Consider the following 144179-nt stretch of genomic DNA (forward strand, 5'->3'; position numbering starts at 1 on the left):
CCCTCAGATCAGCTCCCGAACGCAGCCGGCCCCTCTGGGCACGCCGCCGAGCATCCCCGCTCCGCCCGGGCTCTCCCTGCGCCACGGCCAGCGGGGCGGTGGCTGATGCACCGGCGGATGGAGGCGGCGGCGGGACCCTGCCTGGTCCGCGGCACGGATGCTCCAGCCCCCACCTCTGCGGGGCGGGATGAGCGCCCGCCCGGGCGCGGCTCCGCCCTGCCGGGAGCGAGTGCCGCGGGTACCGGAGCGTGTGCCGCTACCGCTCCGCGCGGTCCCGTTCCTTCTCGTGTCGCCGCCCGGGGCTGCCGGTCCTTGGTCCGCCAGCGGCCCCGGGCCGGCCCTGCCCTGCCCTGCCCTGCTCTACCCGCGCCGGGTCCCAACTTTCCTCGGCGTGGCACGAAATGTGCCGGAGCGCCGCAGAGCCGCTTTGACGTCTTGATCCTCTCCGAGAACTTAACAGGATCGCAAAGCCCTTCGAGCGGCTTTTCCCGGTGAGCCGGGCTTAGGCACTCGGGCTCCGGCCGTAATCCGCCCGCGCCGCGCCGAGGGGCGGCCGTGGCGGGCCCTGCCCTGCCCCGCCGCCCCCGCCGGGCCCGCCGGGCTGCGCTGCCTGGGCTGCGGGGACTGCCGGGGCTACTGGAGCTGCCTGGGCTGCGGGGACTGCTGGAGCTACCGGAGCTGCCGGGGCTGCCAGAGCTGCCGGAGCTGCGGGGACTGCCGGGGCTGCGAGGTCTCCGGAGGCTGCCGGAGCTGCAGGGGCTGCTGGGGCTACGGGGGCTACCGGAGCTGCCCGGCACTGCGGCTGGAGCGGGACCGCACTGGGAAGGGCAGCGCTGACCGCCGGCCTCGCTTGAGCATCACGGTCCCGCTGCGCCCGCGTCCAGCAGGCAGGCGGACAGTCGGTCGGACGGAGCTCCAGAGTTCGGATGCTGCGAAGGAAAGCGTGGGCAGGTGAGTCTGAAAAAGGAGGGAGGAAGGCTCCCCTTCTGTAATGCCCGTGAGTGTGGGATCATGTCCTGCATCGGACTGCAATTCCAAACCTTAACTCAGAAGCTTGAGATGGAAGGGTAACTTACAATCTTTATTTATTTATTTACTATTAAAGAAAATTGTTATTTCAGTTAATTGACACAGAGATCTGCATACTCCAAATCAAACTGTATTCAGGACACAAATCCGTACAGAAGTGAGGCCGAGGGGGACTTTCCCCGCTCCTGTTGACTGATGCTTAAATTTGCCAGTCTGATTCATATGTCTCATAACTTCTCTGCTGTCTGATGTCTGTGGTATAAGCATGACCTTGTCAAACCCTATATAAAGTACATGCTAACAAGTACTGCAAGCAGTGAAAGGGAATTATTTTCCAGTGATTCCTGGTACTCCAAATAAATTGACCTTGGTTCTAATAATACTTGGCAAAACTCCTGTAATGTAATCAAGGCCATAGTGTGCCTAAGAAGGTGCAAGATACAATAACAACTATAATCTGTGTCTTTCTCTAATGCAAGGTCCACTCACTTGCTGAGAGGAAAAAGAAGACAAGGAAAAATGACCTGAATGTTACTTTAGATTTCTGAAGACATGATGTTAAATGTAAATGTTGGTACCTGTTGAACTATATTTTGTTTTCCAGATTCATAGTTGTTGCATTCCAAGCAAGTAGTTACAGACATGTTGTATTTAAAATCTGCAATTTTCATTGTTACAACTGAGTAAAGTGTAGTTTTGGATGTTACAAGTTTTGAAATAGCATTAACTTTGCCTTCAGTCAGCACAGGGTTTGTTGGCTTTTTCCCTCTGGTATTTTTCTGGTCGTTTTCTTTGAGTATGCATGCTAAAACCATCTGATCAGGCAAATGCTTGCTGTAGGTGATACTGGGACTGTCAGGATGTGTAATCAGTGAGGGTAAACATGTGGTGAACAACTTCAGGAAAGAGCACATCAGCTTTAAAAAATTATACATCATCCTTCCATATCAGCACCTCTAAGCTTTGCCCTCTGTGTATCCCCAGCCTTTGTCATCCAAGCTCAGTCATTTTGGTTCAACACGTTGTCCTGCAGGCTTCTCCAATGTTGCCATCTCTTTTCATTAGCATCTCTTAAATCCTCTTCTGTCGAACGTCTTCTTACTGCTTGTGAAACGTGACACAATTTACCTCTCATGCTTTCCTTCCCTAGCTGAGTGAGATAACTCAGGTAGTTTACATAACCTGGGCAGGGAGTGAATTTGAATGGGTAACATTCATATGTATGCCCATGTACATGTATGTATTTTACAGACACATTCAGAAGTGTAAACCTACTGTGTTTTAGTTGTATTCATGCACCTGTTACATTCACTTTTAAGAATTATCTTGGTAAATGAATGCACTGACAGAGATGCTGGTTGAACTGGTGAATTTCAGACAGTGGCTGGTTGAACTGGTGAATTTCAGACTGGCTGCAGAAGCCTTGCACAGAGCTTATTTACCGTACAAAGACATGGACACCAAATACCTGCATCATGGTAGCCCATACCAGCAACAGAAACAACACGGTGTAACTTGGTTGTCCCATCAGCTGTGATTTGTAATTTATTGTGTTTCAATGTACAACATTATGTTCAATATTCATGGCTAGTTTTTCCTAAATGGTTTATATTATATTGCAGTATAAAAATAATATATTCATAGAAAATGGTCTGCAAAACAAGTTTGGCAAATCTTAGGAAATTGAACTTTATTATTAATAGTTCATAGATAAAGAAGAGAAACTCAGTCCAAATAATTCCATTTATTTAAAAGGTTATTTTGGTACTACAGAGTGCCAGGAACTGAGTCATCAAGGAATCAAGGGTAATCATGTGCATTTCATTCTAAAACTATAAATTATACATGCAAGCATATGCAGGGTTGCACATGCTAGAGTACCTATGAAAGGTGCTTGATAGATCTTTGGTCCTGAGGCTACTAGGCTATGCATATAAATTGTGTTCATTTTCAGGAGATGTCAGTGCCTCCAGACTGTGGAAAATGCAATATGATGTAGCAGACAGCAATAAAATTTGAAAAGTGTTTTTTTAAAAGAGGTCCTAGAATTTAAGAATTGTTGATTCAAACTGTTGTGCATATGATTCATGAAGATAGGATGGTACAGGTTGCTGGTTATTTTTCTAACCCCTGGGGCTTCATCTAATAGCTCTTTATACAAAGTTGGTTTCCATGAGAATATGCCAGAATCCAGTCTGCAGGTTAATTTGCAAACCTCCAAAACATTGAAGAAAAACACTGGGCTTCAGGATCCAGTGTCCAGTCTTTGGTGTCCATTTGTTTCTTGTATTGGCCAAATCATTGTAGCTGCAGGATGTCACACGTAACACACACAAGGTACACAATGTACTGCTGAGCTACAACTATTACCAAGTGATATAACCAGGATCATGTAGGTGGAGGTCAAATCCCAAAATAAATCTGAGTCTTAGCAGGGTTGAACCTGAGAGGCTGTGTGAGGATTTAGAATGTGTCTTAACTAAAATGATGTAAGTGATCCTATGCAGCTTCCATAGCAAAAAGTGAAATGTTGAAAGCCTCAAGAACAACATTATTTTACCAACTACACAAACACAATCCTTTATAAAATTGTATGTAAAGCCATCTTTTACTTTGTGCTGTTGATATGTATTTCACCTTGAAAAGCTGTTTTTTGAATTCTGCCATATTTTCCCTCTGAAGTCCTTTTACTCTAAGAAGCTTTAAGAATATTAAATGGTGGTAGAAATAGCTTAATCTGCCATTATTGCTTGATAAACAACTATATTTACTTTGCATTGGATGTATTAATTCTTGGTTGGTTAACGATTTTGAATTAAGTCAGGATGTGTTAATATATTCTGCCCCAAAGAGGAAGTGCTAGAATATCCCACAGATAAACTCTGAATGTTCTTGACAAGGAGGGTGTAGTAATTCAAAATTCTTTCACAGATGTTTGACAAGCTGCACAGCTCATTTTGGTAGCTTAGCTGATGGCCATCAACTTCCTAAACTTTATATAATTTATAATATTAAAGTGTGTGCCTGGGTTTTCATCCTACTGAATATGTGCAACATTGGCTGAAACTAACACCAAAACGCTTCTCAGAGGCTTTGACTGTATCCAGATAGCAATGGGTGCTGAAAACAGACATTCCTGCTGCTGCTCCAGTATATATTCTCAGAGCACTGAAAACCCATGAGAAAGTTATGTGTGAGTGTATCACTTAATCTGTTGGTAGAAGGCTCTGGAGAAAGGAGTAAAACTGGTTTTGGCTTGATCAATTTGAAGCAGACTTGAAAAGCTTTTGAGGTGCAGCTGCTCAGCCCTATGCAATTTGATGCCCAAGGATAAATAGAATAGACCTGAGAAAGAGGGGAGTTACTTCTGCCGATGAGGTGCTGCCTCTCTTTGGCCTAGAGGCAGATGCCCAGTTGTTTTCAGTCTCCCATTTTAGCTTCAGTCTTTTCTTATTGACTGGAATATGTAGCTCTCATCGTAGTGCCTTATTGCTGGGTACCTGAATTTCTATATACTTGCTTTAGGAAATCCATTGGATGGCACAGCTCCTAAAATTTAGATAGTGCAGCCTTTGTACTTCTAGTTCTAAATCTTTAAAGACATTGTTCTAAAGAGGTAAGTAAAACCTGATTTTCAAAATTAGTAAATGCATATGTGAATCTGAAGTTTTCATATGTTACTTGAACTCATATTTGTTGTCAAACAGCTCTCTGTCTGATAAAACAAGTCTTTTATACCAGGGCAGTGCATATAAAATAACTCGACACAAAACATCAGTTGCTATTGAATCCGAAATGAAGAGGATAAAAGAGTACATGAACTATTTGCATTTGGAGTAGTCAGTGCTATTATTAATGTATGATTTGTTATATTTTTGATTAGGATAGTACACTTTTATCATTTGGCTGTAGTTTCAGTCCTGGTGATTTATGCACTGAAAAGCAGTGTTCTTGAGTGTGGAATTATGATTTATCTCTTTCAAGTTACTACAATTGGTAGCAAGGAAGGAAAGACTAAGTGAGAAAGCAAGTTAAAATTCTGCTTAAGGATTGGTAAAGATGTCATTCTTTCAAGAGCTCGGAAGGTTTCAGGTAAGTTTTATTTTGCTGGGTGACTAGATTGAGGTTCAGAGAACTATTATACTTGTTTTAAGTGCCCAATGTGAATTTATCAGACTTGTCAGCCTTTAGGTAATCAAGTCTTACTCTCAGTGTAATTGCTACCTTCAAATATTCAGAGTAGAGGGTCTAATTCCCAGAAAACAGAGATTTTATCAAAAGCAGATAGCAATGTGTGGTGGGTGCAGGCCCCAGGGGCTGGCAGGGGGCTGTGGATTCCTTTGAGAGAAGCAGCCATGGCTGCCTGGTGGCACTTTGGGGAAAACACTTAAGAACGAGTATAACGCCACAAAAGCAGTGTGTGGGGAATGAGTTGGGGGAAAAAAAGAGTGAAAACCAGCTCTGCAGACACCAAGGTGAGAGAAGAAGGAGCAGGGGTGTTCTAGGCATGGGAGCAGAGATTACCCTGCAGCCCACGCCGGAGCAGACATCCACTGTGGATAACCCTATGGTAAGGCCAGTAGCTGTTTCCTGAAGGAAACTGCAGCCAGTGAAGAGGAGCCCATGAGCGAACAGGTTCTCCTGCCAGGAACTGTGGCCCATGGAGGACCCACACTGCAGCAGGTTTAACCTGCAGGACTGCAGCTCGTGGAGTAGACCCACACCAGAGCAGTTTGGGAAGGACCCATGCTAGAGCAGGGGTGGTGTGAGGAGGAAGGAGCAGCAGTGAGGAAGCATTATGTACTGACTGCAACCCCCCATTCTCCACCCAGTGTGCTGCTGGGTAGGGTGGAGGAGGTGGAGGAGTTGGGAATGTCAGAGTGAAGTTGAATCTGGGATAAAAATGAGGGCTGGAGATGTTTTTCTTTCTCACTATCCAACTCTATTTTAATTTTCAATGAATTAATTGAATTTCCCCAATTTGAGCCTGTTTTGCCTGTGATGATAACTGATAAGTGATCATCATGTCCTTTTTCTTGATCCATGAGCTTTCTTATCTTTCTCCTACTTCACTGTTGAGGAGGGGGAGTGAGAGAGCAGCTGGGTGGGTGTCTGGCAGCCAGTCCAGCCCAACCCCCACCACGCTACCGTAACAACTCTTTTTAAATACAAAGCTGAACTCTACTCACTTCTTAAAACTGCCTTGTAAGAAGCAGTGTTTAGTGGCAGTTTTGAGATGGCAGACCCCAGACAGCTGGAGCTGTGTCTCTGCAAAAGGTGTTTGCGGAGCCTCAGGCTCTTCAGGACTTTCCCATTGGTTCCTCCTGACAGCTCATGCTAAGCTGCTCCCTACTAAGTTGCTTGCTCGATTTTGGATCCAAGGTTGAAATGCTGGTCTCCTCCCTAGACCATTGAACATATTTATCATTACAAGCCTTGGAGGCCTAGAAGGAATAAATATTTCTCCTTATCAGACAGACAGTAATCTGTCAGCATTTTATGGGCTTTATGCAGTGCCAAACTGTTGCTTCAGGAGGTCTCACCACCTGCACCGTATCCAAATTACTGCCTTATTTATTTCTATCAGTCCTGTGTTCAGTCTGTCTCTACTACAGTTGGGCACACATAACCTTCATCCACTGTCCCTACCTCCTTCCAAAAATGCATTAATCTCTTTTATTGCTGAATGGTGAGGTTGTATTTCTGTGAAATGTTTCCCCCCTCCTTTCCTCCAGTATAGTGGAGAATAAGAGTTCAGACTACAATTTTACAGCTGAAATTATTGTAATGGATCTGAAATGAGCTCCGATTTTACCTACATTTTTTATTTTTTTCTTCATCTTTCTAAGGTGAGCAATACCATTTTTCTTTCTCTCCCTTCTCTATGTCCTTAATCATTCTTGCCATGCTTTTATTCTGCTTTTTCTTTCTGTTTAAGAGAAGGACTAATAGTGTTTCAGATAAGTATGCGCTGTTGTTTTGTGGAACAGTTTTAATGTTCTTTGTGTCATTAGCACTTTTCATGTATATATTGCCAGTTACTGTGTCAGGAAGCCCGCCCTGCAGTGAATAAGGTGTCACTGAGCTTTACTTTTATCTTAAGTTCATGGGCTGTTTTGGGGTGGAAGGCACCTTAAGGACCATGTAGTTCCAGCTCTGCTGCCATGGGCAGGGACACCTTTCACTACACCAGGTTGCTTCAAGGCCCATCCAACCTGGCCTTGAGCACTTCCAGGGATGTGGTCCCCATGGCTGTTCTGGGCAACCTGTCCCAGTGTTTCACCACCATCATAGTGAAAAATTTCTTTGTAATATTTAGTCTAAATCTACTCTCTCAGGTTCCCTTTCTGAGAGCATGTGGCTCATTTGGAAGCATGTAAGGCGATAGTTTACATGCTTTTTGTCTGTATTCATTGTTTTCCATTTGCCTGCGGGGCGTATCACTGGTCATCAATTTGAGAAATGGATGTAGTTGATGTGGGTCACCCTGAAGCTCCTTGCACTCCTTTTGTTTCTCCTGATTATAGTAGTTGTTTTTTGCCATCCCGAGATCTTGTATTACCACTCCTTTTCCTCAGGATCATTAATGACAGGTTTCCCTTGGAGCCCCAAGAAGTACCATTCTTAAACTTCTACAGTAGTGAAGGTGACGGTTTAATCTTGTTATTTCTTTCTGTCTTCTCATTCTTAATTCAGAAAAGTGTTTGGCTTCATAAACTGTGGCTTACTCTGTTTCTTTAGTGGCACAGGTTTTGGAAGTCTAAATGAGGTATGCAGCTGTTTCCTGTATTCAGCGCTCCATTGGCATATTCAAGTCTTTCAATGAGATTTGGAATATCTAATTCCAGTATCTATTACTAGTGTTTAATTCCAGACTAGTAGCATCTAATTTCAGGAGATTAGTAACATCTAGAGAAACCATTTCAGTTTTAAGTTTAAAGAAATATACTTAATGTTTTTTAACCAAACTTTCAGGAGCTGATGCACAAATTCCAGGTTTGGAAATCTATATGTCATACCTCCAGCACCTGACATGTGGAAAGGCATTGTTCACTAATCTCCAGAATCAGAAGCAACATGTCTCCTCAGTGAGAGAATGCATGTTATTAGTAGCAAATTATCTGTATCATCCAAGACTTCAAGTGTTTTATTAGTTTATGCTTTTATTGTTTCAACAGTTTTATTGTTTTCACAGTTATTTATTTTGTTGGATATTATTAACCAGGTGACTCTTGTTTAAGAACTGCTGGAACATTGATCTGATTATGAATCACTAGAACTGATGAGTGTTACTGCTGTGTTAGGTGGAAGAACTAGTCAAGAGCTTAATTCAGTACTAACTTTGTGCTGAAAATACATCTTTATAAAAAAGGTTAATGCTTTGTTACTTGTCTTACAAATCATTCTTCTTTTCCCACTATCAAGCTTTTAAAACCTTGAGTTATGTTTTTAGCATGAATCATCTGCACTTTAGAAATTAATTCTTCTGAGTGAATATTCCAGTCTGAGAGTGGGTTGAAAGAACTCAAATTTTTTATATCAGTGTGTAATAAAAATGCTCATTTTCCCCCAGTAAAACTTCAGTTAACCAGCATGAACAGGGCTCAGTTTAACGTGAACCACAGTTAGACATTAATTGACTTACACTGAGGCAACATTAGTAATGGGAAATTATTAACACCAAAATTTCAGGTGTTAAATGATGCCCAAGGGCTGTTTCTAGACTAGTTTTATTATTTCTGGATGAAAAAACCCCACCTATTTTATATTTTAATTTATATTTATATAAGTTATATTAAATAATATGAATCAAAGTTGTATGCGATTTCCTTTAGTTGTGTAAGAGTTGAGTGGAGTGTAAGTTGGATATCTGGTTTTTAAGAAAGTGGATACATAACATAGTTCTAATCATGGATTGTGAGCTTTGCTTCTTGAATAATTCAGGACAGAAAGTTTCTGAAAGATCTGTGTTTCATTTGTTCTTAAAGGTGAATGTTGTGTAGTCAGTGAGACAGAGGATTACAGGTATAAAAGGGACAATAGGTGGTCTGCGGGAGTTAATTGATCCCCGAGAGGATCTCATTCGAGTCATATCTCAAACAAAAAGAGCTCCTGCAGGGAGTTTCAAAACTTAAATTTTTCTTTTTTTAAAATTCAAGGCTTCACAGAAAGTGCTTTACTCCCTCATTTGTAACACACTTGTCTTGAGTCTTAAAACTTGTTTAGCAAGTGATAGATGTTGCAGCCTGCTCTAGAGAGGACTGCACACACCAATGTGATGTAAAGCAAATCCCAAGTTTATTCAAAAACACAGGTTTATATGACCTCAAGTGACCCCGCCCCAGGTGCGGTGGTCTGACTCCAATTGGTTGAGGCTGGAAACATGTTCTTTTAAGGGGAAAACGAAACTTGTAAGGTGGTCACTCCAGACCCACCTGAATCGGGCTGCAACAGATAGATGTGATATGAATTTGGAAGGGCATTGAAGGTCAAATCTGGAAAGGAATACAGATCAATTTAACACTTGTATGAGATGAGTTGCTAAATATTTTAACAGAGATTGTCTTGAATCAGTATAATAAAAAACATGGATAGGTGTTTAGTGCAGAGTTTTAATAATATAGAATTATTCCATGGCATATATTAAGCTGAGGGATAAATTTCATTAATAATCTGCTTGGTTAATATGTATTTTAATCATAAAATAGATAAAATTAGCACAAGGGAATTAAGGTAAAGTGGAATGGGTTGTCCTAGCACATGTATTACCTAGTGATTTTTGGTTGACTTTCTAACTGTAACTTTTTTTAAATGAGATTTTATATGCAATTTTACTATGGATAATAGGTATGACAGTGCAGGTATCCATAAAACTCAGAGACTAAAAAGAGTGTGGTGTCATATAACTCTTATTTTTGGTCATGATGAATCTTCTTTGTTATACTTTTGCTATCACTTTCTTTTCTGTCTAGTGCAAATAAATCCAGAAACATGTCATGTGTGTGCAAATAGCCCTGGCTATTATTCAAATGGTTGAAATTGCTTTTTGTTGTTCCACTGTTTTAATGAAGCTCTCTTTTTGAGTACTGAGCACATTTCTTTTCCAGTCTTCAGATTTTTTTTCCCGTTTCAGCTGTCATTTAGATGTTGATATGTAAAGCAAAATGGCCAAAATCAACACCCAGCACTCCTACCCTGGCACGCACAGACTGTCTGTCAGAACTACTGATGAAGATATTGAAAGGCTCGAAAATGGCTATGTCAGGTAATGTGTTCCTGTCATCAGAGTCAAGAGAACAGATTGTGGTGTAATATGTAGAACTCCTGCAGCACCAGGAATAGGAGCTGGAGTTACGGGAATGTTGTGTCATGATACTGTTGACCCAGTGCACTTAACTGACTTCACAATGGATATCCAAAGTATGGAAGAGACAGACACAGGGAGGTTGTTGTGGCTTGCAGTATTGGAACCAGAAGCTGTACTACCTCTGGAATAAAGCCCATTTTCACATCAGTGGGAATTGCACTAACTCTTTAAGGAGAAACCTCTTTCTCAAGTCATCACACAGATAGCAGAGTCTGTGCTTCCAACAGATTATGCGACATTTGGTGGGAAAAAAGATACCAGTGAAAAGTCTTGGGAAGTTTTTTTCAGAGGTAGCCTCTGTAAATTACCTAGTTTTAGGGAACACTTGCAGTGTATAAAGAATATCAACATTTTTGTCCTGGATTTTCAGAGTCCCTCACTGTACAGAGGAAATAGAATACTTTCTTTACATTTGCCTTTCTCTCTTTCAATAGTTTTAAAGTGGCGGTTTAAAATGTGCTAGTGAGCTTGCACTTACATTTTGCACAGTACCAGTCATTTCTCTAGACTGGGCAAACCCTGCTGTGCCTGCAGGAAGATGTCTGATGATTCACAGCATCTGTACAGGCTGGAAAGAATGTTCTGCTTTTGGCTTGTTGTCAACCACCTCCTCTGTGTGGACCTTGTCAGACTGTTTTGCTGTTCAAATGTGTACCCAGACTAGAACACTCAGACTCCTGCTAGGCTGATAGGACTGCCTGAATTGCATGCCCCTAGTGTCGACTATGGATGTGATTCCTGCCCTGTTTGAATTGCTCCTTTTTTCCTTTCTGCTTTGCTTACGTGGTATCTTCTGTCACGTAGGTGTACCTACCCTAGTGAAAATGGAGCTGCTTCTATTCTGCACAGTATGGCTTGCTTGACTTAGTTATACTGCCCCATGGTCTCCTTAGGGAGATTTGGAAGAGCCGTGTCCCTTGTCTCCAGTTACAGTGGTATCTCAGAAAGCAGGAAAAACACAGATCGAAATTAGCTTCTTCCTTTCTTTTTTTGAAATATCCTATTTGCTGAAGGTTATCAGTGACTGGCAGTTCACAGAATGGAATTACTGCAGGGGATGTGAGAGTGGGGTTATAAAGGTTTAAGCGTAGAATTAGATCTCTTTTCTCTTTGGTCATCTGCAATTTCAGAGGCAATGTCTTGCTTTTGAAAGATAGAGGGGCTGAAATATGAACCACACTTGTATCATCATGATGGTCTTGAAGAAGCATTTATTTAAATTTGCTGCTATCAGCATTAATTACAGAAGTTCATATATGATCAAAGGTAAAAAGATTTTTAAAAGATAAAAATGATATAAAAAGATAAAAAAAATAAATAAAATACAAGAAGATAAAAAGAAGTGATAAATGGTACAATATTATTCTTTAAAAGAGATCTCATATTTAGGGGGTTTGGATTGTTAAAGTGGTTGCTAGTAAGTATATACCATACCTTTGTAATACCACTCAAAGAATCCTGAGACACAGTTTTTAAGTTCAGTTTTCCTTTAGAATATGTCTGTACCAAAAGATGGGTCCCATCTAGAATTGTAGCCTTTCTCTATTTTGTAACAAAATATACAACTGCTGACATTGGGAAGAAAACAACAGGTTTTGTGGAGTAGCAGCATTTCTTCTTTGCCTTTTCTTCCTCCAGCTCCTGCTGTCTATAGTTCAATAAAGCAATTAAACACATTACTTAGGTCTCATTAAATTCAGTGGGTGTTAAATTTATTCTTAATGCTGAGGACGTGCTTAAGTGTTTTTCTGCTGTGAAATGAGGTATTATCAAGAGAAAGCATTCACTGCAACAGTTAACAGAAAGCTGCTACTGATCTTTAAGCCATTGTTCTTATTTATGCTGAAGTAAGTGATTCATCTGCCTGTATTCCTACTCTGTAGTGTGTTATGAAGTTGGTTCATTTTGTTAGAACAAAAAATAACAAATGAATCTTCCTTTTTAAAAATCCAGCCTCTGTAGAGAAACAGCTCAAATAGGAGAGGCAGCACATTATCTTATAGGCACAGCTGCCTATCCAAAAGTTGGAAGTAGGATCCGGCTACACCCTGTAGACACGTGGATTTCGGTGTCTCTGTGTGAGTAGGTCTCTACATTCCTGCTGTCATGAGTGTAGTCAGTGCTCATAGTCAGCAGCACCTGGGGAACTGCTCAGCTTTCCCTGAAGCTGAATAACTCTTCAGGCTCATTTGGCTCTATTGATTATGAGAGAGGAATTCAGTTACCTAAAATAGGCATCTAATGCTATTTGAGATACCACAGAGTATTTGAAGCATTTAGCTGGTGCTGGTGGATGTACGAAGTGACTTGTGTGCTCTGGAGAGGTCTGATAAGTATTTTGAGGTATTCCAAATAGTACTAGATTCCTATATTGACACAGCTGAATCAAGCCCTTATATGGCCATAGACTGTCATAGGAACTTAGATACATAGTAGGTACTGCCCAGCAGCAATATTAGAATTTATTGCCAAGATCACACAAAATGTATATTCCTGTAAACAGGAATGAAAATGCTTAAAAACAGCCATAGTACTGCAATCTAAAAGACTGACTAGTCCAGTATCCTTTCTCCAGCACATCTGTAGGCAGGTGCTCTAGGAAATAGTAAAAAAGGTGGGTGAACTGCTGCTCTCCCAGCATGCAGCTCAGGAGACTTCTTGAGATGAATGCAGGCTCTGTGTATCTGGTATTTCTGTTCCATGGGTTCATTCACTGTCCCCTAGAAACCATGTTATCTTTGATACCCACAATATTCTCAGCACAGACAACATAAACTAGGTTGTAAAAATTTTTCTGCATTAAGCAGTGTCTACTGGTGCTTTGTAATTAAAAGAGAAGTAGAAAATGGTTAACAAGTTGAGAATCCTGGGACTTTCAGGATCTATTTTAGCATTGTTCTTTGTGTAGAAATAATAAGGTTTTAATTCTGTGTTTGCCAGTTTCCCAGCTGTGAGTGCACCCCACAAAACTGAACTGTGAATCATCCTTTTGGGGCATTGCAAATGCTGTTGCCAGTTCTTACTAAGATACTGCAAGTGTCATTATGGTCAGGGTTTTTCTGGCAATACAGATTAACAGACATATGTGATAGTTCTTGTTTGCATTACAAAGGGGGGAAAAAAGTGGTCCTTAATGGATGTGACAAAGTCTTGTAAAAGTGAATACTAAAGTCTGAAAAACACAGAGAAAACCCTAGGAGTACTATTAAAAAAAATCAGAGTTAACCCTCATAAAGTCCAGGTTCCAGTGAAGTATTTTAAAACTTCATTACTGATAGATGAGGCTTAATATTTATCTATTCTTCTCAAATGCTAATGTTTTAAGTGCTAATAAATAGTCTTTATCTTCTGAGCTTGCTGGGATGTATGGCAGAGCTGACTTTAATTCACATTGGATGGCTCCAGAAAAGTGGGAGCATAGGCTTAGCTCTATGGTTATCAAACATTTGCTACGTTACTAGAAGGAGGACAGTTTGCTTCCGTGTTTCATGATGAAGTGGTGGCAAGAACTAGATAGGGGGAAGTCTGCTGAAGGCTGTATGGAATTCTGAAAAACTAAAATTGCTTTTGCAGAACCCATTCGCTGTGTGAGGATGTGTCTTCAGAACTGCAGGGAGTCATTTCTGTGGAGGGAAGACACGTGCCTGAATTCCAAACAAGCTCATTCACAGGCAGGGGAGCAATGGCAAGGTAACATGCTAATTAATAGAACTTCCAGTATTTCATTTCTTGAAAGAGACTGCTCACAATTTGTAGGCAAAGAAGGAAGAGGCATCACTTTCCAAAGAAACTGGATGGAGTCCAGTGGAAAAAAGTCTGTAAAACATAACAGAGGTTGCATTTGTCCGTGTTTCTGAACTCATCACTTACTTATTGTTAATAAAAATCTCAGAATCTGAGAGATGCTGAATGAGCCCACACAAATTTATTGAATATAAAAAAAATATTTTTACATAATTTGATCTGAAAATATATTGAATATGAGGAAAATGCATGAAGTGAGGCCAAAATGTAAAGGAAATGGGTAAGTGTTTGATTCTGGTTGATAGCTGATGCAATGTTACTTTCCTATCAAAAAAAACATAATTATTGTTCTCCTTTGGTGGATGGCTCTGGCTAGGAAGGTGTTGTGAGTATAAGAGTTTATCTCTGTTTTTTTTAGAATTCAGTTATGTTTATAATGGATTTGTAACCTTAGTCAGCAGAATTAAGTCAACATTGGCTTATGTTGTTTATATTACCAGGACTTAAACATAAGCCTGAAGTGGAGTTTCAAAAACTTACTGTGTCTGCTTTAAATATTTCTATCTGAGACTGCCTTTGGGCACCATGATTACACACAGTACAGACCATACTCGGTTTAAGCATAGCGTATTTCAAAGAGCAAATTAAAAAACTGTTATAAAACTAGGGTCATTTAAAGAGTGTTTTTTACACTAAAGCCTTTGGATTGTGGAAAATAAACAAAAAATTATAAATTATAAAATATTTTATTATAAAATAAAATATGTCCCTGTTCGGCTGTCAGACAGTGACACCACCATATGTAGATTACAAAGTCTGCACAAAGCTGAGTTTAGTGAAAAAATGTTTATAAGATGTGGGTTTTGTGTAAACTTAAAGCACAGAAATATATAAACTCATACTGAGAACTTAACCTTTTAAATCTTTATATTGTTCTTCACACTTTTTCAGAATAGTTTGAATTATATGCATGTCTAGCTGCAGTTGTGTACTCTGAATATACAAAGAAGCTTCTGATGAAAACAGAAGTTCTTAGGAATTTAAATATTATGGTAGCATAACATGATTCCTGAATGCAAATTCTCAGGTACCTAAAACAACTGCAGGTTGTGTAAAGGAGAGTACCCTGGACTCTGAATCCCAAGGTCCTGAGTTCCAGTCTCAGTGGGGACTGTCCCCTGGCAGTTCAATGCCTCCCTGCCATCCCATCCCATCACATCTCGGATGCTCAGCAGGGTCAGCCCCGGTTAGTACCGGGTGCTGTGACAGTCCCGAGGACTTCACTGTCACTGTCCAAGCTCGCTCGGCCGTGGCAGATGGACCTCAGGACTTACACAGTGGGGCCAGTTCTGCGCACACTGTGCCTCACCTAAAAAATCCACTGTGCAGACTGGAAGGGCACACCCACATGGGGAGAGCCCTTCCCAAATCTTCGTTCGTGAAGTCTGGCCATACAAAATGACTGCATCTGACAGTCTTCTCTGAGTATCTCGCTTTAAGATGCAAAGGCCTCCACTTGACAAAGATATTCTGTTGCTCCTGCAGTGCTGTTGTAGTGGACTAGGAACTAATGTGTGAGATATTTTCCTGATCCACTGCGAAAGGTGATCTGCCAGTGTGTGTGGAGTGACTGGGTTCACACAGTTAGTCCATCAAGTTCAATTTTGTGGTAGGTGGAGAAGTGGAGAAAAATCCTCCTCGGCTGCTGTTTGTGAGGGTGTTTTAAGGTGTGTCATGTTCTTGTCTGGTTCAGTCAATTTTGTGTGTCTGTTTCATGCAGGCTGTCACAATTTGTCTTATCTGTAAGGTCATGGGCCACAAGACATGTACACCATGAGGACCGAAGTCCTGACTCTTTCCTGGAGCGCATCAGGGGGCCGGAGCTCGTAGAGGTGTCCAGTAGGCAAAGCAACATCCGCTCCTTCCTGAGCATCCGTGAGCGGCCCGGGGCAGTGCACAGGTAAGAAGATGTGTTTATACTTTAAATGAAGATGACTGAGGTTATGGTATTTTCTTGGTAATTAGGATCTAAGTTTTATTTTAAGAAGAGGGTAAGGAGCTTAGCATGTGAAATGATTAGAGTATCTAATGCTGCCCAGGAATCGTCACATACCTGAAGTGTTCTAGCTTTCAGCAGACTTTCTCCCTCAAGTGCATTGTGGCCAGGATCTCGAAGTAAAGAATTTTGATCATATTGCTTCAGGCAGAATGATTTCTTAGAACTGGAATTCTATCATATGCAAGTTGTGCAACTTGATGTTGCTAAACTCCTCTCTACTGAAGATGAATGTAATTTCTGTTTCAAGAATCTAGAATTTTGCTAGCTGTGGCTTTTCAGGGCATTAATGTTGATGCACGTTATCTGCAAGTATCAGGAAACTTCAAAGAAGCAGTTGTGCAAATGTGCCCTTGCTTTGTTATCCCATTCAGGAGTTCATCTGCTAACAGTACAGAAAGCTTCTGATGCAGAAATGACAAAATCTTTTGACTGTTGACTTCACTTATTACTACATACTCAGTCTTTGGTATGGAAGGCAGGTTCAGTCTTACCTTATCTTTTTTCCTATAAAACAACAGAGGCTAGAAAGAGAAACCTTTATGTGTTTACATTTTTTTGACTTGATGAATTATTATTGCTTTATGGACATATGATACAGTGTTTTAAATTTAACTCCAGCTAAAAAAGGCAAAAATGAAGTCCCAAGACAAAAGCTGACTTCTGTTTGGCATTATGCTTTGAAGCAGAGAGTCCTTTTTTTTCTTTCAATAGTTCAAGATTGGTATATAAGCAAGTAATAAATTGATTTGTTTCAAAATCTCAGTTGATAATTCAAATTAAAGCACAAACCTTTGAAGGGCTGTGCATGATACAGTTTGTCTTGATTTATTGTGGTCCAGCACTGCTTTATTATTTTCACTTGATCTATTCCTTGGAAATTCAGCTCCAAAGCACATGTTTTTGATCCAGATTGTTGTCTGATTTCTCAGTTGTCTGGATCAGTAGCAACTGCAGATTTGAAGTAATTAGAGAGGACAACATTAATCCTGGGCCAACAAGCCTGTATATAAGGCTATTCAAAGTGAGTTTGAGCATGTCCATCCTTGCCTTCTCAGTTTTACACTGTTGCTGCTTGACAGTAACTCTCAGTTGTTATATCCTGAAGGCTTAATTCTGCAGAATGGTAGTTATGCTTATTACTTATCCCCAAGCTTTGACACTGCATGTGTGAAGAAGACTTGAAAGGATTGAAGAAAGCTTAAAATAGTGGCCCTATGAGTACAGGGCTAAAAATAGTGAGGTGCATATAGCCATGCACTAATAGGCCTAAGAAGAAGCTTCAGGCATCAGATGTGGTCACAAATGTGTATTCGAAGCACATGGTAAAAAGAAACTGGTGCCTTGAAGCAGTTATGCAAAGAGGCTTATCACAGCAGTCAAAGTTGACCTTCCTAATCTTATCAGTGCATATGTGAGAAGTGAGTAAGTCAGTCTGTCATCTGTAAACACGGGCATGAAATACCAACACTCTTTACACTCTTTAATGTGTTTTATTTAACTTGCTTGCAGTCACTGGCCCTTGGCCAGGTTTAATGTCAACTTTAGCAACAACACCAATGAAGAGTAAGTACTGGTAACTTTCAACATCTTCCTATACTCCTAGTGCCTTCTCTTTTTCCCATTCCAGCCTAGTAACATTTGTAGTATAAACTCCTTATCTCTTCCTAAGCCTTTCCTAAGAACATAGTTTTATTATACAGAAAGGTCTAGTTCTCTTAGTAGGAAATGCATCCTTTGTGCTCCTTGTGAACTTCTTTTTGTCTAAAGTTACCCTTTCCCCTCCAGGAGTGAATTTGATCAAGCATTTAGTCCCTACTCCTGTAGTCCAGCTGGCTGATTTTACTGCATCACCAATTGATTTATTAATTCTTAAGTTTTTTAATTAGATACATGTATTAATTTTCTAACAATGATTTTCTTCTTTTAACATACTGGTCTCTTTTTGCAAATGGAGTGCCCCAAAAATTTCAGGTTGTCAAATGAGAAGTGGATTCTGGTCAGGGTACCAAGAAAACACTTCTGTGTGCATCCTTTTAGCATGTGTGTTTCAGTTCAGCAGATACTGTTGTTTTAGAGAGAGTGATAGGTACCATATTAAGGTTGTATTGCAACAGAAGCTCTGACAGAACCTGTCTTTTTGAGTCTATTTTATATAATTGATAAGCTATTCCATAGTTACACCAAAGAGAAATGTATTGAACAATGTGAGGAGCTCCTGTAAATAAAAATCACCCAACACCAATGTTTGGTGCTTGTCCTAGACCACAGGTATCTGAGGACATACCTGCTCTTTAGTATCCAGCAACAGATCTGTTCTCATGCAAGATATTAGTAAGTTTTTTTCATTATAAAGTAATCAAGACAGGTTCTGATTGTGTCAGAAATACTTTTAGAAAACTCTAGGGTTTTTTTTCTGTAAATAATTCTGTCATGGGCAAATTCAAGCTGTACATTTTAAATGATGCTGAAACCCCTTTGTGCACATACCTGAATAAGAGATCTTCCTGTTCCTAAAGCAACTTTTTGGTTTGGTTTGCATAACTTTTATTGAAAAGGAAAAATCTGTGTGCAGTGTACAGTGGCAGAAATGCATGGATTTTTATTTAGACTGGTATGAAATATGTGCTATAAGACTGAAGCCTTGCCTGATAGCTGGGGCCCAAAGGACTGATTAGAATGGAAATTCTTCTGTCTTACTCTGTTTCTGACAATGACTCATGTACCTTGGGCAAAACTTTCATCCTTCCAGTGTTTCATATTTTTTAAACGAAGACTCCTGTCTGTCTACGTGCCCAGGAGTCTGAAACACACTTGATTTGCAAAGTACTTGACAGATGAGAAATGCAAATATTTGACTCATTGAAAGACCATGACAGTGTTTTTGTAGGGGTTGATGAAGACGTTTTCTAAGTCTGAAGCTGCAACCTCCTTTTAATGCGCTGGAAACACAGAATGGCTGTGCTGTTCTGGAGTCAAAAGGGGCAGACACACACAACTGGTTTATTAGTTACTGCATTCCAGTTTACTCAGTGGCACCGATAAAGAAAGAGAAATTAGTATCTTTTTTAACCTTTGGAGTTTTTATTTTGTTAAAGCACCTGGTCTTGAGGAACTCTTGGTGATGCTTTCGAGCCTTTGATTATGGCCAACCTTTTCCTCTGAGTGACTTCCATGGCCAGACTGCAAATAGGTGGGAGTGTGGTAAGGTAGAAGTTACCACAACAGAAAGATTCACAGAGCCCACATAAATTGAAGGAAGTCTCTTATGAAAGATGCCTGTAGTTGACAGTTGAGTTTGTAGGAGATCTCATGCCAGAGAAAAAGAATTATTGGCATTAGATGCTATGTAAAATAATGGGCTTTTTCATTTTTAAAATGAAACATAAACGTAGGAGGGAGTTGGAATGGTCAAAATATCCCCTCCAAAGTTCACCACCACGAAGACTTTTTGATAGATTCTCTGTCTCAACATACTTTTTCCTGCATAACAAGATCCATAAAGGTATAACCCTACCCTCTGAAAATTCTGTTTACTCATAAATTTCTCTCTCTAGTAAGAAAGACATTTGAAGTGTTGAGGAGCTACCTTAATGCTGACAACAGCAACTGTGAATTGGCTTTTAGATCAGACACCATACATAGTGATCTGCAGTGAAATCCTGACAGGGTTTTTAAACAGGAAGGAGTTTAGGGACCAGGTTTGAAAATGAAGCCATGAAGTCCAAGATGGTCAGTAGCAGAGAAATAGATACTTGACCAGCAGTTCCCACTGCTGTGCAGGAATCAGCCTTGGTAAAAGGAAAGCTGGTTCTTTGGTTTGAGATGCATGTACAAGATCACCCAAGCCAAAGGTTCTTCTGTCCTCCAGTCATACTCCCTTGCAGTGTATAATTTTGAAATTTTTAGGGGTATTGGTCAGCTTGGTAGGTATTTTCCTGGATTTGCTGTGGGATGTCATTGAACTGATTTGTCCTTTCTTGACACCAATACAAAGGGAGACTCAGACCCTGTGTTGGCAGTTCAGAGGAGGGCATGAAGCTCCCATGGGAGCAAAAATCCATGGCTTTCATCCAAACCAGACATTATGTGTGGGAAGTTATGTTTATATATGCATTATTCACATGCACTGTAGTGTCAGGAACAGTTTTAGGCTCTTCTGTCTAATGGGGACACTTTCTGCTTCAAGGACTAGACAAATTTCAAATGAAAAGAAGGAGATCTTGGGCAACAGATTTCTTGCTTGTGCAAATGAGTGCTGTTTTTCAGCTTACATGATTCTTGACCAAGGCATATAAAAAATTTAACTTTAAGATTATGTGTTGACAGAATCTTAAGAAAGATTTTAACTTTCTGCAGTTTTAAAAAGGATTTGTGGGTCTATCTGTGTAAGTGCACATAATTCAAGACTCCTTGACTCTTCTGTTCGGGCAAAAATGGGGCAAGCCAGATCCATCTTTATATCTGGCTTATCAAATTCTAATGAGCTAAAGGCTGTACATTCTTGAACAGTTTGAAAATCCATGTTTGGCATCAAATCTTGAAGCTTGAGTCAGCACTTGATACTATGGAATGTTAGAATATATCATATTAAGTGGTCTCTATTTTACTTTATTGAATGGAAAGCAATTAATTAACATGGGGACTGCCATGATTCTATCAAATCTAGGTAAAATTCTCACTGATTTGAGAAAATGTTGGAACTTCATGCTTAATGCCCAGCCTTTGAATACTGTGGCAACCCAGGCAACCCACCCTTCCATTACAGCTGATGAAAAGCAAAAAAGCCCTTTTAGGGCACAAGTCATCTTGTAGACATGGACTATGAGACATGGGGTCTCTTGTAGATACAGTAGAACTCTATCTCTTGTGTACAGCTAAAATACGTTGGCTTAGTTGTGTTGACTTTAAAACATTTATAAAATGACTTCTATGTAGTTAAATGAGACACACTTCTCTACATTTGCTGATTTTATTCAGATATTGTCTCAAATTCTTCTTCAAGCCAATTGCTCAAGCCAGAGGTAATTAATTAATTACAGCTTTGCTGGTTTTAAAGAGGAAATTCAGTACCATTTAGTTTAATTACCATTGAAGCTTCAGTCACAGTGAGGTTTTGGCTATTCAAAGAATGTTGAGAGTTTGTTAAGCCCTTTTAAGTTCTGTTGTAATTTGATAGATTTCTTTTTAAATACTTGGGTTCTAAAGAACGAAACAAATTGAATAATTTACTTAAAGTCATCCTGGTGCACCGATGCTGGAAAAGGTCAAGGAAGTGTGGGAGACTAATGCGGAGAATCAGCCAGCTGCTTACCTGGTGTGATAGTGTGGTGCTGTCAGGGTGAGAGGTCCCAGCCTGCAAACCTCTTTTTAGCAGTTGGATCCCTGTCCTACTCTGTCTGGAGCCTAGTCTAGTTTCCTATACCTCACCATCCACCCTCTTCCTTAACTGCTTCAATATTGGTAATATTGCTAAGCCTTGCATTGTGTTGTACAGCAAAAAGGAAGAAAAGAAAGAGGTTAAAGAGGAGAAAAAAGAGGAGAAAAAAGAGGAGAAAAAAGAGGAAAAGAAAGATGAAAAGAAAGATGACAAAAAAGATGGCAAAAAAGATGATAAAAAAAAGGAAGAGTAAGTATAAAGAATGAATATGTGCTTGTAACACACCTCTTGCACTACAAAACATGGTATGGCATTTCATCCTAACACTTCCAGTTATTGTTCTGTGGACTGCAGAATCTTGGCCTGTCAAGTGTTTAATACATTTTCCACTTTGGACAGGTTTCAACTGCTTGGAAAAGTTATTGCATCTTGAAGACCTGTGTTTAGACCTGTGTCACAAACAGCTTCCTGTGTCAGTCAAAGGGAACTGAGCTGCCTCTGGCCACTTTGATTTGAAGATCATTTTTTTACTAGGAGGACATTTTAGGACAGCAGCCTGCTTTGCAGAGCTGCACAAGCTTTTCAGTGTTCCAGAATGTCCATGACCACTCAGAGTAGATGAACCAAAGCTCTGGTTCATCCCACCAAAAATCTTACATGTAGAAAATTAAAGATTTGTCAGTAAGTTTAGTTATTTCACTGACTATTATATTTAATTACTTAATATGGTGCAGTTCATTGCTAGTGATCACTAAAGTTTGCTTCTGTTGGTTGGAGAATGCTGTATTTCTGCAACAAAATGAGATCATTTGAATGCTTTTGACAGAAATAGATCCTGCTCTTACTTTGTCACCCTAAAGCTGACCCAAATGTAGTACAATTTAGTATTACTGGTTATGAAAATTAACAATGACAGCACATAAAAGTTATTGCATTTGAGCGGACTTCACAGTTAAGGAGTATGTTACAGTAATATACTGCAAATTTATATGTTATGTGTATGGTGGCATGTGCTATATAGGCATCAGGATACGGAGTTAGGAATCTCTTCCAAAAGGAATCTACTGGATCTCAGGTTCTTGACATTCTTAATAAATGCTCTGTTTGATTAGAAAGCCTTAGTTCTAAGGATTGTCTTTTGGCTTCAGTTGCTATTTGGTTAAAGCATGAGCCTTGAAGTAGCCAAAAAACATTCAGAGAAAATTAATGTTTTAATGTAGAAGATACTGTACTCCATCATATAAACACCATATTTCATTAGTTTTGAGGTGGTAATAAGTTTTTTAGAAGAGATGCTTTAAAATTCCGTAGTGAGGATGGTAAATACTTTTTAGATTAAAGCTGTTTCCTTTACTGTCATCATCTGGACATTTACTATCATTGTCTGGATATTCAGCTGACAGCAAGGATAATGTCAGAAATACACTCAAATAAGAAAGAAATTATCATTGCTTTTTAATAGATTTACATTCTTGGAGATGAGGGGCAGTCACACAAATACATTTTAGTGCATTGCCCACTCACATATTCACCATATATTGTACGTTCACAGATCACACTTGTTACTGTTGGAATAACTCACAGCTGTGGATCTCACAATCTACTAATAAGTATTTCCTCTGATTATGTGTCTAACTGCTGTCTATGCCATATCAACCTTTCTTGTGCTGGGGAAGGGCACTCCTGAGCACACTCTACATGTGGCATTAGCCATGCTGTTCTTTAAATCTTTAAACTCCAGATTTTTATGCTTCCTTTGGCATCACTCCCTTGTTGTGAGGCCTCAGGAGCCAAGACTGTGAATGTGTGAGATGTTTCCGCACTAGTCACGCACACTGTATGTGCATATGCACACAGAGATTCTTACTCATATAAACATGTATTTGAATACATATGTATTTTTCTTTTCTAAATGTGTGCTCGTAGGGTTATTTCCATAATAGAATTTGCCAAAAATAAAGGAATTGATTGCAGAGGAAGGCTCTTTCTCTAGCAATGGAACATAACCTTCTAACTGGAGGTATACTAAAAAACATTTAACAATTTACTTTTTTCTGTGGGGGGCTTATAGAGAAATGTTGAAAGGGTTTCAGTCTGGGTGATGTGAATGTTTTTTTCTTCCTACTCTTTCTTACTTTATCCAAAGTTGGGTCAAACAAAGAAATAGATCTTGTCATGTGGGATTAAGCTTATAGTTGATATCTGCTCTGGGCTGCCTGCAGGGATACTTTCTCTTCTCAGGCAGCTGTGAGTTCATCATGAGATAAGCAGCCTCCAGAAGAGGGAGATACAGCAGGTTGCTTGCTTACATTTCCCGTGTAAACCTGCATGTTTTCCTTTCCAGGCCAAAAAAAGAGGTGTTTGTGGTAGATCCTTCAAGTAATCTGTACTACAACTGGCTGACCATAATTGCTGCCCCCGTGTTCTATAACTGGTGTATGCTGGTGTGCAGGTATGCATTTCAGTTAGTTGTAATTGTACATGTCAATAATTATGAGTTCTATGTAAATCACCCACTTATCTCCCTGTGGTATCTTTTGCGTGGCCCAGAAGATTTACAATTCATATACCCGTAGGGATATATGATATGCGTGTCACTGGAAATTGATGGCCAAGGGTTTTTTTTTTATCTTTTTGTCTAAGAATGGGTGGTTTTAACTTGCAGTGAGCGCTGTGTGTGGCCTTTGTGTGCCACCTGCTGGCGGGTGGCTGAGGTGTGTCCTGGCACTGCCAGGGACAAGGGCTGCTCATCCATCCCACGGGAGAGGACAGAAGGGAGTGGTGGGGGCAGTGCTGGGGCTTCTCAGATTAACAAAATGCATCTCTATAGACACTCAAAGGGCAGAAAGATTTAGGTCGAGTGTTTATTTTCCCTTGTAGAATGTGGAAGTCAATTTGAGTCGAGGGGATGGAGGGGCTGTGAAAGTGGTTCCCTTAGGCTGTATCAGGTGGTAGGGAGAGATGAGGACGACTCGTCACTCTGAAACAAATCTTGTATTTGTGAGTTATCTTAATGGACATGCATAGCCCATGAAATCTCATGAATTTTTAATTGTAGGGATATGTTTAATCCTCCGTAAGTGCCCTTGAGTGGCATTTTTGTGTTTCAGTTTTATTCCTGGCCTGAACATGAAGTCTGAAGGATCCTAGTGCCTGTTCAGGCTTAGCTGTAGGCAAGGAGATATGCTGCCTGTAATTTTTCAGTTCCAACAGTGTGCACTAACATGCTGCTGGGACACATACTGCAAATACTCTGCTTATGCAGTTGGTGTAATTTTTGTGCTTTTAAAAATCTTTGTTTCTTTAGAGCCTGCTTTGATGAGCTACAAATGGACCATGTTAAATTATGGCTGTTCTTGGATTATTGCTCTGATGTCGTCTATGTTTTTGACATGTTTGTCAGATTCAGAACAGGTGAGTTGTTCTGGGATTTTACAACGTTTTCAAATACTGCAGTATATAAAGGCTGGAAACAGAAGTTTCCCTGTGAGGTCTGAGCAGTGTAATATCCTGTCTCTGGAAGAGCCCAGCAGTGGAGGCTTTGGAAAGATGAAGTGTCTGATCAGTTTGAATGTTTTTTAAGGATGGGCATTCCAACACTTGCTCTTCGCTTGTCTCTAAATTCAGTTCTATCAGTGCTGAATAGGCATGCCAGATGCTGACTGAATAGCCAGAGGAAGGGCACTTTGAGTAAGAAAGGAACTGCACCCTACATGTGCTATTTTCTTAACCAAGTTGTGCAGTGTCCTGGTCAGAAGTGTCAGTTGAGTTGCTCTAGTGCAAGACCTGGCAGCAATCTCAGCCTTCAGTCTGTGGTCTTCTGCCTGGAACCAGCAGTCCAGCCCCTTTGCCACCCGCTGTGTTTCCTGCAGCCTCTGTGGGGTCCTGGCTGGGTCTCCCACTGCCTGGTGCTGGGATAGGGTTAACCCAAGCCCCTTTGCTTAGGTCCTGCCTTCCTCAAGGAAGTGATAACCTAAAGGATCCGTGAGGACTGTGTCATGTCATGTGTGAAGTGGTTCTATTCAGCTTCCCTTCCCTGTTTCTGTAATCCTGGCAGGTTGAGAAGAGTTAGTACTTGAGCCTGCCCGTCTGATACAGATTCTAACCTTACAGGGATATCTGTTTTAAGCTAAATGTGGTCATAATAAAGGCCTAAGCAATGACATACAGTGACCTATATGATTAAATTGCTGGAGTTGTTGATGCACTTTGGTGCTTGCACTTCAGTCCATGCCAGCTAGCACTCAGGCAGTGCCTGGGCATAGCTAGGAGGACAACAGGGGATGGGTGCTGGTTTTGGAGGGTCCTGGAAGAACTTACATGCGAGTACAAGCTCTTACGGTAGCTGGTCTTAGGGCCAGAAAATATTTCCTGTCTTTTTCTATTAATTGGTACAGACACAGCCTCAAAATGTCCCTTGAAAGGGTCCAAACCCACACTGATCATTAAAATGAAAGTCCTTTGAAATCTATTTTTATCTATCTATCTATCTATCTATCTATCTATCTATCTATCTATCTGAAACTGTGCTGACAGCCTGACATGAGTTATAGCTTGTGACAAGTTATAAACCTAATTACAAGACAGGGGCTAATAAAAATGCTGCCATGTGGGAAGCACACAAGTCATGGCAAGCTAGATTCTTAAACTTAGCAAGTACCTTGTTCAAAAGGACAGTCAGTTTCAGATACCAGCCCAAGTCCCACACTGCTGTTCTGAGAGCGGGGGAGAGGGACTTAATCTTCTTTGTGTAGTTAAAATGCCAACTGTGCCAACGAAATTTACTTTCTGCAGTTGTATCTGTTACTGTAATGGGAAAAAATTGAGCAGAAATTGGGCATGCCTTGGCAATACAAGTTACACATTTCCACATGCTGTCCTAATAATTATTACATGACTGTTAAGGCATGGTTAGAAGGTTGAATTTGCAGGCCTGGATTGGAACCACAGAATTGCTGCAACAGTCCCCTCAATGCTTCAGTGAAGGTGTCTGCTGCATTTTCAGGCACTCCAATAAAGAATTCACTTCTTTTAGGTGCTGAAATCTTCATCAACTCTCATAACAACCTCTGCTGGCTCTGCCTTTGGCTGCTGCCTTTTTCTGTTAAGTCTGCAAGGTCCATCTGCCTTGGGGACAGAGGTCCTGGAAGCCTTTGGGAAAGAGTGTGACTTCTGCTGTCTGAGGGTAGGGCCTGGCTTTGAATTGGGATCTAGATATCCCCATGACTACTCTGATCCACATCAGCTCCTCCGTGGGGCATTTCTGTCTGGCTGCAGAGCCAGTTCACTGTACTTCCTCTGTGTGGTGACTGTGGGCTGTGAAACACAAAAGATTCACACCTCAGCAGCTGGTGTGTTTTGATGCTTTCAAAAGGTTTTACTGTAAGACATCAGTTCTGTGAGAGGACATAAAAAGCTGAGGGATTTTATCTCCCTCCTGGAGTAAGGTGCTTTCCAAGTTATTTCTCATAATTGTGAGTCAGGAATTCATCTGCCCAGTCAACTTTTCTATTTATAACTGCTAATAAGGGCATATTTGACCCGCTTTTCCAGCAGTTTTTTTGGGAGGTAACACATTCGTGGCACAGGAACTGCTTCCATTTGTAGAGTTGGCAGATATCCAAAGCACATGAGGCATTGCTACAGATACACGGCACATTCCAGAAATACAGCCGTGCTGTGTAGGGCACAAAGAAAAGCAGCTTGGTCTTCCTCAGCAGATACTTCCCTGAAGAAGCTGTAGATTGCTTGTAGATTGGTAAGTGATTAGTAAAATGTGATAATCCCTCATGTACAGGGAATGTTTTTGTTTTTTTCTCACTGGACTTTCCCTCCTGAGTGGCTGAGTGGGCAGACAATTGAGTATCTCCACTTGAAATTGCTGGAAGCTTTGCCCTGCATAGGCCATTCCTTGTGGAAGATTTTCGATGCCTTGAGCTTTCAGAGGTACTAAAGAGCACTGTGGCTGTACTGACTGCAGTAATGGTCTCTTACTGCAGTTTATATATTGTAATTTTTTAAAATGTAATATTTTCCAAGTCTTTTGAATGAATATCAATGTGCAAAATCCTGCTTAGCAGTTCTCTCACCAGAAACACCAAAAAGTGCAAATAAAGGAAAACCTTGTCAGCTTTAACATTGGACACAAGAGGAAAAGCATGGCTCAGGGAGGGGGAAACTGGATTTCTTTATCTCAAGGCTATTTATATTGTTTGGGAAAAGTTTCCAACAATCCATTATACTTACTTATTCTTGGTATTCATTTAAAAATATTCCTCTCTGGTTTTATACATGATTGCTTTGACACTTGCTTAACTTTACTTATGACTAATGCCAGTGATTCATAAAAAAATAGACATTTGAATTTCCCCTCTCCTTTTGCAAAGATACTTAAAGGAAAAAGATACAGCTGTCCTAGAATAGAGTGGAAAACTTCATGCAGCACTGTGGTAATAACAGAGTCATTGTTCTTAATCACTACTTATCAGCTTTGAAACTTCATTGTAGTATTTAAGTTTGCAATTAAATTACCTCATAATTTGTCAATGTCTGTACACATTACAGTACAATTTTTAATGTTCTCAGCTGAAATGTAAGTCACTCAGTACTGTTGATGGTGTGTTTATTCTAACAAGTAAAATCTGTATTTCTGTTCTCTGAAGGTTTCCTCGAACAAGGCTTGCTAGTTAAGGACGAAAAGAAATTACGAGAACATTACACCAAAACGTTGCAGTTCAAACTGGACGTGCTGTCTCTTCTGCCAACAGATCTGGCTTATTTTAAGTTTGGTTTGAACTACCCTGAGCTGCGATTTAATCGCTTGCTGAGGATTGCTCGGCTGTTTGAGTTTTTTGACCGTACTGAGACCAGGACAAATTATCCAAACATGTTCCGTATTGGAAATCTTGTGTTATACATCCTTATCATCATCCACTGGAACGCGTGTATATACTTTGCAATTTCAAAGGTCATCGGATTTGGAACTGACTCCTGGGTCTATCCCAACGTGTCCGTTCCGGAGTACGCGCGCTTGTCTAGGAAGTACATTTACAGCCTGTACTGGTCGACGCTCACACTGACAACCATTGGAGAAACACCTCCCCCGGTGAAAGATGAAGAGTATCTCTTTGTGGTCATCGACTTCCTGGTGGGTGTGCTGATCTTTGCTACCATTGTCGGTAACGTCGGCTCCATGATTTCCAACATGAATGCTTCCAGGGCAGAGTTCCAGGCCAAAGTGGATTCCATTAAACAGTACATGCAATTCCGAAAAGTGACTAAGGATTTGGAAGCCAGGGTTATTAAGTGGTTTGATTACCTCTGGACCAACAAGAAAACAGTGGATGAGAAGGAAGTTCTCAAAAATCTACCTGACAAGTTGAAGGCTGAAATTGCCATCAATGTCCATTTGGACACGCTGAAGAAAGTGCGTATATTCCAAGATTGTGAAGCTGGACTTCTCATTGAGCTGGTGCTGAAACTGAAACCCACAGTCTTCAGTCCTGGGGACTACATTTGCAAGAAAGGAGATATTGGAAGAGAAATGTACATTATTAAAGAGGGAAAATTGGCAGTGGTGGCAGATGATGGCATAACCCAGTTCGTAGTCCTAAGTGATGGCAGCTACTTTGGTGAAATCAGCATCCTAAACATCAAAGGTAGCAAATCTGGCAACAGGAGGACAGCCAACATTAGGAGTATTGGTTATTCTGATTTGTTCTGCTTGTCTAAAGATGATTTAATGGAAGCCCTCACAGAGTATCCAGAAGCCAAAAAGGCTCTGGAAGAGAAAGGGCGTCAAATTCTGATGAAAGACAATTTAATAGATGAAGAGGCAGCAAAAGCAGGAGCTGACCCAAAAGACTTGGAAGAAAAAATAGGAAGACTTGAAACAGCTCTGGATACACTGCAGACTAGGTTTGCAAGGCTCATGGCAGAGTATACCTCATCTCAACAAAAGGTGAAGCAGAGACTTGCCAGAGTAGAAACTCGAGTGAAAAAATATGGTAGTGGCAGCTTATCAATTGCAGAAGGAGAGGCTGAAAAACCTGAGGAGGAGAAAAAGCAATAATGGACTATTTATATTTCCTCATTTATTGGAGAAAGTTGAAGCAGTGAAAGCCATAAATGTATATAAATATGTGTGTGCATACATAGACATGATTATTTTTATATGAACTCAAGAGAGTGGTTTTTAGCACTTTTAACTGAAGCAGTATTTCCTTGTAAATAGAACATTGTCACCTTCTTCTTAGGGGGAGATTTGGTCTGGCACTTGGGTACTTTTTTGTACTGGGAGTGGGTTTCCTGCAAGTCATGCTCAGAATGTCTATTTTGTCTGCTACCTGTAGATCTTGACACATTGTCTCTTCCCATGCATCATTCATTAAGAAGGCATTGTACTTCAAGTAGAAGGGCTTGGGTTTCTTCTTTTTTAAGGGCTTAAAAATATTTGTGGGTACCTGCTGCACTTTGCTACCTTAATAGCTGCATGGACAGAATCCAGGTTTCTCAGAATCTTTGTTCTTTCATGGTGTACTCTGTGCGAACAGCTGGATGACAACTAGGAAGCATCATGCACCTGGCCATTGTAGTGTGTGTATGAAATAGCCATGCATCTGGATGCTTTAGTCTGATTCTTGCTACTGAGCTGGGCTCTGTGCAAAGGACCATGCTGACAGATTAGCAATGCTCATTCATGTCCTTTCTGGTATGGTCTCTGACGGCCTTTGCTGTTCTGCAACTGCTTCACTAGGGGGACAGAGTGTGAGATTCCCTCCTCTTGTTTTTCCTAGCCCAGTTCCATCCCCACTGGTAAAACCCTCACTTGGAAGGGAGTCCCCAGAAGGTCACTGTGGAAGGCAGCTGGGGCAGTATGGCTTCACCAAACCTGGGAAAAGAGGGTCCTGGTGCATGCAGTTCCTGTGTGTAGCATGTTGAGTGAATTCCCTGTCAGCAAGTGGGCAGTCCTGAAGGGAGACTACTGAGAAACCCTTTGGGCTGGCAGGGCAGGGTTTCCCTGCCTGCCAGCCAGTTTTCTCCAACACCAGGGTTTCTGCAAGGCAGGGGAAGAAGTCCCATGTTGTGAAGTCATTCCAGTCACTAGGCCTATGCTTCCTTCCTTTTTCTTTAAGAACAGGTGCCTACTCTACCTCCCTTTCCAATTTACTGCCATCCTTTCTCCCAAGTATTGTCACGCTACTATGTTTCCATAAGTTGGGGAGAATGCAGGCCACAGTTGCTCAGGTCCTGCCAGGAGCCTGCCTGTGCTTGTTGATTTTCTGCTCACTGCAGAGGAGTTGTCTGGCTCTGAGCTGAATATACACATCTGGTCCACTCAGGCTGTTTGACATTCCGGGTGGGATGGCACTGAGGTTTCTAGCTCTGTCACACTGTAACCTCAGGATTTGCATCTTGCACACTGGTCTTAGCTTTCTTTACCCCACTGCTTCCAGTTTCTTTCCAGGCTTCTCTCCCTCCCACTGAAATGATTTTTTTTAGTACTCTTCCACTGGGAAGATACTACCTTTCTTTTTTTGAAGTATTTTTCTGTTATGTAGCTTTCCTTGTGTTACTTTTCTCCTCCCTTATCTCACTGGCTTTTCAGAAGTATGGAGTAGCAGAAGCTGTTCAGCATCTATGGCATGGGAGCTGGATTGTCCAGTGGCATTAGGTGTTACCATGGGCACTGCTCTGACTTTTTAGTTGTCCTCAGCCCTGACTGAGGAGCCCTAACAGCACGTGGGATTGATGGCCAGTGGGGAAATTGGTGAGAAACCCAGGGAGAAGAGGGTGGTTTGACTGGATGGTAGAAGAATAAAAAGTGGTTTTGCTAAACTGAGTATAACTGCTCAGAGTAAGCACTTGTGTCTGGGCAAACAGCTGTCCCCCTTCTATTCACACTTTTAAGCCTGGGGAGGGTGATAAATCTGTCAGTGACTAAGGAATGGAGCTTTGCCAGCAACACTGGCAAAGCGACCGCTGGGTAGTAGATGTCCACACAGGGCCCATATCTAAATTCCTGTTATCATTGGCCTAGAGGGCAACTACACAGATAATACCTCTATTATCAAAACTTCCATTGACTCTAACAAGAGGTTTGGAAAGTACCTGAGACCTGTATGTGATCAGTGGCACTGGGGAGTGTTGGTCCATCAGCTGCATCTTGTCCTTATTTTCTTTAAGGGCTTGAGACCAATGGGGGAGGGCAGAGAGGCTGCTTTTGGCAGGGGTCTGGTACCCTCACTCCCCCTGAGGAAGGCAGGGCTGAGGTAAGCTGGGTGTGGGCTCGTGGCAGTGCACCACTGCAAGCATAGACAGGGCAGTCACAGGCTGCTGCACTTAAACCTTTCACCTTGTAACAAAGGCAGGTACTGCACTTGCCTGTGGCTGATGTTCACTGCTGTGTTACTCTAACACCACATCTGGTAGGGGTTTTGTACTTACCAACATGTTCTACATTAGTCATCATTCTCTGTAAACATCTTAACTATTTACACAACGTAGTACAGCTGTTCCAGCCCAATAGGTATATACAAGTAAAACTGTTTAAAGTACTATTTATACCAAATTTACACCTGTTTAAAAACCCTACAAAACTGCTCCTTTACCGATGGATCAGAACAGCCTAATCTACCAGTTAAATACATGTTCGCTATTCCCTTTCTGTGCCTCTTGGTCTGGTTTTCATATGCCAGAAAAAGAGCATTTTGATGCTACTGGCTTCAGTCTCTGACATGATGACATCACATCTTTTCACATCTTTCATCTCTGTAAGATGTTTTTTCCCCTTTAATGTGGCTACGGCATGTACATTAAAATATTTTGAGTAATGTCCAAGTAACTCTGTGTTTTCTGTTACCCGTATCACTCCAGATTTTAGTATTTCATGACAGACTTTGATCACTTCAACATTACATGGCCCAGAAAATTATTAGCTGGAAGAGATCTGAAGTGACAGAAAACCAAGTGGGAATGGTGGTCTGCCCTCACTGCAGGGCAGCTGGCACAGAGCTTTGGCCCCATGCCCAGTTTTGATACCACTCGGGCACAAGAGTCCAACCACCACCCCACTGCCTGAGGGGTGCCAGGTCCTGTGGGGCACAGAGCCTGCTGGGCTCTTCATGCCTCTCCCACCCGTCTGCTGTCCTCCCCTTCCCCAGCTCCTTGCAGGGCAGCACAGCAGGGACAGTGCCTTGTCTCACAGAAATGTTTGCAGCTTTCTCCTACTTGCACAAACATCACTTACCAAAAATTACCTGGCAGGGGCACGGCTGGGCTGGGCTGGTCCTTCAGCCCCACCACAAGAGAAAGCAAGGAACAGGACAGCGCTTACAGTGTTTGAACACAGGCCTTGAATCTCCAAATGGGGTTAATGGCCACTGCATTTACTGCACATGGGTGTAAGAGGTGGCCACGGGCAGGTATTGCTGCCCCAAACATCCTGAGCTGAGTGAAACACCAGATGGGCAAAGAAGACATTTAAGCATCTGCTCCACATGCAAGAGGACAGTAAAGGTGGTGGAGCAGCACACCATACTCCAGCTGTTGCTTGGAGCAACTCTTCCAGGGAAAAGGTCTCAAGGCATGGACCCTGTGTGGTGACAGTAAATGATTCAAGCCTTGCTGCCCTTGCAAATGCTCTCATCTCCTACTATTATTTACAGTTTTTACAGTAGAAAACTGTTCTGGAAAATTCCATGAACTGGACAACAGAAGGGGCAGTGACAGCAATGTAGTTCATGTATTTGTACAGCTGAGGGTTGAGGGTAGTTTGACTGTGCAGCTCTTTCTTTAGAGACAGCCCAGGGAAGTACAACCCTGCTTTTACTTCTTTTCTCTTTGGCATCTGCTTTATAGTTATATTCCTGCCAAATATTTATTAATGTACAACAAGAAGGCTTTGCTTTACATTAAGAAACAAACTGCACATTTTCCTTTCCCCCACCAAAGCGTCAGTGCTTGCTCTGAGCTGCTCTGTATGTTGCTGGCTTGGAAGACACATTCCTATCTTTATCACTGATGACAACAAGGATGAGAGAGATTCACAGGCCAAACCTAGGCCAGGTTGTTCAGTGAGAGAATACAGTCAGGAGAGCTGCTCTTCATCCTGAAGTTTGCAAGATGACAGCCTCTGCGCTTGGCTTCAAAGTCCCCCAGCTCTTCTATTAATGTTTCCAACCTGGAACAAACAGAAAGAATCAAACCCTTGTTTACATAATTCAGCATCTGTAAACACCCTGTATAAATCCCTGAGCGCAAAATTAATTATGCACTAAATGGATCTGGCAACTGTACAGGCAGATAAAGCGCAGGATTTCAGCTGTGGCTGCTTTCCTGTGGGAAGGAATCAACCTGGGACTTCCCCTCTCATCCCCAGCCCCATTCACAGTCCAGGGCAGGAGGAGAATGATGCCTGGGAAGTCCTTACAGGGAGGATGGGGAAGCCTTGGTTCCTTCCACTCTGCCTTGCATGGATGGGGAAGGAAACACAAGCCCTGAGGAACAATCTCTGGGGCTAAAAATGGTCAGGCCTTTTGTTTCTGAAATTCAGATTTTGCAGCCATTTCCAGTTCACAAATCAAAGGCTGAGGCCTGCTGCTGCCAACTTGCAGCTTCACTGTGGAAAATACAGTTCTGCTGTTCTGTGTTTGCAATCCTCCCCATTCTGCACCCTAGGAGTGGACTTAGGAGGAAAGACTTGCATTATTTAAGCAATTATTTAAGGATGAACACTAACTTTACTCCATATGCAGCAGCAGTTCTCACACAGAGAATTCCTTAATCAGCTCTACCGTTTCTGCTGGGCTCCTGCGGGGAGAGCGCAGGTTGCAGTGCCAATGGCTCAGCTTCCACGGGCTGTCTTTCCAAGAGGCTGAGGAGGACACTGTTCAGCTCTAACAGAGACCTGTCTTATTTATATAGGTAAATCAGACGCAGGTTACTAAAACCAGAAGTGCAGACACATGAAAGGAATTACTAATGACTATTGCATTTTTCTTTCCTTAGGGCTTGTGGTGGCTGGTACCAACCTTTCTGTAACAGGGCAACTGAAGAACAGTAACATGAAAAATTGGGAAAGCACAACTGATGCACAAATTGATGAACGGCTATTAATTTCTCAGCTTTTCCTCTGTTTTAAATGTCATTTCCTCAGTTCCTGGCAAGAAAAAAACCCCCAATCCATTCTGCTCTTATTGCCAACAGTTATTTCCCCCCATTGCTCTGGAATGGGAGCCACCCCACAGCAGCCACAATACCTGAGCAGCTCATCCAGGTGTATAGCATGGCAGGAAACCATGGGCACTACCTGCCTTTCCAGAGAAAGAGACAGAGAAGCACAAAGGAATTTTATTTTGGCATAGCCTGTCTCCAGAGCTGACAAACTGAAACCAACCATGCTGTAAAGATCTACTCTTTTTACGAGAACAGATTGCCAGCTCACCACTGAAGTACTTTACTTGCAGAATAGTGCAGATAATTCACCCAACCTGCTTCACTGGGGTTCCTATTAGTTTAAAATTACTCGCACATTTTGGCTGTTTAAATCAAGTTCTCAGGGCTGCTTGTTCACAGGTATTTGTCCCATGCTTGGCACAGGGAAGCCTCTCATACAGCAGCAACTTTGGGCACTCTTGTTGAAGGAAATGATCCACAGGTGAGATTTTTAATAGTTCTGACTACTGAAAACCCAATGCCTCATGTCCTTGCAATAACACAGCTGCCTTTGATCACACTTAGTATTAAGGCTAGGAAAAAAAGCTTATGTCTAGCAACACACAGCTGCAGAGGTTTTCTAGGAGAGCACTTTTCCAAACACATCAGTTGCTACCACAGCTCATTTATCCTGCCAGCCACAGCCTGGGTCCTCCATGCATGGTTGAGACCCAAGCACTGACAGTACACACGAGGCTCACAGCTACCAGGCAGGTTGACAGAGGAGCTGCCCCCACCAGAACACTTGCAGTTCAGCAGTTCAAGGCTGGCTGTTGTACCTGCCATAACCCATCTCCACTGCTAGCACCCGCAGCTGAAGGAGGATGAGTGTGATGAGGAAGGGGAGGAACACAAAAAGAGCCATGCAGCACCTTGGCCAGCTGGTGGCAGTTTAAAACCACAGACAAGAGCAGGGGTGAAACTTTACAGGCGAAGGAGAAGCACCAAGTAGCTCAGCTTACTGCACTGGGGAAGGGAGGCTGTTACCGAAGAGATGCTGCAATCTGCAACCCCAGAGAGAGAAACCAGACAGGGAAGCCCCTTTCTATCAACCTGATTTACACTTGAAGTTTGTGGCCAGAAGGAGCCCAGGCTAGACTGATGGGTGACAGAGACGACTCCAATGGAGCATGGTCATCCATCTCCCACTACCACCAGTGCTGAGGGCAGAAGTGTTGGGAATCACAGGAGAGCTGCACACAGGTTTCAGTCCCACACAGCTTCACTCTCACTTGGATAGGGGGAAGGGAAAATTGCAGAGCAAAATCAGATGATGAGATCAACTGATGTTGCCATTAGCCACTAGGAGATTCCAGAGGCTGCAATCATCTCTGGGATGTGAGATTCCCAGCAGAAAGGTGAGAAACAGCAGAGTATGGCTGCTGGAGGCTGTCACCTTGCATATTCCATGAAGAAACTGCTGAAAGAGCCCATTTTTACCCCTCATAGCCCTGCAGCAGCAAGGCTTGGAGGCAGCAGGCAAATCATTGCTGTTGTTTCAATGACACCAGCTGCCCCCACTGCCACTGCTGGTCTGCAGCGGGACATGGCAGCCAAGTGCTGGCTCCAGGCCACCCTCTGTCCTTCGTGAGAAGCCAAGATCACAAAACAGGGACTAAGCACGTTCTCTGAAGGTGGCAACAGCTGCAGTGGGTGGTCCAAGAAACAAAATTCTAAGCTCACAAAAACATTCCTAGGCCTGAGACACCAAGAAGGCCTCTCTTCTCCAAAATCAAAGCCAGCAAGGAAACTAGCTTGGGTGATAAAACTCCTTGTCCAAAAAGCCGCAGGTTTGAAGCAGGATGTCCTCCAAGGCCAGAGGATGCTGTCTGGAACAACTCGTGGTGCAGGAGTCATTGCTCTCACATGGGCTGGCTGCTGGCTGTTCCAGCTGGGGCAGAAAGCAGAGCCTGGTGGCTGCAGCTCCGAAGCGGTCAGACAGGAATTTCATTAGAAATATCTTGTTGGGGATTTTAGTTTGGGAACACAAGACTCTCCACAGAGAGATTCCAGGTGTAAAAAACTAGTGCAAAAACAACTCTTACCAGATGCTTATAAACAAGTAAGTCTGTGGTGTGTTTTGAAAAGAATGTACTGGTATTGGTGAGGCCAAAATGTCACCTGCTTTATTTCAGATGACTTGCTACAAAATTCATAGAATTCTTCACACAGAGATGGCAATGAAAGAAAATTAAAACTCAGCGTGCATGGCACAAGGGAGATTACTCTTTTGAAAACATCTTTTCATTTAGGAAACATTCTTGTGCTGAGTTTGCCATTTTTTGTTTAAATCAATTATATTAGGAAATAACCTCCCTATAACTGTAACATTGGCTCACCTGATCTTTACCGCTTGCTGCTTAAACACTGAGTGCTTGCAAAGGGAAATAACTAAATCAAATGTAGCAGCACATGACATAGGGCAGCTCAAAACTTGGAACAGAAAAGTTCAACTAGTTGCCATTTTATGGACAGTTAACTCCTGAGCATTGTTGTTCACACTGCTGTACTATAGAGGTCTGGAAGCAGAAGGATGCAGTGGGAAGATATTTAAGGGATTTGTTCTGTATATGAACCCACTGGCACAGCAGATACACCAGAGCTTTTGGTGACATTAAGAAAGTCTTCATGTCAGCTTTGCACGTGAAAGGAGTTCAGTCACAAATCCTCAGGCTGCTGCAGTTTTTACCTTCACTTGACATTCTTCAGACCGAGCTGTGAGCCAAGGCCATAGGAGCAGCAGCATCCCTGCAGGCACAGTTGTTTATAACTGAGTGTCCTAGTTGAGCAGGAGGGACCAGCTAACCCTGTGTGGGGGTGATCAAAGCTGTGTATTCTACCCCCTCTATTCATTCCCCAAGGTCAATGGGCCATTAGCAGCAGCTGCCCAGGGAGTCATTATCACCTTCACACTCAGCCTGAGGGGGCGGAGCTGCTAAGGGGCCATCAACAGTTCAATACCCCCTGGCTCCCAGAGTTAATCACCCATTGTGTGAGTCCCCGCCCAGGGGGAGGGACTGGGTGCTCCCTGAGGGTACATAAGTGGTGGGCAAGAAGACTTTGGTAACTTCTGGTTGGATGCAGAGGAGCAGCAGGACCTTGAGAGGAGGAGATCCCCGCTCTCGCCCAGACCACAGCCCTCGCCTGCACCAACAGGTTTTTCATTTCCTTTTGCTCTGGACTTGGGGGAGCCACAGGGGGTCTCAGCACAAGAGTAAACAAACCCCCTTGGGTTTGTGCCCCAGGACACTGGGTTATACTGCTGGGTTTTGTGAGTTGAAAGCAATTTCCCTTTAGTGTCAGTGTTTTTAGTGTAATATTATTATTAAATTTTAGGTCTGACTTATAATCTCTCTCTTGTGGTGAGTTCATTTCCTCTGCTGGTTTGCCTTTAAACCGGCACACAGAGCTGTGCTGTGTGTCCTTCCAAGCGCAGAAGCCTAAAACTCCAGAAATCACTGTCTTTGAGTCAGCTCTGCTCTCACTTGTCTCAAAACTCTGCACAAACCTATGCAGCAAGACAATGTGGCAGTTCCTAATGCTATGTTATTATCCTAAAATAGAATGATTCCCACCCTCTACTTCCATCTCCAATGACCCTGTCTATCAGACATTTCCCCACACAAAAATCCCAAAGCAGGATGTATACTGAGCAAAATATCCATGAACACAAGCACACTAGTCAAACTGCAGTTATTTATCAGGATCCCACTCTTGAGGTCTCCTACAACCACTGCAGAACAGAACAAAACTACATTTGCATATTGGAAAGCTGCCCAATTGCAATTAAAACCACCTTCCCACACACATTCTGTTAGTGAAAAATAATAAAAATCATCATCCTAAGACACCTTTAGATGCAACACTAGAGAAAAATATAATGACATTATTTCATGGATTTTCTGGGTAAGAAGTGCCCTGTCTTAAGACAAAGACCAGTATTTCCAAAGCAGTGTCCCTTCTATGATATGGCATAAAATTGGATTTTTTGATAAAAATAATTTTAAGTCCCTGATGATCTTACTTGGTGACAACTTTAACGCGAGTATAAACAAGAACTGTAGGTAACATCACAAACCCTTGTGATTCAGACTAAATATAATAAACTCAGCTCTTGTCAGGAAAGGCTTGATTTTGCATAGCTAAACTTGGAAGAAATTCCTGCTCCATCTTGTGCTGAAATGCCAGTTTTTCTGCATAATAAATAAGGCACAATTCAAGCATTCAATACAACTGAAACATCATCCTGAAAATTCTTGAGACAACCAGGAAATTTTTAATCCTCCAGTGAGATTAGAAGTTTACTTAGAGGTAACTGGCTACAACAGTGCCAGGGAAACAGCTTGAAGTTGATGACGTGGGGATTTGTCCTCTTCCGGAACATCAGTAGCGTGGAAAGCTGTGTCCAGCTTCCTGATCCACAGAGCAGGAACCCAGGCAAGCATCTGGGCAGCTCACATTGCAGGCCACTTGGAGGCTCAGCCCTGCATGGTACTACATGTGGTATGAAGTTCCTGCTTCAGCAGTGAAACCCACTGTTGGATGAGAGGCACAGACTGACTGCTGAAATACAGAGTTGCTTGGAGCCCTGGGCCCATCACCAGCCTGTTCCAGCATCAACTTTCCTCAAATTGCAGGGTTGGAGGGGTCCCCTTGGCTGCCACAGTCCCATCTCAGTCTGCTGCCTGCCAAACAGAAGACAAGCACAGTCAGAAATTCACAAAACAGTTACTTAGTTAACTGAACTGTGCACACTCCTGACAGCTGTTACTGAAATCTTTTTAGCTTTTATCTTTTAAAAGGTGGTGCTCTATTCCCGCAGTCACGTGCTACATACCTTCAGAGCTAAACAAAACCATTCCTTCACTCCTAATGAAATCTGAAAAAATGCTGTATTAAGATGATTATTTTCAGTGTATCTTGCAGTACTATCATTTTGAGGCATATAGTTCCACAAAACACAGATAAAAGCCTGATGTCCCCTTTGCACCAAGGTTGGAAACATCTTGACTGTTTTTCAGGGTGCAGAAGGAGATACTCAAAGAGGCATTTCACATGTCAAATGAGGCAATGCTGAGATGTTCAAAATATTTTCCTGTTAACATATTAAGGACACCCTGTGGAGAGAGCACACTGGCATCAGACTCCTACCTTGGAAGGTAACTCTTGCGCGTCACTCACGAGAGTTACGTCAGTGACATGGAAGTACACTTAAGTTTCCAAGGTAAGCTTTGTAGACCTAAAATATGCTAAATGCTGTTGAAGGACTGAGCAAGGGTGAAAGACATTTCAGGTGTGCCTGGAGCCCAGAAAAAAAACAAACAAAAAACCCAAACACCTTAAAGTGGGATGTTCCCTTTCAAGAAACAGAAGGCTGACTAGCACTTCTGCATGGCAGGAATGCAGCCTGAAGTTACAAGACTTCAAGGTTCATTTATTTTAAACTTTACCAACCACTGCTGCTGGACAAGTGGCACATTTAGAACACCGCTAAGGAGATAAAATTTCAATACAGTGATATTTTGGGGGAGGAAGTATATATTTAAATAAGAAACCAGTCAAATATAAAGTACTTATATCTTACCTGAAAATGATTTCTTGATAAACAATATACACTTTTAAAGGCCAATACAATTATGTATTGTTTTAATCTTAATGCTAAAGGAAAACAGAAAAAGTGTATTTATGATGTCAACACTTCAGTCAGAGGACTTTGTGTTGTTGTCTGCACAGCTTTTAGACCTACATAAAAAACCCCAACATGAATCATATACACCTGTCAGCTGGGTGTAACCACATCAGAATGAAACAAGTTTATAGGGATATAGCTTAAAGTATTAGACTGTTGAGGCAGTACCTACCACACAGCAGTATCATGATATGTTCATACTCGTAACGAAGCACCTCAAAACACTCGCAAATCTTGTTCTCATCACCTACAGCAAAAGATGCTCCAAACCTGATGGGCTCAGCAAGCACTGTTGTCAGCTGCCCTACTGAGAGGTAGGATATGTTGTGTTTTCCTCTTCAGGAAACAAGGTGTAACAAGGTGGACCTTCAAGAAGGCATGTCCTAAGGGCCACCTTGAGATCAAGGGCTAGAAGACGGACAGCACCTCTCCCTCCCCAGCAAGTTTCAGTCCCCGTGTCCAGGTCGTCTGGCATTGGCTTGGATTTGAGAGGGGAACATGGCTGGACCCCACATCACTACAGTTCATTTCTGGAGAGTTTTCCATGCCTGCAACCCTCAAATTATGCCATACTAGAAAATTTTCTAATCAAATAATTAAATATCCAATTTATCGAAGTAAGGAAGTCACTTGTTTTCTTTTTCACTGAATCATGGTGAAAAAAGGTCATTGTTTTATTCAGCATCATAGTTACATAACAATTGTCTGTTTCTATTACTAGAAAGAATTTATTAAAATAGTCCTGAAAGACATCTTTTCTTTCTTCAATGATTTCAAAACTATGTCTTCTAATGCCAATTCCACACAGTCATGGGTTTGATCGATAGTAGCCAGTTATAGCAATTGTCAAGGCACAAGCTCAGCTCTGCACACCTGCTGCAGCTTGTATTGTAAAAGAGATATGCCAGTTACATCTTCACTTAAAAATGCATAATCCCTTCATTGTATATTGCAACAGGAGAAATTAACATTAAACACAGACTATGAAAGGTAAAGGATTTATTTCTGATATGATTTGTAGAGTTAAATTAAAAACTACTGAATACTTTATGTAGTAGATGAACATAACCTTAGTACTTGCTTTCTAAGAGTTTATTTAATGGTTGGAAGTGTACAATATGAAGTAGGTCTCACATTTAATATTGTTCAATTTTGCTTATTGTTAGATGAGATTAAAATACAGTAGCCATCCCTTTAGATTATGGTGCAACACTGATCATGTGCCTTGATAGGTAGGAAAAATGATTCATTAAATAAATGATGATGACATAACATGTAGGGAAGACTTTGGATTGTCTATTTAAAATGTCAACATAATAGGCAATTAAGAATAAAACTTCATTTTAAGTGCACTTCCACATGCTTTGTTTATAATATAGCAAAAACTTCCTATCTTTTTTTCCAGACACTTCACTCCCTACTCTAAAGCTGTTCAGTTGAAAATGCACTTTCCCCAGTAAACTTCTTTTTTTAAAAAAAGTAACTGAAATTTCTACCCTTTCATATGCTAAGAAATGTTTCCTAATTAAAAACACAGTTTATTACAAGACATGTGAAGACAACATATAGTGAAATGAATTTTAATTGTTGTGCTGTGACTAAAGTAAAGTTCTCAAGGCTGCAATTTAACATTCCAAGTTCTCCCTTCCATCTTTATTGATTCTTTAGATTTTGCACAGAAACTCTTTGGGGGCTAGAACAGCAGTAATTGCATCACACTGTTTTCCAAGACTTCAAGTTTCAAAAGCAAACTCCTCAAAAAGTACAGTTCTTGATTTGATTAGATACAGGGACAAAAATATAGCACATACTTGAAGGTTACATGGTCTACAAATGATGGCAATATTTTCCTTGGGAGAGTACAGTTTGTTTTCTTGTAAATACTCAAAAAGGCTCAACTTCAAGCAGTAATAAACACAAGCAAAAGTGATTTAACCCTTAAAATAAATATTCAGGAAAACCTCTCTGTACATACAAGTGAAAGAATATGTAACACTTTCACGCTAAAAGAAAAAATAAAGATTTTGTTCATATAAGCAGCTGAAATCTGCTGTTCCAGCCCAATGTCCCCAGTAAAGAAGGGAGGCACAAACACAGGTGACTACTGTAGCTCACTATCTTATGGCCTTTTTGGACAGGGACATCATCACCATCAATTTTTAATCCCTTTTGTTATATTTATTACAGCATGCCAAACCCTTTGGCATATGTGATGGCCTTCAATAATCTTTCTTTAAGCTTTTCTTTGCTTGAGTACTCCGGAAGCAAAAGTACATTAAAGCATGTGTGAGATGTAGGTAACCTGTGGGGGAAAACAAAAACAAAAAAACAAGAATTCAGATCTGGGAACATGCAGAACAGGCAAAAGAAATACATTGCTAGTTCACAAGTCTGAAAATAATGAATTTAAAGAAAACCTGCTTTTCTTATAGATTCAACTTTCAGATTTAACTACGTTAATAACTTAAAAGCAGATGATTCACTTCCATTTATGAACAAACACAGAAGATGTAGATTTTTTTCTTTTTTTTTATTTACCTCTCTGTATCTGGGCCATTTTTGGCTATGATCATCTTTAACTTTCCAAGTCCTCCCACTGGGGCTCTGTCTGTGCCTGTTGTAAACTGTAAGAACAGTCTTTTCTGTTCATCGGTAAATGAATGGACTATTTCCCAGAATTCCCTATCAAGAAAGAAATCAAAAAGTAAGTAAACTGTAAATTTTCTTTGGTGTAAACGAGACTTTCAAAAGTAATTGAGCTTTGAAAGTGTAGCAATTCTAATCAGTCTTAACATCAAGTTTACAAGTTGCATAAACCAAAACTGACAGAATGTATTTACCAATCAATGAGATTCAGAAGCAGAAATCAGAATATTACCCCAACACTGCAGTTTAACTGTCTTTAAACACTAATTTGGCTGGTAAGTGTTCTGTAGATATTCCTTCTTTATTTTATTATTCCTGTTTCCTAAGGAATCATACTGATGCAACATTGCTTATACCATCTCATCTTTTCTAATGACAGTACTTGAATGAAGTGAAATTAAATATAAAGCATTTGCATCTCCAGTACTAGAAAAATACTAAATGTTACAATATTAAATTCAGTATGAAGAAACAGGCAGATAAGGTGCATTTTATCTTTAAAAAATTAGAAAAAATTACCTAATAATAAGAGAGTCTCTTGTATAGCCACCATCATATTCTGTAGTTTCTTCTAGTGCTTGAAAATCTAAATTCTGTAAGAAGATGATATTTTTAAAGATGGCCACTAATTATATACTTAGGATCAAAAAAAGCTCCACTCTCTGGTGTACATTCAGAATTCTTACCCTACTTCCACAAATAAGTAATTCAATTTCCTCTGGTCTAAATAAATATTTCAAAGGAGATTCATTGGTCACCATGTGGAATCCTCTCCGAAAGGCCTTGAACTGCTTTTCTACCGATTTATTGAGTATGTAGTCGGCATACAGATTGACAAATTCCTGCAAGGAAATAAATCCCAAAAAACTTTAATGCCACTTGAAGTACCTCCCAAAGAACATAAGACCCCAAAATATGTGTAATTCTATAATTCTACATAGATTATCTGGGCTCAGCTTCTGTTCATCCATCAATAAGGAGCAACTGTCAAATATTGCTCCAACAGGCCAAACACCACACCCAGAACCTATGGATGCAGGTACTGATGCTTTCTTTCAGAGAAGCCTTTTCTGTTTACAATTACCCTGTGATATGGCGATTTTAAAAGGCTTTTAAATTTAAATTATGAGCGAGGTCAAACCTTCATAGAGTACTACATAATTCTACATAGAGTAAGTATATCTAAGAACTACAGATTCTGTTTAAGAAGTTGAGCATACCTTTCTGTTTTCATTCGTAATAGGAATTTTATCACCGTTTTCCTTTAAATCATGCATCATTGGGTTGCCAAAGAGATCCGTGTGAGATATCTGAAACGTTATCATCATATCATCTTCCACACTTCCTTCATACTCTAGTAAGTCTCTCAAGCTCTGGTAAAGAACCTAACAGAATAAGAAACACATGTCTGTCAAAAACGAGCTTCAACAGATTTCACCAAGTAATACCAGAAGACATGAAATCACCTGCCTCAAAAAAGGGTTGTTATATTCTATGATACAAGTTATCTAAAATCTCCCATAGCAGTCCAAAAAATGTTTTTACAAAGCTCAGCATTTGTAAAAACAAACGGCAGCAGATATTAAGATAAAAAAGAAACATGGCAATGAGTGAAAACTCCCTCAAAAGAGCCTATGAGTACCCAGCAATCTTCCTAAAAGTGATGGTCAAACCTGCAGCTTAAAGGCCATTAATTACCTGCTCTTCTTTTTAACTCTTTTGAAACAGTACTGACTTTTGGCAACCAGAATGTGTTACACTTGTAAGTGGAACATTTATATGTTCAAATCAAAGAAAATGCTGTCTTTTTTATCAGATAGAATTCAGGCAGCAGGCTTTTATCTCCTACATCTTGACTTAAACTGCTAGGAAGTGATCTTGAAGCAACACAGATGGGGCAGTCTTTAATGTAGGAAGACATTTATGAACAACAAAAAAATAAATCACAAGTTAAGTCAGAATTTACCAAGTGGACTCTGAAATTACCTGTGAGAGTTTGCTCTATTCAAAGGAGCAACCAGCCTTCCTCCCTGCTATGCCTTAGGAAAAGCCCAAGACTCTCTTGGAAACCAATGGCTATGCAGAAAAGGAACAGTTATTCGGCTGAGACAGAGGTGTAGGGCTAAAGAACGCAAAGGGAAGGTAAAAGCAACAACTGCGTGCAACTGCATTTTTATAGTGAAGTAATAAATTTCCCCTCAATGTTTCAATTATTGACAGTTTACATGTAAGCCTCAACCTCTCACTATCTGTGTCTTCTTGATTCTTCCACAGGACCTTTAAAATACCTTGCATTGAAAATGACTGAACTTGGAACCGTTGGTGGTAAGGGCTGGCGAACATCCTGTTCTCTATGCCCTACAGCATTAGAAAAGACATTGGGAAGCTTGACTACTGCAAATTTCATTTTGGTTTGAAAAGCTCTGAAGTGTTTAAGCCATGTTTGAGTGCAAAGAGTTAAAAAAGGATTATTTTAAAAGAAGCTGGTGTAGGTGTCAAAGGAGACAAAGACTAGGAAATGCCCTGACTGCCTTGTTCCACAGAAATCAATCCACTTTTTCTGTCACAAAAAGTTTTGAGTGTGTAATAGAAATCAGAGAAAACTCAGGGCACTGCCTATTTCTCAACATCCTTATACAGAGACACTGGTCGAATCTGGCACGCTGCTGTATGTAGCCAAGGAAAGCAGACTGGATAATGTATCTGTTGATCACACATGCCTCATTGTGAAAAATGAAAGGCTACTCCTTTGTAAACAGTATCATTTTACTCATCTTCTTTGAACAGCAGAAGATTTAGCACAACTGCTTAAAAAAGGGGAATGTCCCACCATTTGAAATTAAATTACACTTGCCAACAACCCCCACCAGCTAACAAGAGGGGAAGCTACTGGTGACCTTTGACTGCCCGTGGAGCACAGCCAAGACATGATGAATACACGTTTGCACACTCTGCCTACTACAGCTCATGTGCAGCTCAGTGCTTTTGTACAGCCCCTGGCTGGGAAGGGGTGGGGGAAGATGGACTCTGATCACTGCTCCCAAAGTGTAGGGATTTTCATTAACTGCCTCATTTATCTTTTGCTTTGGACAAAAACCAGAAAGATCATCACACCTTTACATGCCTACTATTACTCTCCATTTTTTTTGGTAGACATCTACAAATAGCTATAAAGAGCCTAATTTTAGAAGTCTCTTTGGGAAGATACCATTAATACTTCTTTATGCTTATTAGTGCTTACTGATATTTAGTAATTCAGGCAGTAAAAAAATAAAACAAAACTTTACTGATACCCAGTCCTATTTCTTGACTTTACAATTCTACCTCCTCTAAATCAAAGGTTTTATTGCTTATGAATTTATTTCAACAAATACAGACTCTTCACATGAGTCACTTGTTATTTCATTTGCAAATCTGACATTGATCTTGTGTTGAATTTAAAACTACATTAAGTTATTGCATGGAAAATGCATTAATAAACTCAAAGAACATGAGGAACTTACAGGATGAGAGTCTGCCAGATCACGGAAAGTTCCTTTTTTGCCCATTAGCTTTCTGTAGACAACCATGGGAAAATGTACATCCAGTATACAGTTGTTGTAAATAGCCAGACCCAGTACTATGCCAATCAGGGTAAACTGACCCTCAGTTTCAAAAGAGGACGGATTAAACCAGAACAGTTTTGTAGATTCATCATATGTGAACATCCCTGTTAAAAAAAAAAAAGAAGTTGAACAATTTTGGTTGCAATTCAATACAAATGACACAAAAACCTCACCATTACAAACCCATTTGCATTAGCCTTTGAACCATGTTTAACTTAATATTATACTAAATTTAATGGCAAAGAGAAACTACTTACCTCGGGGTAACTGGAGCTGCTCAAAACACTGTTACATCACTAGAAGTTTGCAAGAGACCTGTGATACAACATCAGAAACACCCACTGACGCTGCACCTACACAAGCTTTCAGCCATTTCTGAGGAACCAGCAGCACAGTGTCAACATCAACTGTAACTCTGGCAAATACAGCAGTGCACGAAAAGAACACAGTCAAAAACCACATGGATGAAACAATCTTGAAGGACTCCAAATTCTACAAAGTAACAGGCTTTCCTCAAAGGCTTTTTCAGGCCAGTTCCAGCAAAGGATCAGGACTAGATGCAGTGCTGTGACTGAATTAAAAACTATGATGATGGAGCAGGGATTGACCATCACACATGATTTCTGAGTTAGATGTCCCAACAGATTTGTTTTCTTGTTTCAATGACCAGTTTCTGTAGCTGTTACATACACCTTGAGAGGAAAATAGACCAAGGGACTGTTTCATAGGAGGGGTTGCAATTTTAACAGCTTGTCACTGTCTAAAGGGAGTTATGTGGCTTTGTCTCCTCATCTTCGTTGAGCTCACTGTTTCAGGTGACCAGTTCCTGCCAGTGCACAAGCTCAGCACTGAAGACTTCAACAAAAAGCTAAACTGGCACATGCCAGAAGCTGCAGGGAGAGGATACAACTATGCAGACAAGAGATGGGCAAAGAGCCCCTTACCCTTTTGATTGTATTAAGACACAAGATAGCACTTTATGAAACCAGAGTTTGTGTACAGGCTGTAAAGTCTTTAAATGAAACCCACAATAAAATCCATTGCTTACCTGACTACAATACTGAAACAAGATATATGCAAACCTCACAGATTTAAGGGGAGACAGAGACCACCCTGGACAAGTATAGTCCCAGTGACCTGTTGCTTGTACCGGTTTGCAAGGCAGAACCTAAGAAAAAGTTCCCCTGGCTCCTGATTGCCAACACACCAGAAGTCAGATCCATGTGGTCAGGAATACCAACTGCATTTGTCATAAGGATTTATCTTGTCAACTCTTAAAAGATACGCTTATTTACAACCTATGCAGATGTACAAATTGATCACTAAGCCACATGAACAGAGCCATAAAATTATGCTTAAAGACTGAAAATGTCACCTTCAGCCAAGACAGAATGACTGACTTCTCATTTAGTGTAAGGAAATGAATTGCAAGCTCATTCAGAGACTCTGGCTATTCCCCAAAATGGGTTATTTTATCTCGGTAAGGTACTAGGACAGGGTCAGCTATTCAGGGAGCACACAAATAACAGACTGACACAGCAGATAAGGCAACTGGAAGATCAGAAATGGATGAGCAACTCAGGCATAAGTGAAGAAACATTATACAGAATTATATAGAATCCTGTATTCCATTTTCTGAACTGACTGAAGTAAGTTCTGGATTACTGTCACATAAAAGCAATATGACTTATACTTTCTGGAGGATGACAGAAGAGTTAAATGGTCAAAACAAACAAATGTCTATGAAGGATTAACAGTTTACTCAGATCCACATCTGGAAACGCTTTAATGTGAAATACAGTATTTTATTCCCTGATCAAAATCACTACTACAGTACAGTAAAATCATAATGAGACACCAGAAGAAACTGGAATCTGCAATAAGGGGAAAACAACTGTATAGTGTTGCTAGGGATATTATATGAAGTTATCACTTCTTCCCTTTTTCCATGGTGACTGTTGCTCATAAATCCAGTATTTTTTCTGAGTTACTGCCTCCCCTGAGTAAAACTTTAAGGTATGGAAACACTTGAATAGTCAAAGAAACTATTACAACAATATACATCACTCCATACCTGTAAGAGGACAGAAATTTTAAATTCCACTGGTGGGATCTCCTTTGTTTTCTCAGATAAATAATTGTTTACAAGTCAACAAAAGTCACACTTGGTATATATGGTACATACATAAACTGTTAAGCTGCAATGCATATTAATAGATGCTGAAAAAAAGATGACTGTGAACGCAAGTTGCATTTTCTGCATTTACACATTCTGCCAAAGGCAAATAAATGCCCTTTTTTCCCCTCCCCAAGAGTTACTGTGAATACAAAAAAATGTACATACTCTTTTTTACTTCAAATACAGAAGTGAAATTTAAAATGTGCCTGTGCATCCAATCTATAAGCACAGTGAGTATTATATACACTGGCTGGATCTTAAGTGAAGACTTTAGCATTACTAAAAGAGAGCATTTCAATATAGTCAACCAATAGGAGGCTCAGAGGTGACCTCATCACTGTCTAGAACTACCTGAAGGGAAGTTCTAGTCAGGTGGGGGTTGGTCTGTTCTCCCAGGCACTCAGCAATAGGACAAGGGGGCATGGGCTCAAGCTCTGCCAGGGGAAATTTAAGTTGGATATCAGGAAAAAAATTCTTTCCAGAGAAGAGTAATCAGGCATTTGAATGGGCTGCCCAGAGAGGTGGTGGATTCACCATGCCTGGAGGATTTTAAACTGAGATTGGATGTGACCCTGAGTGCCAGGATCTGGCAAAGGGACTGGAGCTGGACCAAGGGTTGGACTTGATGATCTCAGAGGTCTTTTCCAACCCAGTCAATTCTATGATCATATTTCACTTAAAATATGAAATTAGTATGGGAAGCTGATAGATCTCATTTCTATTCTAACACAAAGTATTCATGTAATTTTATAAGATTTTATTATTTTCAGAGTAGCAGACAAGTTGCATACTAAAAGCAGGATGTCCTTGCATGTATAAAGACAGAAGCATAAAAGACTGGTGCAGGAAGCAAGGGGGAAAAGGCTAAGATGGAAATGTGACTGCCAAAATACAACTGTAAAATTCTGACTCCGATACATGAAGTTACTCTTGGTTCTTAACTAATTGCAATCAAATTTGACATTACTGCTACACTTTGAATCTGCAGAACTGAGACTACGAGATTTATTAAGCTGGAAGAAGGGGAGAAAATAACTCAAAAACTCACCATAGTCCTACTCTTGCTTTATAGTGTATGCTCTTCCTCTTTGGTTTGATTACTAATTCTAGAAGCTAATCACAAAGCAAAGTGAGCAGAAAGGTGAGAGGACAAACAAAGGAACCCTGCAAAGAGACCCTGTACTACTGATTTGTACAAGCAATGACAGCTCTCACTAACTATACACAGTTACTCCTTTCATCATGCCTGATTAGGAGGATGACAAAGAGCCTCAATGTGCATCACTCTCATGATCACACATAAATCTGGAGAGTTTTGGAGAGAAGCAGCAGCAGACACAGAAAGGGATGCATAAATATAGAACAATCCAGACTGGAAGAAACCTCCAAGGATCATCCATGCCAACCTGTTATGAAAACAATCTGTTAAATTAGTAAATTTTAGCACACATACCAATATCTGGATTGAAGATTTCTTCCACAACCAGTTGAAAAAATTCTTTGGAAACACCTCCTTCATCTACTCCTTGTTCTCCTTCAAATTCAACATACAATTGCTTCTTCAAGTCTGCAGGATTTTCCATGGCAATCATCTCTAGCTATTGAGTGAACAGATGGAAATATTTCATTAGAAAATCTGGTTACTAGAAGAGTTTAGTCAAAACTACCCTCCAATTTTAAGAAGCGAGCAAGCATAAATCACAACAGTACAACAGTAACACTAAATTACTTTAAAACGTTTTAGAATCTGGGGATTAATGCAGCAAGAAACTTTCCACAGATCTGATCTGTTAGCCCACTAAGGCTTCCAGTCTGTCAGCCTTCTCTACTGCTGTTCTTTTAAGCACTTATTTTAAATAAGTTATCATTGTGTTGCACACAATCCCCAGAAAACAAGACGAAAACGAGATGTGTAACTGCAATAACTGAATTCATCTTACAATGAAAATCTGCAATACAATCTATGTTTGACAATAAATGGTTTTCTGAAGGGATTACAAAGATATATTTTCAAGTGGAAGACAAAACAAGTCTTTGATGAATAGTTGCATCTCTCAAAGAAAGAGGTGGGGAGAGAAAAACTCCAGAAATAAGACACTAAAATTACAGTCAAACTGATCCATCTCCTCGACACTAAAGAGAAAGTCTCAGAAATATCTTGCTTTTATTTCTTCTTTAAAGAGATTCTTTAAACAAATCTACTGCACTGCTCCTATGCAAGTGAGAATTCAGTGAGAATTCAGTTAAGACCAAGTACAAGTTCTGACATTTCATAAGGAAGGGTTTCAAGTCTATAAAAGGCCATTACAGGTCACAGAATCACCAGATGGTTTGGGCTGAAAGGGACCTGAAAGATCACCTAGTTCCAACTCCCCTGCCATAAGCTGGGACACCTTCCAGTAAACCACCATGCTCAAAGCCCCATTTAACATGGTCTTGAACATTTCCAGGAAAGGGGCATCCGCAAATTCTCTGTGCAACCAATTCCAGTGCCTCACCACTCTCAGAGTAAAAAATTTCTTCTGAGTATCTAACCTAAACCTACTCTCTGGTTGTTTCAAGCCATTCCCCCTTGTCCTGTCACTACAATGCCCTTGGTAAAAAGTTCCTCCCCAGCTCCTGTCAGCCCTTTTTAGGTACTGGAAGGTGCTATAAGGTCTCCAAGCGAAACAAACACAACTCTCAGCCCATTAGGTAAGGCGCTTCAACACTGACAATTTCTGTGCCCCTCCTCTGGACTTGCTCTAACAGGCCCATGTCCTTCTTATGCTGGGGCCACAGAGCTGGATGCAGCACTCCAGGTGAGGTCTCACCAGAGAGGGGTGGAAGAGGACAATCACCTCCCTTGACCTGCTGGCCATGATGATTTTTATGTAGCCCAGGGTGCAGTTGGCTTTCTGGGCCGTGAGCGCACATTGCCAGGTCTTTCACCGTCTTACAACAAAAATGCATATTTTCAGTAAATCTAAAGTTAAGTAAGAATATTTTGCAGCTGATAATGAATATGCTACTTAAAACGTAATGGTTGTATGGCCAGACTTGGTGAAGCAAGATTTGCGAAGGGCTCTCCCCATGTGGGTGTGCCCTTCCAGCCTACACAGTGGATTTTTTAGGTGAGGCACAGCGCGTGCAGAACTGGCCCCACCGTTTAAGTCCCAAGGTCCATCTGCCACAGCCGAGCGAGTTTGGACAGTGACAGGGAAGTCCTCGGGACTGTCACAGCACCCGGTACTAACTGGGGCTGACCCTGCTGAGCACCCGAGATCTGACGGGATGGGATGGCAGGGAGGCATTGAACTGCCAGGGGACGGTCCCACTGAGACTCGAACTCAGGTCCTTGGGATTCAGAGTCCAGAGTGCTCTCCTTTACACCACGGGACCACCCTCTAAAAGCATAAACATACTGGTTAAAGCTATGCAGCACCATTACACTAAACATACCCACGTGGCAAAGAAAACTCCGTAGCAGTAAATTAAGGCACAGTTGGACCTGTACACTTCTCTACCAAGACCATATTACTGGTGCAATTCACCTCTGATTTGGGCTAGTGCAAATTGTACTTACCAGGTATCCTTAACATGCTGAACCACTGAATTTTTATTTTGCTACTCTACCTTATCCACTCACAGATTCCAACACACTATTTACATCCCAGTATTTTACTATAGAAGCATAAAATAAACCAGAAATAGAACAGAGAATGAAAGGCAGCACTAATGACACCATCAACTCATAAAACCACTCCAAAAGCAAAATACATTTTCTTCTGCTTGCTGCCAAGTCAGCCATCCACGTTCCAAGCAGCACATTAGGGGTGGATGGGTGACAGAGCCAAGGTGGTTTATCATAATAGCTTTGAAGACTTTGAAGCACCTCTTGCCAAAGGAGCATGTGGAGAGAAAAACTGCACTACCTGGCACTGAGAACTAGACTCAGAAAGAGAGTGAGCGTGACTTCACAGCACATACAATTCAATTAAAAACACATGAAGGCAAGTCATGAAGGTCCCAGTAATGAGGGGCAAGTGAGATTAATCTACATCTCCACCAGGTAAACCGCAAGATTTTCTGAAAAACTTGGTTATGTACTACTTAATACATTTGCTATTCTATTGTGTATCATTTGCAATGAACTATTTTTGCCCGTAAGGAGATGGAATAACACTTACTCTTTGAAAGTCACTGCATTTTATCAACAATACTTCTGCAGCAAAAGCATGTTGCAGTTTCTCCTGTCACTGGTTTTCTCATCCCATGGTTTCCATTATAATGTAGTTTAGCACACACCTTGCTTTTTATGTAAAGCTTAAAATTATGCACCTTACAGATGTGTAATTTTTTTTCTTGACTAGGACAACAGTGGAGCTTAAGCCACGTTCCATGCACAACTGCAACTTTTTAAAAGCAGAGAACTAGCACTTGGTTTAAAAACATAAATATATGTTATATGCTGAAGCTGGACAGATAGAAATTCTAGCTGGATTCCTTCCAATTAAAACTGGCACTAATAAAGCTTTGGGTTTTTTCTCCCCTGTTGGCTTTGTAGTATTTAGCACCAGCACTTTAGTATATTGCAAGTTTTATGAATTTTGATGGGGGTTCTGAGAAAGCAAGTGTTGCCTCTGCATTTCTTTTGGGACAGCAACCCACTGTCTTAGTGTGAAGATTCCCTTGTGTCATGAAAATGTACTTATACTAAGGAAAGGGTTCACATTTATACATACTGAGCAATTAAATATTAAAGTGATTTTTTTTTCCTGAGGAAAACAGCATTAAAAAACGGGGAAAGGAAATACTCTTAGTTGAGCAGCACTGGCTGGGCAGATGGAACAGTGTGCTGCATGTGCACGAGGGAGTCAGATAAAGGATTACCCAAAAGCCAGTATTTTGAGCAAAGCCTGATGCTCCTTGAAGCAGACTCGATAAGCAGGACAATGTTGCTAAGCTGCTCAGCTGAAAGTTGTGGGTTTAGCTCCTTCAAACATCTGTGTCAACACTGATGCTTCACAAGAAAAAATTGCATTCTGCAATTAGATACAGTAGTAGGGAGGCACTGGATTTTAGCAGAATTGCAGAAGTGTTTCTAGAGCGAGGAATTATGAACTTCAGTTAGAGTTGTTTGGTTCTTGAGGGTTTTTTGGTGCTTTTTTTGTTGTTGTTTTCAATAACAAGAGCTACCTCAATCTTGTAAACACAGATGGTGCTGCATAAACACAACCTGGGTGTGTGAATTACCAAAGTTTTAGAAGTTATGTTTTCATGATGGTTTGACTGGCCAAGTCACTGAAATCATCAGTACATTTTGGAGGGATTTCCTAAAAGGCACATGTGTAGCATGTCTAAAGCAGCAGCATAAAAAATCGAATATCTATGAATTGAAAAGCTGACAGCTGGGAGACCAGATCATAAAGAAACCTGCATTTTGCTTGCTGAAACATGATATAGTAAACTTAAGAAATCATGTGGTTTTACTTTGCTTTCAGAATAACACTGTGCTTTCCTGAAAGACAGGAATCTTTACTGAATGATAAAAATTTATGTATGTATGGCCAGACTTTTGAGAACGAAGATTTGGGCAGGGCTCTCCCCAAGTGGGTGTGCCCTTCCAGCCTACACAGTGGATTTTTTAGGTGAGGCACAGCATGCACAGAAGTGGCCCCACCCTTTAAGTCCTGAGGTCCATCTGCCACGGCTCAGTGAGCTTGGACAGTGCCAGTGAAGTCCTCGGGACTGTCACAGCACCCGGTACTAACCGGGGCTGACCCTGCTGAGCATCCGAGATCTGACGGGATGGGATGGCAGGGAGGCATTGAACTGCCAGGGGACGGTCCCACTGAGACTGGAACTCAGGCCCTTGGGATTCAGAGTCCAGAGTGCTCTCCTGTACACCACGGGACCACTCATGACAAAAATATGACAATATATAAAAGCTTAGTAACACCAGAGCTTGGCTACCTGCTTAAAACTGACAGTAACTGAATAATTTCTATTGAGTTAAAAATTATCACAAACCACCTCAAGTTCTAGCCATGTAACACAGAAGTTCTCTTTGAGGCACTTGCAGGAATACTTCCACACTGGATGGCAAAAATGACAGGAACACAGCTAGTTAAAGTCTGAACATACCAGTGACACACCATGACATAAGTCACTCAATACCTTTTCCTAAAATATGGCATGTGAAGCAATAGTTACAGTAACAGGCAGCATTCTCTCCAGCTGTACTTCACGGCTCATACAGTCAGAGCTTGTACACATCGGCAGTCACACACACTCTGCGTCCAGCCAAGGCAGACTGGTGCTGACATTTTCACCTGGACACAAAAACATTGAGTCTGAAAGAAAATCAAAGCTCCTGAAGTACTTTCTTGCTAATTTATGAGAGAATCTGCCTACTGGCTTCAGTTGTCACATTAGAATTTTAGCTCATCACGTATCCATTCAAGCAGAGTCATTCCCAAGCAGGAGATGCTGCCTGGGAGCTGCCTACATTCCGTGGGCAATTTGTCAAGGCGAATTTCTAACTTTCCAGCAAGTACACACCAGACTCAGCTAAAGGAATCTACCACTTCTTCACTTGCAGGACTTGTGTGTCATAACTCACACCCTTTAAATTACTGCTGCCTGAGAATAAACCCACATATAACCTGGGCCATGGTGGTGGAGGAAGAATGAACTCAGAAGTGGATGAAAGAAATTGCTGCTGGGGGATGAAAAGGCAGAGGAAGGTATTTAAGGATTTCTTTTCATTACTACCACATGCACATAACATGACTCAGCAGGAGTACAGCTGACCTCTTAAACCTGTTAGACAGAAAAAAGCATGTTAATTGCTTTCAAGAACTGGGAGTTGGTAGCTCAGTTGGCAAATATAATGGTTTCTTAAAAGAGTGTGGACTGCACGTTACAAATTCCAACATTCCATCCCTGTCCCCAGGTGACTTTTCAGACTAACATACATACAAACGAATATACAGTAAGTATATAATACAGAGAAAGCATGTTGTTTCATTAAATCATTTCCACTAAAAAAGGAAAAATATGCTTCTGAGGCAAGTTTCATACATGCAAAGAAACTGAACAATGAACCTGTAAATAAATTTTTCTTTGATGTATGTGCTCCACGGTGAACTAAGATTCTCTTGATATGCAACTTTAAACAAGTTGTTGTTCAAAGGTATTTAAAAGGTATTGTTTCAAATTATTAAAAGAAAAAAGCCTAACAATAATAATGCTAACAGAAAAAAAGTCACTTAGAGTTACTCATATTTACTTTAATGAAATCCAAAAAGTGAGAAGATAATACATACTGACCTATAAAAGCTTAAAATTTAAGAACTGACAAGAGAAAATCAGCTTAGTAATAACTTAATGAGTTCAACTAATTAGCAGGAAAAGGCCAGTACATAGGCCATTTGCAAGAAATTATAAAGGCTGATGGATATATTTGTTTGAAAAATATCCAACATCAATAAGGAAAAAATTAATAAAACCATCTCAACCTCCTTTTATTCAATATTTCTGAAAATGATTTTACCAGGAATTTATTAGTTATTCCATATAACTGCACTGACTGTTCTTCAAAGACACAGGTCTACTGACATTTATAATTACTTACAATTCAAACAAAACTCTAAATATTCAAGCCCTCAAGGAAAAAATATGAAATTTGAGGGTAAAAATGTTGGTAAACACAATTAATTACCTGCAATTTAACCATGTTTAGAAACATTTAGAAACTGAAACCTTTAGTAACATTTAGAAACATTTAGAAACACATCTAAGAGTATGCTTTCACTACTGGAGACAATAACTTGGCAAGATCTTTCTGATAGTTTTTCAGAGACCCTTCTGTAGTGCAGTACTGCACACCCAAAACTGCAGCCATCTCTCATGCAAACTCAAACAAGATGGCTTTCCCTTAGGTTAGATGCTGTCAGTGCTGCTACAGAATCACTCAGTACCCATCTTTGACTATCATCAGAGACAGAGCCAGCTACAGAGAGGAGGAGGCTCAGAGGTGACTTCATCACTGTCTAGAACTACCTGAAGGGAAGTTCTAGCCAGGTGGGGGTTGGTCTCCTCTCCCAGGCACTCAGCAATAGGACAAGGGGGCACAGACTTAAGCTCTGCCAGGGGAAATTGAAGTTGGAGATCAGAAAAAATTCTTTCCAGAGAGAGTAATCAGGCATTGGAATGGCCTGCCCAGAGAGGTGGTGGATTCACCATCCCTGGAAATTTTTAAACTGAGATTGGACGTGGCACTGAGTGCCATGATCTGGTAAAGGGACTGGAGTTGGACCAAGGGTTGGAGACTTGATGATGTCAGAGGTCTTTTACTGAATATAATCTATTTTCCACTTCTGAGAAATGCCTGGGCTGCACTGGTCTTGTTGACTACCACTACAGTTCAGACTTTGAGAATTTAGAACAATTTTATCTTTTCCCTTTATTTTCTGTCCCAGAAAAAAACAGTTTCAAATTTGCACTTTCCTCAGGGCTTTGACAGAGTCAGGGCACCATAATTTAGCCTGTTTTGACAGCTTGAACAGACATAAGAGGATCCATGGCAGCTGCCCAGGCACATAACTCAGACTGCTAGGCTGTGCAAGGGCTGCTGCAAGTGCATCACAATTTTAATCAGTACGTTTGAGCTGACTCTGATTTAAATTTCCTAAACTTCCTACAGACCAAGAACGTGCACAGCAGTGACTGCTCTGTGGCCTGACTGCAATGTAGCTGCTGCAGCAACTTGATGTTGCCCACGAGCTTTGTAAGAAACACTAAAGAATTTTTTTGTCCTCAAAGACTTCAACTTCTTTCCACAACAAGCTGTACATGGAAGAATGCCTTTTCTCATATTTATGGATTTTCCTTTCTATAATCATCATGAGGAGAAAGGTCTGCTTTCCCTTTTCTGGAATTGACATTAAAAAGAACATAACCCTAAAACTAGCTCTTATGCTCTTCTAGCCCAGCCTCTCCTTTACAGACAGTACTTCCCCTCCTTTTTTTCCAGTATTTACATATCCTTTGGCTGAACAGTAAAGGAAAAACTCCCATTAAATCAATGCGACAAAATGTAACTGGATACAACTGTGTCTGATAGGTGGTGAAATTACAGAGTATCCTTAAATTAAAAAACTGGTAGACAGTGGGCTTTGATCTTAAATCAGTGTATTTCTCAATTGTCTGCTTCTCCTTTCTCAGTTGTATCAGTATTTGCACCAAATTCCAACAACGCTTTATTTCTAGAAGTTCAGAAGTCCACAAGAAGGGTACACAACTGAAAGGTTTTAATTCCAGCTTCCCTCTGAAAAACTCTATTACCAAAAGATGATCCAGGGCAGTCCAGAGGACAAAGAAGTACTGAAACAGAAGTAGGTCACTCTCACCACTAAGAGCTGTAACAGTACAGAATCTGATAATGGAGAATAAGAACTACTGGATACTTTAAAACACCTAATTCTGCAACCACTCTGAATAGCAGTTCTGCTGAACATACAAACCTTTGGCACTACACTTGGAATTCAAACAACGTGGTAAAGGTATTTAAGATTTTCCTACAGGAAATCAGTGTACATGCACTCACACAAAGTCCTTTCCAGTTAGTCAAAGCCCATGTATTCTGCACTAGTCAGAACCAACAAACCTGAGCCCCGTGTTGCCACGACTTACCCGGACAAGCGCATCGTCTATGATGTGATCACGTCTCACTTTAAGTCGCAGGTATGGGTTGAGCTGCTGTCCCTGCACTAAGCTGTAGAGCACAGTTATGCGTCTCTCACTGTACATCCGGATTCTATTGTCATAATACAATCCCAGGTTCTTGGTAACAGCATTCAATATGAAGGGACAGGTCATAAATGAGAATTTATTTTCTGTTTCTACTTTGAAGAAAGTGTAGTCTTTGTCCATTTCTAGAACATCATTCAGTGGTTCATTAATAAATTCTTCAAAAGGGATAAGTGGTTTTCTGCAATCTATAGTTTTAACACCAAGTTCAGTTTCCAGTGGGTCCACTCGAGGACCTTTTTTATTTCTTCTTTCCTCACCCAACAGCTCTTGAAGAGTTAGTTCACTTGATTCTGGGATAGGTTCTTCATCTTCCTCTTCGTTATGATCTGTATCCACATCCCCTCCTACTACATTTGCATAGTAAACCATTTTCAAGCACTTTGAAGCAGCAACAACAGCATCATCATCATTCACGAGGTTACGACTATTGAACTCGTTGCTTATGACTTTGTAAGTAATAAGCTGCTGAAATGTTTCCATCATTCTCCGAATTTGGTCTGCTCTGTACTTAGACCACAATCTGACCAGTTTTGCTTGAGCTGCAAGGGGCAGTTTGCTCATTGCTTTGCAAAACAACGGTAGAGCCATTTCCAGATACTCTGGGCTATGAAGATTGCCATTCTCCATAACGATAATAAACAAATTCAGATAGTTAGGATCCCGAGAGTACACATTATGGTAAGTCAAGTCACATTCCACATTAGGTGACAAATACACAAGTGCATTTAAAAAGGCAGTTTCTATTTTTTCATTAGAAAGTAACCTATCATAGACCCGTCTGACTGCTTCGATATCTACAGACACTTCATCTGGGCCTAGTTTTTGGAGGTTATTATCTCCCTGTGTGTTATCACCTATTCTTGATGATGAAGACGATGATGCGCCAGAATCTTCTTCCATAGCAGCAGCTGAACAGGCAGCTTTTTCCTTTTCATCTTCATCTTTGTCTTCATCCTTTCCTTGAAGGGACTTGAGCTCCTCCTTGGTGTGCTGCTTGGCTTTTCGGAAACTCTGTACCAGCGCTTCAGCACTGGAAAACACTCTCCCAATCACTCGGATTAAAGGGGAATAATCCTCTTTTTCCCGACATAGTTCAAGAATTTCATATATCTTGTCTTCTGTTAGAAAAGTCACATCTATAAAAAGATAAAGATAAAATTAAAAAGATAAAATACTTCTGATTTGCTCTACTCAAGAAATCTGTGTGTCATACCATCATTAACACTGGAAAAACAGTGTTGATGCCGGATAAATTTGAGAGAGATGCTTTACAATTTCATTAACATGAAGAATCACAATTTCATTCACTGATTTTGTACAGTATTTTATTCATGGATGTCAATCAGAATGTGCACTATGGTGAAACTTTTTCAGGCAATTAACTACATTTAGTAGTTAACAGTACTGTGTTTGTCTAAAGAGCTATCAGTCAGAGGTTTAAACTTGAAAGACTTAAGACTGCAACAACACAGCATTCTGGTAAATCTGCACAGTTAATGTATCAATCATTAAACCAAACAATCTAGACTGTATCAACCTCCTTTTCCAAACATAGTACATATCTATGGACTTCACACATTCTTTCTCCCTCAAAAACAGATCCTGAAGAAAGGATTCAATAATATGCTTTGTTCTATGTTAATGGGAACATAAGATTTCTTATTTCTACTTTTAGTGCTTTCTGCAACTGTTTTACACTAAGCTGATGCTTGAAAATCCTCCCAAAAATACAAAGCATGCTCAGCAATTTATGCTGCCTTCTAAATTACACACACAGTGAGGCATGTGGGTTATTTTTTTGTATATTAGGCCTTACTGAGACAAACAATTTGGGTATACTCATCAACATGCTATTCAGGTAACAAACATAATTTGCTCCCTCTCCCCAAACTCCTGATACAAACTAAGTCATTTGGGGGGTCCATTTGTTATTTTAAATCTCCCTTTCTCTTTAGAAAAGAAAAAAAGAAAACATTATTTACAGCTTTCTATGTTACTTCTCAAAACAGAACCCACAGATGCTTTCACATCAGGTGATGATTTGAAGTAGGATTACCGTATCATCAGACCCTCTAAAGATATTCTAGTTTAAGCAGATTCTTCTGAACCGAGACATAATTTAGAACTAAAACTGAATCTGTTTAATAGCATCTCTAGAAATATAGAAAACACACATTTCAGAATTGTATTCAGCAACCATGCTAGAAGAACTAACTACCCTCTGCAGAAAGAAGTGCTATCATTTTAATAAATAAACATATAACATCTTTAAAAATTTTGAAATGTGATCACCTACACTAATATTCATTCCAATCAGTCACTAAATTAAAACTTCAGACAATGCAAAGACAGACACTATTGACTTCCACAGAGCACCACACCACTCTTAAAGTACATATGGCACAGGAAAGGTTAAGCTTATGTCATGCTACTTAGATTGACTTCCAACCAATGTGAAGACAATGAAAAAGCTCAAAACTAAACTCTGTCCTGTTAAAAAACCAGCTGTACTGAAAACACTATGAAAAGATTCAAGCTTAGTGCAACATCTCCTATTTTTACCTGCTGCAGTGCATGCTCAGGAACTAAAACTTGTATAAAAGAAATTTAACTGCTGACTCAGATGTTCCCTGACATGGCTCCTCAAACTGAGGACCACAGTTCACTGACTCTGGACCACAGAGGTTATTCATACCATAAGAATTATCAGCAGAGGTTGATAATTTAACAATGTAACTTATTTCAGATTTCCATACTTACAAAAAGAATTCTCAATCATTCTTCTAAAGGTTTCAGTATTTCAGGAACCAACCATGTTCTATTTCCAGTTAAAATATTTAATATTACCATCAGCAGTTTAGCAGCAGCTTTAAGTCATAACCTGTACCATCCTGTAAATGAGCTGCCATAAGGGTCCACCTCATTTTTACTTTACAGTAGTAAGGACTGCTGGAGAAAAACAAATATAAGTGCAGCTTCCATCTAAAACAAGCCTATTTTAGTTGATTTGTGTCTCAATCTGTGAGCTTTTACACACCTTCTCCTCTCACCTGTTCTATTTCAAATAAGTAATTCAGTGAAGTAAATGCAACTCCTCCCAGACCCTGCTCTCAGTAACACTCCATGACAAATGTGTACATGAAGTCAAGCTTTAGCAGTGATCCTTGACTGTGAAAAAGACTGCCTGTGATCTGAATATTGCCAACAACATGCTCCCTAATCAGTAAACTTATTAATTATATTTTCTTTATATCTTACAGAAGTTTTGTTACGATTGTGTGGTTGCTGCCTATCTCACTGACCTTCTCTGTTTCCAATTTAATATCTTGGTGATCAAAATTGAAAATACCTTCCCAGGTAATTATAACAGAGATTTTTAAACAGTGCTTTCTCTCTCTCTGACTACAATTGTAACCTATGCTTTTTATCTATTTGTGATTTATTTCCTTCTTTTTGGACTGCCAGCTAAGATATTACTGAGATACTGACAATGACCTCCACATATCTTCTTCCCCAAAGGTAAAACAGTCCTAGGGCTTAGCACTTCAGAAATGTAATTTAGATAATTGTTTCTGAAAGGTATTTATTTCAATTTAGTTAGAATCTCAATCCTATGTCAAGCATGAAAGGAAGTTACACATCATTGTCCTTGGCTTTCTTAAACCTAACGGCAGTTTTTGCAGTAACTATTGCAGCAGATGGAACTTAAAAAATTCCTTAGACCTCATCCAATTCCAAAGGTAACTAAGTCTCAGAGAGCATTAGTGCTCTCTGCCTATAAAGCTACAAAAAAAGGTCAATACTTGCAATGCTCCAGCAGAGAAGTCTGAGTGGCTGCTGTAGCCACCAGACTGTCTCTGGAGGTCAGGTTGAATTATCTACCTTTGGGAGAGGGGACGGTCAGAGAAAATGACAATTCTGTCTCTGCACAGCTCCATTAAAAATACACACAATCAATACACAAATCACAAAACCGCCCTAATGTGCCTCGTGCCCACCTAAGACTACACTGCCCCTCCTTTCCCCTCCCTACTGTTTGCATCTCTGCTTATTCAGGTCGTAAATAGTTCGGGGACAAATTCATCCTTGCATCAGATAAAGAACAGATGCTGCCATTGACTGGAACAATTTAGGTCCCTTATAACAGTACTATGTTTTATTGCTGATTCTGTATGGCTTTTTAATTCCTTGCTGTAAAAAATTTCACCTTCTTTAGCTGAAATTAATGAATCTGAACTTCTGTGTTTATACCACTTATTATCACAATACTTAAAAAAGATCTGCTCAAAGGTTAATGGCTTTAATGACATTTGGCCTGATTTCTGTTTGCATCACAGGTTTTGGCAACAACTACCATTATTCTATTAGTAAGTACTCACTATTCAAGAAACTGAAAAGGTAAATAAAAGTTAGGAAAGATACAGAACATTATTTCACTTTTGTACATTGGCTTAGAAATAACTCTGCTTAAATATTTTTCAGCTTAGAAAATGTATTGCCTATCACCCACTGTATTATTTTCTTCATCTGTTAAGTTTCTTAACATAGAATCTGGAATTAGTTGAAGTATAACTTTTATAACTCATTAACTGTAGAGGAGTTAGGAAACTAGCAAAATGAAAAGTTGTACAACAGCACCTAAATGGCCTTTCCATATTTGCAAAATCACTGTTCTCACAAGGTAACAAACACAGGTTGATTTTAACAGAGCTGTCATAAAGATCCACATTCGGAATCAGTGTTCAGCATTAATCCAGCATTTTTTCAGAGTCCATGGTAAAATACTCAATCACCCAATACTGTATTTTACTTAAGGAATCAGTGAATTCTGTCGGCTGTACTCTTGCATATGAGTATATGTGTTTTACTTTAGGAAAATTCTAAACATCTTACCTTTAAAGTCATCTCTTGGGCCTTGCATTTCCCTCTTGTTCATTTTTCTGTCAGTGCAGGAATTGTTATGGGCACCTTTGGAATTGTTTTCTAGGTAAGCTGAGCTCGTTCCTTTCTTGGAGGGATGAGGATCACAGAGTTTTGCATTAATCTTATAAAGCTCGAGGGCCTTAATGGCTGCTGCATTGTTATCCATACGGAGAAAAGTTGGACAGGAAGCACAAAATTCATTCGTGCAGGCTTCATTTCCACAGCCCTCGGTTAACTGGTGGTAGTAGCGCTCTATTAGATGCTTTGCAGCTGCTCGCTTCCTGTAGCAAACATTCAAAGAGTAAGTACAAGGATTAGTAGAGCTTTCACACACAGAGCTCATTCAATAGCATCAGCAAGGCAGAGATTAGTCAGGCACCGAAACACAAGATTTCTGTCACAGAGGACACATCAGGACGGGTTTTTTTAAATGCAGGATTCTCATCTTGACAAATGCAAATATATTTAGCCCACAATTTAATTTGTGGGTTCTATGTAAGTGAATGATAAATCCTGTTTATGCATAGTTTTCAACTTTACACTGTTGTGCTACAGTGGAGACAATCCTGTACAGTTCTGAACAGTCTCACCTGTCACTGAAAAAGAGCAACTGGATGCAAAATGAGGCTGCAAGTGAAGCAGAACTGGATCTCATACAGGTTTTGAATCTAATATGTGGTACTGAGGAATGGTTACTACTGACGGGGAAGAGGCATGAAATACAAACAATTCAGACATTTATTTAGCAATACTATCAATACCAATAAGATACAAACCCTTAAATCTAAAACATTCTGGATGTCTGGATGATTAAATTATCATCTATTTAGTCTAGTGAAATCCATATGAAAAATATTCCTTGATTACTTAAAACTCAGGCCAAAACCACAATTATAGATGAGCTCAAGGCTGAATATATTTCTGCTCAGTTTAAATGAATTATATGGTTCTCTAAAAAAGCTATTTGCCAAATCCTTCCCTTTCTCCTGCCATTGTAGGTGGCAAGAATGCATTCTGAAAAATCCCAGCTGCATTGCCATGTGCTCAGTACTACATATACACACAGAAGAAAATTTAACTGCCTTATTAATAAGGTCACAGACTTCTAAGAAACTTGGAAACAACAAAGAAATCACTGGAAAGCTGCAGGTAATCAGGACAGAAGCAGCTGCATGCAGTACCAAGAGCACCATAACTGACCACATTTTGGAAAGAAGCCCCCAAACCCTGACTTCATTCAAGAAAACAAGTTATTAATGAAAACTGTCAACTGTGAAAGAATTCAAGTATTTTGATTACGGGTAACAAGTAGGCCTTTTGCATAACTTCAGTGACACGGTATTATAAAGATTAGAATACAGGAACCATGATTCTCATCAGAAATTGTGGTATTAACTAAAAGTTGCCTTTCCTGATGATGATGCACACACAGGTTCTGCACAGAACAGGTATTTCAGAACTCTAGTGTGACCCCCTGGTACTGCTCAGCACTTGCTGCACCTCGCTGCTAATACTGGCTGGTTAAGCATCAGTTTCAGTGCAGCTGCTTTAGAAGGGAAAATGTTCTGAAAGTGACTACTGAGGTATTACTCAGCAATAACACCTTTGCTCCTTTCTTTTCACCCTTGAAGATCTCATGATCCTAGGGAAGAAAATATATCTTACAAAGAAAACCATGACCTTGATGTCTGCCTGACTTTCCAAATGCCTCAGTGCATTCCAAGAAAAAAATAAAATAAAGCAGCATAGGCAATATCATCAAACCCACTACCGTATAAAAAGGGAATAGCTATATTTTATTCCAGTGAAAGAGTTCTGGTCTATCAAATTTTTGCATATATACTTAGGAAAATCTACCTCTCTCCATGTATCTCTAAAAGCTAAGTGGTTTCTTAACGTTGTCTTTTATACTTCAGCCATTACTATAGAGGCTTAAAAAAAACAAACAAAAAAAATGTTTTAATACAACTTGGGCCAGTAGCTGATTTCACAGATGTCTGTTTCTGAATGCCAAGATTTCATGCTTTGATCATTCTTGACTCTCAATCATTCTAGACCTTCAGACTTAGCATGTGAAATACTGTCATTTGTAAGTAGGTAAGTATATCACATGAAAAAGCTGAATTTTTACACCTGAGCTATGGCTACATATCTCACACTTTTTTAGCTCACCTACCTAGTTTGAATAAAGTTATCTCAGTGATATATTAACAACACATTTTATCATATAAACAACACTCCACTTTAATCAGGTCCTATCTGAGATGCCAGGAGATAATGGTAAGCTTAGACTCTTCTCTAACAGTTAACTTCTGAGGGACCAAGTATTTTTTTTGCCTCTAATATTTAGCTACCAATTACTTCTCAAACTTTGCCATGGCCTAAAATAATGCTGTTTGTACAAACACTTTCATTTTGACTCATGGCCACGGACTGACTAACTCAAGTTCTTTGGAACTCTATTAATGTTTGACTGAAGGTTAGATTTTTTTTTTAAAGTCAATCATGAAAGCAAACAATTTGGTGTGCAACAGTACTAGAATACAGCAGTATCAGAATTTCATAGAATATGGTGGAAGGAACCCACAAGGATCCTTGAAGTCCAGCTACTAGCACTGCACAGGACAACCCCAAAAATCACATCATGTGCCTGAGGGTATTGTCCAAATGTCTCTTGGATGGATTCAGTCAGGCTTGGTGCTGTGACCACTTCCCTCGAGGCCTTTCCCAGTTGCCCAGCCACCCTCTGGATGAAGTACCTTTTCCTAATATGCAATCTAAACTCCCCCTTACATAGCTTCATTCTGTTGCCTTGGGTTCTGTCACTTGTCACGACCGACATCAGTGCCTGCCCCTTCCAGTTCCCCTCATGAGGAAGTTGTGACTGCAATGAGGTTTCCCCTCAGTCTCCTCTTCTCCAGGCTGAACAGACCAAGTGATCTCAGCCACTCCTCACACAGCTTCTCCTCAAGGCCCTTCATCTTCACAGTCTTCCTTTGGATGCTCTTCTAATAGCTTTGGACCATCCTTGTATTGTGGCACCCAAAACTGCACACAATACTCGAGGTGAGGCCACCTCAGTGCAGAGTAGAGTGGGACAATCCCCTCCCTTGACCAGCTGGTGATGCTGTGCCTGATGTCCCACAGGACATGGTTGGCCCTCCTGGCTGCCAGGGCACTGCTGACTCACATGAAACTAGGACCCCCAAGACCCTTTCCAAGGCACTGCTTTCCAGCATCTTAATCCTGTCTGTACATACATCCAGGGTTGCCCTATCTCAGGTGCAGAATCCAGCACTTTCTCTTGTTGAACGTCACATAGTTGATGATTGCCCATCCTCTGATTTCTCAAGGTCTTTTTGTAAGGCCTTCCTGCCTTCAGGGGAGTCAACAGCTCCTCTGAGTTTTGTGTCATCTGCAAACTTGATTAGTATCTCTTCCAGTCCTGCATCCAAGTCATTGATGAAGATGTTGAAGAGCACAGGGCCTACGATGGAGCCCTGGGGAACCCAACTAGAGACAGGTCTGATGTCACTCCATCCAGTATTACCCTTTATGCTTGACCCATGAGCCAATTGCTCACCCGCCATATGATGTATTTATCCAGCCGTGGGCTGGACAGTTTGTCCACAAGTATCCTGTAGAAGACAGTATCAAAAGCTTTACTGAAATCCAGAAAGATTACATCAACTGAATTCCCTTGATCAGCTAGGTGGGCTACCTTGTAATAAAAAGAAATTAAGTTTGATGAGCAGGACTTTCCCTTCATGAAGCCATCCTGGCTGTGACTGATGACTGTTGCCTTTCAGGTGTTTTCAGTAACTCCCAGAATAATCTCTACAATTCCACCAGGCACTGAAGTGAGACTGACAGTCCTTTAGTTTCCAGGGTCATCCTTCCTGCCCTTCTTGAATATTGGGCCAAAGCTTGCCAGCTTCCAGATGACTGGGACCTCTCCAGATTCCCATGATAATTCAAAAATCATTGAGAGAGGCCTTGCAATGACATTGGCCGCCTCTTTGAGTATTCTTGGATGCATTCCACAAAGCCCCATAAACTTATAGGGCCTTATAGCTGGATCCCCTCACCTCTCCCCTGGCAACTACTCCAGAGACTTTGGACATGACCTCAGACAAATTATATAAGCAAATAAAAAATGGTGGAGACAAAGGGAAGATACAGACCCACAGAAAATAGAATGGAACTTACTGAGCCTTCTACATGAGCTATTGTTACTGAGGTCCACTGATGAAAGTACTTACAGAGAATGCAGTTCCAAGTAAGCCAACGTGTGATTTTACAGAACAGTAAAGTACTCCATACCACATTCTCACTGGGGTACTTCAGGAATTATTACTGTTCATTGCCAACAGCTCACATTTCCTATTTCCACATTATTCAGAAAAAAATCCCCATAGCATACCTTCTATGTTCTCCAAAAGTGAAAACCTGATCACTTTATACATTTCCCTGGTCATTTAGCATGCAGAAAACCTAAATTCTTGTCCTGAGGCATTAAAACTGTTTGATCAAAAGAGGTAACATAAAACCACTCTCTATTCTTAGCTCATGCTACACCCATGAAGACTGCAGCTCTCTTTAAGTTTCTATAAAGGGATTTAACTGGTCCCTTACAAACTCAAGGTCTAATTCACTGTACATCAGCACACAGCTAATGTAGTTAAGGCTGTAGTGACTGATTTGCACATACATTTCCTAATACTGATATTGTTGTTGCACATACAATTATGAAACTGCACTGGTGTAGCTGCAATTGCAAACATTTCACAGGCATATCCTTATGCCTTATGGGTAACTGCCCCACAGCAGGATTGGTGTAACCTCCTCAAGCAATACACACCCCTTCAGTGAGGAGGAGCACCTAAAATAGACATCAACTTCCTTCCCCAATGTCCAACCATTTCATAAGCACATTTTTCCATTTAGAATTAAATTAGTATTAACTAACTTACTTTTGTAGTACTTAAAGAAAAAAGAATGCCTTTAGGCTTTTCATTTGTTCTTTAGCTAATACAAAGCCAGATAATAAGTACTTTGTATTTGTAATTTAAATGCTTCCACAACTGTGCAGTATCACTAGTCAGTATCACTGGCCTCTGTAGATACTTTTGCAAAGGTGAATTGGGCTGCATTTTGTGTAGTTATTTTTTAATGTCTAAACCCTACAGGAAATAAGATATTGAGTGTACTGGTACAAAAGTTCCTATGAAACAGAATATAATTTGCATTTCTCAAATAACTAAATACATAGAAATACCAAGTAAAGGAAACTTGTGCAACAGAGAAAATCAAAAGTTCAAATATTTAAGGAATTTTAGAAAATTTTGAAGCAGGTAAGAATTTAAAAATCACCTACAAGCATTTTCATTCAATTTTCAAAACATGCCAAAATTTTAAAATATTCCACCTAAATTTTAGAAATATGCATGTTGCATACTTGTCTGGAAACACCAGCATGAAATGATGATTCTGAATGATTTCTGAATAATTTCCGCTTAGGACACAATTTTTTAATTATTTCTACACCAAAATCTCACATTAAGTAGAATTGTTGAACTGCTGGAGGGCATGAAGGCTCTGTGGAGGGATCTAGACAGGCTGGATCAACTGGGCAAGACCTGTGGCATGAGGTTTGATAAAGTCAAGTGTTAGGACCTGCACTTCAGTCACAACAACCCCAAGCAGCGCTACAGGCTGGCGACAGAGTGGCTGGAAAGTGGTCCAGTGGAAAAGAACCTGGAGGTGCTGGTCAACAGCCACTGAACATGGGCCAGCAGTGTGCCTAGGTGGCCAAGAGGGCCCATGGCATCCTGGCTTGCATCAGAAATAGTGTGGCCAGGAGGACCAGGGCAGTGACCATCCCCTTGTATTCAGCACTGGCGATACTTCAAGTGCTGTGTCCAGTTCGGGCCCCCTCACTACAGGAAGGACATTGAGGTGCTGGAGTGTGTCCAGAGAAGGGCAATGAGGCTGCTGAAGGATCTAAAGTACCATGAGAAGCAGCTGAAGGAGCTGGGGTTGTTCAGCCTGGAAAAGAGGAGGCTCAGGGGTGACCTTATTGCTCTCTACAACCACCAGACAGGAGGTCTTAGCCAGGTGGGAGTTGGTCTCTTCTCCCAGGCAACCAGCGACAGGACAAGAGGACACAGCCCCAGACTGCACCAGGGGAGGTTCAGGTTGGACGTCACAAAAAATTTCTTCACTGAGAGGGTTGTCAAGCTTTGGAATGGGCTGTCCATGTTGGTGCTTGAGTCTTCATCCCTGGAAGTGTTCAAGAAACGACTGGACATGGCACTTGGTGCTATGGTCTAGTTGATGAGATGGTGACTGGTCAAGGGTTGGACTCAAGGATCTTGGAGTTCTTTTCCAGTCTTGGTGATTCTATGACTGCTCCAAGATAGCTAATTTTAGTCAGTGGCAATTTACAACAGCCTGTTTTACAATGGTCATTAGGAATTCCCAAGTGCCAAAATGTTCATAAACTATTTTCTTAATTCAAAAAAAACCCCAACAAAACTATTAACATGCACAGAAACCAGAAGAAAATTTATGTCTGCTTTCTGGACGGGAAAAAAACCCCCAGAGAACAGTTTTTTTAGTACTAACAACACAACTTTCAGTCTGTGTGTTAACAGACAGGCATAGAGACACATACACATCAGTGACAGTTATACTACACATTGGAAACGAGATGACCAGCAGATTAAAAACTGTTAAAAACAGTGGAGGTTGTGGATGGACAACTTTGTGAAGTCAACTACTGCTTTGTGAGAGTTTCTGTTTCAAACACTGCACGTTCGTTTCCTGCCTCTGTTTAGTTAGAGTAAGAGCAGCAGTGCTAGAGAAGACAAGCTTCCAGTAACAGCACTGCCCACACAGATTCTTTTGAAGTGCCCTGCACACCAAACTGCCAAACACTCCACCCAGAGCTGGAGCTGAGCCCTCTGTTACAGAAGTGTTGCAACACCTTTTCCCGTTTCAGCCACTGGCAACACAGCAAATGTGCATCTGCAAATGTGCACACTCATGGAACTCGCATTTTCCAGACCTCATTCTCTCCAGTGTGGTGGACCCCAATGGCTAAGGTGCAGATCATGAACCCCCTTGGACTATACTGGCTACACCCAAGGGACCTCCCTCCCTACCGTGTATTTGACATCCACTGTGTCTCTGGGAACACATCACGTGCTGACAGTGTCAGGCATGGCACTTCCCCAGGAAGGGTGAACCTGAGAACAGCCCTGTCCTGGCTATATGGAGCAATGCAGGAAGACTGCTAGAGAGAGGGGGTAAAGAACACAGCATCTATCTCGTGATCTTGTCTCTCACAAAAATTACCTTACACAGCCCTATTAGAAAAGCAGAAAGAAGTTTCTAAATTATACAGCATCCCATCCTCAAAAGCAGAGCGAGGAAGGATGAATGCACAGAAAGCCTTATCAAGATACCCAAACCTTTGCCTTGGTATGTGACAACATGTAATAGAGAGTCAAAACACATGAACAGATAAGTTACTAGAAAACAATTAAATTATGTAATTTAGTACTAAAGAGGTTTTAAGAAAATTATACTAATCAGTGGAGATGTGACAGGAGCAGATAGAAGATACTTATGTTAAAAATTCAAAGACTTGAATGAATGCTAAGGCAAAATGCCAAGGCGAAATGGCTTCTAACTCTGAGTTAGCACCACATGTAGAACCACAATTTGGAAAGCTTGTGATAAGCAAGACTTACCCATAGAAGATTTTGCTGCGTAAGAATCCAGGACTATTTTTTAAAATATATTTTCATTCACACATGTGAAACATATGTGAATATGCTCTTAGTAAAAAGCTTTGCAATGCAAAACACGGTAATAAATAAAGCAATTATATCAGCCAACCAGAGCAAAAACAACTTAATCATTCATTGCGCAAATAACAAACCACTTGCCTAAGTTCTTACATTTACTAACGAATTATAACCATGTAAGTAACATAATATTTTAGCTACACAGTAGCCTTGCAGGTCACAATTACATCACCCAACCTGCCATTCTACCTATGCAGCAGGACCACAAAAATTCTCTGTAACAGCAACTGTACACATCACATTGTTATACAGACTTGAACAATTTAGTTTTGCTAGTATATTGTATAACTATTTGACTCTGCGTTGGACACACTATTACTCAAATATGTGAATTCCTACTGTTTGAGTAGCTTACATCTATTTTAGACAGATACCTGAAATCTATAAAGTCGGGGCAACTCTGATCATTATTCTGTACTAAAAAAAAAAGTACTCAGCTATCACACAGAAAAGCTTACTACTGTAGATTATTTTTTCAGGTTCAGTTTTAAGGAGGATAAATGACATGCACAAAAGAACTGTCAGACTTCTAGAAGGAAAAAAGTTTTACTGCCTTTTCCTTCTGATTTATCATAGGTCCTTAAAGAGTCTTGTTTCACATCAGTCTAGATGACAGTTTCTGATATACCTTTCCTTAAAACATGTAAAAAACAGTAGCCCAACTGACAATAACCAGAGTGGACTACAGCCAGTCTGCAGCCTGATTTCCCCTGTTTGGCTAGGCCAGGGAAACAAAAGAACACAACTCAACTCGGTGCAGGAACAATAAAACACAATGCAGCACTGGCCACTACTAGAGCAGAAATAAGAGACTATGGCAGGGCTTTTGCCCTGCAGCCTCTAACATGTGTCCACATAGTGACAGCCAGTCATCTCTCAGGTCCTGACCTCTGCAACCTGTCCTCCTAAGAAAGCAGCTAGACAGCACTTCTGTAACAGATGGCAGAGAGAGGGAAAAGAAATGCCATCCCAGGGGAAATGCTCCTTCTGGTGCAAGAAAAGGCTACACTGCACTGAATTCCTAAAAACACGTCAGAAAAGCATTGTCACTTCCTTCTGATCACTTTTAAGGTTAGGTATGCAGTTCAATGTTTGTGTGGGTCTGCCTTAGTTTAGCTCTTCCCCAAGTTAGGCAGCTACAGCAGAGAAATCCTTGAGCAATTCACACTATGCCCCTCGCCTACAAAACATCCAGAAACTGGCATCCAGTCCACAGTGCATAACAGACTAGATCACTTGGAGGCAAGGCGTGGACGAGACAGTTTAAGGTCAGAGAGGACGTTTGTGGCAGAAATGAACCCAGATCCTTTGAAGCCTTGGACAGTACATTGGGCTACACTCCCTCTATTATTTTGGAACTGCGCTGTAAGCCAGAAAAGCAGCGTTTGTGGTTTCCATATTTGATTTCTATGACAGGACAGTCTGAATAGCTAGCAAAGAATCTTTTGTTTGCTAACTCACAAAAAAATAAAGTGTTGAATAACTTTTATAAAAAAAAATTGGTCCTCTCATTCCTGCAACCCTTTTGAAATTTAAATTGAAATTTATGTTTCAGCCCATCACAATCTTGCTTCTAGTTGGCTTCTAGGCCAATGAAGACAGAGAAGAATAAGACCCAGAATTGTCAGCAAGACGCTATGAAAGATTCACTGTATAGGGAAAGAGAGCTAGTCTTCTGTTTCCAGAAATAACTAGTACACAAATTCACTGAATTGTCAGGCTTTTTTTTCTCTTAGTTCAACAATCATCTGCCACAACAGGTATCAGCAGGTATTGTGCCTTAGTAATGAAGTGCCCTCAAACCCATGCAAGATGTTAGTGAACAGCAGGTAGAAATTACACCCCTACTGCCAAGTCTTGATATAGGCCTTAAGATTTCTGACATTGTATTATGCTACCATCTACTGGTTCACGTTAAATTAAACCTCTGAACTTTCCCTTCAACTTGCCCTCCAAAAAAAAATATCATCACAGTTTCTACAGAGGCTTGAAGCTATTTTCCATAGCAAAATATTAACTTGACATTTTCTAAGGTAATCCTACAATTCTACTCAGCTTTGGTCTCCTTTTTATTAAGCAGATGCAAGAGTGTTATGTATGTTCAAAACATTTTTAAACAAGATACACCAAATTCATCCACTGATTTACTTACATTCGGCTAGTTTCAATGTTCTCAGAGTGAGGTTCTCCTGGTGATCTGCAAAACCAGATAGAAAACCTTAACCTCTTGTTCTTTTACGTTATTACAATATGAAATCTTATGAAAGGTGGAAAGTGATGATAGTGTATTATTGCCACTAAAAGCATCAAATTTTTGACACTTGCAGATTTAGTTATTTTTACCAAGCTCTGGAATAGACTTTATAACACAAAACCTGATAGTATAATTAAGCCAAAATCCTCTGAGGAGGACAGCACTTTTCCCACCACTGCTTATGCAACAGCAGCCATTAGAGAAGAGACCTGCTGGCAGTACTTCCCTATTCGGGCTGCACAGTGCACCAGGTCTGGGCTAATTCTTCATAACCCTTTCTGTAACCAAATATACTCAAGGTTTATCAGTGATCAACTGCAACAAACAGATTCTGCACACAGCTGAACTCTAAAAAGCAGCTCAAAAGCAGGTTCCAACAGAATCTCAAAACAAATTTCCCATCTCTTTCCACTTGAATGGCACAGACAGCTTTCTGTTTCTTCATTCCAGCCAAGAGATCAGCTGATAATATCCAGAATTGTTACTGTTTGGCATTTTTGAACACATAAAGAGCACCTGTGTTTAGCCTGGCAACATTCTTGACTTAATTTACAGAATAATTTAAGTATAGCTCCATATAAACTTAAGTAGGCTAAATTATAGCTATTTAGCTCCTCCTTATTCCCATCACCTTCCTTGAGGCAACACTGATTCAAAAGTTAACTCTTTTTTTAAGGCAGTATATTTTTCTCCCTTTGGGACTTCCCCCCAGCCAGTGAGTTTGTAGCCTGACAAACAAGAAGACGAGGCAGTACAAATGCAGCAGAATTGATTTTCACTGCCTTAAGATGCCTTGAAATCCTAAAGGACCTTACTGAACCTTCCCTCAGGTATGGACTTTAGTACCACTGACCAGAACTGCCACACTGGAAATACTGTGTGAGGAGCAGAAACAGAGCACAGCCACTACATAAAACTCTGTAGCTCATATGAACAAAAATGTCTTTCATGGCAGCTTATGTCTGCTTTGGGAGCTAAAACCTGCAAATAGAACTAACTTGGTAGGTTTCACCAGAGTCTGCTGGGGGACTTCAGTCAGGACAGCTAAGCAGGCTTTCCTATAGCTTTCCCAGGAAAAAACCCTGTTTAGAGGAATGGAATTTCTAATATTTACTACATGACTATCTATACCATTCTAAATACTATTGGGAATCTCCATCTGTAGCCTGATACATTCCTTTTTTTCTGTTTCACTGTGGCATCTTACTGGAAGGTTCCTCCTATTAAAGACTGTTCTCTGAATTCTCTACTAAAATTTTATTTCCTTTATTGAAATACCGTATCTTAACACCTTTCTGGATTTTATCAAAAAGACCCAGTGCCTAGAAAGCATTTCTGGCAGATAATTTAAATTCCTAGGCTAGCTGGATAGTATGTGGTGACAAGATAATGTGGATCACAGGAAATTGTTTATATTTCATTAACTTTTAAAACTTAACTGACATAGGGACAGAACTCTGAACTTCCTTTTCAACTAACTTTATATGCATGCTTAAAATGTGAATACTTTCTAACTGGAAAAGAACATAAAAACTGCCCAATCTCAAAACTTGACCTCTATTTATGCCCTCCAAATTACTTTTCCCTTATTAAGTTCAGGAGTGACAAGATAGTTGCTGACAAAAATAATGCTCAGCTGTAAAACAAGTAAAAATTTAATTTCCCTTAAACTCTAGTGATCAAACCAAGTTACTACATACTTTGTGAAAACAAACTCAACATTTTTTATCAATTGTTCACATCAGCATGTAAGTGTTAGAAGCCATACCACCTAAGGAGCATGTTTCTGTTCATACTGGCTGGCTCCTATTTACTTACAGGACGTCAGAAAATGATGGCAAAAACTCTGGATGTTTGAGGTGTTGCTACCGTTAATTCAGTATTAGCAGATACAACTCATTGAAGCTTTGGGAAAGAGTAGTGCTCTCAGTTGTTATGAAAATACAGCGAAATAGTGGCATTAAAAAAACATCAAAAGTACTAATCACTTTGAGCCTTTAAAATAAAGAGCAGATTGGTATCTAAACTTTGCATGTAAAAAAAAGTAGCCTGGTGATCTGCAGTACAGACATGTAAACACAGCTATCAGTATATCCAAGCTCTTTTCCTGTCCTCACAGTTTGTGAGAATTTTATCTGGGCTGTAAAGAGACAGAACAGTTCAGTTATTGTGGGACAAAAAAAGGTTTATTCTATAAGCGAAACAATTTGAAAAAACCAAATAATACAATAAAAACATGAAAACGTTTCAGCAAAGTTCAGAAAGAATACAATGTAGCTGCATCAAAAATGGTTTGGTCCTCTAAAGTAAGTGGTTCTACAGAAAACAGGGATCAAATTCCTTCAGCATATTGTTTCCTAAAACATGAGCAGACCTACCACAATTATGATTTGCAGAACTATTAATGCACATATTAACTTGAGTTTAAAACGTTTCAAATGACAGTGTAAGCACCAAATAAAATCAGCTTTCAGTACTCATTAAAACGATGTGGAAGATCAATCTAATTACAGGAGTTGTACTTGTTTGCTGAGAAGTTATTCTGCAATACCCAATTGTTTACAAACAGGATACCTTGTTATTTCCTCTGAGCACGCAACAGTACTGAAAAACAACTATACAGTACAGTAAGATGTCCTTTCATCATGTTTAAAATCTGAAACAAGAGTTCTGTTCAGAGAAAATCTCAGAGCAAATGCTCTTAAAAATTTCAGCTTTGAATTAGATTGTAGATACTGATCACAAGACACCAACTAAGCTGAATACTGCAGTATGAGCTAGCAAATTCAAATGGTGGCTCATTTCCAATAACACAGGGAGCAACTTCTCTATTCTGCAAGCCAAGGCCTTCACCTCCATTGTACCTCTTTAGGAGAGAAAAGTAATGCTATGCAAGCTTACACATTTTTAACATCATCAACCCTCCTGCACAACTACTTTAAAAAAACAACAAACAAAAAACCAAAAAAACCCAACAAACTGGTTAGGTAAGTATGCTAAACAATTTATACAGAAATTCAGTATGACAGTAAAAATTACCAGAGACTTTTAAGTGACAGTATTGTTCTTAAGAGGGATATCATGGAGCACCACAGTGTTTGTATTTTAAAAAGCAGGCAGGAACAAACTAAGTGATCTCTGAAATCCCTGTTAGCAAGAGCACAAGTCACCTTTGCCAGCTGACTTATCTTAAATAAACAATATAACTTAACACTATTTATAAAATTAACTTCAAGCCATACAAATTAAATACTTTAAAATAAACATTATAGTAAAAAAATCCTTAGAAGCAAGCCAATATGCTTTCTGCTTACCTTTTACAAGCTGTGGCCATTCGGTGACATCAGGGTGATCACAATTTTGAGTCACTGATCAAAACCGAGTTGTCACACCAGTCCTGTATCACGCTGGGCTAAGCATATGCTTAACAACTCTAAATAAGTAAAAATAATGTAGTTTAAAAGTCCTTAAAAATTATTTTTGGCCAGTTCTCTAAATAAAAAACAACATAGAACAGAATAAAAATACTGATGCTAAGCATTGTTTTATCACCAAGATTAACACCTACTCACAATCATTTTTTGCATGGCATTCTAAGACTTCTAGAGTAACTCACTACAGTACAATCAATTGGTGAACTTATTTTTAGTCTTTCTAAAAAATCAAAATCCAAACCCATCTCTTGAATCAGTAGAAAGCACCTAACATTAAGACAAGCAAAGTTCTGGAAGCATGTGTGTAAATATGAACTGTTATATGAACTACAATAAAATTCCTTTACATCTTTTCCTGATACAACTCAATTAACAGTGTTTCTTAGCAAGGCTCTGTTCCCAGGGGAGCAACAAGTAACCTGCACTTTGCTCTGTGCCTCTCTCAAAAATAATCTACAGCTATGTAAAAGTTTCAGAGGAGAAACCTTTGCTATCTGTGATAAATCTTTTAGGTTCTTTACTCCTATCAGGTGTCCTCTCTCCTCTCCCTTAAATTTTCAAAAGCGTATTTTACCTGTCAATTGTTTCCCGTGATCAGGCTCCACTGGTATAAATGGAAGGGTTGGTCCTTTACTTTGTCATGCAGGTGGCAGCCAATGATCACTCAGCAATACTCGTGCCCAGAGCGCCCTGGGACCACCCCAGATGATTACTTCCATGGCTGAAAAGGAACCAGTTAGTCTCTTACCTACTGCTATTATCTAATCTAAACTAAAGTTAACTGATAAAATAATTCCAAACATAATCCTCAACGCTCAATTCATCCCATTCTCGCTCCCACCCAAACTCCTAAGTGCACTGGACAAAGCCTGTGAAGAAAAAAGGCCTCTGATGGAAACTCAGATGACAAACAGCATTATTCACTTTCTTCTAATATAAAGCTCTGATAAAATTGCAGTTATTATTACATTTAGTAAATAAAAGTTATCTTACTTTCTCTAAACAGCAGCAGCTATGAGGACAGACCTCTGCATGGTATTCTGAGAAGTACATTGCTTTGGTAACCCAGGTGAAAGCCCCACATTTGCCAGTTGCCATGCAGCAAAAGCCTCAAGGTGCAGAAAGCTATGGAAGGCACACCCGCAGCTCTGCAACACCCACAGTCAAAACACTCTGGTGCAAATACTAAGAGAGCACATTAGGGAGCTTTGAATGTCTCACTAAAAAACAGTGTTTCTTTACTGCACCTTCTTTTGTGCTTCAGTCCAACCTAATACAAGTTTTTCAGCAGGATCTTAGATTTGATGAGCAATCAAACATTCTCAATGCTAATCTGTATCTAATGACTTGTCAGAGATATGAAATCACCGACCAGTAAGCAAGGGTCAAGATTTTCTAAAGTTTGCCAGAAGAGCTGCTGAGTTTTGTCATTCTACAATTTGCCATTCCTCTACAAACTCTGCATAGAATGAAATTTGTATTGGTTTCAGAGTGATGCTTATTAGTTTTATCATGTACACTCCTAAAGATAGGAAAGGTGATGTAGCAATGCATTCTCAATACATGGCTTGGAGAAAGTCATGTCAGAAATGGGCTGATGAAGAAAATCCACCAGCCACTAAGAATGCTTTAACAACTGATGTTTTTAATGTGGTTTGAATGTACTGAATGTAAAAACTGCATTGTCATTGCTTCTTCTTCCTATAACCCCCTGTCAGGCCAGGGGGCTGGGAGAAGGACAGTGACCTCATGCTACCTGAAACCCTCTCCTATTGAATGTAAATCCCCTTACTCCTACTGGCACAAATCCAGACTCCCCCTCTTGTCCCTTATTGGTGAGTTTGTATCCCTCCAAAGTCCATATAAACCTGTACCCCTGATTAAACTCTCTCTTTGTTCCTGCCTTCGCTGGTGGTCCCTGTGTCCTTTCTGGGGGCTCTCAGAGACCACATGGTCGGGGTAAGCAGAGAGCACACACTTCTCCTAGGTAAATGGACTGATAATCCAGGACCAGGAGAAGTTCCATATCATTGCAGATTCCTTCAGCACACAGCATAACAAGGCTACAAGAAACCAACCCTCATAAGGTGACACTTAATTTAGCATCAGTAACACTTGAGTGTTCTCACCTTAACACAAGCGCAGTTGATGTAAAGAAAGTAAAGAAGCCAGACACCAAAAATCTCCAAAACAAAACAGAGGTTCTTTACTACCTATGTTTTACAGGTGTAAATTGTCAGTTTAACTGAGTCAATGCCAGGAACACAGCACAACAAATAGAAGTCAGTTGGAAAGGTTCCTCGTGTATCAACATTAAAGGACAAACAGGGTAAAGATTTTCAAATTAATGTTTGCTGGCCATCAGCTCTACAGAAGGCAAAAACAAGATGCTGATGCAAAATTAAGAAGCTGTAAAACATTGATTATGGCATTCTGATTGTTTAAGACCTGAAAACACCCACTTTGAGGCAAGCCTTAGCTTTAAAGAAAGAGATGCCTATTCTAACTCTGCTTGTAGCACCCTGCCCAAGTAACTTTTAGTATGCTGGTCCGAGGACAGAGGTATAATCTCTGAAGTCTCATTGGGTGGGGTTGACTGACTGCTGGAAATACAAGCTCATATTCTGGAGAGTGCCTGATGTATTGCTCCCTACCTAAATTCTGTCCTGTATCACCCAGAATATGGGCAGAAGTTTATTATAGCAGTCTTCCATTCAAACAGAAGCATGTTGGAACATCAGACTGACAGCAACCTTAGTACAGAGAGGTTTTCATGAGGCTGTTCCATATGGGAGAGTCATGAACATGGCTGGCAACAGTGAAGGAGCACATGAAGTGTTGGTGCTGGATTCAAACACCACCAGATTTTGGAATGTTTAAATATATACATTAAGGTGGCAGGTGCACAGTCACGGCCAAGACAAGTTTGTGCCAAGGCCTGACACAGATCCAGCTTTGTTAGTCAGATTTACCACACCACCCAACACAGTATCTATAGCAGTTCAGTGAAGAGAGGAAGTACCTGAACTGTCACAGATCTCACTGAGCTGAAGTTTTGCTGTGAAATTTTTATCTACAAATTGAATTTATTACGGGACAGAGCTCTGAATAGGTTAGTTTCAGTATTTTTGATTTGCTGCATGATACCTTAAAACTAGACTGACTCTACCAGGGTCTAAAAATCTCATGCTACTTACTTTTCAACAATCTAGATGCAAAAAATCTAAATTAATAGCTTTCCCCTTCTGTCTCCTCCTCATCCTACCTTCCCCACCTATCTTTTAGTACTTCTGTGGGACAGAATATGAATGGCAAGGATTCCCTAGCACAGATGACAGATTAATTTCTCTAAAACCTTTCTAATTCATGCATCAGCAGAGTAGCGTTTGCTGGCAAAGAGACCAGCATGTTGAAACATGGGGTAGGTGGTGAAGGAGACTACCTTATTCTGAGTCTAGTTTGGACAAAGGACATTTTGACTGCCAGATACAAACAAGGCAGAAAAAAACCCATCTGGTAAGAGTCAAAGGACACCACTTGATCAGGAAAGGGAAACCACACTGATGAATACACTAACATCTTGGATAAGGGTATTATGAAGAATAGGAAACTGACATAAACCAAGTGCTGTTTTTGTCACAGGGATTATCTTACAAAAAACCCCTGTGCTTCTAACTTACTTTTTAGAAGGCAGAAACAGTTGCCCCTGAGCAGATATTTACTCTTACTACGCACATGAATTTCACTGGTCTTCACTGTTATGATCAGCATGGCTTTCAGTCTAGGCATTCACAGACACACAGAGCAGCTGAAGGTATCAGACTAAGTTTGTGCCTGTGGAGCATGTTCAAGAAACCCCAGAGGGCTGCCAGGCTCTTTGGGACTGGGCCAGCTGTCCCTGCCTAGTGCCACTTTATGAGGGGTAGAATCAACTAGGACTGCAACTACCTCTTTTGCAATTAGGAAGACAACACACAAGATTCCATGTCTCCAAACCACCTATCTGAAGACGTTGGCGTGTCTTGGACTAGCTCTCACCAAGGGGGAACAAGATACATAACACAGTGATTTGGAACAACACCTCTCTCAAAGGTAGCATGGGTGAGTGTTTTCTGAAACGAATGTTGCTATCAACTCAAGAAGAGCAAGGAAAGAAAAAATAAATGTGTGAAAGAACAAGATGTCAGAAAGCCAGTTCAGATGCATCAACAGGGGCTAAAAGCAACTTTGTTGCATAGCTTGATGAGATATTCTCTTTCCATATTTCATTTAATCTTGAAAGTGTGCAATCACAAACATGAGACAAGAAGAGCTCTCCAGCTGCAATATACAGAACCTAAAACCACACCATCAAGATTTTAAGTACTTAGTTCTCAGAAACCAAAACCAAAGGCAAGTAACTTCCAGGCACAAACCACTAAATTGAAAGTTGTTACTTACATGGATTTCCTAAACCTATTACTTTCCCTGGGTTATTGATGTTCATTTTCTGTGAGAGCACAGCAATCTGGCAGCTGACACACGGTATCTGAGGTCTAGGAAGATCCCTTAGAGAAGGAACACTTTTCTATACTATAACTTCTTATTCACCTTAATAAAAGATGGGCACCCTGGGAGGTGGCACTTGTAAGAATTTAAGTTTCCTTTACAAAAGAATTTTAAGTAGCTATCCAAGTAATCATCGATCCAAAATACTTTTTATTATTCTCTTTTTAACCTATGTTGAAAATGGGGCTGATTCACCTGTGCAAAGAAGTGCCAAGATCTACCTTATCTATCTTCCAGCACCAGAATTTGACTTGCTTAGTTAAACACAATCATCTCTCTCAAGAAGATACCATTAAAGGTAGCTTTTGTATGTTTTCTGAAGAACCTCCCTGAATCCCCCAAGAATGAATTTTTTATGTTCCCTGAATGACTGAGAACCACAATAAAACAGTCGTCATCTACACAGTAAGGAACTGACAACTAATACGAAAGTTGACCTTTTATAACTTGAGATTGATTCAAATGTCCTGGAGAATATTATATATATCTAAGTTCAATCTCATTGTCAACTGCAGAGAAAAATATATAAATAATGTACTAGGCATGTTTAAGCCTTAATTTCTTGATAAGGTTGGAAACATCAACAACTTTTGTTGCCTGCCCGCTGCTTCCAATAACGAAACATAAAAAGACATGAGATTCCAGAAGTTTTCTTCATGCATCTAGTTAGTAGGTCAAATTATTAATGATCCTACAGTAAAGTAAAATGATCATGTAAGTCCTACAGGAGCCACAAAAAAACCCCAATCAAAGACTAGTAAGGCATCTACATGATTTTTTCTCCGCTTGCTGGTAAACCAAACAATTCAACTCATAACAACAAAGGCAAAATCACATTAGAGTTAAAAGTGGGTTCTATCCTGCAAAATGCCAACCTGAAGTACCTAAGGCAGTCACAACTGATGAGCAAACAAGTACATGTTCCAAATACTACAAGAAGAATGACTGATATGAATTGTTCATGGAAAAGTGTCTGTTCATCTGCTCAAAGTACTTCAGACATCTTCAAAACTAAACCCCAGTTCTCCAATTATTCAATATTCTTCAAAAGTGTTTCACAAGCAGTAGAACAGAACCTCAAAGATAGCATGAAGACAGAATAAAATGCCTTGTGAGCAGACAATGAAAAGAGTTTGAAGTTAATTAAGCTATTCAATAAGGATACTGGAAGAAACTAAGTCTTCTCATAGCACAGAAAGAATACATACAAATCTTCCAATTAAAACACAAACGCCCATGACTAGGAACTGAAGGCTGACAAATTCAAATTAGAGTAAGAACACAAGCATGCAGGATAACAAGGACAATTAACACTTGAAGAAATTATTTGGTGTGGGGATATGAATTTGCTTGCTATTATCTTCAAATTAAAGTTGGTGTCATTCTGGAATTTACACTTCAGCAAAAACACAGGTTACTGAGTTTAAAAAAGGTAGAATTTTGTGCATCTCAATACAGAGATCAAACACAGATTTATGTAAAAGCTCCATCCTATAGTATCTGTATACTCACTCTGCCTTGATGCCAATACTTCACTGTGCTCGTTTAGGCTGGGGTAGAGTAGCTACTGTGGGGCTGTGTTTTGGATCGGTGCTGAGGACAGAATAGGTAACAGGGAGATGTTTTTGTTATTGCTGAGCAGTGCTTGCACAGAGTCAAGTCCTTTTCTGCTCTTCACCCCACCCATGAGCAGGCTGGGGGTGCACTGGAGGGAACCCAGCCATGACAGCTGACCCCAACTGACCAAAGAGACACTCCCTATCATATGGTGTCATCCTCAGCATATAAAGCTGGGGGAAGGAGGAAGTGGGATTAACGTTCAGAGTGATGGGATTCATCTTCCCGAGTCATGGTTACATGTGATGGAGCCCTGTTTTCCTGGAGATGACAGAACCTCTGCCTGCCCATGGGAAGTGGTGAACAAACTCCTTGTTTTGCTTTGGTTGCATGTGTAGCTTTTGCTTTTCCTACTAAACTGTCTTTATCTCAACCCACAAATTCTTGCTTTTACTCTTCCCATTCTACCATCCCACTGCTGGGGGGTTAAGAGAGTGGCTGTGCAGTGTTTAGTTGTCAGCTGGGCTTAACTCAGGATATCCACAGAAAAAATAGCTCATGCTTGCTCCCATTCCCTCCCCTCAAGACAAAGTTAAAGGCCTATGTATTATTACAATGCTCCTGCAACTCTGGACTCTAGATTTTGCCTTCAGCAATTATTTTTGCTATATATTTCAGTAAGAACATATATGTACTTTATACATTTTTGTAAAAGAAGGAGAGTCCCAAAATTATCTTTAGCTTCTGCATTTTCACTTAGATCACAGCTGATTTTACTTCCACTACACACACTCATTTCTTTGCAGCAGAACCATTTGTTTCTATTTCAGTTATACCTGTCACTCAGGCTCCCTCCAAAATGATACACAGTTATGAATAGAAAGACCCTCCTACATCAGTAGGTGAAATCCAATCATCTATTTAAACTTCTTTTAGTACCTCTTCTTTTACTGGCTAGGTATCAAATTCAGTTATTTTCCATCAGTTTTACAGCTTTGCTTCACCTTTAATATTTAAACTTTTAGTCATAGAACCACAGAATCAACTGGGTTGGAAAAGACCTCCAAGATCATCAAGTCCAACCCTTGGTCCAATTCCAGTCCATTTACCAGATCATGTCACTCAGTGCAATGGCCAATCTCAGTTTAAAAACCTCCAGGGATGGTGAATCCACCACCTCTCTGGGCAGGCCATTCCAATGCCTGATTACTCTCTCTGGAAAGAAGTTTTTCTGACATCCAACTTAAATTTCCCCTGGCACAGCTGAAGCCCATGCCCCCTTGTCCTATTGCTGAGTGCCTGGGAGAAGAGACCAACCCCCACCTGGCCAGAACTTCCCTTCAGGTAGTTCTAGACAGTGATGAGGTCACCTCTGAGCCTCCTCTTCTCCAGGCTAAACAACCCCAGCTCCCTCAGCCTCTCCTCATAGGGTTTGTGCTCCAGTCCCTTCTATTCTGTCTGTCCTTTTGCCTATGCTCTCTTATTTTGATTTCTTTTGCCACCCATCTTTCATGCTGCCTTCCATGTAAAGCACTTTCTGTTCATCAGGTCTTCAGCGTCCCCAGCACGTTTGTTTAAACTATGACCAAGCGAGCATGCAATTGTACAGCACAACATCCAGCTCTTCTGATGTTCCAGTAGTGTTCATGATTCACCATTTGGGGGATTAGAGCGGAGTTCTTCATGAATTTATGAAGCACAAACCATTACAAAGACTCTATGCATACACACAGTGGCAAGCAGTTAAACATCCAGAAAGAAAAGCAGCCAGCAGGAATAATGGCAATAAAGAAATAGCAGCTTAGGTTTGAAGAAGAGCCATCATACATACAACTGATACTGAAACTAGAGAGCAAAAAGCAGGTGGGTGGTCCCAGTGGTGCTGTGGGTGCAAAAATGAATATACACTACCTGCCAGATGCCTGCTAGAGTAAAGGACCAATCTACACAATTCTCTCAGGAACATCTGGATTGTGATAATGTAGCATTGTAGCTTTTTGAGAGATTTACAATTTTTAATTAGTACACATTACAGCTAAAGTTTCAGCCTAGAATTAATCATTTTATTAGCAGATGTCTACAGCTTCCTACAAAACAGAACTTAAAAAGACACCCAACAACTTGCCTGAGTTTGAGATTTCAAAACTTTAAGTATATTTCTATGTTAATTACCTTAAAAAGAAAAATCCAGACATAAACCCATGGCACAGAAAACTCTCATTGGCAGTTACTGAGCTCTTGCCCACATTTTGAGGGGTTACAAGAAAAAGTACACACATAGCTTAGAATCTGTTGCTTAAGTAACTACCTGAAATCTTATATACACATTAACAGACCTATTTAATATGATAGAAAAATTCACTTAAACAACACTTGGTTTTCTGAATGCAGTGATGCAAAAAGTTTCAAAAATTCTCAAAGTACCAAGGTGCAGAACTACAAGACTTAAAAGACACTGCAAAGTGCTGCATCTCCAGGTACATAAGAATATGAGGAATATTCACAGATCTACACCAGAATAAAGTAAGGAACTGAAAATTAAAATAACTACAAGTTCAAGTTCCAACCTTGCTGCAATACATGTACGTATTTTTTGAGCTGGCTGGACATTTAAGAGCCTACACAAAAAGCAATGCCATGTGCCACAGGTTTACGTTAACACTGCTAATAAAGATTTTATTTCTCTATTTCACAGCATTTCTGTTTGTAAATTTGACTTACAGTGAAGATTATGTAGTTCTAAACTTACTTTTGAAGTTCATACCTAAAGGGTGTACAAGTCTCACTATAAATACGCTCAGCAGCAAATAAAAACAGCCCCAACAGCTTTCAGAAACACATCAATTCTTAACCAATCCATGGAGAAATAAATAGATGGTACAGCAGCATGATCCTGAGCTTGTTAAGTAACAAGGGCATTCATCAAAGTTGCATCACCAGTATTTATTTTCTCCAAGAAAACCCAACTAACTCATTTTTCTAGAGAATTATGAATAAGTAATAATTATCTTCATCAAAAAATGAGGGGAAGATAAGTACGTGTTTCTTCCTGAATTTATTTTCAACCTTTATTTTTTTAGATCAGAAAACAAAAGTATAACTATTTGCTTTCATAATTACTAGAATACAAAGAATATAAGTAAATACATAAAACATACCATATCTTGCAAGAGCTGCAGAATCTTCCTCTCTCAAATTCTAAAATGGACTTCTACAGTTCTTGTACCTATAATGCAAAACATTACAATTCAGTTTTTGCACCATGCTCCACATCAACCCGAAGCTCAATACAACTTGAAGACAATACATTGAAGAATGGCTATTCAGCTGGTCACAAGTCTGCAGCTAAAGGAAACAATCATAGAAGTTGGAAGCGACCTGCAAGGATCATTGCACCAACTGCCTGCTACTCACAGGACCACCTGAAACTGAACCATGTAACTTCCCCAACTAAATCATACTTCCTATAAAAACACACAACAGAAAACACACTTAATATGTTATGGAAACTACAAAAGCAGTAAGTTCATACACACAGTGTTCCCTATTCTTTCCCTTGTAGTGATACAATGGAATTTTACAATTCCATTCACCCAGCTCATTAGAAATACCCACTTCCTTTCTCCCTGCCACCCTTTTTTAACAACTGGCATTTACAGTAAGAAAAAAAAACACTTAAAAGACGTCACAGACAGAACTAAGTCTTTGTTCTGGATGCACAGAATTGCCACAGTTCACTAAGCTTTTCTATAAATTCTTCACTCTTGGAGAAGTCATAAATAACCAGGGACACATGACTAAAACATACTCCAAACACCTAAAAGCACAACCAGTTGCAGCAGAAAAAGCAACAGAAACAGACATATAGTCACATAACTGAGGAGAGAGATGTCAGAGACTCCCCAGCCCTGGAGGTGTTGAAGGCCAGGCTGGATGGAGCTCCTCAGTAACCTGATCTAGTGGAAGGTGTTCCTGCCTATGGCAGAAGGGGTTGGAACTAGAGGATCTTTAAGGTTCCTTCCAACCCAAACCATTCCCTGATTCTGTGAAATCTAGCAATTACTTTCCAAAAAGTTAGTCATTTGGCACAAAGTATCATATTTTTAATACTATGAAGATTTAATACATAATTTCTTGGTTTAAAAACTCTACTAAGAACAAACAAATCCAATGCAGCTGATTTAGACTGACCTCCAATATAGATTAGAGTTCCCATGAAGGGAACCCTGATTTGGTTACTTTAAGAGTAGATTCAGGTTTATCTTAAAAGACGTCAAACCACACAGAGCTCATCTAGTGCCAAGGGCCCAATTCTTTATCAGGGAAGTGAAATGGGGTGATCCTGGATCTAAGCACTAAGAGTTTTACACCATTTTTTGTATTTAAAAAAAGTTATACAGGGCACCCTACCTGTTTCATTAAACAAAATTGCTATTTTGACAAACAATTCTAATAGTTATGTAGCTTTCTGCAGAGTTAGGATTAACAAGTTAATGATACACAGCTGTACCACTAAAACATTACTGCCATTCAGAAGAAAAAAAGAAAAGTTTATCTGAACAATACGAAGCAGTAACTGATCATTTTCCTGTTCAGAGGTGGCACTTGCACTCCATATCAACAACAGAAATCCAGAATACCTTATATTCTACTGAAGAATAATTCTTCATTTACAGTGAGTCCATTAGACAAATTCAGGTAAAGGTATTCTGACAAATGTGACCAATATTTTCACATCTCGCATAGCAGGACTTCCATCTTAAACTTCAGTGTATGTATTTGTTCCTGTACACACACAGAGCAGTGTCATCTGTATAAAATCCTCTCATCCTCCTTTAAGGTACAAAAGCATCAATTTTCAGTGTGCACAGAGTAGGAGAGCACCAAGTACAGCACAAAAAAGTATCACAAATACATCTACCAGGGATCTTGTGAATATTGCCCAGCTATAGGGGAGAAGAAAACAATGGTTCCCAACATAACTGAAGTTGAGCAGGACAGTACAACTGACAGAGCAAACAAGACCACAAAGGAGGAGGTGTGAACAGGGGGTTTGCATAATAACATGCAGAAGAGCAAATAATTCCAGCAACACAAAATTGAAGTTCCTGGACTTCAAGTTCTCCTTCAATTCCTCCCCACCAGTTACCATGAAGGCAGAACACAGCTCAGCACTCTACTAAGAGCATTTGCTCAAAGGTTACATGACCAACAACCAAATGAAACAAGGATCTCTAATGCTTGTCTAAAAGGAATGAAAATTATTTCATGAAGTCAGATGTGCTTTCACATTCACCTTTAAAATATTTCTTAATTAGCACTAAGCCCCACCTGCCTAAAAAAAAATGCAAATGGCCAGTGTGACTAAAAGCTTGGCCAACACTATTGCTTCCGCTCGACATTAAAAAAATCTTGATCTGTCACATAACCAGAGTCAAAAGAATTGCTTGTTTACAACTATGTCATTCATTTTCAATAATAAAAAGAAATTTCAAGACACATTGGATTATAGTAACACAGACTGTAAGATACTGAATTAACGACACTACACAATTGCAAAATATTTAAAAAATTAATTCTACATTACAAAAAACACTTTGCAACTCTTATGTCTGGCTTGATAGACATCACAAAATAACCTCTATCAGGTGCTTAAATGATGTTTTCAACTTGTGTTTTTGGGTCATTGTGTTTGTCTATTTTTTTCAATAACTGTCATACAACAGGAACAGAAGAAAAAATTCTGAGAGCACAATCCAAGAAAATGGTAGGTATTTTACCTAGTGTTATAGATTTTCTAACACTATTTCAAATATTTAAGTCTAATCAAGAATAATTTTCTTCCGCAACTGACATTCTTAACATTAACCAAAATCACGTTTGCCAAATAAAAAACAAGTACTCATAAACACAGCTCTTTCAATAGTATTCAGGTTATAGGAATCATGCAAATGGGTATTTATCACAACCCTACTATGTAAAGGCTCAGACTTTGCAACCAAGAAACACCAGTGTTTCACAGAAGTGATACACTCTCTCAGGAATTCCCTTGTCCTTGAAATCTGATGGGATTTGCAGGTTGTGTGGACTCCTAAGTATGTATTTATATTGTATACAATAACCAAGTTTTGCTATAACAGATTAAACATACCTAGGTGCTGTTACTCAGCCAGTGTACATTAGTATTATACCTTGGACTCTCTAAAAATAAAATAGGGTGTATACACATTGTAAACCATAATACTCATCACCAAGACTTTGGACATGAGATTTTACTATGAAAAAAAGCAATCATTATCTGAATATAGCTTTACTAATGAGAAAGATGAAAAATTGTACTGGAAACAGAAATTCTGAGGCAGTGATAGACCTCTTCAGTACTATTCAGCTCGGCAAAAGTTTTGATTCCTTTTGCATGTGTATGGCCAAACTTTGAGAACGAAGCTTTGGGCAGGGCTCTCCTCACATGCCCTTCGAACCTGCACAGTGGATTTTTTAGGTGAGGCACAGCGTGCACAGAACTGGCCCCACCCTTTAAGTCCTGAGGTCCATCTGCCACGGCCGAGCGAGCTTGGACAGTGACAGGGAAGTCCTCGGGACTGTCACAGCACCCGGTACTAACCGGGGCTGACCCTGCTGAGCATCCGAGATCTGACAGGACGGGATGGCAGGGAGGCATTGAACTGCCAGGGGACGGTTCCACTGAGACTTGAACTCAGATCCCTGGGATTCAGAGTCCAGAGTGCTTTCCTGTACACCACGGGACTGTCCTTGGGATTGCTTTTAAGAAAATGAAAAATACCACACTGTAAAATAAAAAGATTTTAAGCATTAAAGCAGTCAGCTCAAACTCATGAATAAACATGCAAATAATGCAAAAGAAAAACTCATCTACATCTATGCTAGCCTTTCTTGAAGTATTTTGACCAACATCCCATTTCAGAAGCTCAGCTCCTTTAAGAGTCACTCCACCACCCTCTAACTCCCTGATCCTGCTGAACTGCAGCTGCTCCAGCCTGGGTCCCACAGAGCACACCAGAGCAGCAGCACACAAGTGGTGCCAAAGCCTGGCTGCCTGGGCAAGTCTGGTGTCTCTCGGCACCGGGCAAGCTCAGCAACATGATACTGACTGCTCTCGTGCCTCCCCTGCACACAGCTCCTAAAGGTAAGGGAGAGAGAGGACTGTTCATCATTCTAATCTCATTTCATCAGTTCTTTGGTAATGATTATCAAGGAAGAACAAGTCCTAAAAGGGGTCTGCCAAAGGAAGCAAAGACCATGGTCGTCTTGAAGGAGATGACCGAGGTAGAGCTCTAGGGGTGAAGCCAGTTCAAGACAGAAGTCCCATCACAGTTCTCACATGACACCATAATGAAAAGCAAACTGTGTGGAGCAATTGTTGCCAGACAGTCATGCAAAAACCGCAAACCCCAAACAGAGGTTCCATAATTTGCTGCTTGTGATCCTACTCGATGATGCACAGCCCACCAAGACCAAATTCCCCGTGGGTTTCAAAATACCCTACAGTTTTTGATCCACTTAAATTTTGTCTTCAGTTACTTAGCTCATAGCTTTGACATTTGGTCACACAAGGACTGAACATGAAATCACACGAAGGACAGGGAGGTGATTTGAGACAGGTACACAACTTCACCAAGGGTGTCTTGCCTGACCAACCGAGTGGCCTTCTATGATAGTGACTGCATCAGTGGACAAGGGAAGAGCTATTGATGCAGTCTATGTGGACTTGTATAAGGCCCTTGACATGGCCCCCCACAACACCCTTCACCCTAAATTGGAGAGATGTGGATTTAATGGTTGGACTCCTTGGTGGATGAGGAATTGATTGGATGGTCAATATGCAGAGGGTAGTGGTCAAAGGCTGAATGTTCATGTGGATGTCAGTGACCCGTGATCCCTCAGGGGTCCATACAGAGACCACTGTTTAGTATCTTCACCGACAGACAGTGGGAGTAAGTGCACCCTCAGCAAAGCTGTGTGGTGTGGCTGAGGTGCCTAATGAACAGGGACCTGGACAAGCTCAAGAAGTGGGTCCATGAAAACCTCATTCAACAAGGCCAAGTGCAAGATCCTGAACCTGGGTCAGGACCACCCCTGGTATCAATACTGTCTAGGGGATGAGGAAATAGACAGCTCTGCAGAGAAGGACTTGGAGATACTGGTAGCTGAAAGGCTGGACATGGACTGGCAATGTGCATTGGCAGACCAGTATGTATCCTGGGCTGTCAGCACGGTTGTAGGAGGGGCAAGTCCTGTCTGACCAACATGATCTCCTTTTATGGTCAGGGAACCCAGCTGGTGGATGAGGGGAAGGCTGTGGATTTAGTCTATGTGGACTTCAGTAAAGCCTTGGACGCTGTCTCCCGTAACATGTTCCTTGAAAAGCTTGCAGCCCATGGCTTGGAAAGGGCACTCTGTGCTGGGTTAGGAGCTGGAGGGTCGGGCCCAGAGAGTGCTGGTGAATGGAGCTGCATCCAGCTGGTGGCCGGTCACCAGTGGTGTTCCCCAGGGGTCTGTGTTGGGTCCAGTCCTGTTTAACATTTTTACTGATGATTTAGATAAGGGGATTGAGTCCATCATCAGCAAATTTTCAGATGACACCAAGTTGGGAGGAGTGTTGACCTGCTGGAAGGCAGGAGGGCTCTGCAGAGGGACCTGGATAGGCTGGAGAGATGGGCTGATTCCAATGGGATGACGTTCAATAAGGCCAAGTGCTGGGTCCTGCACTTTGGCCACAACAACCCCTTGCAGCGCTACAGGCTGGGCACAGAGTGGCTGGAGAGCAGCCAGGCAGAAAGGGACCTGGGGGTTTGGACTGACAGGAGGCTGAACATGAGCCAACAGTGTACCCAGGTGGCCAAGAAGGCCAGTGGCATCCTGGCCTGTGTCAGGAACAGTGTGGCCAGCAGGACCAGGGCAGTGATCCTTCCCCTGTATTCAGTGCTGCTGAGGCCACACCTTGAGTACTGTGTTCAGTTCTGGGCCCCTCAGTTCAGGAAAGAGATTGAGGTGCTGGAGCGGGTTCAGAGAAGAGCAACAAGGCTGGTGAAGGGACTGGAGCACAAGTCCTATGGGGAGAGGCTGAGGGAGCTGGGGTTGTTTAGCCTGGAGAAGAGGAGGCTCAGAGGTGACCTCATCACTGTCTAGAACTACCTGAAGGGAAGTTCTAACCAGGTGGGGGTTGGTCTCTTCTCCCAGGCACTCAGCAATAGGACAAGGGGGCACAGGCTCAAGCTCTGCCAGGGGAAATTTAAGCTGGATATTAGAAAGAAATTCTTCCCAGAGAGAGTAATCAGGCGTTGAAATGGCCTGCTCAGAGAGGTGGTGGATCCACGATCCCTGGAGGTTCTTGAGATGAGACTGGATGTGGCATTTAGTGCCATGATCGAGTAATCAAAGTGGTGTTGGATCAAGGGTTGGACTTGATGATCTCCGAGGTCTCTTCCAAACAAGTTGATTCTATAATTCTATGAAAAGCAGCAGGACCAGAAGGTTGAAGGAGCCAAGTCTGCCCTTCTCCACTCTTCTGAGACCCTACCTGGGGTACTGCATTCAGTTCTGGAGTTCTTAGCACAGAAAAGACATGGACCTGTTGAAGCAAGTACAGAGGAGGGCCACAAAAATGATCACAGGGCTGGAGTACCTCTCCTGTGAGGAAAGGCTGAGAGAGTTGGGGTTGTTTAGCCAGGAGAAGGACCTGGAGAGACCTGGCCATTCAATACTTATGGGGAGCTCACAGGAAAGATGAGGACAAACTTTTTGCAGGACAAGAAGTGATCATTTTTAACTGAAAAACGGGAAATGAGGACTAGATATAAGAAAGGAATTTTTAATGAGAGCGGCAAAACACTGGAACAGGTTGCCCAGAGAGGTGGGAGATGCCTCATCCCTGGAAACATTCAAGGTCAAGCTGGACAGTGCTCTGAGCAACCTGATCTAGTTGAAAATGTCCCTGCTTACTCCAAGGGGGTTGGAGTAGATGACATTTAAATGTCCCTTCCAACCCAAACTATTCCAAGACTATGGGAATAAAAAAGTAGTGCCCTTCCTATCAAGCAGTCAACTGATACACCAGTTGAAGTTTGTCCTCAACCATTACTCCTGTAATCCACCTCTGGGTGATAGTCCCACTTTTGATATACTACATAAGATAAGCATGAGTCTCAAAAGTAAACAATATTAGTATATGGAGTATGTTTTAGTTATTTGAATAGACTCACAGAGCAACACTTTTCAGTGAAAAGTACTGGGACAGCTACAATACTGTGAACACCCTTTCCAAGCCACCAGACTGAAAAAAAAGAGTTCAAACCTCTGCTTTGCTAACCAGAAGTTTCTGTTAAAACACGTATATTTCTGTTCTGAGGAAATGCAAGTTGCTTCAAAAGAAGCAGATTACCCCTCTTACCTATGACAGTGAAGTGAGGGTCCAGAGGGAAGCCACCCATTTAGATCCACTCAGCTGAACAACTACAGCTTCTCCTAATTCTTCACCACTCTGTAAAACATGGATAAAGAGCCATGCAGGATGGTCCTGGAAAGAGCACTGGTAAAGACTGACTTCCACCCCCTTCCTCCATTCATCAGTTTGCGTAATACAGGGAAGCAGGCTCAACCTATTAAAGTAAGTAAGAAGGAGTTAATGCTTCCTTGAAGAGATTCATTCATAAGAGTATTTCTGAGATAGAATACCACGGTAATATTTAATTTAAAATGTAATCTTGCACCCAGGAAGTTATTCTATCAATAAGTTCTGTCACTCCTACCCACAGGAAGGTGGAACTATTCAAAAATAGCAATTTAAAGTGCTATTTAGTCACATGTTACATGGCCAAACCTAGATCTCAACATTATTTGACTTTTTTTTTTGTATTTCTCCTGTGAGGTTATTTTCCTGAAGAAATGTGTCACCAGCTGGTGTACCTACTGAAGTGCTGCTTTGTTACAAAATGTTACCTTTAGACTATATTCTCTGACTTTCTGCTAACCAGCCAGGTATGTTACACACATTGCTGTTCACATGAAGCCTTTTTGCACACTTTTATTCATGTGCAGCACAGCCTTACGAGGCTGTCGGGCGCTGCCTGCAAATAGAAGTTAACACAGTAAATGCTGAGGTCGAAGTATTTAAGGTGACAAAATTAACTTCAAACGCTTCAAACACTGCTGTTGTCTCTGGGAGCCAACTATTTAGCAAAGCTTACAGCAAGCAGTCCACTGCGAGGGGAGGAAGGAGTATTTTTTAAGTAAAAAACATACTTTAGATTTTTTCATTACAGACCCTGTTAGCAAATGCATTAACCTTCTCCTTCCATGTACAGATCACAATTTGTTTAATGACAGAAAACTTTTCAAAACTGCTTCTCTACAGAACTATAAAACTACTTTAAATATACTGGATACTTCAAAAAAGTTGTAAAACATACTGCCTTTGTTTAAAAATCAATATCAATTCATTAATTGGAGTGAAGACCTGGCCCACAGTACCAGAAATGAAGACTGATGCTGGAAATGAGGTACATGCCTCGATACTTTATGAATTCTGTCCCCTTTTCCCTCAATTGCATGTTCTATTTTTAAGAATTAGTGGCTTTTATCTTCAGGTCTATGAATACACTGGTGTGGGGAGCAAGAAAGACATTTCCTGTGCTTAAAAATGATGAATTCTCTCTGGACAATCACTAAGTAAACTGAAACTAAAAGTGGCAGAGGGGCAAAAAATTCTTTTCTGCATAGCAAAATTAAGACAACGCATATTTACAAAAATGCAAATCACTAAATTAATTTCACAATGTGTCATATCATGTATTAGGCTAATTATTGTTTATAAAAATGTTATATGTTTAAATATGTTGACAATTAAACATGTTTATTACTTAAAACTCGACACAAAGACACTTCTACCCCCAATATTTATTTGGTTAAGTAGAATCTGTGAATTCAGAGAACTAGTGAAGACCATGTCAACAAGTGACATAATCATAAAGAAACATGCATGATTTTATACTGTGGTACATATGTCTTTCATACTTCTGAAAAATAAACTAAATCATATGAAAAAGGATCTGATTTATTTTCTCAAGTCAATTAGAACAGGGACAATCTCAAGGTGCTCTAACAGGCCGAGAACATCCCTCTATGTATTGAACATATACACCCAATTTTGAATTCCATTCACCAAAAAATCATTCTTTGCATGTTTTTAGGCAACAGTAGCAATGGAAAAAAAAAAGTCCAAAAGTTCTGCTTGCTACGGAAAAAAAGGATCAAACCCATACAAGTTTAGAGTTCTGGAGAGGACCTGGACTCAGAAATCCAAGCTTTGAAACACACTGCTGTGAAAAAGTCTCTGCTTTTTCAAGACTGACTTTTTCTACAGTCACAGAATAACCCAAAATGAACCCAAACAAATCAACCACTGATTTTGCCATCTAGCTTGGTGCTTTTATTTCTAAATTCTTGAGAGATACTAAGGACACTCCAGTAAGGAGAAACAGCAAACAGCTCTGTTAAGTAAAATGAACTTGTTAATTGCAGTAGGAAAGATGCTAAATTAAACAGCAAACATTTAGAATGGAATGGAAGGTATTTGTAAAAGAGACAAAAAGCATCTATAATATTGCGCAGAAATAATTTCAAGTAAAAGTATTTTTCAGTTTTGTAAGCCTAAGAAGTTTATTTTGAATGTCTAACAACACGGTGCAACTTAAGAGTGTGGCTTCTCCCTTAGCAGGGAATCTCTTTCTAACTGGATGCTATTTGCATGAATTAGGAACATAATCTTATCTTTCAGAGCTCTCCCTTTCAAACCAGTTAAAAAAAAAAAAAAGAAGAAAAAAGAAACTGACAATACAATCACGTAGGTCTTACTTCGTTAAGAAATCAAAGCTAAAATCAGGTACAATTTTCCACAGAGAAACTTTTTGCTACACACGCAAGAGGCACAGAAAACAGAAAATGAGAAGCCAATTTCTCACAGGGTCTCAGGTTTGCAGACTCCTGCTGAGGCAGGTAAGTTTCCATACAGAGGGATCATCCCTGAAGTGATGTGTAAGACACATGCTTTGTCTAAGAGTTAGAACATCAGACACACTACACAGAAGGAAACACAAACTAGTATTTCGATTAACTGAAGAAAAAAGGAGAAACTTCAAGTCCATAGACTACAGGCTCCTGCCACTTAAAGGAGAGTTGTGGAACATGTTTTGTTTCCCAAGTAGTAGTAACTTCTGAACGACCATAACACATCGTCTTAGACACCTGATTTACCCATCAACAGTGAATGATAACATCCTTTAAAATAAATACTGTTTAAAAACAGAAGCCCAGAAAGCCCTGCAGTCAAAAGCGACGGTTCACACGCACCAGCAAGGCTGCCTGCTCACAGGTGAGCAGACCCAACTCTTCACCCTGGGCAAGAGGTAACACGAGCGAGGGAGCAGACCCACTTTGTGGCGCAGGCCTTGCACAGTAATCAGAGACCCCCGCAGCACTTCCCGTTCCCGCAGCCGGCACAGAGCCGCCCTATAGCGGCGGAGCAGCCCCCGGCCCGAGAAACTGAGGCACGGCAGTCTGGGTTCACCCAAGGTCGCCCGGCGAGCCCGGTCCCTCTGTGGGGCGGGAGCAGCCCCGAGCCACCCGCTCGCAGGGCCTTCCCGCTGCTGGGAGCGCCGGGGCAGCCCCGCACCGCTGTGCCCCGCGGGGAGGGGGAGAGGACTCCCGGGGCCGCCGCCTCCCGCCCGCCTTCCCCACCCCGGCGGAGGGGAGCGGGCAGGGCCGCCTCCCTCCCGTGCAGGTCCGGCGTGAGCCGGGCGCCATCCCCGCTCGGGCCCACACCGACCTGTGCGCCGCGGCTGCTGCTCCGGGGCGCTCCCGCCGCAGCCGCCCGGGCTCATGCGGGGGCCGCGCCGCGCTCGGGGCCGGGCCGCGGGCGAGGAGGCGCCGCCGCCGCTGCCGGTAGCGCCGGAACCGCGGCCTGGCGGGGAGGGAGAGGCGGGCGGGCCGGGCTGGGCGGGAGCGTCGTCTCTTCCTGCTGCTGGTGCTGGTGCTGTGCCGGGCCGGGTCGCGCTCAGCGCGATCCCCGCGCCTCCATCTTGGGACAACGCGGATGTCGGCGCGGCGCAGGCTCGGGCTGGGGGCGGGCGGAGGGAGGCCCGGCCGAGTCCCGGCGTGCAGCGCGGGCGGGCGCGGGCGCGGCGGGGCTGGCGGCGCGGCCCGGCGCGGGGAGCGCAGGGAGGGCTCGGCCGCGCCCCCAGGCCTGAGCGCTGCGGCCGGCAGGGGGAGCCGGGGCAGCGCCTGCGCACCCGCGCGCGCGAGGCGGGGCCTGCCATATTGGAAGAGGGCAAAGAGGAGGCGAAGGGCCCCGGGCTTTCCCTCCTCCCTCCCTCTGACCGGCGCGCGGGGGGGTTGGGGGCGGGGCCGAGCGTGCGCTCGTGCTGCACAGATGGCCGGGGGTCGGGGGCAGACAGACACATACACACACACATACGCACTTACATGCACATACATGCAGACATACACACACTTGAATGCACATACATGCAGACACATACACGGGCACAGACACGTACAGAGTATTGTGTTCAGTTCTGGGCCCCTCAGTTCAGGAAAGATATTGAGGGGCTGGAGTGCGTCCAGAGAAGAGCAACAAGGCTGGTGAAGGGACTGGAGCACAAGTCCTGTGGGGAGAGGCTGAGGGAGCTGGGGTTGTTTAGCCTGGAGAAGAGAAGGTTCAGGGGAGACCTTATCACCCTCTACAACTACCTGAAAGGAGGTTGTAGCCAGGTGGGGATTGATTGGTCTCTTCTCTCAGGCATCCAACAGCAGGACAAAAGGGTTTAAGCTCTGCCAGGGCAGGTTTAGGTTGGATATCAGGAAGAAGTTCTTTACAGAAGGAGTGGTCAGGCATTGGAATGGCCTGCCCAGAGAGGTGGTGGATTCTCTGACCCTGGAGGTTTTTAAGGTGAGACTGGACGTGGTACTGAGTGCCATGCTCTAGTGATCAAAGTGGGGTTGGATTAAGGGTTGGACTTGATGATCTCAGAGGTCTCTTCCAACTCAACTGATTCTATGATTCTACAATATACATACATACATGGGCACACACATGCCCACACACATATCCATACATGCATATGTGTGCAGGTTGGCAGGCGCACATATGTACATATGCACACACGTAAACACACGTACAGACATATGCACACACATACAGACACATACACACACATGCACATATATGCACACACACCTACGTGTGCAAGTTGGTAGGCACACATGTACATATGTACACACATAAACATATACAGACATATGCACACACATGTACATATGTACACACATAAACATATACAGACATATGCACACACATGTACATATATACACACATAAACATATACAGACATATGCACACACATACAGGCACACATACATACACACACATATGCACACACATACAGGCACACATACATACACACACATATGCACACACATGTACATGTATGTGCATGAGTTGGCAGGCACATATATGTACATATGCACACAGACACACATACATACCCCCCACACATTCGTATGCACACACATGTACATTTACATATACATTTACATTTACATGTACATTTACATGTGTGAGTTGATAGGCACACATGTACATATGCACACACACATACATACATACACAGACATGCACACACACATACATGTATGTGTGTGAGTTGGCAGGCACACATATGTACATATGCACACACAGAGAGACATACCTGGGACATACACAAAAGCACACACATGTAGGAGGCACATGTGCAGGGTTGCACATGCCCATGTGCATACACAGGTGCCCTTGCATACATGCATGGAAATGCACGCCTTATGCACATGCAAATACGTGTGCATGCATGCTGGTACCCGGTGAGCATGCGGGCACACGTGTGTGCACACCCACATGCATACAGACCCTTACACACAGACACAGACACACAGACACACACACACACACACACACACACAGACAGACACACACACAGACACACACACAAACACACAGACACACACACGTGCCCAGCTATGCTCACAGCCATGGAAGCTGGTGCATAGCAAGGCGCCATCGCTGCCATGGAGAAGGACAGTGGCCACCACCACCTCCTCCCTGCCCTGGGCAGGTCCCCACTGAGCCCTGCTGCAGACTCCGGCCTGTCCGGCGGCCCCATGGCAGCCACCCAGGGTTTATTGGGTTCAGCCTGGGCAGGGAGCCAGGACCACCAGCAGCAGGGAGTGCTGGAAGAGGAACTGCCCATGACCTCTGGAGGGGATCCTGCTCCCAGGCCAAAAAACCAGGCCTGGCCTACCCTGCCCTGTGTGGACCCTTGGCAGGCAGGGGAGGAGAGGTCAGGGAGACCAAGAGCTGGGAAGTTTCCTTAACATGGGAAGAAGCCTGGCTGTCTCAGCCTGCAGTGGTGGGCCAGTGGGCAGAGGGCCACCACGGTGTGAATTTGAGTCACCAAAGGGCTGGTGTTACTCAAACCCAGCACCCTGCGGGGCACAAAAGGCAGAGGTGACAACAGGGCAGGAAGGATCAGGAAGTGAGGCCCAGGGATGCAGCTGGAAGAGTGGGCAAGAAACCCTCCATCTTGCACAGCCCAACCATCCTCTGCTACCACAAGCCCCCATGTTACAGGAGGAGAGAAGCAGCCAGCACTGGCCACCTCGCAGTGGGGTACTAGCTAGAAGAGCTCCAGCTCTCTGGGAAGTTGTGTCCTCCCTGCCCTGCCCTGCCCCAAAACCTTCATGCAGATGGAGTTGAGAGAAACCATGAGCCCTCCAAACCATGGCAGCAGAAGATGCTGGGGCTCTCCTGGCCGAGGGGGCTCAGACATCAGCCACCCTTGCCTGATGCCTGGCTCGCTTCTCTGCCCCTGGGAATAACTTTTCCATTGCCTCCTGGGACATTCCTCTCTCTCCCCTACTTACACCCAGGCCTATGTGTTGCAAGTACACTTTCTGCAGGGTTGTAAAAAAACAAGTAAAAGTTGCATTTTGGCAGGTTAGTGCTGAAAGCAGGTTGATAATTTCAAAATTGGGCAATGTGTGCAAAACTTGACATTTTGGAATATTGAATTTTAAAGATTCAAATATGTGGAGCTGCAAGCATAGAAGGGAGTAAGTAGAAAGAAAGAAAAGAGATCTGAATGTTTTTTAGGTTATCCCCTAATAAAAGGAATTAAATAGAGATGGTTCTATGGTGACAGAGAGCATGTTTTTTTTTTTTTGTTTTGTTTTCTTTTTAAAAGTATAAATTAGAAATAGGAGAAGTTCTCAAATGTTAGAATAAGCTGTTAAAACCATAAACATAAACTCTCAAAAATCTAATACTGAAGCCAAGTTCTGGGCCAGGAAATACATGTTTAAAAGACATGGATGCATGACAGTTTTTAGCAGAATTATGGAAGACCTAATATATGTGTTGCAGAGTAATAGCTGGTAAGACCAGGGGACTTAAAAAACATCATTACAAATCAGTGCAGAGAGTCCTGGTACTCAGAGAGAACATGGCTGGCAAATGTATAATTGTAATATTAGGACTGGGTGAAGTATTCTTGTATTTCAGTGTGGTCTGAAAGCAGGGTACATTGCTGTGCTCAGAGGGACATTGATAATCATCTAAAAATAATCACTGGAATGAACACAGCCTTCTGCATCTGGAGGCTCTCTCCCAAACAGTAGCAAAAATTGCCAACTTTTATGTATTAAAATTTGAGATTCAAGCCAAAGTTTGTGGTGCCATAAGGTTTCCTGTTACATCAGAAAGAGTAATGTTGAGAAAACTGGATCTGGAGGATGCACTGTCTTCCTGCTTTTCCCTTGCTCTGTTGTAGGTCCCACACGTCCTTATCTCCTGCTTGACTATAAGGATGCTGTGGGGAAGCATGTCACAATCTAAGTCCGGCTAAACAACATCATCTGGTCTCCTCTTACCTAAACAGCCAGTCCTTTCATCACAGCTCAGGCATTATTTCCTTTTGGTATACCTATGCTGGCTGTTCCCAGTCACCTTCTTGCTCTTACTGAGTCCGGAGTTTCAGATGAAGCCAGTCATATTCTCCTTGATATGTGTCACAGGTTTTCATCTGAGTAAATCAATGCAATTGTGAGGGAGAGGCAGATGATAGCAGATGGAGGAGATGCCCAGGATGGATTAAGCTGATGTGTATGCTGGGGTTTATTTATTGCACTGTCTGGATGCAGAAGGATGGGAAGGAAAGTCCTCTGAATAGGACACAGGTATGAAAAGACTCAGCCTTCCTTCTCTTTTAAGAATGTGTGAGACAAGTCACATTGGCAGTGGACATGCAAAGAATGATACGCTAAGGAATATACCCAGAACAAATTGCATTATAACAGTGTTGCATGGATTGCCAAACTGCATGATGGGTTTTGCTTGGATTCTGCTAGAGATAGGTTCATTCCTGTTTTGGAGGAAATACTGAATCACTTTCAGGTTTTATTGCATGTACTTGCACCTTTTTTTTACTTTGAGGTAGCTTGACTAACCATAGGCTAACCGTGGCCATTGATAGGCCCAACTTCTCCGGGGACACCCCCTTGTCGCGGGGGAGAAGCTTGTGCGCCCTCATGAGGTTGAGAGCTATGCTGGAGGTGGTTTGTGCCGCCGGTAGGGTCTCCCATGTCAGACAGGTCTCTGCTGAAGGGTCAGACAAAGTGTGTCCAGGGGCAGTATGGGCTCTCTAGCCCTCTGGCAGCCATCCTAGGAGAGGGACAACTCCAACCCCAAACCCAGGCAGATGGAGCTTGTTTAGCCCTGTAAGGCCATCCATCTAAGAGAAGGATACTCTAACCAAACCTATGTCCTGAGGTATTCGCTGTCACCGTCCAAGCTCGCTAGGCCGTGGCAGATGAACTTTAGGAGTAAAGGGTGGGGCCAGTTCTGCGCATGCTGTGCCTCACCTAAAAAATCCATTGTGCAGGCTTGAAGGGTTCACTCACATTGCAAAGCCCTGTAGCGACAGGTGAGGGTTGAAAACGGCAGGTGATAGGAAGCAGCTGGAAGCCGCAGACCCAACCCTGCATGCAGGCGGTTCAGGATATGGGTCATTAGAGACTTGACCCCGGAGATGACAGTCTCTTGCGGCAGCATCCTGAACGACCAAGCAGCCTTTTCTAGGGACAGCACTGCTTGCTCCACACGGAGAGGGGCCTAGCAAAGGTGGCCTAAACAAAGCTCATCTCCACACCCGGTTGGATAACTGCGGCCAACCGGCATCTTCCATGCAGTCAAACAAAAACAAAGAGATTTCAAAGGCATACACCTGCCTGCAAAGGTGTGCTCAAACTAACACTCGAATGTTGGAACATCACAACCATGCTTGATACTGGGGATAGTGGATGTCTTGAGCGTCGTTCTGCTCTAATTGCCCACGAACTGTCACGGCTCAACATTGACATTGCTGCTCTCAGTGAAGTTTGTCTTCATGAGGAAGGCAGCCTTAAAGAACATGGTGCTGGCTACACACTCTACTGGTCAGGCAAACCCAAAACCGAAAGACACCTTTCAGGAGTTGGCTTCATGATTAAACACTCCATTGCCTCCAAACTTGAAAATCTGCTGACAGATCATTCTGATCGCATTATGTCCTTACGCCTCCCTCTACACAACAAGCAACATGTTGTTCTTTTTAGCGTATATGCCCCAACTCTCCAAGCTGACCCAGTGGAAAAAGACAAATTCTACACAGACCTGCGCCACCTCACCCAAAATGTTCCTGCAGATGATAAGATCATAATCCTTGGTGACTTCAATGTCAGAGTAGGTAAGAATTCTGAGGCCTGGAAAGGAGTCCTGGGCAAGCATGGCGTTGGAAACTGCAACGACAACGGACGCCTCCTGCTAGAGTATTGCGCAGAACAGCAGCTCACCATCACCAACACTATCTTTCAACAGAGAGACAGCCTGAAGACAACCTGGATGCATCCTCGATCCAAGCACTGGCACCTCATTGACTATATCTTAGTACAACAGAGAAGTGTCAGTGATGTCCGTCATACTCGAGTGATGCTGAGTGCAGAATGTCAAACAGACCACCGCCTTGTGTGCTGCAAACTTAACCTCCACTTCAAGCCCAAACCTAAGAGAGGCGGCATTCCAAGGAGGGGGCTCCAAGTCAGCCATCTTCAAACAGCCACAGTGAGAGACAGCTTTCAGGGAAACCTTCAAACTAGACTTAAAGATAATCCCATAGATCCCTCTCCTGAAGCGCTTTGGCAACATATTAAAAGTTGCATCCTGCAGTCCTCTGAAGAGTCCCTAGGGTTCTCCTCCAAGAAAAACAAAGATTGGTTTGATGAGAACAATCAAGAGATCCAGGAATTGCTGAAGAAGAAGAGAACTGCTCATCAAGCACACCTTGCTCAGCCATCTTGCCGTATAAAAAAAGCCGCCTTTTGTCTTGCATGCAGCAAGCTCCAACAGAAACTTCGAGACATCCAGAACAAATGGTGGCTTGACCTAGCAGAAAAGACACAACTATGCGCAGATTTGGGTGACCAAAGAGGATTCTATGAGGCCCTGAAAGCAGTGTACGGACCCACACACCAGGTTCAAAGCCCCCTACTCAGTGCAGATGGTCAAATGCTTCTAACAGATAAAACCTCCATCCTGAACCGATGGTCTGAGCACTTTCAGACTCTCTTCAGTGCCAACCATGTAGTCCAAGGCTCAGCAATTCAGCACATTACACAACAACCGGTGAAACATGAGTTGGATGCAGCCCCTACTATGGGAGAGATACTCAAGGCCATACAACAGATGAAAACTGGCAAGGCAGCTGGGGTCGATGAAATTCCACCTGAAATCTGGAAGCATAGAGGTCAAGCACTCCATGCCAAATTCCACGAGCTTGTTGTGCGTTGCTGGGAACAAGGCAAACTACCATCAGATCTTCATGACACAGTCATCATCACCCTCTACAAGAAGAAAGGAGAAAAATCAGACTGCTCAAATTACCGAGGTATTACTTTGCTCTCCATTGCTGGTAAAATCCTTGCAAGAATACTTCTGAACAGATTAGTACCCACTATTGCAGAAGATCTTCTACCTGAAAGCCAGTGTGGTTTCAGAGCCAATAGGAGCACCGCAGACATGGTGTTTGTTCTCAGACAACTGCAAGAGAAGTGTAGGGAACAGAACAAAGGTCTCTATGTAACCTTTGTTGACCTCACCAAAGCTTTCGACACTGTGAGCAGAAAAGGCCTGTGGCAGATCTTGGAACGTTTAGGATGTCCCCCCAAGTTCCTCAAAATGATCATCCTGCTACATGAGGATCAGCGTGGACAAGTCAGATATGGCGATGCACTCTCTGAGCCCTTTCCAATAACCAATGGTGTGAAACAAGGTTGCGTTCTTGCACCAGCTCTATTCACAACCTTCTTCAGCATGATGCTCCAAAGAGCCACAGCAGACCTCGATGAAGAAAACGGCATCTACATCCGATATTGTACCGATGGAAGCCTATTCAACCTAAGGCGACTGAAGGCCCACACCAAGAGCCTGAATCACCTTGTCCGTGAGCTGCTTGTTGCTGATGATGCTGCCCTCGTTGCTTGCACAGAAGCAGCTCTGCAGCGCTTAACATCCTGCTTTGCAGAGGCTGCTGAGCTTTGTGGGCTGGAAGTCAGCCTGAAGAAGACGGAAGCTCTCTACCAACCTGCACCTCAAGAAGTCTTCCATCATCCTCACATCACCATAGGCAATTCAGAGCTTAAGTCAGTCCAGCAGTTCACCTATCTGGGAAGTATCATTTCCTCAGACGGTAAGATTGACAAAGAGATAGACAACAGGCTAGCAAAGGCATACAAAGCCTTCGGAAAACTCCATAAAAGAGTCTGGTCCAATAAACACCTGAAGAAAAGTACAAAGATTAGTGTCTACAGAGCCATTGTACTGTCTACTCTTTTATATGGGTCTGAATCCTGGGTCATCTACCGCCACCACCTGCGGCTTCTCGAACGCTTCCATCAGCGCTGCCTCCGTTCAATCCTAAACATCCACTGGTCTGATTACGTGCCCAATGTGTCTGTTCTTGAACAGGCAGGGGTCAGCAGTATCGAGGCCATGCTGATGAGAACACAGCTGTGCTGGGCAGGGCACGTCTCCAGGATGGAGGATCACCGCCTTCCAAAGATTGTGCTCTATGGTGAACTCGCCACTGGCTGCCCCAAGAGAGGAGCCCCGAAGAAGAGATACAAGGACTCCCTGAAACAACAGCTCAGCCTTGGCCATATTGACTGCCACCACGGGTCCACTCTGGCCTCCAATCGGGATTCATGGAGACACACCATTCACGACGCTGCTGCTTCCTTTGAGAATGCACGGAGAGTCAGTCTTGAGGAGGAAAGACAACGCAGAAAGAACCGTTCCTTGCCAATGTCACCTAGGGAGACGTTCTGCTGTGCCTTCTGTGACCGGACCTGCCTATCTCGTATCGGCCTTTTTAGCCACCAGCACGCTTGCAGCAAGCGTGGGTGGTGCCCTTCTCAAATCTTCATTCGCGAAGCCTAGCCATGATGATGATGATGATGATGATGATGATAGGCCCAAGCTGCTTTTCCTACAATGGGGATAATTGTACTTTCCTGCCTCATTTAAGTGTGTTACATATTCTGGAGTACTTAGATGTTAGGGTACAGAAATGCTTCTGCTGCCATGAGTGCTTTCAGTTACTTTACACTGGTGTAGCCAGCTGCTGGAAAGCAACAGGATCTGCCCAGCTGAGCAGGCTCTGAATTTGGAGAAATCTGATTAGAATTCCTAATGGAAAAGCTACCACTCCTGCCCTGCTTCCCCATTAATCCCTGCAGCTCTAGGGCCTCAGTATGGACTGCAGCTGAGGAGGACAAAGGGTTTGACTGTATTTTGCAGTGATCCCCTCAAGTGACCAGACTGTAGTGAGATGCTCCAATTACATGAGTGAAATAGCGATTGTTAAGAAAGTAAAAAAACCCCAAACAATTGTAGCTAATAATCTGGTCACTAAGTAGAAGTCCTGCAGAAAATCTAGTCTCAGCATCTTAACATTTGGAAACAAGTGAGAGTTTTTTAACTGCTGAAGGAACAAATGCGACTTCCTGATACACAAGGTCCATGGAATAGGCAGTGTTTTCCAGCTGGAGGAAAAGAACATTAAAATATAGAATCCCAACCTCCTTCACTATTTGCAGGAGAAATGCCATTGTGAATCATGTCTGCTGCATATTAATTTAGGTAATGTTGATGTTTCACTTCAGAGCTTTGTAGCAAATAGTTTCCTCTGGAGAAATCTTTGTAAATACACAAAAAGCACTGTGTGTGTCCTGTTCTCATGTAATTTGAAAACCCCAACACAAATGCCCTGATAATACCTTTTCTTTTGGTGTTGATTTCAAATAATTATGTGAGTGAAAATTAAATAGTGAAGCTCTGTAAGTGTATTCCCTTAGATGATAAGTGTTTTGAGCTTTTGTGAGCCAAGCCAAATGCTTCTGCTCACTGATAGCTGAAGCCTCAATGGATCCCTCCACAGATAAAAAGATATGGGAGGCAAAAAGTTCATCAGGAACACAAGGAAATACTGAAGTTCTGAGTTAGAGCTTTGCTTTGGCAACTGGGAGATAAAATAGTCCCTTTCTGTGGGCATTTCTGAGTCCTGAAAAGCATACTTGTTCTCCCCTTTCTCCACATGAGGAGATGAACTGGTCTACTAGGTAAGTTGTGATGTGGAGGTTCATGTTGTCTTGAAGCAGCTCCCATTTCTGGCCTGAAGACTTATCTCAATCGAGTGAAATTGTTTCAGTTCCTCCCTGCGAGTGAAGGAGGTTTCACTGTGCATTTTGTTGAAAGAAGATGGTTGAGTAGAATCGTGTTTTCCTGAGTGCTTTGCCCAGCCCAGTGGCCTCCGGAAGGAAACACAGTGAAAGGAGAAGCAGCTCACGTGCACCCCTTCCTCTCCAAGTCTTGTGTACCATCGTTCCACTGGCCTTGCACTTACCTCCTCCAGACTTCTTGAAGGAGCAGAATATAGACATTTTTGTTCTTTCCGGTGGGGTGGGGGAGTTAGTGGTTTGCTTCAGGTCTTCGTGATTATTTCCTTTGCTCACCTGTGCAGATAAACTGAAAATGCTCTCTCTTTTAGGCCATTGTGAATTCTTTCCAGTTCTGTGCCTTGAGAATGGCAGCACTGCAGGGATTTTCAACCCTTTTTTTTTCACCTTCCTGCTCTCCGCTGTGCTGTATCAATGCAGTTTTCTACATTCACAGCCTGGCCCTGGTTCCTGACATGTCTGGTTTCAGAAAGAAGTCTTGAGCAGTTGCTGTATCTGTGAAAGATGCTTTGGAGCAATGTTTTGTTTCCTCAGAGATTTCATGGGGGCATGCTGGTATGTTCTGCATCTCGCAGCACAGCTGAGACTGCCTTACATTACTCAGCTGTGCAGGTTTGGGTTGGCCTTGTTTTGGTGCTAGTAGAGGAGCCTGACTGACAGCTGTTTTTCTGACCACATGCCTACCTTATTTTTTGTAGATATATATATATGTAGAAGTCTGACTTGCTGAGCAGAGCAGAATGGCTTTGTGCAATTAATGTGACATGCTTAATAATGCTTGGAAGGGTGCAGGCATCTGCATTTATCAACCTGCCACAGCCAAAAAAAAAAATCTGACAAGCAATCCCAGCACAAACACAGCACATGTTTTTCTAAAAAGGAGACTGCACAGTGCCCAGTGGAAGTGTTGCTTTTGAGATTAAACACTTTATATTTCCAAGAGAAACTTGTATTATGCCAGAAACTCACTTTATCCTTGGGTTATCCTACACAGTGACAAATTCAATTTATGACTTTTTTTATTTCTTTGGCATTTTAATGTCATAATTACTTCCCTATTAAACAGCTCATTCCTTGAATACAGAATATGGTTTGGCTATTAGCATTGCAGTGGCACTTGGTGAAATCAGGTTTAACCAGCTCTCCATAATTTTTCCAGTCAATAAATGGTTTTTAAAAGGTCATCATGACATAATTGAAAAGTTGAAGGCTCATATAATTAGCATCAATATGCAGCTTTCCACTTCCAGCATTTTATACAGCTGCTTTACTAATACTGTTGTCTAGAGAGGTTTTAATTTGAAAAGGAGGGCACTCCCGAGAGGTGTGTGCATGAAAATCAGACCTTATTTATCTTGAGAAGAAAAAGCATCAGCTGCAGCGTCAACGTCTCTTGTCTTGGGTGAGAGAAGATGTTAGAAGCCCATCTCTGCTCCTTTCCTCGGCAGCAGCACTCATTTTACTGTAAATGTTGCAGCTGCAGAGACCTTCTGTAGCTATTAGGAGCTAACCTGCAGTATGACCTTCCTCAAAAGGCAGAATGTACAACTAACAACATTTCTTCATCAGTGTATAAACACCATATGCTTGGCTGGCTGCCCTTTGCGGGAAAACAAGAGGAAATGGGGGAGAAGATGGAGTGTTGAAACTGCTTCACATGCTTTGTCACAGTGAATTGCCTGGTTTTAGTATTAGGTGGAAATTTAATTGCTCTGTTTTGTTTCTTGCTCCCTGCCTTACTTAAAAGGAGCATCAAAGAAGGGGGAAGAAGGACAAGGATGTGGGAGGCATTGGTCATCAAAGAAGAAGGTAGCTGGGAAGAAGGAGATGAAAATGTTAATTTATTACCAAAGTGGGGGTGAATCGTATTTGATCCCAGAGGTTAAAAATACTGTGGTTTTCTTGCCTCCTGAGGCAAGCACCATCAACAATGTTGAGCTCACCACAGAAATGTAGAATTGAGAGATGCCCTACAGATAAAGTTTTATGCTTGGGGTCCTGCTAGAATGCCTTGGAATCTGACCCATGTACCTGAATTGCCTTTCTGTGGAAACTACTATATAATTTCTGTGTCAGCACCGTGTGACATTGGCACGTGGCTGTGCCACAGTTCTTGACCCCAGAACCGAAATATACTTTGGACTGGTAATACCCATATTGCAGAAGAGATCACCCAGGTTGTTATATACCCAGAAATTGCATTCAATAAGTGTTTGATCTGGAAAAGCATTGAACATCTATCGCATTCTTGTCAAACCATCACTGCTGAAACATAGATCTGTGCTAAGGGGTCCTCTTTGCATTTGTTTCAGTTTTGCTTTCTCAATTTTACATTTTGTAATATTAGAACATAATACTTTCTGTCCAGCATGTGGAAGAAATACAGCTATTTTCATTGAGGAAGTGAAATCCTAAGTGGCAGAGGAAAATCCACTTGAGATACGTGGGACTTTTTCCTGAATAAGCACTGAAATGTTTGGCCCTAGGGATGGAACTAGACCTTGGAGTTTTACCAAGGTACATCGAAGATCCTTGTTCCCATTGCTTTTCTCTTTCAAATATGATAACTTGAGCTGTCTGAATGCAGGACTCATTCAAACTAAAAATATGTATCTTTTAAAGCAGTATCTTCCTTCTCTGGTCTCTCAGGAAGCCTGCTCAGGTATGAAACAAAAGTATTGCTTTTGGTACGAATTTTCTAGCCTGGTGTTTAATCTGTGTAAACTGTGAAATACTGATTTTACTTTCCTTGTATGGAAAAGGCCAAGCTTGTGAGTGAATGATTGTGTTGCTGAAGATCTGATAAGCTTCTTTGAACTAGTTCCTTTACAGTATTCATTTATTGTAGGTACCTGAAAATACAAATGAGTTACTTCACATTCTTTAGGGACATTGAAGAAGAAATATAGAGCTCTTAATGCACTTGAGAAGCAGATTCAATCAGATACAATAAATGTTATTGTGACTTCTTTTCAGGTTTTCATTTGTAAGTCTAAATGTTCCCTGGCAGCCTTGCAATTGTGGAAAAAATACTTAGAAAAAAAATCACAGATCAGATGTGATTCTGTGCCCAGGGATTATTCTGTAACCCTGACAGGCTGAACTGACACTGCCTTTGTAGAAGGAATCTACATGTAAGTGCTTCTGTGCTTTTCCACAAGTGACATCTGATTTAAGAAGTACTTCACCTTGTATCGTCACGCTTCTAGAGAGAATATTGAAAATGAATACAATCTCATGCTTGTAAATTAAACAGAGTTGATGTCACTGCAGACTTAAAGGTATTGTAAAGTTGAATGAGTACTCACAACGGAAGTAAGACCCTTGTATGATGTGGATTCTGTAACATGGTGTCATCTTCTGGCTTTCAGTTTCTTGTACTTACTGTATGAGCAAGACTGAATGCTGTTTGTTATTTAGGACATCCTATCTGTAATGACCATAGGGGAGTTGAAAAGGTACGGTTAATTTTAAATTGGTCTGCTGTTAGAGCCAAAGTCATAAGAATTGCTTCTTTGAGACTCAATTCTAAACTTCTGTGTTAGATTGGAAAATTCTCCTTGAAGGTACAAATTACCTTCTCCAGTTGAAGTGAACAGTTGGAAACAGGTGAAGAATTGGTCCCTCAGAATGAGGGAAATATAGTAAGGTGCAATGTATAGGATGGGAAGGTTATCTTTTATTAAAATATCTGCACTGCCCTGTAGCCTGTTGTTAGTAAGACAGGCATATTACACTCCAGAAGGAATATCCTTCAGTTTTCATTTTATACTTTTGGTTAATTCCATGCTTACAGTTACTGTTATGCTCTCCACTCTTCAGTTAAAGAAATGAGCTCCTAAATGTAGCAAGTAGCACCTCACTTTTGTTGGAGGTTTTTATCCTTCTCCATAAAAACACTCCTACTGAACCTGAAAGCAAGATTTACATTAAAAAAGTCTTTATCCTTAGAGTAAATACCATGGTTTGATTTCTCTGCCAAGGCTCCAGGTTTTGCAAAACTTAGTTATATGAATGTAGGAACCTCAGCAAAGAGTTGTATAGTATAGTAAATGCTTGCAATCATTTATGAACTGGGATTAGAATTGTAGAATTATTTCTAATACTGTGATGCTTGTAATCCTGTAAATAGTATTTTCATACAGTGTGTCATATGCTTAATGACTAATTAAGACATAGCTTGCTAAAACACTAGCTATCTTGCATAAATAAGTTTTTTTTGTCTTCCAGAAAATTATGGCAAATCTGTGAACTGAAAGTAGCTAACAATAATATCAAAGTTAGTGTCAACACACTCAGGGCTAGATCTGAGCTCTGAAGTTTAACACTAAGTGAAGTTCTGATCCTCAATCTCACTCTAACAATGTGCAAATACGAGTAAGGAACACATAAGGATCAACAGCTCTATACTTCACACTGAACTTTCCTTATGTGTTGCTTTTCACTGGAGTAGAGTTAATTTTCTTCATGGTGGTTAGTGTGGGGCTGTGTTTTGGATTTGTGCTGAACACAGTGGTGATAGTATAATGATATTTTTGTTATTACAGGGCTTACACAGAGCCAAGGCCTTTTCTGCTTTCTGTGCTGCCACACGGTCAAGGATGCTGAGGGTGCATAGGAAGCTGGGAGGAGACACAGCCAGGACAGCTGACCCTAACTGACCAAAGGGATATTCCATACCATATGACATCACTCTCAGTAAAGGTGGGGGGAAGAAGGAGGAAGGGGGGAATGTTTGGAGTGATGATGTTTGTCTTCCCAAGTGGCTGTTAGATTTGATGAGACCCTGCTCTCCTGGCATTGGCTGAAAATCTGCCTGTCTCTGGGAAGCAGTGAATTAATTCTCTGTTTTGTCTTGATTTCGTGTACAGCTTTTGCTTTCCCTGTTAAACTGTCTTTGTCTCAACCCATGAGTTTTCTGGCTTTTACCCCTCTGATTCTTTCCTTGATTCTGCTGGTGAGGGAGCAAGTGAGTGACTGTGTGGGACTTGGCTGCTGGCTGGGCTTAAACCATGACACACCTTACAAGAAAACACCTCTCATGCCATCCTCCACAGGACATCATAAGATGCCATCACAAGCACAGAGGGCATGGAACCTTTATCTTCCTTGTGCAGACACATGCTTGTGGTGAATGAGAAATGGTGAGGCCACCTCACAGAACTGACTCCTCTTGATGATTCCTTTGTGCTCATATTTCAGTTTCAACTCTCTTACATTATAAATAAATAAATATATACCTAGTACAAGAGAAGCCACTTTCCACATTGTTTATGCTACAGACTACATGAAAGTCATGTGAATGATGCAATATTTGAACTGCGAGATCTTTTACATTACAGTTACATTAAGCAACATCCTAAATTAGTCTTTCCTGACGTACTTGAGCAAATAATTCTCTTGTATACAGAAATCATGATTTGTCTCATTTTTTAATGTGTGTTGCTAGTGGTGGTTGATCTAGAAAGTATTTTTTTCTCTAGCTTTTGTGTTTGTATTTATGTGTGTGTGAGTGGGCACATTGATGTAGGGAAAAGCAAGGCAAATATATGATAAAGGCTAAAATGTGAAAAGTTTGTTTTGGGGTATTAAACATACCAAAACATATTGGGATATCATACACCTACACTTAGACCATGTTTATTATCCTGATGATGAATTGGTAGGAAAATAACAGTGGCTTATTTTTAATTGAAAAAAAAATTGCAGGATTTGAATGAATCCACATACTCTTAAAGTAAAATGGGGATAACTAGGATCAGTAGGTAATTGTCAGTCAATAGGTACATTGTCAATCTAAATGGGTGTTCATAAGGAATGACATTACTGATAAGACCCTCATGTGCTGTAGATTCTACATCAATGGTTATCTCTGTGTAGTCTGCTGTGTTACATTTTCTTCTTTTTACCATTTGAGGGAGACTACATGTTTGAAAAGATGTGTGATGTTGTTAAGTTTGTGGCTGTGAAAATGTTTTCAGTCAAGGCAGCATAGATAAAAGAGCTGCAGGGAAAGCATCAGGGAGGGATGTCCTTGCTCCACGGGTGCTGGCAGGGGATTATTGAAACAGCTGCTCCCTGGAAGTTTATGCCGTGTTCTGGTAGCTGCAAAGAGTGATGATTGCTGTAGGGCTGGCTGTGAAAAACTGAATTTTATCTGTCGATAAAGCAGTTATAAAGGTACTGTATGCACTGCCATCACAATACTAATTTTTTATCCCTTTGGGAAAATACAGTGAGAGGCTTTTAACAGCCTCTGTTGTTCCCAGAGAAGGTCACACAAGGCAGGTTTTGCAGGTTCGTTCCTTTGTACTGCTCTTTGCAAGAAAAGGGATTGTAATATGGGGAAATCTTTCTGTAGACTCAAATTCCCTTTCAACAATCTTGTTATTTCAGTTCTGAAACCTGACTTATCATATATAAATAATTAACACCATTAAGATCGTGTCATTTCAGTAGTGTTCCTTGCAATGGTCTTGTGATACTGCTTTCCCCCTACTCAATTTCAGCTGGAATTTCAACTTCCATTTATATTGTAGGAATGTGGTTAAAATCAATATGATAATTAGCTTTATTACTTTAGTTTTTTACTTGATGCATCTGTAGAAGACCTCCAGATACACTTAACGCAGATACAAAAGGAGTAGCAAAGTTAAGTATCACATGTAAGCAAGTATGAGCTAAAGGACCAAAATACCCTTTAAGTTCTGTGGTCTTCTCAATAACACTCTGGAAATGGTCTAGTTAAACAACTAACTATCCTCAAAACATCCTCTGAAGTTGTTTAAACTTGGCCTTTGACAGGGAAAGTGAGTTTGAATGCTATATCCCCTGACACATGAGACGAGACATCTATGGGGTGATCGTGAGAATGGCTCTGAACTGTGGTGCCTGCACCTTGACAGCACATTAGGGAGAGAGGCAGCACCATCACTCCTTCCACACAGTCTGCCCTGATTTCCACCAGAAGAAAGCCTGTAAGAAACTCAAGGAAGAATCTAGGTAGCCTCCATCAGCTGCCCCATCTGGACATCAAGGGACCCAAACTCTGGGGCACAGTGCAGAAGCCATTGCATTTGCCCCATAGTCCTTGAGCTGATGAATTACTAGGCTAAAAGTACCTAGTACTGGATTTGGACCAGAGAACTGAATTTGGAAGTCAATGGAGTTTATGCAACATCGTAGTCGTGTGGCCTCAGGGGATAAACCTGGATGTGCTGCTGCCTGAGATCTGCGTTGCACAGAGTAACAGCACTTGGGGAATCATAGCAAAGTTCACACCTCCAAGAGGGGCTTCGAGTTCCTTAGCCAGCTGGACAGGCAGAAACATCCCCTGCTACTACTGCAAGCAATCACATCGCAACAATGTGGGATCCAAGCAGGGGACTTTACATTTGAGAGTCAAATTCTTGAGGGAACGTAAAATGGCCCCCTCATGTTTTCTGTCCTAGGGAAGAGATGAGGCATCCTCACTGCAGAGAGTTATGCACTGAGCAGGGATGGGATTTTTCAGTACTGACCTAATAACTTTCTTACTGGTGTTATGTAGAACAGAAGTGGGACAGAGCTAACCATTTAGTGCAGCTATTTAAGTAAATGGTGCAGGTAACACCTCATGTGTGAAACTTGCAGGAAGTCCCAGGGCACCAGGGTGGATGTCTGAGGCACAGGGAGGGGGTGTCACAGAAAAGGAGTTTCCTTCTCAGCTCTCCTGACTTTTGTTCTCAAAGATTTACGATAGATTTTACCAGGATGAACCAAGTGGCTTTTCCCGGCTGCGTCCTGTAGGTCTAATGGTGCCCAAACTCAATGACCTTTAACATTAGGCTTTAAATCTTTTAATGTGGTGATTAAACATGACAGGGATTAAGTCCTTGCCCAATAGCAGCTCACCTGGCTGCCTTGCCAGTTAGATACAAAGCACAAAGCCAAATGCTCTTAAGCGTCCAAGCATACAGCAGTTTCAAAATGTAGCAAGCCCCATCATGTCTTGTGATTAGGAAGCATTTCTTTTTTATTGAAGATAGAGTGGAACAAAATGATGATAAAAAGAAAGACATCCAGACCAAAAGAAATAGATTGTGGACAAAGGTTAGAAATGCAAGGGTTTTATCCTACCTGTTTATATATATATATATGTGTGTGTGTATCTGTGTGTGTGTGTGTCTGTGTGTGTATGTGTGTGCATATCTATCTATCTATCTATCTATCTATCTATCTATCTATCTATCTATCTATCTATCTATCTGTGGTTTACGTATATTTATGAGGTACCTAGTCTCATGGAAAAGGAACTTGCAATTTCGTAATTTCCTCAAGTATCCAGGCAAGAGACTAAATTACTCATATAAAGGAAATCAAACAGAGTTTAACACACAAACCTTTATCGAATAAAAACATTCTTCTGGTTGCCAAGTCACCTAAAAATCTTTCAGAAAATATCAGAAAGGAACTATAAGTGGGAACCATAGAGCCTTTAATTATTCCAACACATGGTATATTTATTCTTTCATGATTTTTGCCTCAGTATGTTTTTTTCGCCTCATCATTTTATGTGGGTTTTAAGGTTAACATACAGTTCATGCTTGATTTAAACCCTGTTCTGAGGACAAAGTCCTTTGTTTCCTCATTGGCCTTTTCCTATGATGCTAATTACTATAGCAACTGAGTGCTTCCCACGGCTTTATTTTCATAACATCTCAAAAAGATGAATAGGTAGCATTTACAGATTAACAGTAGAAAGTTGGAGGTAAAAAATGAAGTAAGGTTATTCATTTATTGAGGGAAAATGCCATTTCAAGAAAATTAAAGTGTCTTTTGATGTGCTTTGTTTTTAGCTGGAAACCTCTCTGGGAAGTGTGATTGTGTCACTCTGGAAGTGTTAGGCTTTTGTTTTTTCCTCTAGAAGAATAAAATCAAAGTATTTTCCTTCCACTTGCTTGAATTTAAGAGGAATACATTTGTGGTTTTTTTGCACCGGCTCAAATATTTCACTTGGAATCTCTTCCCCTAAAAAGAAGTGAACTTGGTCAGTGGAACAGGGTCCTTTCCTGATTGCGTCTGTTAATGCATATTCTCTCTACATGGGGTTACATGGTACTGTGGCAGATGGAATCAAGATTAGGAGTCTAGGTTTCTAAAAAGTAAAGAAAACACATGGATTTATAATACTATTGATGTATGTGGCTATGCTAACAGCCAGGACAAAAATGTGAATTTCTCTGCAGAGCTGGTGTGGGGTATGCAATGAAGAAGGTGGCAGAGAGCAGCTGCTACCTGCCCTTTGTGGGAGATCTGGGATGCTTTGGCAAAAACCTTCATAGGCATTTCTAGACAGAAAATTAAAAAAAAAAAAAAAGGAGAGCCTCAATACCTCTCAGGTCTCCAAACTTCAGCTTTCATCTTTCTATGTTTTCTTTGCATGCTGCTTTGCACTTATTGCTCTCTCCTGATGCTGTGTGCTTGCCTTTCTCTGCATTCATGGTTCTCCCCAGGCTTCTGTGCTTCTTGTACAATGTTTTATTTATACATTACTCTTCCTACTGCTTTGCTGAACACCAGGCTCTGCTTTGCTCTTTCATACTCTCACTACTCAGCTAGTCCCATTTTTCCAATTATACTCCCCCTGAATGTTGTTTTCCTCATTATCTTGCCAGCCTCCAAACCCATGCCCACCATTTTGCCTTCCTGGTCTTTGCCTTTCTTGCTCCAGCTGCTGGTCCTCATCTGCCCCCTGCCTCTCCCAAACCCTTCAGACTGATGATCCCCATCCACTCCACATCTGAATCAGGTGCCTTTTACATGGTGCTTAGGTGGAATATCGCTTTTCACTTTTAGCCACTGCTCGGGCTGAAGCATTCCAAAGCCATGGAAGTGCAGCTCCAGGCAAAAGGGAGCAGATCCAGTGTATGACAACACTGTCAGTCACTCTGAGGAGACCTTTCTGAGGACAGAGTGGCTGTGGACATCAGTAAGGCTGCTCATGGACAAATAAGATGTGTAACTCAGGATCCTTTGGCAGGCCTGGGAAGGATGTGGGGGGCAGAGGTGGCAGACAGGGAGCTGAGCTGGACATTGCCCTGTTCCTTCAAAGTGGTCTTCTACATAGCATTGTTATTGCCAGCTCCTCTCTGGGATTTGCTTTTCCTATCCCCTCTGAGGAAGCAAAAGTTAATATAAAGGGAGGCAGCTGTACATGGCCAAAGCCCTTGACATGCCTGCTGTCCTATCTAGTGGAACCTGCCTCCTTCACTCTCTCCCAGCAGCACCCTCCATACACAGGGCTGCCTCCTTTCTCCATGCAGAATGGCAGTGTGAGGCAGGTGCTGTTTTGACCCTGCTCTCTTTTTTCGATGCACAGTGGCATGATCAGTCAGAATTTTTTGGGGAATGAGCAAAGGATGCTCTGACCCTTCACAAATCTCTTTGTATGAACTGCTGCTGGACAAAAGCCACCTTCCAATGGGGTGAGATTTTTCAACGCAGGAGGTTATCTGCACCAAAGTGTGCAGGCAGGGGTGGTCAGAGTGGTCTTCCAGCTTAGCTGCTGCCTAACCCATATTTTGAGATTGTTCAAGGATGGCTAAAGAAATGGGGAAATGGTGCATAAACTGAGGACAATGCACACTGAAACAAAAGAACTACACAACGAAGAGGCACCATCAACATGGCAAAGAAACTGTGGTCTCTACTTACAGCTGGACTTATCTATACTGTATTTCTGAAAACTGTTCATCTGTATGGGTAGTAAAGCTGAGATAAGTTTAAGGAAACAAAAACTTTGCCCAAAAGTATTCTCCATCCCAGCTCCATTCTCCAGCAAATGAACTGAAAATGTAAAACATAGGGGCAATCTGACTTTTTAAAATGGTTTAAAAAAATAAAAAGGAAAGCACTTTTATTGTGTATTTTAAAGAGTTTCAAGGATAGCAAAAAATCACTGGCATGATTTAACTATATCTGGAAAGGTGGTGCAATCCATATCAATAGGGAGTTACTTAACACATCTGGGCAGAGTTCCTGCTGGTGGCCCCTGCCAGTCATCTTTGCAGTGTAATAGGCCATATCTGGATGTTTTGGGGCCCCTGCTCTAGATTCCTCTCTTAGAGCCTGTCATTTCTGTTTCCCTTGTTTGATGATGGTCACCAGCTGCGTGCTGACTTTGGGTCTGGGCTGTCCCACCAAATGGCATGAACATTTGAGCCAATGTGCCTTGGATGGCCAGAAAATACAGGTAGAAATGGTAGAGGCCTTTCTGATACTTCCATTGGGGTATTTTGCTATTATTTGTATTTCTTTTGAGCTGAGAGGCTCACAAAATAGGATTTAAGTACCCTTGCACTGAGATTCACTGGCAAAATAATCATGAGCATTGAAAATAAAAGTGCCTGAAGAGAAGCAGGAGGTGAAGACAGCAGATGCCTTGAACACTGCTGCAAAGATGGTCACTGGGGCAAGCAGAGGTCCCAACAAACCTGTAAGTTTATAAAAACCCTTTTCAGCTAAGATAAATCACTGCAGCTTCCCTCTCACAGCTGACCAGAGATTTAACTCAGTTTACACTCTGTTTAGGATTCTCCCAAAGCACTTGCACCTCCTTCTTAACTTCTCCCCACAAATAATTCCTGGCTCCTGCTAAGAGTCCAGGTAGCCCCAAAATAATTTACATCTTTATGGTTTCAAATATCACTGTTCCTAAGGGAAAATCCCCACTGTTTCCTCCTCAGCTTTCTCTTTGCTGCTCTCCCCCTTGCCAGTGGGAATTAGACTTAATTGCAGCCAGTTTTGCTGTCTCACTCCATGCAATGGGGTGCCAAGCATTCCACAGTGATGCAGCGGTTTTTCCCATTTCCCCCATTTGCTCTGGGTGGCTCCACTCCCTCAAAGCCATGGGGCTGCAGATTTTGCCTGGTGCAGGGAGGTGGATAAGGCTTTGAACTTTTGCTGGGGGCTGGCTTGCTGAAGCAGGTCCAAAGGTCCTGCAAGGTAAAGGAGCAGGTGGAGGGCCACTGGATTATAATGGACCTTACCACCAGGGGTGAACCAATTCACCATTTACTAATATTCTGCATTGGTAAAACAACACAAACCCTTTTTTTTCTTTTTTGTGAGAGGAAGGAAACCATTATGAAAAAGTTGCCAGGATATATATCAATGTGTGCATGCATGCACATATGTTTATTTGGATTCAGAAGTGGAATTGATGGCAACTAACACTGAAAAAATGCAAGCATACTTTTTAAACTTTTGTCAGACTTTTTTATGAGCCTAAAACACTGTCACAGGACTCTACTGGTTGTTAGTTTTCAAAACTGCAATGAAGTTGTGATCCTATTGAAATGTCTATGACTTTTTATGGGTACGAGCTATTAAGACAGTGAATAAAGCCTAAAAGACCTGGCTGTTCCCTTGATTATTTGAAATATGGTGGTTTATTATTGTTGTTGTCATTCTTGCTGCCAGTCTGATGTGCTGATGCAAAATTTCAATATTTTTGAAGACTCTCCTGGAAAACAATTTACAAAGAATCCTGCATTAGCATGAACAGCTCACATTCCGCTCTAATTGGTACATTACAATTTTCCCTCTTCTTATTTTCCTTCTGATTTTCAAAAGTACTTTTTAGTTTCTCCAAATCACTTTTTAAATCTACATTCTGGCTTAGCTGGTCTATTTTTCTATTTTACAAAACTCAAGTCAAGTTGGCTTGGCTAAGTAAACTATTTTCCTTCAGATGAGAAGGGTTTAACTGAAGTGTTAATTTGCGAGATGCAAAGTTTCCTAACCGATGACATGCATTAATTGATGCAGATGCAAAGTTGTCCAGCTGGAGGAGTTGCTACTTGTAAAGGCATGAGTAGGAAAGCAAGTAGTTTCCCCTGCCCCACCCTGTGTTACCTGTATAGCCAAGGCCAAGGTCAAGGCCAAGTCTTTGGGTGGGGTGCCTGCAGGGCAAGCTCAAGGATGAGCCGTGATGGAAGGATCTTACCTCTGCTTTGTCTTGCAGGTTTCACACACATGCTCACACTCAGTCACAATCACTTTGGTCTTCCCTGGATTAAGTTTTTAACTCAAGCTGCCCATCTCAACGGAACTTTGAAAAGTTTTACACATCATCTGTTTTAGAGGGAGCAGGGATGCAGAATCAAGTGATATGAGAGCACATGTGCAGTTCCAGATGATGCTAGTGCAGAGGCTGAAAATATCATACTCATTTAATTTTTTGGTGTTATATTTATATTTTGTCACCCTCATGTTATCAGAGAAGTTTGAGCTCTAGATGATCATCTAGACAAGCTTGTCCTTTCTATTTCATTGAAGTTCATCATCTGTCCAAAAATTTTTATACACTTTAAACTGATAAAAGAGTTTTGACTTGACTTTTTTTCCCACTGAAATCCTTGTACCCATCTTTGGCTTGAAGTCTTATGCAGACTGTGAACTGTGTTGTCAAAGGTTAGTAATTCAGCTAGTTAATACTCCCTTCCTGGTGCTGGACAGCAAATTATCTCTGTATGTATTAAAATGCTAACCATTCTAAGCACTGGTTCAAAAATTGTATTGATTATTGCTAGACCTCATCAACTTCCTGATCATTATCTGTGCACAAAATTAGAAATCAGAGAGCAGATCAGGTTGATGATGTTCTCAGCCATACTTCTTTCTGTCAGTATGTTCTGGGGGACTGAAGGAAAGAGGTGTGTGAAATTCTTCCCAGGCTGTACTTGGCTGTTTTCCCTTGCTGCTCTGCCTGGTTCTCCCCTTTGGCTGTGCGCAGAGGATGAACTCTTGTGCAGAAATGGGGAAAATCTCAGAGGACGTACACAGTCCTCAAAAAAACCCAGCTTGTTCTTTATAGAAGAAATAACTAGCAGATAATATTTTATCTAACTTTAAGGGAAAGGAACATTGCAAATGAATGATTTTATATGCAATGGAATTTGAAGTCAGTATGCAAAAAGGAACACACATAATGCATGGACAGAGGCATCAAGAGAACCTTTTCATCAGGACTCTTGGAAAATGCCATCCAAGAAAAAAATTAGTTGTGTAAAAAGCTATCATATACTTAACTCTGCAAGCAGAGTGGCTGTGTAATTACCCACCTATCTGGAGAGGATGCTGAGTTAGAAGATCAGCTGAGAGAAGTGGAGCTGAAATAACATAACAATAACAACCTTGGAGAAGAATTGATGCTAGAAACTGCCATCCACACACGCAGAGGAATAGCTGTTGCTTTTCAGAATCAAGTCACAGATCACAGACTATTCAGAGTTGGAAGGGACCCACAAGGATCATCGAGTCCAACTCTTAAGTCAATGGCCCACATAGGGGATTGAACCCATGACCTTGGCATTATACAACCAAGTTTTAACCAACTGAGCTAATCCCAGATGTCATAGCAGACTTCAGAACCTCTGCTACTTTTGAAGCGAAAACTTCTTTGAAACCATGCTGAAACAAGGATTTCTGAAATACTGAAAATGCTTGTATGTGTTACACCATCTCTTTTCCTTCACAAACCTTTGTTCATACGTTAGGAGTTTGGCCTGTCTTCAATCCCTAAAGAGGCAATGGAGAGAGAGGGACTCCTGGCTGGAATCTCCAGAAGTGGTGAAGCATCCCTGCCTGTTCATGAAATCCCTGAGAGCAACTGAAAATTTTAACACAGAGTATGCTGAAAGAAATGGAATATGGCAGATATGCCAAAATTGGTCCTATTTTTCTATTTTGTATCTTCCAAAAAAAGCCAAAAAATATTTAGTTTTAGCCAAGCCACTAAGAAAAAAATGAGATTATTGTGTTGGTTTTTACAGTGTTTCAACTATGGCAACAACACAGGAAGGCTGTCAGTAAAGGCAATAAACTGAATATGAGTTACCGTGTTTGAGCATGCAGGGATGAAAGTAAGAGTGCTTAGGGAAATACGGAGTATCTTTGTTCATCTCTAGAGCAAAGTCACCATTTCCAGGCTTCATTCAGAGAACTGCCATCTCCTGCTGCCCTTGCTACTTCCCGGGTTGTTCATGGTTCTTCTCTCTTGCATAGACAGTGAAATTTTCTCTCAGTGGCTTGTGTCAGTTTATTAATCTTTCCTGAAGAGCACTGTGCTCAGAGCTTCTGTGTGTTTCCCCTCTTGGTTTCCAAGTGGGAACATCACTCTGTCAAAGTTTGGCTGTTTGGGAACTGAGCTAAACTGTGGGTCTGGTTTTCATTTTTGCACTCTTGCAAGTTCTGTCTTTGTGTCTCTGTGGCCACATTTAGCTTCTCCCAACTTTTCTATTTGTTTGTGCAGTAGAACAAGACCTGCTGCTTCATAACCAGACACTTCTGCATGTGCTCCAGCATCCTCCCTGGGAAAGTGGAAAATGCCAGGTCTGGCAGTGAAAGGTCTGAGAAATGCTGGAGCATAATAGACAAAAAGAATCTCTTCAGAGTGGAAAAAGTTTGCTCTTGCCCACCCTCAAAGGCCACTTTATGTCGTGCAGCCTGCACTGGAAGATAGACTCCATTAAAATCAAATCACATCTTTATTTTCAGTCCTTGACATATTCTCTTTCTTTCCATACACATTTCCATTCCCTTTTAATTCACAAAACTCCTGGTCTCCATTGCCTCCGGCGGGAAGGAACTGCACTAGGCAGTCATATGCTGTGGGAAAGTATTGTTCTTCACTTTTTGTCTTTCATTTTCAGCAGATGCCCTCCTGCTTCTTTATGATGGGAAATGATGAACAGGACTCACTTTCTCTGGTGCCATTCATTATTTTGAACCCCTTTATCTTTTCCCTTCTCTGAAGTGAACAGGTTTGATTTTACTATTCATCTGGAAGCCTTTCATGCCTCTAATTATTGTCATTTCATGTCTGCTTTGTCCTTCTCAAGGTGTCCCGAACTGATCGCGATGCACTCAGTTTGGGTAATAAAAGGTATTTTCAATAATGCTTCACTGTTCCATTCTTTTTCCTTCCTAACTGTTCCTCTTTTTAGCACTATGAGACATCTCCAGCAAAATGCCTACGGTGACACCCAAATGTTTTTCTGACTCTTGATACTTAAAGTTAGAAGCCAGAAGATGTACTTTTCATTCTTCCTCTCAGAAAGCACCATCTTCTGTTTGAAAATGCTGCATTCAGCTGTGATTTCATCTTGCTTTGCTGGTATCTCATCCAAACTCCTCTCTTGACTTACTTAATTTTTTTTTACCTTCCACCATTTTCACTCTCCCATTTCTTTGGTCATGATCAAACTTTCTCAGGAAAAAAAAATCTTTTGTCGCTTAGCTGTCCAAGACTGTTTTGTATCTGCATTTTATTCGTTTCCATTCCCAGAGCCTGAGTTTATCTGTACTTGTTACAGGACAACTTGAGTAATCTTGTACTTTTTAGTATTGTTAATGTTAAAAACACTTTTAATCCAAGTCATATCAAGGCATTACCATGATTTATTAGCAGGTTTGAAAAAGTCTGACTAGTCTTGACTAGTCTATACTTACGGAAAAACCTCTCCACGAACTAGGATAAATTGATAAGGTTCACTTGGAAGCACAAGTGCTGGTCAGATCATCAGTCATATAGGATGCAGAAGGCCACAGTGCCTCAAATAATATTAATTTTTTGCAAATTTTTGGGCTTTTTTTTTTAATCAGACAACCTAACCTACAAACAAGGACAACACTGTACCTGTATATATTGTGAATACATCAGCCATATAGGGGCAAATTGGCTGATCAGAAAAGATGACTTTTTTAAAAATAAAAATGCTTATTCAGGATTTGTTAAATCTTTTCTCATGACTGAAAAATAGCAGCAGTTCAAAATATGTAATTATGTTTTTTAAAAAAACAATCACAAAAATACTCCCCACAAACCCTAGTTTCTTTTTTCTTATTTGGTTTCTGTCTTGGGTACTGTTTCCAGGGCAACAGTTGATAAAAAAACCAAATATTGAAGGAAACAGACAATAGAATTCCCTCTTCTATTTTAGGTGAGAGTTATGTCCCTCTGTTATTGCCAAGGAAATGAGGAGTATTTTGCACTGAAAAGTATATATCACACATCTCTGCTTGAAGTACTAAGAGCCTGTGCAGTATGTTCGGTACCTGATGTTTGCCAAGAGATGGAGCTGCAGAGTCAGACTACCTACCAAGCCTGACCCCGTAAATCAGGAACGATATAATAAAACCCTTGGCAGCAGAAGTCTGTAGCCTCTCATACTGATGCCTGCTACTCTTCCCCAAGTGACGACGAGGCTTGTGTTGGGAGCTTAGTCAACCCTGTCCAATCTATTCCAATTTATTTCATTAAGCTGTGGCTCAGAAAAGCCAAGAAACAAGGTATATTAATCTTGCTGGATCCTGGCCTCTGCTCAGATAATGTTACAGAAAATGCTCAGCAGCCCCAGAGTTGAGCAGTAACAGGATGAAAACAGCTGCTCTCTTGGACTTGCCTTAAAACCTCTGTTCCCTACATAGACTCCTGTGAAATGTTGGTTGTGCTGCATAGTTGTAACTCAGATGGTAATTTTCTGCAGCTACCTTCACAATTGAGGCATTGCTTGAAACCTTGTCTCAGCTTCTAGGCACCTGCAGTGTGAGACAGAAGATAGCAAAGGGATTTCCAAACTGCCAGAGCCCCGAGTTTGTCAATCTGTGAAGTGTCCTTCTCCATATGGATTTACTGGCTTAGCACTGGAAGCTGTAAACCTGCGTTAGGACAGGGTAAAGCCAAGTATTTTTGGAGCAGAGCTTGGGTTCAACCCTGGGTTAATGCAGTGATCTGGCATCTCTGAGCCAGTTCCCAACCACACCATGCTCCTGTCTTTCCCATCCCAGCACCTCAGCAGGTGAAACAAGTCCGGGTTTGTCTGTACCTGCCTGTAATATCCCAGGATTGCCTGGAGCTAGTCTGGGGAGCCTGCTGAGCTAATTGTGTGCTCAACTCCTCTCCAAGCTCCCGGGGGATTCTCAGAGTAGATATTCCTGCAAACCAAGTCACTCCAGCTTCTGGGTCTTCCTACAACTTCTGCCACATCAGTTCTCATGCAAAGAAAAAGAGCTGTGAAAGGGCAATAACTGACTTACCCAAGTATCCTCTTGCACCCCTGAGCAGTCAGGGCATTTCTTTGTTTTAAAATCTGTGTTCTGCTTCATTTGCTTAATTAGAAATCGTCGTGCCTACTGATCCTTTTGATGAGAAACAGCAGATTAACATGGGATAAATTCTGCCTCAGTTGTGCTCCTGGATGAGGGAGGAAGGGAGATGCCTCTGCCTCTGCCTCTGCCTCTGCCTCTGCCTCTGCCTCTGCCTCTGCCTCTGCCTCTGCCTCTGCCTCTGCCTCTGCCTCTGCCTCTGCCTCTGCCTCTGCCTCTGCCTCTGCCTCTGCCTCTGCCTCTGCCTCTGCCTCTGCCTCTGCCTCTGCCTCTGCCTCTGCCTCTGCCTCTGCCTCTGCCTCTGCCTCTGCCTCACAGTACAAACCTCAGGTCTGTGCCAACCAGTTTTGAACCTTTCTTCCAATGAAGATTTCATCCTTTGTGTTATGTCAATAAGAGAGAGACTCAAACTAAATAGATTAGAAGAAAAGCCACTTGTGTATTTGCTAAATAGGATTGAAAAAAATCCTTTCTCCTCATTTTTTTTTCATGGGAAAAGGCTGACCTGGGTTATAAGCATAACTTCAGCAGAAATATCTTTGCTGGGAATACTGATCAGACTCAGGGGTTCAAATACTTCTGGGGATAAGGATCTGGAAGCCAGTGTCTAATTGGTATTTCCTTTTGGGTGTACAGGGCCTCTTGTTGCTTGCTAATTTCTGAAATGGCTGTATTTTCTGTAATTTTGGGCTATGATTTGCCCTGGCTCTCAGATATTCTGAAAATTTAGCATGGGAGTCCCAAGCTCTCTTTGGAGTTTTAAACTATACAAAGCTTGGTGAAATATTTTGTAATCTGATTTCCCAGTGAAAAGTCCATTTGTCAGTCAATCTGTTGTTCTGTGGTTGGGCAGGGAAGAAAAGCCAAAAAGAGTATGGGAGACAAATAAACTATTATCCATGCTTGTAGGTAGCAGGTGACTGGTCAAAATACATGTAATTGTTTGCTGTGTGTGGATCCAAAGTAGCATAACACACATTATCCGTTGCTCTGGTATCAAAAGAGAGAAGATTTTGAGTTATTAAAAAAATACCCTCTATCTAACTTTAGATAATAACTTCTTGCAATACCTGTGGGGTTTAGTGTGGTAAATAAATTTTGTTTCTTTTAAACAAAAATGACCCCCTTATACCTAAGGTCTTCTGATAAAAGGATCTTCAGGCCCATATACTGCACTGGAGCAGTGACTCCCAGTTTCCATAGCCATGTTCCCAAGCCCTACAAATCCCTGTGGAGCCTCACTGGACTGGTGGGACTGCTTGCTTGGACACAGGTCTATGGTTCAGGTACAATATGTTCAGTCCTCAGCTCTGAAGCCCACATCACTGGTTGGAAACCTAAGCTCAAGGTATGCCCTGGCAACTCACTGAACTTGTGCCTCATCCTCTCTGCACTAGTAAATAGAAACATCAGTAACAGATAAATAGAATTATATGTTTTGTCATAGCTTGAAGATGTTCTGCTTTATACGGATAAGCAATGTTTTCTTACTGTCTCTTGTTTAGAGTTGTGGTTACTGACAGAGGAGTGGGTATGCAATTCTACATGGAGCTCACCAAATTCACCACAAAGCTCTTAGAGACTTCACTTAGCATTGGAGAGATGCCAGTATATCTCTGTGAAAGACCTGAGGCAATTTGTCCTATCTCCTGTGTGTATTTATTTCAGCTTTCAGGGAGTAGTTCCTCACACTGGAGAGCAGAAAAACCACATGCATGGAGCTGAGTTGTATTTTAACAAAGCAACTGAGAGCAATATTTTTGCTCTATGCAGGTAGTTGATTTTCTAAATGATGTAATTGCATGCACATGCTTTGTTTATTAAAGATAAAACATCTCTATTAAAGTGCTATAATTAAATAACCACCTTTTGTTGGAGCAGTTCTATTTTCTACATTGTAAAACCACTTTTCCCCAACACAAAACATGTGCCTGCACTCAGTTGCTGCCTGAGGCCATGAGGACATTTGCAAATCCTTTGCTTCACCATAACCAGGAGCTGGGTGGGTCTGGTGCTCCAAACATGCCAACTTTCAACAGAAGTAGGCTTGGTGTTTACTTCTGGAGAAGTTACTTCTTGAGACCACACAAAACCTTTTATGATTAAATCAACGTTTAATTTTAAAATAATTTAAATAACAGTTTTTCTTACTTTCTAGTTGAAGTTCTTTGTTAAGATGATGTTGGATACTTAGAATGTATCAAGTCAAGCAGACACCTCTTGGACATTCCAGTTTTGCTCCTCTTGTATGCCAAGGAATGACTCAGACTTTGGGAAGACTATTTGAGCTTTTTGTTCCTTCCTATACTTACCTGTTTGTGGAACAATGACTCAGTATCAGTTGTAAGGGGATTATAATGGGTTGAGTATACACTACATTATTTTAAAACTAATTTTTCTATTTATCTTTGGCTGATGTCATACGTAAGATTGAAGAGTGGGAAAAAAAAACATAGCACATCTGGGCTTTTAAGGTGGAAGTACTAATGAAGGAGCTTAGAGTGACTGGGCAACAGATAGCATCAGTCCATGTGCTTCCCTTTAGCTAACCAGGCATTTTCCAGTGAAGCATGCTACTGATAAAAAGCGGTTATTTGAATCTAGAGGATTTCATGGACACAACTCAGGGTTCATGATCTTTCAGTATCCGCAGGCAGGAATCTCTCAGCCATAGCAAGGCTTGGAAGTGGCCCTGCAAGGTTCTTTGGCTGTGGCTATAGGGAATAGTTCTGCCAGCACTTGATGGTTTACTGGCTACACAGCAGTGACTGGTGGAGGTGAAATGACTGATGCTAGGAGAGTGTATTTTACAGGACACAACAGCTGCTGGTGCCCCAGCCTGCAGCAGTTTTGCCATGGAGGAGAGATATGGGGAATACCTGAACACCTGGGGCTGATGGTAGTAAGGCAGATGGACTAAGATACCTTCCACCTCATGGCTGCCAAGTTATTTATATGAAAAGTTTTTCTGTTTTTCTTTAAAAACACTTCTTTACTTCTTTCAATTCCAAATATATGATTACAGTGTGGTTTGTAGTCTACATTATAAAAAGTCACTTACTGTTATTTCATATCTAAGACATCATAAAATCCTGCTAACCAAGTGAAAAAATGAGCAAGATCTAATTCCTGCTTTGACTTTTGGGGCATTCCTTTGGGACAACATGAATAACATTTTCTAGGGTAATGTGTGTAAGAGTAGTTTGCCCTTTGATAGGCTTGGGATGAACATAACAACTCTTGGAAAATTTGGGTTGAGTGCCACTATTCCCACATACTGGAATGAGTGGCTTCAAAGACCTGCAAAGATTGCTTTTTCTCTCAGATCTTTTTGTCTGACTTTTCTTAACCTCACTGTTAGGTTCGAGACTTACCACAGTAAATGAGTCTCAGTTCAGGGTTCTCTTCTTTCATGAGGTTGAGGTGGGCTTTGTGACATGTGTCCCGCTGTTGCTAATGCCAGGTACCAGAAAAGAAAGGTAAAGCCCTTTAGCTTCTGGAGCTGCCAGTGCTGGTACTTTTCACAGAAAGCACATTCAGCCTTTTCTCGTGGCTCAAGCTGTTCCCTCCGAGCCTCCTGCACTGTGTTGATATGGCAACAGGCTGCCAGATTTTACACCAAGAGCAGTGCCACAGCACTTCCTTTGAACAATTTGTGGTGGTCAATTCAGGATATCTGGAGAACTTTCTTTACTGTTTCCCTTACCACTGTGTAACCTCAAGGTCAACCTATTTTTCTGCCTACAAAGCCATCAGATTATTTTCTTTTCTATTGCATTCCCCTCTGGATCCCTCTACTCTCTACAGAGGAGCATACAACTCTGTGGAGAGGTATAGGCAATTCCTGGCTAATTTTGATGTATATTTTAGCAATGCCAAGTGCTTGCAATTCCTGGACAGTTAAGCTGTTGGAAAGCCTAGCTCCAATGGAAATATGCCTGGTTTCCCACCTGCTCACAAGGTCAGGCTTCTGGCCAGTGGTCTTGAGGTAGCCGTACCCTTCTGACAGCTTTTTTTAATACTCTTTTTAAGTCAGAAAATGTATCTGAGGCTCCCTGGCAGGAATCTGACAAGAAAGCACTGCAGGATGTGTCCATTAGCTGGACATCGAAGCTCCATCTGTGGTTCATGAGGGTCAGGCCATAGGTTTGAGTGCTGCCCTCTGGTTTCCCATGGTGTTTGGCTGGGTTATCCTGACTGCTGGCGTGGTTTTGACTGGTACTACCAGCTGCAGATACTGGGCACCATGAGGAGAGCCAAGGACCCTTCCTGCCTGGCAGTCTGGAAACGATCACCCTGATTTTTGAAGGAGAGATGTTTGCCCTGCAGGGGAGAGCTGAGGTCTGCCATTTGCCCACAGTGCTACAGCACAGCCCATTTTACTCGTCCAAACAAGTAGGTGACTGCTAAGAGATTAAATGTGCCCTGCCTGGCTGCTTCAGGGCAGGATGTTTCTATAGCAGTATAAATGGCATGTGAAATGGCATCCTGTTCGGATGGCTCAAGGCTGACTTCCTCTAGGGAAGGGTGGACCCTGCCCCTTGGCACAGCTTGGCATCAGGTGCTGCCCTCTGCCTCTGTTGTTGCTGCAGCTGTTACTGTTATTGTGGTGGTGGTGATGATGATGATGATGATGTGTGACTTTCTGAGATTCCAACCTCTAAAATGATTTGAAAGTCTGCTCTGACCTACCACAGCAACACTTTAATGGCAGAAAGTAGCAGATGAAAGATTTATGCCCCAAGTTGGGGCATCAAGGCCTGCAGGAGTGCATGGAGGCCAAGAATAGGCTGGGGTCATGCTGGAGGGTGGTGGTGAGAAGACAAACACAAAGCTGGTGTCACCACTTTCAAACTGCCTAGTGGGAGCTGCTCCTGGAGCCTGCTGTCAGCCAAAGCTGAGAGCAAACATTTATCCAGTGTAGAAGATCATCAAAGGCCAGGGTTAAGAGGGTAACTGTGTTATTTGAGAGCAGACATACCCTTACAGTTTGAACTAGCAGTTTTGAAGCCCCAGCCATGCAACTGCTTAAGGGGGGCCATTGCTGTGCTGTCTGTCCCCAGGATTTGTCCCAGGTGTGCTGGACACTTCCTCAAAGACTGACAGCTGCCCTGACTCAGTGGCTCCTCGGGACTCATGGCGCTGTGAATATCAATAAACAGGGACAACAGCAAGCAGGTATTTCTCAGTTACCTCCTCTAGACTGATGTGCATTGCATACCTGAGTATTTTTATTTCTTGTGGGATGTCAAAAATAGCACAGTTGCACCACAGCAGCATTTGTGAAAGCTCACAGCAGGTCCTTCTAATTCAGTGTGCCAGAAACATGTGGAAATTCCTTTTTTCCACAAAAGAACATAAATGTTTTCGCATAATTTGACAATTCAAAGAAATTATTTCTTTTACTTTAAGGGCTGAGGAAACCAAGTTTGGGAATAAAACAGAGTCATCTGGGTTCAGTGAACCAAAACTGCAGAGATATGTTTTTTTCAGGATGACTAGTTTTACAGTCCTAGTGGAATTTCTCCTTTTAATTAAAACCAAAGAGTTTTGAGAACATGTTACAAGCATTTTGAATAAGAACTATTCTGGGAGTCTGCAAAACTAAATCTGAAATAGTTCTCCTTAAGCATAAATAACTGATCCATTTTCACTGTGACTCTTCAGTGCAATATCCTTGCTAATCTTCTTTTAATTGATGGCAAAACCAGTTTTTGTGTTGTACACATCAGCACTTTCAAGTTGCTGCTGTGCTTAATGACTAGGCCTTAAAGTGAAAAAGGAATTCAGGCCTGGAAATGCTGCACTACTTCCTAGGATATTGTTATCACTTTGATATTATTATTATTTGGAACAACAAAGCATGGGTAGAACAGCTGCTTTTCCCTTGCCATTGTATATATATCCTGTATATATCCTCTGTTTTATTCCTGTACTAACACATCAATTGAGCATGGAACTTGTACATTTGTTAGTCACACTCCTCATGTTTTTACTGGAGTTAAATCCATGGACTATTTCATGGTTAGCTTTATTCCCACATTTGCAGAACTGGAGCTCATGGGAGCGTGACTCCAGAACTAATTATGGATAACATTGCTGAATGTTCTAGTATTCTTTGTTTCTTTAATGATATGCTTTTTCTGCAGGATTGTCTAAATAAGGGTAAAATTATGTTTTTAAAAACATGTTCAATATGTTAGCTAAGAAGTGTTAGTGTTTAAATCAGGCAAGGATAGCTGAACATAGTGTCAGTAGATGGTTGATGTGGAATCTGGTGTTAAAAATTGTGCTGATTTAAAGGTAAACTGGAAGGAGAAATAAACCCAACACAAAAGAGATTATAAGTCAGAGTTATAATTTAATAGAAATATTACAATCAATGCAATGATACAAGGAGAAATTGGTTTTAACACACAAAATCCAGAAGTATAACCCAGCACCCTGGGGCACAAACACAATGAGGCTTGTTAACCCCTGTGTTGAGGCACTCCCCCTCATGGTTCCTCTGAGTCCAAAGTTAAAGGAAAGGAGAAAACCTGTTGGTGCAGATGATGGTTGCCCTCCTATCAAGGTTCTGGTCCTCCTCTGGATCCCATGAGAGGTCCCAGAAGTCTCACAACCCCAAGATTATGTAACCTCAGGTTCAGGTGGGAAAGCCCAGTACCTCCCCCAGGGCAAGGAGTTCCACAATGGATGATCTCATTCTGTGAGTTATGGGGTATTTTTGGAATCGTTGATAGCCCATTAGCAGACATGACCCTTCAGGCTGGGTGTGAAGGTGCTGATGCCTCCCCATAGGGGAGTTATCACAGCTCTTATCTCACAAGCTTCTTTAATACCCAGTTTGCAGCCTGAGGGGTCAGGTGTGCCCTGGGCAGCTGCTGCAAATGGTCCATTGTTAACAGTTCATGAGAAATGACATAAAAGGTGTAGAATACACAGCTTTGGGCACACCCACACAGTGATAAAACTGGTCCCGGTTGCTGAACTAGGACAAAATACTTCTTCAAGGAAGGACCAGTAAGTATTGCAATGCCAATATATTTTTCAAAGATTTTCAAAAAAATTTTTTTTTAGTTTTTTTGCAGACAATATCTTCTTCTGAAATTCATAAAAGTAATGTTTTCTGAAAGACACAGTAAAACTATCTGTACTGTCATTAAAAGAGACAGATTAGTTGCACGTGTTGCGAAACTGATAAGAAGTCATGGAGCTTGCAGTGAGTTATATATCCTGAAAGGAATAGATATACCAAGGTAACTCTTGCTATGGAACTCCAGGTGAAAAAGGGAATGACAGGTGACATATTTCAGCCGTATGTTACTCAAAGTTGGCCTTACTTTTCTACTGTCAGTGCATGGTTAACAGTTTTTTAAAGAGTTTATCCCAGAAATAGCTATAGTCCAAGGCACAGGAAACTCTTTACTTAAAATGAAGTAGTTGCCTCAATCACCAAAGGCTTGATATAACGAATAGACTGAATTTTCTATCTCTGTCACATTGATAGTGCACTTGAAATACAATGTTCTTGCATTTTGATTTTTTCAGTTTCATTGCAGAAATAATCACTGATTACTAACAAGGGGCAAGCTCTTACTTAACATGCATATTTCTAATTATTGTGAGTTTATATTTCATTACTTGAGTGTGAAAAGAATAAAGATATTCTTAATTTTAAAGAATATCTTCTAGTTGTTTCTTACTCCTGTCCCAGCTGTGTTAAGGATGTGTATTAATCATATCTAGGTATGATTCTGGTGATGCCTCCAGAGACAGAAAGCCATGAGAACTTCTAGGCGTTTCATGTATGGCTAAGCTTGGACACCTGAGCTGGAATGGAGGAAGAGAGAGGATAACACCCTGTGTTGTTTCATTATACACAGATAGCCACAACTCACACTTACACATATGCTCTTGTCTTTAGCTTGGTAGGTTTTTCCCCATGCAGCTCTGTGCCACTTTGCATCACATATTATGAAAACCGTTGAAAAGCATATAGGCTGTTACAACAGGAATGTTTCCCCACCTAAGTACCATCTGCTCAGGAGCGCTGGAAGTTAACCCACCAGTTGAACTGCTTGGATGTAACAGAAACAAGATCAGAGAGGACTGCTTGATGTTTTTCCTTCTTTCTGGTCCTTTAGTGAAACTATGCCATTCTCCTAAGGAAAACAAGGCCCTCTCTACTCCTGGTTGTTTTAATTAAAAAAAAAAGGTTTAGTCTTCTTAGAAGTTGTTAGAATCAAAGAAAATGCCTCAGTATCTGTTAATTCATTTTAAGAGAGAGTCAACTCTGCTTGTTTATTGGGGAGAGTTTGAAAACAAAAAGTGGGTGTTTGATAGTGGCAAAAAGATCAATGAAATTTTTCTATACCTGTCAAATTCGAATAGAATGATGCTTAATCAGGCTTTCCTCTCCTCTGCGCTCCCTTTCCCTTCCACTTCCCTGAAAGTTATCAGGCGATACCAAGGCAGCTCCTTGTGCCTGCTGTTTTTTCTGAATTTAGATCAAGAAAACAGAGAGTGTTTCCCAGTCCTTTAGTATATCCTCTGCATGTTGGCCCCATAGTTTAAGGGGGGAAAAGGCAGTTTGGATGGCAACCACAGAAGAACTTCACACTGAAGAAGAGAAAAAAGCCTGGTGCAGTTGGACCATTCTGTTATGAAAGGAGACTGCAGAAGAGAGGAGTGGGAGAAAATGAACTTAGTGCAAAAGCCAGGCTTGACTCCTTACTGTTACCTACCTTGTTTCCCTTTCTCCAGTTTGCTCAGGCTAGATTAACATTTTTAACAGCAGTGGTTGCAGTAAGAGTAAGTCACTGTGAGACTGTGGCTCATTTTCTAACCTCTCTTTGTGAGGATAAAATCCCTGTATTTCAAAAGACTGCAGTGCCAAGTGTAGTACACTGAGAGGCAATGCTGAGGTGCTTGTAACTGTTAAGATCGCAGAAGCACCGTGCCTGTGCTCGGTCTGTGCTAGCTGAGTACGCTGGGCAGCTTTTCCTTCAGTACTTTCAAGGCTTGTTTTGCATTATTTATCCTGACGATCTGGGAGAATGCAATCCCTTGGGAGCAATGAAGTGTCACAGGCAGGACTCATGTTAAATTACTGTTAGAGACAATACTCAAGGGGCAAGGTATTCTTAGTGTGCTGAGCTATGGATAAGGACACTTGGAGTGAGTACTGATAGTGCTCACAAATTTAAAATAAGCTTTGAGCTTTCATTTCAAACAGGTAGTCTCCTGAGTTCTTGTCAGCAGTAGGGTAGCTCTGATATTTTGAGTAGAGACCAAACCTGTTACAATCCCAACATATACACTTCTATTCCTAGTTTCTGGACTTCAAATATACTAAAGCAGAACATAAAATAGAATATGACCAAGCTGTATTGAAAGTTAGATGTAACTAGGATTCTACAGATAGGGCAGTTGCTTCACATAAATCCTCAGAGGTTTCTTCTTGCATGGCATAGCCTGGATTGGCTGACCAGAGTGTCCTCTTCAGAAGCTGCTAATTAGGACAAAAGAGTGGAGAGACATTTAGTCCCTGTTTCACACCATGTCTCAGAAGTGCAGTATTTTACTCTTGGACTTCACTTTCCTCATTATGTTGCTTTGGGTTTTCTTCTTGTCCCTGCTCAGAGGAGGCTATTTATTGCTTTTGTTTCTCTCTGGTCCTTTGCTGAAGTTACTCATACATTAAAAAGTAATAAAGCCTGCCATTTCTTACCCTCTGGTCACCTGCTTCCAGTGCTCAGTATAAAGCTGCTAGAATCAAGGGAGAACCCAGAATATTTCTTGTTTCAGTGTAAGACAGAGAGTCAACCCTGCCTAGCTGGTGGGAAAAGCTTGAAAATGTGCAGAAGGTGTATACAGCAATGGTGCAAAGAGCAGAGAGACTCCCCAGGCTGTTTTTTGAACCTCATTCTTTTGGTGCTAACTTCAAGATTTTGACTGCTTTGCAGAAGTGCCATTACCAGTATGCTAAATTTGAATGCACACCCAAACATATGCATACACGTACAGTTCTTTGGGACTCAGTTACTCAGCCTCCTTCTTGGTGCAGGGTTGTTTAGCAATCATTCTACTTGCTTCCAACACCAGCTTTTGCCTAGCAGAAGCATGGTGATTGCTTAACACCAAGAGAAGTTAGTCCTGACTCTGCAAAACCAAGTATTTTTCTGGGGCTTTCTTAAATGCTTCATTCAGTTATCTTTTTCTTGTGGGTCCCTATCAAATCTCCCCCTATATCAGTGCATGAGTGCGAAAGGCCTTCCTGACACCCTCTGTGTCATCTCCAGTTCTGTGGGCCAAAACAAGTAAGGCTGTGGCTCTGACTCTCCCAACTTTCCTTTGCAGTGCTGTGAGCTGGGTGTTGACTCTTCTGAGTAAACTGGTGATTCATATGAATATGCTCAGCTATGTGGGAAGAGTCACAGATCAGTAATATGAAAATGAAGGCTTGGGGTTTTTTCCAGAGAATCTTTTGCACGATTTTACTTTCATTTCTTTGAAAACATTTTATTTCCTTCTCCAGATCCCAAACAGAAAGTCAGATGTGTTTATTATTTTTTATTAGCTTAAAACTTATAGTTTAGTGTGTAATTTCAGGTGAATCCTCCCCCCCCCCCCCCCCAAGTAAAGAAAATAGAAAAAGAGCTTTTAGGCTGGCCATTGTTTCAGTATTTCTTTCCTTCAGTCTCTCTCTTCCCCAACATCTCCAAGGTCTTCCCCTCCCCTTCGTCTCTCTGCCTCTCCCAAAGCTGGGGGAGAATCTCACAAAGTCTCCACTTGCTTCTCATCTGCCTCTTCCCAGATCTGAACCTTTCACCCCACCCTGTAGCATTCACCTCATTGCAGACCTTTCTCAGTAGCTTCTCTGAGGATGTTTCTCACCTTGAGACATTTCTGGACCTTTCTGTAGGTTAGGCTTTGATAAACAAAACAAGAAAGTAAGTTGATTTATGTGATGATACCTTCAAGTCAGAAGGCTTTTGGGGCTACACTGGGCAGAGTCATTCAGAGTTACCTTCCCCCAAAAACTCCTATTCAAAATTTGTGCTTTGCCTGTGTCCTCTGTAAGACCAGAGCCTCATGAGCAACACCCTGCACCAAACAGCTTTGGAAAGAGGTAGACAGCAGCAGGGGGATAGAACATCATTCTGGATGCATTACCTACATACATACCTGGACAAAGCATATTTGTGCTGGGAAAGGCTGTATTCCTCCTGGGCTGGCAGTTGCATGCTGCCTGAGTCCTCTGCCAGGCAGTCCATGGGCGATTGCCTGTTTCTTCCTCCTTGGCATCAGGGAGCATCTGCCACTTGCTTCAGCTCCCAAGGGCCTGGGAATGCCATCCATTTTTGGCTGGGGCTGCTGAGTGCAAGTGTGTTCAGGTGTGGGAGAGAGCTGCAGGATGACAACTGCCTGTGTGGCACACTCATACAGTTTGCCATCACTTCCTCTTCTACTCTGGTGATTTATGTACCAATGAGTGGCTCCAGCCTCATGCCCTGAATTTTGTAAGGCATTATTCAATTTTGCAGAGGGAAGTATATAAATTACTGGCTGAGTTATGCACTTGGTAAGACCTTCTTTTATGTTTGAATAGTGGATTTATTTTAGACGATGTTTCCTTGGACAGCAAGCACATGCAGAAGAGAAACATGATCTGTGGAAATATTTTAATGTGGTAACATTAGCAGGGCTCTCAGGGAAGAGAGGCTGAGGTATGGAAGCTTCAGAGCAGAAATCCCTGATGGGGTTGTGATGGGGGTAGCTGAGCCTTTGGGTGGGACCACAGGAAGAGTGGGGACCTTCACAGAAGAAGGAATGGATGATGAGGGCTCTGTGGTGGAAGCAAGACATCTTCAGCTGAAGACAAATTTGGGTTTAGGTGCCACTACCACATGTGGTTCAGCAAGTTCCTATGTAGTGAAGCAAGTTTCAGGTGCACTGCATTTTCCTCTTCCTTCAGCTGAACACAAGCACCTCTTGCCCACCGTATTTCTAGGCCAGAAACAGCAGCCCACTTTGGTGAGCAGCCCAGTCTCCCTCCAGCAAGATGTACCTTAGGGCCAAGATGTAAATGATTTTCTTTTTTAAAGTTACATAATGATCAGCATAAGCTGATACTCTTAAATTGAATAGCTCCTGTGTTCAATAACATGGGAGAGCTATGTCAGAATAGTTAAATGATATATTTAAAATATATCTCTCGTGCCTGCTGCTGAGCTTGTAGCCACGCACCTCTCTCAGGGAAACTGGGAGACAGAGTTCTTGCAAAATTCCCTAATCACCACTATACAGTCAGAGGGCTGTTGACCATAATGAAGGTCCCATATGGCATCTGGATCCTACATTTATCCATTTAAATGCCAGAATAATATTTTTGAGAGGTGTATTGCTAATGCCTCAAACAAGCCAAGAAAGGGCACAGCTTACTGCATGGCAGGTCCAGTGCTTCACTTGGAGAGGCAGATTGTGTTGTTCCTAATGAAAAGATTTTTTTTGGTTGGTTGGGGTTTTTTTTTTGTTGTTTTTTTTTTTTTTTTGAGGGGAGAGGATTTTAGAGAGAGTGTAATATTGTGTCATTTAAATGGGACATCAGAGATGTGCTGCACTCTGGCTGAAGAGACACTCTGGTGCCTGTGGTAACACAGTCCTTGCCATCAGTTACTGCTGGCAATTCTGCCAGGGATTTTCACTTTTATGTAAGTACTCTTGTAAATATAATATAATAAAAGGGGAGTCAGTGGAGAAATCATAGTGCAGGATGGGAAAGAGATGAAGGATTGCAATGCTCAGAGAGACATGTGGATAAAAGCTCTGGTCACTCAGCCACGTGATCATGTGTGCCACGACCCCATGCCCCCCACACACATGCAACCTTTAGCACTTGAAAAGACAGGAAGAAAATAGATACAAACCTATTGAATTTTATCAATTGCTTCTTAATACAGTCAGACAGGTAATTATTGTATAGGCTTAATTGTTCCAAATTAGAATGATTGGTGTGCAGCTAATGAGTCCCATGGGCAGTGAAAGAGCCCTGTCTGCCCTTGCAGATGGGGGATGAAGGGGGTGCAGGGGTTGTAGGTGTGAAGGGATGCTGGGCGTCCTGAGAGCCGTCTGCTGAGAGATTTTTCCCAGCAGATGTCACTGTTCACCCACCAAATAAAACTACTCTCAGGCAGTAAAGGGCCTTTGGAAAAAGCCACCGCAGGCTATTACTTAAAAATGAAATACGCTACCTGAGAAGAACATTTCCACTTGGGGATAAAAGTGAGAGCAGTTTATTTTTATAAAGGTGGCATGGGATGGAGATTTGCTGTAAACCTGGAGGGGAGCATTACTGGGGTAGCTGTGCCTGCAGCAGCCCCATGGTCCTGCACTGCCATACCTGGCATGGAGCTTTAGGATGGGCAATGGGGGCTGGATGGGCAACTCCGAGGGTGGAGGAGGAAGGCTTTAGCTGGTCTCACTAATGTTCCTGCACTGCAGGGTTTAGTGGGATTTAATAAAGACTAATAAATTAGTGATTTAATCATGACATAATTTTGTGACATTAAATCATGACTAGCCCTGCCCACATTTTGTTATTCAATATATAGGTCCTTATGATATTATATAGATAAAAAATCATATTCGATATTGGAGGACCTGAACTCACTTTCCCTCAGTACATAAATTAGCCATGAGCAATTTGAAACTAGGCAATTTCCCCTGAAAGCAACTTACATTCCCATTCTCTTTTAAGGATTTTCAGGGATATTCTTCAAGAGAAAGGCATATAGGAGAGCTTTGTTTTCCATGCAGTATGACAGAGCTGTGCCTGGCACACAAGCAAAGTCTCACTGCAGAGATATGCAGATACACCGATAAAGAAGCTCAGACACCCGAGCAGAAATGCTGCACTGCACACCAGAGACGAGGGGTAGCTGGGATCTTGCTGGCCTAATGATGGGATTGGAAATGGGATAATAGGTGTGTTCAACATTGGAAATGTCCACAATTGTATGGTTACAAATTTCATCCTTGGAGGTTTTGCATTTTAAAATAGGTGAGAAGGCATGCAGCAAGAGAAAAGCAATCATCTTACTGCTGGGATATCGTTAGCCTGTAACTTGCTGACACTGGTAGGGACACGCAGCACAGACTAGCAAAGGGCAAAGCTGAGTGCTACATTGCTTATCTCAGCCCCCCTGTGTACAGAGCACTCCTGATGTTACAAAATGTCTTGAAGAAGGATTTCTTTATCTGAAAATGTGTTCACTTTTTTCCATTCCAAAATCCTGGCTTTTTCTGCAAGCCTAAACTTCCTTGTCTGCTCTCCTCACTGACACACTTGTGCTTTCATAAGCTGGCTCCAGCTGAGAAGTTTAGACTCATTCCCCACACTGTCCTACACAAAATTTGATGCTGAATCCCTCCTCTCATCTTTGTTTCCAGATTGAATTATTCTTAGTCATTTAAACTTGTGCCGGCATTGTCTTTTCAGGTGCAGAGCTCCTCTGCTCTCCATCAGGCCTTTCTAGGAAAGCAAGCACATCCCCCTCTGCCTTTCCTCCATAGGAATGTGGGATCCCTGGGTCTCTCCTTGTTGAACTGTCTCCCCAGCACAGGCCCTGCTAGTAGGCCCACATGGGCATTTCATGTTCCTTCTTGTGAGGGGGATGACCAGAAGTGGAATGTTGTGCTAGATGAAGCTCACCTGCCCCCTGTACACTTGCTTTACCAGCCATTTTTTATTCCTCTGAAGAGCTCATGATGGAGAAGTTTGAGCTGTCGATGATGTCTGAAAGCAAGTATCTGTATTCAGAATGAAAATCATTGCTAAGACACTCCCTGAGGTAGACCCAAACATGATTTCCTTGAGGAACCTCACCAGTGATTTCCTCTTAGTCTAAGAGCTCTCCTTGTGGAATTGCTTCAGTCTCCCCTCCAAATCATGCTTCATCTACTTGGCATATCCTGACAGTAAACTCTATTTCCAGTGTTATGAAACATCAGTGAGGGTGACTCTGTGTGGAAGATGAGATATGCAAAACATACCATGGGTAGGCTTAACTATTGCTATTTTTTTCATTGTTCATGAAGCCTCAATAGAAAAACAATGGGTTTATGCAAAAGAGTCGTTGAGTACCCAAACCCTGTAACCCATGGGGCTGGGTTCCTGCCATGGGCTTTGACCTTCCCTCTACCTCACAAGGGGATTGCATTGACTTTTGCAGGAGCAGGAAGAGTTTGTTACAGACAACATTGGAGGCAGATAATTTTGGGGACAGGGAGGACATGCTTGTGAGATACTCACAAAGGGGAAGGAGGACAGAGCTGTTTCTCTCCAAGGTGGTGGAAGGAGGAGCAGAGCAATGCTTCAGGGGTGCTCTCAGGGTCCAGGGTAACTCCCCTCCTGCATATGTCTCTCTGGATACTGGGTGAACCACTTCAAAACTATTTTTCTCAGAAAGTGGCAGAGTATTTTGCTAAGGCTGTGGAGTGGTAAGGCACTTCCTCATTGCCTGAGTCTCACCCTTCATGAAATCAGATGGCCACACTTGCTGGCTCTCAGCTCAGCCAAGAACCATTATAAATTGCCCCTCATCAAATGCAAATGCTTGTCTGGCAGAGTTAGAGAAGACATATTCTGTTCCTTGGGTTTTGCTGTGACTAAAATACATTGCAGTGAATAGGTAAGCCCCTGGAGAGCACCTTGTTTGGGAGAGGAATTTATCAGTGTTGGAAGTGTAAATTAAATGCAGTGCAGACATGGAGTCAGTGAAGAGGAGCAGCTTGGTGTCTGCATATCATGCTGGTGCTTTGTGTGCCCTGCTGGCAGCACCAGGAAGCTTTTGACTCTGCAAAGAGGATTAGGTATTGAGTGCAGCATCACCCAATAGAGCATTGCAAGCATGGGCATTAGCAGTGACAACAGATCAGGTTCAAATAGCATCAGACATAGCATGCACCTCAGCTCTAAGGTTCAGCAATTTGTTGTTAGGTGTGTGCATGTTGACACCCAGCTGTGAAATGGGTGTCCAAGTCCTTCTCAATGGACTTCAAGGGCTTGGTTCAGGCCTGTCAGTACAGATATCAGGACCAGTGGGAGACCCAGGTCCTTCTGGAGTGACAGCTGAAGGCATCTCAAGTGGTCCTGGCTGGTAGTGACACTAATCCCACCCTAATTCACCCTGAGGTGCCTGGATGGAGGAATCTCACCCACATTGTAACCAAAACACTGCTGCATCTTCAAAAACCCCTCTGTGGATGCCTGCTCAGTTAAAGCAAGTTGTGGTGGGCTGAACCATCCTGAAGTGCTGCAGGCTGTGTTGGCGGGTTAGGCTGGAAGGAGTCTTGTTAGTGCATGTCCAGGGCTCATTTGCACTCTGAGGATGACCCAAGGGAAAGGTTTTGGACTAGCAAACTGATATAAAAAATCGTTTCTAAGTTGGTTTTGATTGAAAGCTTGTGCTTTGCTAAATTATACTATTTCATGAAAAATACCACCTCTTCACAGTATAATGCAGATTTCTGTTGTCAAAAGGCAGGTCATAGAAAATGAACACGAGCCAGGGTGCAAGGATTTCTTCATGTGACGTGCTGAGTTATCTTGTGGGCTGGATCATCTTAGCTAGCTGCTCACACCATAGCAGCAGCAGAGAAAGGAGGCTCCTGAACCAGTGCTGTTGTGAAACACAGCAATACTCACAGCCAAACTTCCAGAGAAAAGCTCATATTTTGTCTGAACATTTCCGTGGAAATAGCCATAAAACCTTTTCATTTATTTACATTTTGATTGAGAAAATAGTTTCCTTTGTGGCCAGTCTAAGGAAGGACCATCCTGGGAGAGGCAGGGACTCCAGTGGGTATTCAGCAAAGCAGAAGGCAGGAGCACCAGTGGGTTTCAGAGGGCAGTGGTCATCTTGATCCAACCTGGAATTACAGGCAGAGGGCAAAGCAGAGGTTGATTTTGCAGGCAGGCAAAATAACATCTTTTGGTAGGTGGCTGTAAGCAGAGGTAAAATGAAATAGTGGGGGGAGAAATGGCCTTTTGAGAGGGTTGGAAGAGTGAATTACAGGGTGTAGATAGCAACTCGCTACAAGAATATGCATGTTTTTTTAAAAAGCTGTAGATGTGAAGAAGAGTGAGAAAATGAAAGCAGAGCTATCAGGTGAACAAAACCAGCTGCACTCTTCTGACCATTCCTGTGAGGGATCATTAATAGAGTTCTCTCCTTTCCTTTACCACCAGTCTTGATGAAATATCTGTGAAGCACAGCAGAGACTACTGGTGCCTCAGTCCAGAGGAAATTGGCCAATGTGTTCAGAAGCTGCTAAGAATAAAATGGACATACAAGAAAACCATCTGATTGTATTTGGCTCATTTTCTTCAGTGCAGAGGCTAATAGCAAACCTGTAATGTTGACACGAATAGATAGGCCTCTGTGCCTCCCAATGGACTTGGACAGACCACAGCTTGCATTGTGCATATTAAGAAGTCAAACCAGGTCACAGCCTCTCAAGGTGATAGTTTAGAAGTCCCTTTTACAAAGGATGTGGAGAGGCAGAGAAAGCTCATGCATTCTTCAGGTCAGACTGAGGGAGTTAATGTCTCTTGCTCTCCTGCTGTGACTGTGGCATCACAGTACAAGAAGTATTTTGGTGTGCGATACTCAGTTTTACAAACATGTGAAACCATAAGTGGACCAAAATAATCAGAAACAGAAACTTCCCTAAAATACTTTAAAATCCACAATGTTGTTACTAAAAATTTGCTTTTTGAAGTTTCCATAGTAGTGACACAATAGTCTTGCCCAGCGCTTAACACCTGCAGATAGTAACAGCTGCATAATCTCAGTAATTATGCAACTAATGTTCTAATGAAGCAAACTCAATTTAACTTCCCCCCATCCTTTCTCTCAGCTAGAAACTTGGTGGTAATAAAAAAGCTTGTGTTTATTTAAAAAAATAAGGGAAGTGTTGGTGACACCAATTAAACTAAATGAAGAAAATAGAACTGACAACAGAGCTCTACTGCCTTATATCCTTCCTTGATGCTGTTGAAGGACTGTGCAGTAAAAATCTAATTTATTTACTGAAAATATGGGGTTTGTTAGTTTTTTCCATCGAGGGGAATCCACACTCATACAGTTCTTCACCACTGCAAATGAAGAATTTGATTCTGAAACACAGAAGCTGTTTAATTGAATGCATGGCAGTAGAAAAAGTGGGGGAGATTACCCTTTCACAATTGTAACAACATGAAATTTGCCTGTAATCCACCTTTTTCCGCAGAGCAGGACAAACCTTGGTTTTCACTGAAGGCTCTAGAATGTAATATATGTATCATGATACACAAATGTCTCAGATAAGAACATTTGTGGCAGAAAACCTAATCCTAGTTTAATGCTTATGGGACTATTGAACCAAAAGGCTAAGCTGTTCCACATCATTCCTCTTCCAGAAGAGGTTTACTGAGGGTCCTGTTAGTGAGAAACATCTTTCTTAGTACAGAAAGCACCAGACCTGAGAACAAACTTTAAGATGGAAAAGCTGAATATTTCAAATTAGTGTCTGAACATGTTAAATAGTCCATATGGTAAAGATACTTAGGAAATGACCTCTATAGCTTGGACACATTCCAGCCGAAGTCTATGATCTGTAGGAAATGGTGATTTAGTTGCACATGGTTGACTGCACACTGACTGTAACCACACCTCCCATGGCCATGTGTGCAGACTGCGCGATGGTAGGAGGACATTGTCCTGTCTTCCTCTCCCAGCTGTCCCGTGCCTTGGGAGGAGCTGTGTCAGAGAGGGGTTTCAGAGTGGAGTCCC

At 41.5% G+C, this 144179-nt stretch overlaps 2 protein-coding genes across 8 annotated transcripts; one reads left to right on the plus strand and one right to left on the minus strand.

Annotated features, from left to right (window-relative positions):
* The first annotated feature begins 241 nt into the window (after nt 1-241).
* On the plus strand, nt 242-32404 carry CNGA3 (cyclic nucleotide gated channel subunit alpha 3). 3 transcript variants are annotated; one of them, XM_071547624.1, is made up of 9 exons: nt 242-951; nt 10163-10294; nt 13970-14086; nt 15921-16100; nt 17709-17762; nt 21694-21825; nt 23921-24028; nt 24884-24990; nt 28239-32404. In XM_071547624.1, exons 2-9 carry the CDS (start codon nt 10194-10196, stop codon nt 29645-29647), a joined length of 2208 nt encoding a protein of 735 aa, XP_071403725.1. In that variant the 5' UTR covers nt 242-951; nt 10163-10193; the 3' UTR covers nt 29648-32404. The 3 variants fall into 3 exon arrangements, with proteins under 3 accessions (XP_071403725.1, XP_071403735.1, XP_071403744.1); XM_071547634.1 differs by having other exon boundaries at nt 15948-16100; XM_071547643.1 differs by lacking the exons at nt 17709-17762; nt 21694-21825.
* Nucleotides 32405-42046: 9642 nt separating this feature from the next.
* Nucleotides 42047-97525, minus strand: UBE3A (ubiquitin protein ligase E3A). 5 transcript variants are annotated; one of them, XM_071547666.1, is made up of 15 exons: nt 97160-97525; nt 93728-93817; nt 86457-86524; nt 77768-77914; nt 77074-77192; nt 73658-73702; nt 63602-63912; nt 58589-59844; nt 50364-50508; nt 46630-46835; nt 44347-44511; nt 43813-43968; nt 43646-43719; nt 43019-43162; nt 42047-42782 (listed from the first exon to the last, which is right to left on the minus strand). In XM_071547666.1, the coding sequence occupies exons 5-15, from the start codon at nt 77091-77093 to the stop codon at nt 42662-42664; spliced, it is 2643 nt and encodes an 880-aa protein (XP_071403767.1). In that variant the 5' UTR covers nt 77094-77192; nt 77768-77914; nt 86457-86524; nt 93728-93817; nt 97160-97525; the 3' UTR covers nt 42047-42661. The 5 variants fall into 5 exon arrangements, with proteins under 5 accessions (XP_071403767.1, XP_071403758.1, XP_071403776.1 ...); XM_071547657.1 differs by having other exon boundaries at nt 93728-93935; XM_071547675.1 differs by lacking the exon at nt 93728-93817.
* Nucleotides 97526-144179: the final 46654 nt, after the last annotated feature.

This window comes from Pithys albifrons, chromosome 1 (genome assembly GCF_047495875.1).
Source record: "Pithys albifrons albifrons isolate INPA30051 chromosome 1, PitAlb_v1, whole genome shotgun sequence".
NCBI classification, from domain to species: domain Eukaryota; kingdom Metazoa; phylum Chordata; class Aves; order Passeriformes; family Thamnophilidae; genus Pithys; species Pithys albifrons.

Coding starts and splice junctions, on each gene's coding strand:
- CNGA3 (XM_071547624.1), top strand. CDS start 10,194: ATGGCCAAAATCAACACCCAGCACTCCTACCCTGGCACGCACAGACTG. Junction 24,029..24,883: donor TGGTGTATGCTGGTGTGCAG/GTATGCATTTCA, acceptor TTGTTTCTTTAG/AGCCTGCTTTGATGAGCTAC. Junction 24,991..28,238: donor GTTTGTCAGATTCAGAACAG/GTGAGTTGTTCT, acceptor TGTTCTCTGAAG/GTTTCCTCGAACAAGGCTTG.
- UBE3A (XM_071547693.1), bottom strand. CDS start 77,093: ATGGCCACAGCTTGTAAAAG. Junction 73,703..77,073: donor ATGGCCACAGCTTGTAAAAG/GTAAGCAGAAAG, acceptor CTGGTTTTGCAG/ATCACCAGGAGAACCTCACT. Junction 42,783..43,018: donor AATGGCCCAGATACAGAGAG/GTAAATAAAAAA, acceptor TTTCCCCCACAG/GTTACCTACATCTCACACAT.